At 44.4% G+C, this 144,179-nt stretch overlaps 1 protein-coding gene across 2 annotated transcripts; it reads right to left on the bottom strand.

The window, feature by feature from the left end:
* Positions 1 to 34,452: 34,452 nt before the first annotated feature.
* LOC135556566 (protein Wnt-7b) lies at positions 34,453 to 100,236 on the bottom strand. 2 transcript variants are annotated; one of them, XM_064989869.1, is made up of 5 exons: positions 99,837 to 100,236; positions 99,623 to 99,724; positions 91,462 to 91,688; positions 50,221 to 50,492; positions 34,453 to 41,353 (listed from the first exon to the last, which is right to left on the bottom strand). In XM_064989869.1, the coding sequence occupies exons 2-5, from the start codon at positions 99,697 to 99,699 to the stop codon at positions 40,874 to 40,876; spliced, it is 1,056 nt and encodes a 351-aa protein (XP_064845941.1). In that variant the 5' UTR covers positions 99,700 to 99,724; positions 99,837 to 100,236; the 3' UTR covers positions 34,453 to 40,873. The 2 variants fall into 2 exon arrangements, with proteins under 2 accessions (XP_064845941.1, XP_064845940.1); XM_064989868.1 differs by lacking the exons at positions 99,623 to 99,724; positions 99,837 to 100,236 and adding an exon at positions 97,627 to 98,009.
* Positions 100,237 to 144,179: the final 43,943 nt, after the last annotated feature.

The following is a 144,179-nucleotide window of genomic DNA, read 5'->3' as shown; positions in this document are numbered from 1 at the left end:
CTGTGTTCACCAGCTCACCACCACCACACATGGGAATCCTATAGCATTTACCTTCTGGCACAGGCCAACTAAGAGTATGCTATATTTGTTTTCATAGCAATTTAATTACCACTATCCTTCTGCATAATAGACAAGGTCTTTATGTGGATCCTGAGTGATATGGAGTTAGAGACATACGACTGTTTCCAATCCACCAGGGTGGTGGTGGTGCACCTGTTTAGACCTAAACACTGTGGCCGATGATAGCATGTCTTCTTCGTAGAGATTGAGGGTGTCAGTGGGTTCATGTAGCCTATCACATTGCTGTCCTAGATTGAACATAATTAGTCACTGAGCTCATACTTGCACTTAGAAACCAGCCAAAGTGATGGTGTCGAATTGTGTCTGACCACAGATTGACTCTATCATGGTGTTTTTTTTGCCAATAATTTTGTTACAGATGTGAAATGACATCCTCATGGCTTAGTTCATTGTCCTGAAAACATTGCTGGAATGTTCATGTAATGTTTCTGAAAAGATTGACTGTAGTGGCATTCCTTACATTTGAACAACGATATAATGACTATGTCCCTTCATGAATCTCAAAACTGTAAAAGTAACCAAATAAAGATACGACCCCACAGCCATGTAACAGCTGGTGGACTGGGGAGAGAAGGATGGGAAAGAAACATAGGCTGACTTGTCACTGGGATGCTGCCCTTCCCGGTGTGGCATTCGCTCCCTTTCAGGGGCCAGTCAGGGGCGAGGGGGGACCAGTGAAAGGGCCTGCAACTGGGAGAAAGGAGCCTCTCAGGGCCCATTGTGTGTGAATGCTGCAGCTCTTAGACCTGCCTGTCTCTCTATCTCCTCTCCAAGACACAGGTTTTCAGCCTCTTCCTAACCCTCTCACTCTCTCATTTACCAAAGCAGCACGCCTGCTCTCTCTCTCTCTCTCTCTCTCTCTCTCGCTCTCTCTCGCTCTCTCATTACCCCAACCTCACGCTTGCTCTCTCTCTCTCTCTCTCTCTCTCTCTCTCTCTCTCTCTCTCTCTCTCTCTCTCTCTCTCTCTCTCTTTCTCTCTCTCTCTCGCTCTCTCATTACCCCAACCTCACGCTTGCTCTCTCTCTCTCTCTCTCTCCCTCTCTCTCTCTCTCTCTCGCTCTCTCTCTCATTACCCCAACCCCATGCTTGCTCTCTCTCTCTCTCTCTTTCTCTCTCACTCTCTCTCTCTCTCTTTCTCTCTCTCTCTTTCTCTCTCTCTCTTTCTCTCTCTCTCTTTCTCTCTCTCTCTCTTTCTCTCTCTCTCTCTCTCTCGCTCTCTCATTACCCCAACCCCACACTTGCACTCTCTCTCTCTCATTGTGTTTTTGTCGACAAGTGCAATGGATGGTACGCAGTTGTGCTGACTCGTTTGTCATTGGATTTAACCCCTTTCCCTGTCCATTGATCTTATTTGTCCATACACATCTCTAAACTTTAAGTTTACTTTCTAAGCTTCAATTCAATACTGTTTTTTTTCACAGCTGTGAACATGAATACCCTGTAGATGGGGTTTGCAGTCTAGCTAACTCTGTGTTCAGTGGTGAATTGACGGGTTAAGTTCTCCATCCCAAACATGATATTGAGGCTTGATCCCTCCGCCATCGCTTGGTCTGAGTCTGGGTCTGGGATCACGGTTTGTTTTGCTTCAGCATCCAGCCTATAATCGGAGAGATTTATATCCTGTTCTACCTCTGTAATTAAAAGGCTTCCTAATACTTCACCCTAATACATATATATAGAACTTTTAACTGCCCCACATATAAAGACAACAGCAGATATTGGGATGTCAGCATCAAACTGGAAACCCAAGGAGGTTGCCATAGTGACAGTCATCACTCACACACTACTCTAACCGTCTCTAACCATCTCCATTTCGGGCCAGTGTTTTTGTCCTCTGGTCAGATCAGGGCACGTTTCTTGGAGGAAGTCAAAAGGGAAGTCTTACATTTATCATTCACAGTAAAGTTAGGAGTAGAAAGATTATTTAAAAATTAGAGGTTCAAACCGAGGGATGCCAAAATATATTGACATTTCAATCTGTCACAGAACAAAGACATGTCAGTTTGTTGACAGGAAGACTGTATATCTACAGTACACACTCAATACTGTAGTTGTATTTATTTCAGAAAACCAATTTTCTGAAATAACACCAGACTATGGTTCAAACTATGGTCACTCCCTTAGCCACCTCTGGTGAAGGCAGCACCCTAGGAAACATGGCCACAGACAGACCTCCGTCCATCCAGGCTGAGGAGTTCCATCCATGCTGTCATCCATCTGGAGATGAGAACCTCACCGCTGGCTCACCCACCGCACAGTAGACAGATGCTTCCCAGGTCACGTCTCAGCTAGCAAGCATTGTATGGTCGACTGGTCGGCCCACTGGTCAGGCACCACTCCCTGCCTACAACCACTGTCTGACAGCTCCACTCTCAAACCAACCTGGACTCATCGGAAAAGCCTGGCTAGAGCCAGCCAGACAGAGGCTGGCCAGGGGACAGAGGGCCTGGGTTGCCTGGCTGGTGGTGTCTGACTAGGCCTGCCCTTGAGCCCCATCACCGTGTTCAAATGGTCATCTACATGGCCAAGGAAGCAGGCTATTATGGTCGGTGTGATGAGAGGTGTAGCTGTGGGTCGCAGAGCAGACCAGCCAGGCAGAGAGCAGTGAATTAACTGTCTGGGAGTTAAACATGGATTTTACTGCTGCTCCAGAGACCTAATGGCACTTCCCAATGAGGTCTAATGTATTTATGTATTTGTGGATTTATTGCAATTCAGATCAATAAAACAGAGAAACATAAGGGCAGAAGTTTTCTTTGGAAATATGATACATACATGTAGAAACCAGAAGACATTAAAATTAGAAACTAATTAAGTTTTCCTTGCTTTCAGCCTCAAGACGCTAATTGATCAAACATAATTCCGGCAACTGACTCACACATTGAAAGACGATGCAACTGCAGTGAAAAGTATCAGTATGAACTTGAAAGTTGACAGTAAATTGGTCTGTCAACTTTTTATTTTATTTTCACAAATAGCTTGAACCATTAATTTGACTTGCTGTGTTGTGTCGTGAGGACTCATAACAAAGGAGTCCATTTTAACACCCCATTGTCACGACTCCTACCGAAGGTGGCTCCTCTTCCTGTTCGGGCGGTGCTCGGCGGTCATCTGTCTACTAGCTGCCACCGATCCCTTTTCCCTTTTCTGTTGGTTTCGTCTTATTAGTTACACCTGTTTCTTGTTTACGTTTAATTGGGCTATTCAAGCTGGTCGGCCGGCCTGCTCTTTGTGCGGGCTTATTTTTTCCCACTGTGTTTGTGTGTGGTAGTGTGTTTCGTTTTGGGGTTTTCCCTCTGGACTTGTTAGGTCCTGGTTTTGGGTATCGTGTTTGTTGCGCCTGTGAGTTTTGACGTGCACGATTTTCCTTGTGCCTAAATAAAGCACTACTCAGTACTTTCTGCCTCCTGCGCCTGACTCCGCACCCACTATGCTTAAGTGCGTCACAGAAGCCCTCACCACCAAGAATGGAGTCAGCAGGAGCCGCGGCCACCCCCCTTCCATCGATGGAGGACCGCGTCCTCCACCATACCACCATCCTCCTTCGGATTGGGTCTAAATGGACCGGATGATGGAGCGAATGGACCGATGGGAGAGGAGTGGTCTCCCCACCTCATCTCCGGCTCCTCCGATGAGTCAACCTACTCCTCCGGCGGCCGCCGGCTCCAGCGCACTTAGTCTTGCGCCCCCGAGGGAGTACGATGGAGCGGCGGCTGGGTGCCAGGTGTTTTTACTCCAGCTCGAGTTGTACCTGGCTACCATGAGGCCGACTCCCTCGGGAGAGGAGAGTGTGAGCGTCCTCGTCTCCTGCCTGACGGGCCGAGCTCTGGAGTGGGCCAACGCTGTCTGGAATGGCTCAGACTCGGCGAGGGATCACTATACTGAGCGACTATTCCACCTTAGGCAGGAGACGAGGAGCGCGCAGGACTTTGCGTTGGAGTTCCGGACCTTGGCCGCTGGGCCCTGATGGACCACTACCAGTGCAGCCTTCAGGAGGCCGTCCGCAGGGAGCTAGCTTGTCGGGACGAAGAACTGATAGACATGTCAATCCGGCTGGACAAACTCCCAGCCCCCCTGCCCCTACTCCTATGGAGTTAGGGGGGGCCGCTTTGAGGGGTACCGGAGGAGGTTGCTCCTCCTGCACCAGCTGTGGTCGGAGAGGACACACGGCCGACCGGTGCTGGAGGAGCCCGCCTGGGAGTCGAGAGGGCAGGCGGAACACTTCTCAGTCACCCCAGGTGAGTCAGCATCAAACTCACCCAGAGCCCCCTGTTGGTCACATGTTTGTCTTAATTTCTTTTCTTGAATTTTCTCCCTCTTTCCAGCATAAGGTGCTAGTCGATTCAGGCGCAACTGGGAACTTTATGGATTGCGGACTCGCAATAAACCTGCAGGTAAACGCTGCGCTTCTCAGGAGTCACGTGTACCCATTGTCACAGGGGGAGACGTTGGCTATGGAGACATATGTCACGGAATCTCTGCGACAGGGGTACATTTGGCCCTCCACGTCACCCGTCTCCTCGAGTTTCTTTTTCGTGAAGAAAAAGGAGGGAGGTCTGCATCCGTGCATTGATTATAGAGGTCTCAATTCCATCACAGTGGGGTTTAGTTACCCGCTACCTCTCATCGCCACGCGGTGGAATCATTTCACGGAGCGCGTTTTTTCACGAAACTGGACCTCAGGAGCGAGTATAATCTGGTGTGCATTCGGGGGGGAGACGAGTAGAAAACCACATTTAGTACTACATCGGGCCATTATGAGTACCTCGTCATGCCGTATGGGTTAAAGAATGCTCCAGCCATCTTTCAATTGTTTGTAGACGAGATTCTCAGGGACCTGCACGGGCAGGGCGTGGTTGTTTATATCGATGATATTCTGATCTATTCCACGCGTTGCGCATGTGTCTCTGGTGCGCAAGGTGCTTGGGAGACTGCTGGAGCATGACCTATACGTTAAGGCTGAGAAGTGTGTGTGTTCTCCAAACGAGCCGTCTCATTCCTGGGTTATCGCATTTCCACCTCGGGGTTGGTGATGGAATGTGACCGCGTTAAGGCCGTGCGTAATTGGCCGACTCCAACCATGGTGAAGGAGGTGCAGCGGTTTTTAGGGTTTGCCAATTGCTACCGGAGGTTTATCCTGGGTTTTGGTCAGGTGGCGGCCTCCATTACCTCACTGCTGAAGGGGGGGCCGGTGCGTTTACGGTGGTCGGCAGAGGCTGACAGAGCCTTCAATCGGTTGAAGGCACTGTTCACTGATGCGCCCGTGTTGGCGCACCCGGACCCCTCTTTGGCGTTCATAGTGGAGGTGGACGCATCCGAGGCTGGGATTGGGGCCGTGCTATCACAGCACTCGGTTACGCTACCGAAACTCCGCCCCTGCGCTTTCTTTTCGAAGAAGCTCGGTCCGGCGGAGCGTAACTATGATGTGGGGGACCGGGAGTTGTTAGCTGTAGTCAAGGCCCTGAAGGTGTGGAGACACTGGCTTGAGGGGGCTAAGCACCCTTTTCTCATCTGGACTGACCACCGTAATCTGGAGTATATCCGGGCAGCTAGGAGATTGAATCCGCGTCAGGCAAGGTGGGCCATGTTCTTCATCTGGTTTAGGTTTACTATCTCGTATACACCGGGTTCCCTTAACACAAAGGCCGATGCGCTGTCTCTATGACATGGAGGATCGGCCCATCGATCCCACTCCCGTCCTTCCAGCTTCTAAGCTGGTGGCACCGGTGGTATGGGAGGTGGACACGGACATTGAGCGGTTGTTATGGGTGGAACCTGTGCCTCCGAAATGTCCTACAGGTCGTAAGTACGTGCCGCTTGGTGTCCGTGATCAATTGATTCAGTGGGCTCACACACTACCCTCTTTGGGTCATCCTGGGGTGGCGAGGACAGTGCAGGGTCTTAGGGGGAAGTACTGGTGGCTCACCTTGGTTAGGGACGCAAGGTTCTATGTCTCTTCCTGTTCGGTGTGCGCCCAGAGTAAGGCTCCTAGGCACGCTCCTAGAGGGAAGTTACAGCCCCTTCCCTGTTCCACATCGGCCGTGGTCTCACCTGTCAGTGGACTTCCTGACCAATCTTCCCCCGTCTCAGGGGAACACTACGGTCCTGGTTGTTGTGGATTGGTTTTGTAAGTCCTGCCGTCTCCTCCCATTGCCCGGTCTCCCTACGGCCCTACAGACTGCGGAGGCCCTATTAACCCACCTCTTCCGGCACTACGTGGTGCCAGAGGACATCGTCTCTGATCAGGGTCCCCAGTTCACATCCCGAGTGTGGAGGGCGTTGATGGAGCGGCTGGGGGTCTAGGTCAGATTGACCTTTGGGTATCAACCCGAGAGTAATGGGCAGGTGGAGAGAGTGAACCAGGAAGTGGGTAGGTTTCTGAGGTCGTATTGCCAGGACCGGCCAGGGGAGTGGCCAAGGTATGTCCCATGGGTGGAGTTGGCCCAGAACTCACTCCGCCACTCTTCCATGAACATGTCACCATTCCAATGCGTGTTGGGCTATTTATAGAGCTGTAATCTTCTGAATAAACTCTTAAAGACCTAGTAACATTTTACATCAATAGCAGTCAATATTAATCGTCATCTTAATTCAGTCTCATCTGAAAGTTGTAAATTCTTGGTTATCTGCACGAACCCTGGCTAACAACTTGAATCAGCAACACAAAATTGGGTTTAATTATTTATTTACTAAATACCTAACTAATCACACAGAATTACACATACACATAAAGGAAAACGTCCCTAGCGGGCGGAACAGATATGACAGCTTGTTACGCAAAAGAAAAGGGGCTGGGTTTGAGTGAAAGAGCGGGAAGACTGAGGAACAAAGGGAGAAGCGGTGCTGTCGTAAATATAGTATCTTATGCATTCTAAATTACCGCCCATTTGGAAAAGGAAAATGCAATAAATATTTACTCTGAGCTGCGCTTCGGTAGGTTGGTGGTAGATGGAAGGCCGTGTTGTCCAACCGAGTCCTTTGTCCTTTGAAGATTGTCTCTGGTTGTCAATTGGATACATTGTAGTAACGTCGTTGTGTGATAGACGGGATACTCTGTCTGTTCCTTCCTAACCCTTGTTTGCAGCGGCTGTTGCTAACTCAACGGCTAGGAGGTATCACTTCTGTAGTGAATAAGAGTTCAAAGTTCATACCATTCGCAACCAAAGCTCACACAGACAGACAGACAGACAGACAGACAGACAGACAGACAGACAGACAGACAGACAGACAGACAGACAGACAGACAGGGGAGGATGATTTTCAGTACTGGAGTTTACCCATCTATGTACACAAGCCACTGTCTGACACAGCACCAGCACAAGGCAATGGCATATAGCGCTGTCATTTACAATACTTTCTAAATAAATGTATATTTTTTTACTGTTTCTGAGTGCGAGTTGAACCGTTGTGAAAAGTACCTGATTGAAATGATTGTAAAGTCTGATCTCTTCTCACAGTTGGCAGATCCTTTCTTAGCTTGGTAACAACATCTTGAGTGCTCTGAAAGCTAACCAAAACGTTCAAAATGCAAAACATTTTCCAAATGCCCAAGGAATTGGACTGTGGGGGTATCGAGTTCTGTGGTCTCAGCTGTGTAGCACATTGATGTTTTATCAATTGAGAACAGATCACTCAGAGCATGGCATTCTGGGCCATTTTCATGTTTCCGGCTTGGAACTGGTTTGTAAATGCAAGAAAACAATGTTCCTCTCTTTATTCAATTCTCTCTTTATTATTCCCCTTTAATTGTAACATGCAAGAGCAAGAGGAAGGGGCCAGTTTCAAATTTAAACTTTCAATTGATGTGCTAAGAAAAGCTGTGAAGGGTCTCTGAGTTTGATTTTAGAACCCCAACCTCTCTTAATGAAAAAAAATACCGTAGGAAGAAAATATCCTCAAGGAAAAGCCATGGCCTAGTCCACCACCGGACACCGAGACACACTGCACAAAGCGCATGTGGGCTGTCTTCGAACTCTCCCCACCAATGTCTCCATAAAGAAACCCACTTCTCTATGGGATCTGTCTGCCTCCAAAAGACACACACTAATTCATACAAAGCAACACTCATATATTGAACCTTTATTTAAGTAGGCAAGTCAGTTACGAACCAATTCTTACTTACAATGACAGCCCACCAAACCCGGGTGACGCTGGGTCAAATGTGCACCACCCTATGGGACTCCCAATCATTGCTAGATGATACAAACTGAATTGAACCAGGGACTGTAGTGACACCTCTTGCACTGAGATGCAGTGCCTTAGACCGCTGCGCCACTCGGGAGCCTGTACAGACGCTCATACATACAGTACAGACACTAAGAGTTAACCAACAATGCAGTTTTAAGAAATTTACCTAAAAAAGTAAGAAATAAAAGGAACAAATAATGAAAGAGCAGCAGTAAAATAACAATAGCAAGGCTATATACAGAAGGTACCGGTACAGGGTCAATGTGTGAGGGCACTGGTTAGTAGAGGTAATTGAGGTAATGTGTACATGTAGGTAGAGTTGTTAAAGTGTTGTTAAAGTGCATAGACTATGACAGAGAGTAGCAGCAGTGTAAAAGGGGGGGTGAGAATGCAAATAGTCTGTGGTAGCCATTTGATTAAATGTTCAGGAGCCTCATGGACCTAGACTTGGTACCGCTTGCCATGCGGTAGCAGAGAGAACAATCTATGGCTATGGTAGCTGGAGTCTTTGACAATTTATAGGGCCTTCCTCTGACACCTCCTTGTATAGAGGTCCTGAATGGCAGGAAGCTTGGCCCCGGTGATGTACTGGGCAGTACGCACTACCCTCTGTAGTGCCGGAGGCCAAGCAGTTGCCATACCATCAATCAATCAATCAAATGTATTTATGAAGCCCTTTTTACATCAGCAGATGTCACAAAGTGCTATACAAAAACCCAGCCTAAAACCCCAAACAGCAAGCAATTCAGATGTAGTAGCACGGTGGCTAGGAAAAACTCCATAGAAAGTCAGGAACCTAGGAAGAAACCTAGAGAGGAACCAGGCTCTGAGTGGTGGCCAGTCCTCTTCTGGCAGTGCTGAGTGGAGATTATAACAGTACATGGCCAATATGTTCAAACGTTCATAGATGACCAGCAGGGTCAAATCATAATAATCACAGTGGTCGTAGAGGGTGCAACAGGTCAGCACCTCAGGAGTAAATGTCAGTTGGCTTTTCATAGCCGATCATTCAGAGTTAGGCACAGCAGGTGCGGTAGAGAGAGAGAGTCGAAAACAGCAGGTCCGGGAAAAGGTAGCATGTCCGGTGAACAGGTCAGGCTTCCATAGCCATAGGCAGAACAGTTGAAACTGGAGCAGCAGCACAACCAAGTGGACTGGGGACAGCAAGGAGTCATCAGGCCAGGTAGTCCTGAGGCATGGTCCTAGAGATCAGGTCCTCCGAGAGAAGAGAAAGAGAAAGAGAGAGAGTGAATTAAAGGAGGCCTACTTAAATTCACACAGGACACCGGATAAGACAGGAGAAATACTCCAGATATAACAGACTGACCCTAGCCCCCAACACAAACTATTGCAGCATAATTACTGGAGGCTGAGACCGGAGGCATCGGGAGACACTGTGGCCCCGTCCAACGATACCCCGGAAAAGGCCAACCAGGCAGGATATAACCCCACCCACTTTGCCAAAGCCCAGCCTTACTACCCCTGAGACAAGGCCGAGTATAACCCACGAAGATCTCCCCCATGGCACGAACCCGAGGGGGACGCCAACCTGGACAGGAAGATCACGTCAGAGACTGAACCCACTCAAGTGACGCACCCCTCCTAGGGCCGGTATGGAAGAGCATCAATAAGCCAGTGACTCAGCCCCCGTAATAGGGTTGAAGGCAGAGAATCCCAGTGGAGAGAGTGGAAACAGCAGGGGTGGTTCATCACTCCATTGCCTTTCCGTTCACCTTCACACCCCTGGGCCAGACTACACTCAATGTCATAAGGGATGTCATAAGGTGAATTCACCAATTTGTAAGTCGCTCTGGATAAGAGCGTCTGCCAAATGACTTAAATGTAAATGTAAATGCAATTATAGGACCTACTGAAGAAGTGAGTCTTCAATAAAGACTTAGATGTCGAGACCGAGTCCGCGTCTCTCACATGGATAGGCAGACCATTCCATAAAAATGGATCTCTATAGGTGAAAGCCCTGCCTAAAGCTGTTTGCTTAGAAATTCTAGGAACAATAAGGAGGCCTGCGTCTTGTGACCATAGCGTAAGTGTAGGTATGTGCGGCAGGACCAAATCGGAAAGATAGATAGGAGCAAGCCCATGTAATGCTTTTTCGGTTAGCAATAAAACCTTGAAATCAGCCCTAGCCTTAACAGAAAGCCAGTGTAGAGAGGCTAGCACTGGAGAAATAAGATCACATTTTTTGGTTCGAGTCAAGATTCTAGCAGCCGTGTTTAGCACTAACTGAAGTTTATTTAGTGCTTTATCCAGGGAGAGCGTTGCAGTAGTCTAATCTAGAAGTGACAATAGCATGGATACATTTCCCTGCGTAATATTTGGACAGAAGGTTTCTGATTTTTTTCAATGTTATGTAGATGGAAAAAAGCTGTCCTTGAAACAGTCTTGATACGTTTGTCAAAAGAGAGATCAGGGTCCAGAGTAACACTGAGGTCCTTTACAGTTTTATTTGAGATGACTGTACAACAATCAAGATTAATTGTCAGATCCAACAGAAGATCTCTTTGTTTCTTGGGACCTAGAACTAGCATCTCTGTTCTGTCCGAGTTTAAAAGTAAAACATTTGCCGCCATCCACTTCGTTATGTCTGAAACACTGGCTTCCAGGGAGGGCAATTCTGGGGCTTCACCACGTTTAATCGAAATCTACAGCTGTGTATCATCCGCATAGCAATGAAAGTAAACATTATGTTGCTGAATGACATCACCAAGAGGTAAAATGTATAGTGAAAACAATAGCGATCCTAAAACAGAACCTTGACGAACCCCGAAATGTACAGTTGATTTGTCAGAGGACAACCCATCCACAGAGAAAAACTGTCTTTCCGACTGTCTTTCCGATAGATAATATCTAAACCAGGCCAGAACTTGTCCGTGTAGACCAATTTGGGTTTCCTAACTCTCCAAAAGAATGTGGTGATCGATGGTAACAAAATTAGCACTAAGGTCTATGAGCACAAGGACAGATGCAGAGCCTTGGTCTGACGCCATTAAAATATAATTTACCACCTTCACGTGTGCTGTCTCAGTGCAATGATGGGGTCTAAAACCAGACTGAAACATTTCGTATACATAGTTAGTTTTCAGGAAGGCAGTGATTACTGCGCAACAGCTTTTTCATTTTTTTTGAGAGGAATAGGAGATTTGATATAGGTCGATAGATTTTCATATTTTCTGGGTCAAGGTTTGGCTTTTTCAAGAGAGGCAGAAAACAGTTTTCAACCAGCGATTGAGTTGTGAGACTCTGCTGTAGAGCTCATCACTCCCCTTAACTGTGAGGGGGCCAGAGACAATTACTCAATGCCGACACATCTTTCTAGCTGATGTTGGCTATGTTGCGCTTGGTGACCTCTGACTGTTTCATTCTAATATAGCTGGTGCCGACATGGATAACAATATCCCTATACTCTCTACACTCGTCAGTTTTAGCCTTAGCCAGCACCATCTTCAGATTAGGCTTAATGTTTGTAGCCCTGCCCCCTGGTAAACAGTGTATGATCCCCGGATGATACTTTTTAAGTCTAATACTGTGGGTAATGGAGTCGCCAATGACTAGGGTTTTCAATTTTTCAGAACTAATGGTGGGAGGGTTCGGTGTCTCAGACCCCGTAACGGGTGGAGGAGAGACCAGAGAAGGCTCGGCCTCTGACACCGACTCGTTGCTTAACCTCTTACACTTATGGTGGCGCTATTTCATTTTTGGAAGAAAAACGTTCCCGTTTTAAACAAGATATTTTGTCACAAAAAGATGCTCGACTATGCATATAATTGCTACTGTTCGAAAGAAAACACTCTGACGTGTCCAGAAATACAAATATCTTCTCTGTGCGTGCCCTTTAACGTGAGCTTCAGGCAAAACCAAGATGACTTGGCATCCAGGAAATGACAAGGATTTTTGAGGCTCTGTCTTTCATGATCTCCTTATATGGCTGTGAACGCAAGAGGAATGAGTCTGCCCTTTCTGTCGTTTCCCCAAGGTGTCTGCAGCATTGTGACGTATTTGTAGGCAGATCGTTGGAAGATTGACCATAAGAGACCACATTTACCACGTGTCCGCCCGGTACATTGCCCGGTGTCCTGCGCCGAAATTGGATGTCCACGAACTGCATGTCAATGAAGAGATATGTGAAAAAACACCTTGAGGATTGATTCCAAACAACGTTTGCCATGTTTCGGTCGATATTATGTAGTTAATCCGGAAAAAGTTTCACGTTGTAGGTGACTGCATTTTCGGTTCGTTTCGGTAGCCAGGCGCAATGTAGAAAACGGAACGATTTCTCCTACACACAGACGCTTTCAGGAAACACTGCGCATTTGGTATGTGGCTGGGAGTCTCCTCATTGAAAACATCAGAAGCTCTTCAAAGGTAAATGATTTTATTTATTTGGTTATCTGGCTTTTGTGAAAATGTTGCGTGCTACATGCTACACAAAATGCTATGCTAGCTTTGCATACTCTTACACAAATTAGTCAATTTCTATGGTTCAAAAGCATATTTTGAAAATCTGAGATGACAGTGTTGTTAAGAAAAGGCTAAGCTTGAGAGCAAACGCATTATTTTAATTTTATTTGCGATTTTCAGAAATCGTTAACGTTGCGTTATGCTAATGAGCCTGAGGCTTAGTCACAATCCCGGATCCGGGATGGGGAGTTTCAAGAGGTTAATGGACAGACCAGTTGAAAGTTTCTGTCAGCTGAATGAGCGACACCGGTTGAGGATTCCTACAGCATTTCCTTACAGAAGCCATGAGAAAATTGTCCAGGTGCAGGGACTGTGCGACGGGATTTATACTACCATCTGTACTAATTTGTGGCACAGACGCTGTTTCATCCTTTCCTACACTTAACTTCTTGCATCGAGCAATCCCGGATTCGGGATCCTATTTATAGCCTCAAGCTCATTAGCATAACGCAACGTTAACTATTCATGAAAATCGCAAATGAAATGAAATAAATATATTTGCTCTCAAGCTTAGACTTTTGTTAACAACACTGTCATCTCAGATTTTCAAAATATGCTTTTCAACCATAGCTAAACAAGCATTTGTGTAAGAGTATTGATAGCTAGCATAGCTATAAGCCTAGAATTCAGCCAGCAACATTTTCACAAAAACAAGAAAACCATTCAAATAAAATAATTTACCTTTGAAGAACTTCAGATGTTTTCAATGAGGAGACTCTCAGTTAGATAGCACATGTTCAGTTTTTCAAAAAATATTATTTGTGTAGGACAAATCACTCCATTTTGTTCACGTTTGGCTATGAAAAAAACCTGTATCCAGTTATAGCCTCAAGCTCATTAGCATAACGTAACGTTAACTATTTATGAAAATCGCAAATGAAATGAAATGAATGTGCTAGCTCTCAAGCTTAGCCTTTTCTTAACAACACTGTCATCTCAGATTTTCAAAATATGCTTTTGAACGATAGCAAAACAAGCATTTGTGTAAGAGTATTGATAGCTAGCGTAGCATTTAGCGTAGCATTTAGCGGGCAACATTTGCACAAAAACCAGAAAAGGAACTGTTTTCCAAATTAACTCCATAATATCGACTGAAACACGGCAAACGCTGTTTAGAATCAATCCTCAAGGTGTTTTTCACATATCTCTTCATTGATATATCGTTCGTGGATGTCTACTTTCTCCTCTGAATCGCTTGGAAAAAGACATGCAGCTGAAGATGACGCACCAATTTTGACGGAGTACACCGGGCGGACACCTGGCAAATGTAGTCTCTTATGGTCAATCTTCCAATGATATGCCTACAAATACGTCACAATGCTGCAGACACCTTGGGAAAACGATAGATCGGGCAGGCTCATTCCTTGCGCATTCACAGCCATATAAGGAGACAATGAAAAACAGAGCCTCAAAAATCCTGCTCATTTCCTGTTTGAAGTTTCATCTTGGTTTCGCCTGGAGCATCAGTTCTGGGGCACTCACAGACAATATCTTTGCAGTTTTGGAAACGTCAGAGAGTTCTCTTTCCAAAGCTGTCAATTATATGCATAGTCGAGCATCTTTTTGTGACAAAATATTGCGCTTAAAATTGGCACGATTTTTTATCCAATAATGAAATAGCGCCCCCATAGATGTAAGAGGTTAAATTACCCTTGCCTAACGATTGTGTCTGAAGCTGGGCTTGCAGCAAGGCTATCCTCACCATAAAGCGATCGTTCTCCTGTATATTTTGAGTACAGCGACTGCAATTAGAAGGCATAATGTTAATATTACTACTTAGCTTCGGCTGGTAGAGGTCTTGTAGAACCATGTACAGATAAAGCGTATGGGGTGAAAAGGTTGAATGAAAAAAGTTGAGCGAGGGAAAAATGTAAATATAAAACGATAATTAAAAAGTACAAATCATGAACTTGGCAGGTAGCAAAGTAACTCTGGCAGCAAAACGCACAGCAGTATGTAAACAAGTCCAAATTGTGACAGGAAATTATGTAATCTCTAGGGATTACTTGTCCACCAGGTAGTGATGCAACCCACCAAGATGCTCTCAATGGTGCAGCTATAGAACCTTTTGGGGATCTGAGGACCCATGCCAAATCTTTTCAGTCTCCTGAGGGGAAAAATGTTTTGTCGTGCCCTCTTCACGACTGTCTTGGTGTGCTTGGACCATGTTAGTTTGTTGGTGATGTGGACGCCAAGGAACTTGAAGCTCTCAAACTGCTCCACTACAGCCCTGGCGACAAGAATGGGGGCATGCACAGTCCTCCTTTTCCTGTAGTCCACAATCATCTCCTTTGTCTTGATCACGACGAGGGAGAGGTTATTGTCCTTGCACAACACGGTCCGGTCTCTGACCTCCTCCCTATAGAATGTCTCGTCATTGTCGGTGATCAGGCCCACCATTGTTGTGTCATAGGCAAACTTAATGATGGTGTTGCAGCCGTGCTTGCCATGCAGTTATGAGGGAACATGGAGTCCAGGAGGGGACTGAGCACACACCCCTGAGGGGCCCCTGTGTTGAGGGTCAGCGTGGAAGATTTGTTGTTACCTACCCTTACCACCTGGAGGCGGCCCGTCAAGAAGTCCAGGTTACAGTTGCAGAGGGAGGTGTTTAGCCCCAGGGTCCTAGCTTAATGATGAGCTTTGATGGCACTCTGGTGTTGACCACTGGGCTGTAGTCAATGAATAGCATTCACACATAGGTGTTCCTTTTGTCCAGGTATGACAGGGCAGTGTTGAGTGCAATAGAGATTGCATCATCTGTGGATCTGTTGGGGCGGACTGCAAATTGGAGTGGGTCTAGGGTTTCTGGGATAATGGTGTTTATGTGAGCCATGACCAGACTTTCAAAGCACTTCATGGCTACAGACATGAGCGCTATGGGTCGGTAGTCATTTAGGCAGGTTACCTTAGTGTTCTTGGGCACAGGGACTATGGTAGTCTGTTTGAAATATTTTGGTATTACAGACTCAGACAGGGAGAGGTTGAAAATTTCAGCAAAGACAATTGCCAGTTGGTCAGCGCATGCTCAGAGTACAGGCCCTGGTAATCTGTCTGCAGGGCAGATCTGCAGGGTAATCTGTCTGCAGGGCATTACCTTCTGAATGTTGACCTGTTTAAGGGTCTTACTCACATCGGCTGCGGAGTGTGTGATCACACAGATGTCCGGAACAGCTGAAGCGCTCAAGAATGTTTCAGTGTCATTTGCCTCGAAGCGAGCATTGAAGTAATTTAGCTCGTCTGGTAGGCTTGTGTCACTGGGAAGCTCTCAGCTGTGCTTCCCTTTGTAGTCTGTAATAGTTAGCAAGCCCTGCCACATCCGACAAGCATTGGAGCCGGTGTAGTACGATTTGATCTTAGTCCTGTATTGACCCTTTGCCTGCTTGATGCTTTGTCGGAGGGCAGAGCAGGATTCTTATAAGCTTCCGGGTTAGAGTCCCTCTCCTTGAGAGCAGCAGCTCTACCCTTTAGCTCAGTGCGGATGTTGCCTGTAATCCATGGCTTCTGGTTGGGGTATGTACGTACTGTCACTGTGGGGGATGACGTCATCAATGCACTTATTGATGAAGCCAGAGACTGATGTGGTGCACTCTTTATGGTCACATTTGCCAAATGGAGGGCAAAGGAGAGATTTGTGTGTGGAGTAAAGGTGGTCTAGAGTTTATCCCTTGGGTTGCACAGTTAACATGCTGATAGAAATTAGGTAAAACTAATTTAAGTTTCCCTGCATTAAAGTCCCCGGCCACTAGGAGAGCCTGTTTGCTTATGGCGGTATACAGCTCATTGAGTGCGGTCTTAGTGCCAGCATCAGTCTGTGGTGGTATGTAGACAGTTTAAAAATACAGATGAAAACTCTCTAGGTAGATAGAGTATCTCATGACAAGCTGTAGACCACACGATCTCAGGCGAGCAAAACCTCAAGACTTCCTTAGATATCGTTCACCAGCTGGTGTTTACATGTAGTCTGCCACCCCTTGTCTTACCAGAGGCCGCTCTTCTATTCTGCCGATACAGAACATAACCAGCCAGCTGCATGTTGATTATGTCATCGTTCAGCCACGACTCCATGAAGTATAAGATATTACAGTTTTAATGTCCTGTTGGTAGTTTAATCTTCTTCGTAGCTTGTCAATTTTATTTTCCAATGTTTGCATGTTAGCTAGTAGAACGTAAGGCAGGGGGTTTTATTCGATCGCCTATGAATTCTCAGAAGGCAGCCCGACCTCCGTCCTCTTTTTCTCTGTTGTGTCTTCATGCAAATGACAGGGATTTGGGCCTGTTCCTAGGAAAGCAGTATGTCACTCACATCGGGCTCGTCAGACTCGTGAAAGGAAAAAAAAGCTTATGCCAGTTCATGGTGAGTAATCACTGTCTCAAAGTTATTTTCGGTCATCAGAGACGGTAGCAGCAACATTATGTACAAAATAAGTTAAAAAATAAGTTACAAACAACAACATAAAATGAACATAAAAACACAATAGTTTAGGAGCACGTAAAATGTCAGCCATCTTCTCTGGCGCCATCTTACAATTGATCCATGGATTGTGTATGTGTGCCATTCAGAGGGTGAATGGGCAAGACAAAATGTTTAAGTGCCTTTGAACGGGTTAAGGTAGTAGGAACCAGGCACACCGGTTTGTGTCACGAACTGCAACTCTGCTGGGTTTTTCACACTCAACAGTTTTCCATGTATATCATGAATGCTCCAACACCCAAAGGACATCCAGCCAACTTAACACAACTGTGGGAAGTATTGGAGTCAACATGGGCCAGCATCCCTGTGGACTGCTTTCGAAACCTTGCAGAGTCAAATTGAGAAGGTTGTGAGGGCAATAATGTATGTTATTTTAATAGAAGGAAACTTTAAAGTCCATTATCCCTCTGAAGAGTATGAATTAGGCTGGTTGAGAAGGTTTGAATCCCAAGCAACCTCGCTACACAATGTTGGAAGTACAATAGACCAACATAGCTACTGTAGTTGTACAAAGCTGTGTGCTAGAAAACCTTGGTAGAGCATGGGTGAAGTACTTCTTGTGGTGCTCATGATTTTCCTTTCTTTTTTGGCTTCAGACCAGACCAACTTCTCACTTAAAACGTTGTTTTATGTTTTTAATTTCCATGGTTTTTACACCGGACGGTGATTATGCAACATTGTAATACAGCATAACACAGCAATAAAAGCACACAATAATGACAAATGGCAACAGAAATAATTAGTAGTTATTCGTTTTAATGTAATTTCCCACACAACATACATAGGTGCTACTGATAGTGTGTGATGTACTGTGTACATATGGATGAGCGTGTCGTTTGTCAGTTCCAAGTGGACCAACTTGTCAAATTTAGTAGCTTCTCACATGACAGAAAGTGGCGCCTGAAAAGGAGAAATGTTTACAACCTGTGCAACTTATGGCATGCATTTGTACCGTAGGGGCGGCTTGCAACTGATGGATGAGGGCAAAGACATGAGGGCAAAGACTTGAGAGTTTGAGAGCTATCTGTGACTGATCTCTCCACTGCTCTCTCTTCCTTAGTAGAAAGACGCACACACTAGTACTAGTACATGTCACACTCCCTGTCCCTAGCTAGCTAGCAAGCTTCTTTTTCCTTCTCATTCAACTGGTGTAAGCTAGACAGACAAAGACAGGGAAAGATGATGCTCAGTACTGGATTTTACCCACCTCTGTACACAGGCAGACAGACAGACAGGGGAGGATGATTTTCAGTACTGGAGTTTACCCATCTATGTACACAAGCCACTGTCTGACACAGCACCATCACAAGGCAATGGCATGTAGCGCTGTCATTTACAATACTTTCTAAATAAATGTATATTTTTTTACTGTTTCTGAGTGCGAGTTGAACCGTTGTGAAAAGTACCTGATTGAAATGATTGTAAAGTCTGATCTCTTCTCACAGTTGGCAGATCCTTTCTTAGCTTGGTGACAACATCTTGAGTGCTCTGAAAGCTAACCAAAACGTTCAAAATGCAAAACATTTTCCAAATGCCCAAGGAATTGGGCTGTGGGGTATTGAGTTCTGTGGTCTCAGCTGTGTAGCACATTGATGTTTTATCAATTGAGAACAGATCACTCAGACCATGGCATTCTGGGCCATTTTCATGTTTCCGGCTTGGACCTGGTTTGTAAATGCAAGAAAACAATGCTCCTCTCTTTCTTCAATTCTCTCTTTATTATTCCCGCAAGAGGATTATTACCATTGACAAAATGGCGTTTGCTTTCTTGTGTTTTACATGCCTGCTACTGTTCAAACAGTCACCGGTAAGTTCCAAAGCATTTTGTCCTCTGTTCCTTTTGAGGAGGTTGGGATTTAGAGGAAGGGGCCAGTTTCACATTGAAACTTTCAATGAATGTGCTAAGATAAGCTGTGACAGTTCTCTCTGAGTTTTCCCTAGGTGGAGTCTGCTTTTAGAACCCCAACCTCACATAATGAAAAAAAATATGCTTGGAAGAAAATATCCTCAAGGAAAAGCCGTGGCCTAGTCAACCACCGGACACCGAGACACACTGCACAAAGAGCATGTGGGCTGTCTTCGAACTCTCCCCACCAATGTCTCCATGTAGAAACCCACTTCCCTATGTGATCTGTCTGTCTGTCTCCGAAAGACACACACTAATTCATTCATAGCAACACACATACATTGAACCTTTATTTAACTAGGCTAGCCAGTTAAGAACAAACATACATTTACAATGACGGCCTACCCTGGCCAAACCTGGATGACACTGGGTCAATTGTGCACCACCCTATGGGACTCCCAATCATGGCTAGATGTCATGACACCTCTTGCACTGAGATGCAGTGTCTTAGACTGCTGCGCCACTCAGGAGCCCTTACAGACACTCATACATACAGACACTCATACATAAAGTACAGACACTAAGAGTTAACCAACAATTCAGTTTTAAGACAATTACCTAAAAAAGTAAGAAATTAAAGTAACAAATACTTAAGAGCAGCAGTAAAAAGTAACAATAGCAAGGCTATATACAGGGGGTACCAGTAGAGAGTCAATGTGTGAGGGCACCGGTTAGTCGAGGTAATTGAGGAAATATGTGGATGTACTGTAGGTAGAGTTATTAAAGTGACTATGCATAGATAATAACAGAGAGTAGCAGCAGCGTAAAAGAGGAGATGGGGGTAGGGGGAGAATACAAATAGTCTGTGCAGCCATTTAATTAGATGTTCAGGAGTCTTATGGCTTGGGGGTAGAAGCTGTTCAGACGCCTCTTGGACCTAGACTTGGAGCTCCGGTACCACTTGCCGTGCGGAAGCAGAGAGAACAGTCTATGAATAGGGTGGCTGCAGTCTTTGACAATGTTTAGGGCCTTCCTCTGACACCGCCTGGTATAGAGTTCCTGGTTGGCAGGAAGCTTGGCCCCGGTGATGTACTGGGCCATACGCACTACCCTCTGTAGTGCTTTGCAGTCGGAGGCCAAGGAATTGGCATACCATCAATCAATCAAATTTATTTATGAAGCCCTTTTTACATCAGCCAATGTCACAGGGTGCTATACAGAAAACCAGCCTAAAACCCCAAACACCAAGCAATACAGATGTAGTAGTGCGGTGGCTAGGAAAAACTCCCTCGAAATGCAGGAACCTAGGAAGAAACCTAGAGAGGAACCAGGCTCTGAGGTGTGATCAGTCCTTTTCTGGCTGTGCTGGGTGGAGATTATAACAGTACATGGCCAAGATGTTCAAACGTTCATAGATTACCAGCAGGGTCAAATAATAATAATCACAGTGGTTATAGAGGGTGCAACAGGTCAGCAACTAAGGAGTAAATGTCAGTTGGCTTTTCATAGCCGATCATTCAGAGTTAGAGACAGCAGGTGCAGCAGAGAGAGAGAGTCAAAAACCTCAGGTCCGTGAAAGGTATCACGTCCGGTGAACAAGTCAGATTTCCAAAGCCGTAGGCAGAACAGTTGAAACTGGAGCAGCAGCACGACCAGGTGGACTGGGGACAGCAAGGAGTCATCAGGGAAGGTAGTCCTGAGGCATGGTCCTAGGGTTCAGGTTCTCTAAGAGAAGAGAGAGAGAGAGAGAGAGAGAGAGAGAGAGAGAGAGAGAGAGAATAAGGCAGGAGAAATACTCAAGATATAACAGACGGACCCTAGCCCCCCGACACCGTGGCCCCGTCCGACAATACCCCGGGATAGGATATAACCCCACCCAAAGCACAGCCCCCACACCACTAGAGGGATATCTTCAACCACCAACTTACTACCGTGAGACAAGGCCGAGTATAGCCCACGAAGTTCTCCCCCACGGCACGAATCCGAGGGGGGCGCCAACCCGGACAGGAAGATCACGTCAGAGACTGAACCTACTCAAGTGACGCACCCCTCCTAGGGACGGCATGGAAGAGCACCAGTATGCCAGTGACTTAGCCCCCGTAATAGGGTTAGAGGCAGAGCAATCCAGTGGAGAAAGGGGAACCAGCCAGGCAGAGACAGCAAGAGTGGTTCGTCGCTCCAGCGCCTTTCCGTTCACCTTCACAGTAAAACCTTGAAATCAGCCCTAGCCTAACAGGAGGCCAGTGTAGAGAGGCTAGCACTGGAATAATATGATCATATTTTTTGGATCTAGTCAAGATTCTAGCAGCCATGTTTAGCCCTAACAGAAGTTTATTTAGTGCTTTATCCCCGTAGCCAAAAGTAGAACATTGCAGTAGTCTAATCTAGAAGTGACAATAGCATGGATACATTTTTCTGCATCATTATTAAACAGACAGTTTTGGATTGTTGCAATGTTATGTAGAGGGGAAAAAGATATCTTTGTAACAGTCTTGATATGTATGAGGTCTGGTTCCAGAGTAACGCTGAGGTCCTTTACAGTTGTATTTGAGATGACTGTACAACCATCAAGATTAATTGTCAGATCTAACAGAAGATCTCTTTGTTTCTTGGGACCTAGAACTAGCATCTCTGTTTTGTCTGGGGTTAAATGTAAACAATTTTTCGCCAGCCACTTTTTTCTGTCTGAAACACAGTCTTCCAGAGATGGTAATTTTGGGGCTCCACCATATTTCATTGAAATCTACAGCTGTCTATCGTCTGCAAAGCAGTGAAAGTTAACATTATGTTTCTGAATTACATATATAGATATAGAGTGAAAACAGTAGAGGTCCTAAAACAGAACCTTGAGGAACACTGAAATTTACAGTTGATTTGTCACACGAAAAATCATCCACAGAGACAAACTGGTATCCTTCCAACAGATAAGATCTAAACCAGGCCAGAACTTGTTCGTGTAGACCAATTTGGGTTTCCTAACTCCCTAAAAGTATGTGGTGATCGATGGTATCAAAATTAGCACTAAGGTCTAGGAGCACGAGGACAGATGCAGAGCCTTGGTCTGACGCCGTTAAAATATAATTTACCACCTTCACAAGTGCTGTCTCAGGGCTATTAAGGGGTCTAAAACCAGACTGAAGCATTTCGTATACATTATTGGTCTTCAGGGAGGCAGAGAGAGGTTGCGCAACAGCTTTTTCAATTTTGTTTGAAAGGAATGGTAGATTTCATCAATTGAGTTATGAGACTCTGCTGTAGAGCTCACCCTTAACTGTGAGGGGGCCAGATACAATTACTCGATGCCGACACATCTGTTTTGCTGATTTACACACTGAGGCATGTTGCGCTTGGTGACCTCTGACTGCTTCATCCCAATATCGTTGGTGTCGACATGGATAACAATATCCCTATACTCTCTACACCTGCCAGTTTTAGCCTTAGCCAGCACCATCTTTAGATTAGCCTTAACGTTGGTTGACCTGCCCCCTTGTAAACAGCATATGATTGCTGGATGATACTTTTTAAGTCTAGTACTGCGGATAATGGAGTCGCCAATGACTAGGGTTTTGAATTTGTCAGAGTGAATGGTGGGAGGGTTCGGTGTCTCAGACCCCGTAACAGGTGGAGGAGAGACCAGAGAGGGCTCGGCCTCTGACTCATTGCTTAATTGTGAGAACTGGTTGAAAGTTTCTCTCAGTTGAATGAGCGACACCGGTTGAGCATTCCTACAGCATTTCCTTCCAGAAGCCATGAGAAAATTGTCCAGCTGCGGGGACTGTGCGAAGGAGTTAATTAATCCATCTGTACTAATTTGTGGCACAGACGCTGTTTCATCCTTTCCTACACTTAAATTACCCTTGCCTAACGATTGCGTCTGAAGCTGGGCTTGCAGCGCGGCTATCCTCACCATAAAGCGATCGTTCTCCTGTATATTTTGAGTACAGCGACTGCAATTTTATTTATTTATTTTTATTTTACCTTTATTTAACCAGGCAAGTCAGTTAAGAACAAATTCTTATTTTCAATGACGGCCTAGGAACAGTGGGTTAACTGCCTGTTCAGGGGCAGAACGACAGATTTGTACCTTGTCAGCTCGGGGATTCGAACTTGCAACCTTTCGGTTACTAGTCCAACGCTCTAACCACTAGGCATAATGTTAATATTACTACTTAGCTTCGGCTGGTAGAGGTCCTGTAGAACCATGTACAGATAAAGCGTAATGGGTGAAAAGGTTGAATGAAAAAAGTTGAGCGAGGGATAAAATGTAAATATAAAACGGTAATTAAAAAATAATAACCGTAAACTTCTGCAGGTAGCAAAGTAACGCTAGCAACAAAACGGACAGCATCACGTAAACAAGTCCACAAGTTATGACAGGAAATTACATAATCTCCAGAGAAAACCCATCAGGATGCCCTCGATGGTGCGGCTATAGAACCTTTTGAGGATCTGAGGACCCATGCCAAATCTTTTCAGTCTCCCGAGGGGGAATACGTTTTGTCATGCCCTCTTCACGACTGTCTTGGTGTGCTTGGACCATGTTAGTTTGTTGGTGATGTGGATGCCAAGGATCTTGACGCTCTCAACCTGTTCCACCACAGTTCTGTCAATGAGAATGGGGCCGTGCTTGGTCCTCCTTTTCCTGTAGTCCACAATCATCTCCTTTGTCTTGATCACGTTAAGGGATAGGTTGTTGCTCTTGCACCACATGGTCCGGTCTCTGACCTCCTCCCTATAGGCTGTCTCGTTGTCGGTGATCAGGCCTACCACTGTTGTGTCATCGGCAAACTTAATGATGGTGTTGGAGTCGTGCTTGGCCATGCAGTTATGAGGGAACAGGCTGTACAGGAGGGGATTTAGTAGGGGCCTCTGAGGTGAGGACCAGGGTGGAAGATGTGTTGTTACCTACCCTTACCACCTGGAGGTGGCCCATCAAGAAGTCCAGGATACAGTTGCAGAGGGAGGTGTTTAGTCCCAGGGTCCTTAGCTTAGTGATGAGCTTTGATGGCGCTGTGGTGTTGAACTCTGAGCTGTAGTCAATGAATAGCATTCTCACATAGGTGTTCCTTTTGTCCAGGTGTGAAAGGGCAGTGTTGAGTGCAATAGAGATTGCATCATCTGTGGATCTGTTGGGGCGGTATGCAAATTGAAGTGGGTCTAGGGTTTCTGAGATAATGGTGTTCATGTGAGCCATGACCAGACTTTCTAAGCACTTCATGGCTACAGACATGAGCGCTATGGGTCGGTAGTCATTTAGGCAGGTTACCTTAGTGTTCTTGGACACAGGGACTATGGTGGTCTGTTTGAAATATTTTGGTATTACAGACTCAGACAGGGAGAGGTTGAAAATTTCAGCAAAGACAATTGCCAGTTGGTCAGCGCATGCTCGGAGTACAGGTAATCTGTTTTGGCCCTGCTGCCTTCTGAATGTTGACCTGTTTAAAGGTCTTACTCACATTGGCTGCGGAGAGCGTGATCACATAGTCGTCGGGAACAGCTAGTGAGCTCAAGATTGTTTCAGTGTTACTTTGCTCGAAGCAAGCATTGAAGTAATTTAGCTCATCTGGTAGGCTTGTGTCACTGGGCAGCTCTCGGCTGTGCTTCCTTTGTAGTCTGTAATAGTTTGCAAGCCCTGCCACATCTGACAAGCGTTGGAGCCGGTGTAGTACAATTCGATCTTAGTCCTGTATTGACTCTTTGCTTGTTTGATGCTTCGTCGGAGGGCAGAGCAGGATTCTTATAAGCTTCCGGGTTAGAGTCCCGCTCCTTGAAAGCAGCAGCTCTACCCTTTAGCTCAGTGCGGATGTTGCCTGTAATCCATGGCTTCTGGTTTGGGTATGCACGTACAGTTACTGTGGGGATGACGTCATCGATGCACTTATTGATGAAGCCAGAGACTGATGTGGTGTGCCCCTTATTGCCAGCGGAAGAATCCTGGAACATATTACAGTCTGTGCTAACAAAACAGTCCTGTAGCTTAGCATCTGCTTCATCTGACCACTTTTTAATTGACCTAGTCACTGGTGCATCCTGCTTTAATTTTTGCTTGTAAGCAGGAATCAGGAGGATCGAATTATGGTCAGATTTGCCTAATGGAGGGCAAGGGAGAATTTTTTACATGTATCTGTGTGTGGAGTAAAGATGGTCTAGAGTCTTTTTTCCCTCTGGATGCACAGTTAACCTGCTAATAGAAATGAGGTTAAACAGATTTAAGTTTCCCTGCATTAAAGTCCTCAGCCATTTGGTGCACCTGTTTGCTTACGGCGGAATACAGCTCATTGAGGGGGGTCTTAGTGACAGCATCGGTCTGTGGTGGTATTTAGACAGCTTTGAAAAATACAGATGAAAACTCTCTAGGTGGATAGTGTGGTCTACAGTTTGTCATAAGATACTCTATCTCAGGTGAGCAAAACCTTGAGACTTCCTTAGATGTCGTGCATCAGCTGTTGTTTACAAATATACAGTACATAGACCGCAACCTCTTGTCTTAACAGAGGCTGCCGATACAGTGTAGAACCCGGCAGCTGTATGTTATTCATGTCGTCGTTCAGCCACGACCCGGAACATAAGATATTACAGTTTTTAATTTGTCGTTAGTAGGATATACAATCTTTTAGTTCGTCCAATATATTATCCAGCGATTGTACAATAGTATGGAAAAGGAAGATTAGCCAATCCTCACAACGCACCCCGATCTCCTTCCGCAAAATCTCTGTCTATTTCTCCTGCAAATGACAGGGATGAGGGCCTGTTCGGATGTCTGGAGTAAATCCCTCTAGTCCGACAAATTGGACGCAGAAAAATTCTGCGTCCAATTCAAGATGAGTAATTGCTGTTCTGATGCCCAGAAGCTCTTTTCGGTCATAAGAGATGGTAGGCTTGATTACCAACAACGACGAGACGGCCTACAGGGAGGAGGTGAGGGCCCTCGGAGTGTGGTGTCAGGAAAATAACCTCACACTCAACGTCAACAAAACTAAGGAGATGATTGTGGACTTCAGGAAACAGCAGAGGGAACACCCCCCCTATCCACATCGATGGAACAGTAGTGGAGAGGGTAGCAAGTTTTAAGTTCCTCGGCATACACATCACAGACAAACTGAATTGGTCCACTCACACAGACAGCATCGCGAAGAAGGCGCAGCAGCGCCTCTTCAACCTCAGGATGCTGAAGAAATTCGGCTTGTCACCAAAAGCACTCACAAACTTCTACAGATGCACAATCGAGAGCATCCTGGCAGGCTGTATCACCGCCTGGTACGGCAACTGCTCCGCCCTCAACCGTAAGGCTCTCCAGTGGGTAGTGAGGTCTGCACAACGCATCACCGGGGTCAAACTACCTGCCCTCCAGGACACCTACACCACCCAATGTTACAGGAAGGCCAAAAAGATCATCAAGGACATCAACCACCCGAGCCACTGCCTGTTCACCCCGCTATCATCCAGAAGGCGAGGTCAGTACAGGTGCATCAAAGCTGGGACCGAGAGACTGAAAAACAGCTTCTATCTCAAGGCCATCAGACTGTTAAACAGCCACCACTAACATTGAGTGGCTGCTGCCAACACACTGACACTGACTCAACTCCAGCCACTTTAATAATGGGAATTGATGGGAAATGATGTAAATATATCACTAGCCACTTTAGACAATGCTACCTTATATAATGTTTACATATCCTACATTATTCATCTCATATGCATACGTATATACTGTACTCTATATCATCGACTGCATCCTTATGTAAGACATGTATCACTAGTCACTTTAACTATGCCACTTTGTTTACATACTCATCTTATATGTATATACTGTACTCGATACCATCTACTGTATCTTGCCTATGCTGCTCTGTACCATCACTCATTCATATATCCTTTTGTACATATTCTTTATCCCCTTACACTGTGTATAAGACAGTAGTTTAGGAATTGTTAGTTCGATCACTTGTTGGTTATTACTGCATTGTCGGAACTAGAAGCACAAGCATTTCGCTACACTCGCATTAACATCTGCTAACCATGTGTATGTGACAAATAAAATTTGATTTGATTTGATTTGATTTAGCAGCAACATTACGTGCAAATTAAGTTACAAACAATGCAAAAAAATAACAAAATAGCACAGTTGGTTAAGAGCCAATAAAATGGCAGCCATCCTCTCCGGCGCCATCACAGCAAAACTCCTCGCCATTACAAATGTCCTCGCTTCTCTGAATTGTTGTTGATTTACTATTCTTGTGAGGACTTCTGGTACGCACAGGTATCGTAAACGTGTACACACACACACACACACACACACACACACACACACACACACACACACACACACACACACACACACACACACACACACACACACACACATCTGCTCAGCCTGGGGTTGGACCCATCCCATCATGTAAGAGTACTGATGCTCTCCTAACTGTAGCTGTGGGGCCTGACTGAAGGAGTCACCATATCAGTATTAACCTTGCCTGTATTTTACGAGCACCGCTTACCACCCCTGTCCAACATAAACAGGTGTGCTGGCAAAATGACTCCCTAGGCTAATGTCTCATCTCCACATACTTTCACGTTCACATTATCTATTAATCTGAAAGGATTTAAAGTTTCACTTTCGTATAGTTAGTAAATATCAATTGTCTAACACATTTACCCTGAAGAATATGAGTAAATCATCTCTAACTATATAATACTGCTGTAAATTCAATGAATAGCAAAATGTTTATTTTCTAAGGTGTGCTCAAATGTTTTCGCAAACAAAAACATCAACATTTGCTGGTAGACATTTACCCTGAAGAATATGAGTAAATCATCTCTAACTATATAATACTGCTGAAAATTCAATGAATAAGCACATTTTTTATATTCTAAGATGTGTGCTCAAAGTTAAAGTTCAAGTTTGAAGCCAAGAAGACTACATATAGTAAGTTGTACTGTTGAATAAATGAAGGTAATTGGAATCATTCTAAAGGGGGGAATCCAAGGTGAATCCCATAGATGAAGACTACACCAATACAACAATGTAGAAGCTAAGCGTCAAGAGGGCCACCATTGTTCTTGTTCCCAAGAAAGCTAAGGTAACTGAGCTAAATGACTACTGCCCCATTGCACTCACTTCCGTCATCATGAAGTGCTTTGAGAGACTAGTCAAGGACCATATCACCTCCACCCTACCTGACACCCTAGACCCACTCCAATTTGCTTACCGCCCAAATAGGTCCACAGACGATGCAATCTCAACCACACTGCACACTGCCCTAACCCATCTGGACAAGAGGAATACCTATGTGAGAATGCTGTTCATCGACAACAGCTCGGCATTTAACACCATAGTACCCTCCAAACTCGTCATCAAGCTCGAGACCCTGGGTCTCGACCCCGCCCTGTGCTACTGTGTTCTGAGCCCTCTCCTGTACTCCCTGTTCACCCACGACTGCGCGGCCACGCACGCCTCCAACTCAATCATCAAGTTTGCAGACGACACAACAGTGGTAGGCTTGATTACAAACAACGACGAGACGGCCTACAGGGAGGAGGTGAGGGCCCTCGGAGTGTGGTGTCAGGAAAATAACCTCACAGTCAACATCAACAAAACTAAGGAGATGATTGTGGACTTCAGGAAACAGCAGAGGGAACACCCCCCTATCCACATTGATGGAACAGTTGTGGAGAAGGTAGTAAGTTTTAAGTTCCTTGGCATACACATCACAGACAAACTGAATTGGTCCACCCACACAGACAGCATCGTGAAGAAGGCGCAGCAGCGCCTCTTCAACCTCAGGAGGCTGAAGAAATTTGGCTTATACATTTGATTTGATTTGATTTGATTTGAGAAGATGCAGGGTAGTGAGGTAGTCAGGTATACTGACCGCAACATACAACAATTTCAAGGATTTTACTGAGTTACAGTTCATATTAGGAAATCAGTCAATTTAAATACATTGATTAGGCCCTAATCTATGGATTTCACTTGACTGGGCAAGGGTTCAGCCGTGGGTGTGCCTGTGAGGGCATAAGCCCATCCACTTCGGAGCCATGCCCACCCACCCGGGAGCCAGGCCCAGCCAATCAAGATTAGTTTTTCCTCACAAAAGGTCTTTATTACAAAAATAAATACTTCTCAATTTCATCAGCTGTCCAGGTGGCTGGGCTCAGACAATCCCGCAGGTGAAGAAGCCAGATGTGGAGCTCCTGGACTGGTGTGGTTACACATTAAATTTACATTTAACCTTTATTTAACTAGGCAAGTCAGTTAAGAACAAATTCTTATTTACAATGACGGCCTACACCGGCCAAACCCGGGCGACACTGGGCTAATTGTGCGCCACCCTATGGGATTCCCAATCACAGCCAGTTGTGATACAGTCTGGAATCGAACCAGGGTGTCTGTAGTGACACCTCAAGCACTGAGATGCAGGGCCTTAGACCGCTGTTCCACTCGCGTGGTCTGCAGTTGTGAGGCCGGTTGGACGTACTGCAAAATTATCTACGACGTTGAAGGCGGCTTATGGTAGAGAAATTAACATTCAATTATTTGGTAACAGCTCTGGTTGACATTCCTGCAGTCAGCATGCCAACTGCATGCTCTCTCAAAAAAGACATCTGTGGCATTATGTTGTGTTACAAAACTGCATGTTTTAGAGTGGCCTTTTGTACCCAGTACAAGCAGCACCTGTGTAATGATCATGCTGTTTAATCAGCTTCTTGATATGCCACACCTTTCAGGTGGATGGATTATCTTGGCAAAGGAGAAATGCTCACTAACAGGGATGTAAATAAATTTGTGCACACAATTTGAGGGAAATAAGCTTTTTGTGAGTATGGGAAATTTTGTGATATCTTTTATTTCAGCTAATGAAACATGGGACCAACACTTTACATGTTGCGTTTATATTTTTGTTCAGTATATATTTAAGAAGTCTCTGACTGGGGTCTGATGTTACGATCTCGGCTTCGCCATGCGGTCTATGATGTCACTCAGGCCTCTGCCTTTGAATAGCCATGTGTTCCTTGCCACTAATATCAAACAGATGATGCGAAACCTCAAAATGACGGTCTTTCAATAAGACAAGCAGTCAAAACAATGTAAAACAACTGATGAGAAACACCATTCTAACCTAACAGCAGATAAAAGGCCATGTTATTTTGGAACTGGGTACAGTACTGTGTTGCAACCTTTGATGCACTAGAGGAATAGGTCCGGTTGACTTGGCAAAAATAGTTTGCACCTATTTTCTATTGATCCCATTTACTGGAAGAACACTTCATGAGCTTTGGTGTGTTGTTCTTAGATCACAGAAAAGGATAACATGCATTTTAGAAATAGAGCCAATAGAGATCCTTGAACATCAGCTGATTTACCTCTCAGGAACACTGAAGTCAGATTAAGCAACATATTCAACCTGTATGGCGCTACAGCGTGGTTGAAATGTAAAGACAATGTTCCCGCGTTAGCAGTAAATGCCGGCTCAATCGGAAATTACCGTAAAATGTATAATACGCAGTCTGTAACGCTTTAGCGATACAGATTGAATAGAGTCTAAGATTACAATCAAATGACATTGTATACTGTAAAAATTCTTACATCACGTTCCAGAGTGCTACCATACCAGGACAGACGGTTTCAGCAGCACAGTAGTGCCTCAGGACTTTCTGATCAGCTCATCAAAAGCCATCATCCCACTGGGCAGAGACGTCAATTCAATGTCTATTCCTGTCACGTTCTGACCTTTATTTCCTTTTTTTTATATTTATTTAGTATTGTCAGGGCGTGAGTTGGGGTGGGCAGTCTGTTTGTTTTTCTATGATTTGGGGATTTCTATGTTTCGGCCTAGTATGGTTCTCAATCAGAGGCGGGTGTCATTAGTTGTCTCTGATTGAGAATCATACTTAGGTAGCCTGGATTTCACTGTTTGTTGGTGGGTGATTGTCTATGTTGATTGCTTGTGTCATCACAGTTTTCATTTAGCTTCACGGTCGTTATTTGTTTATTGTTTTGTATGGTGTGTTTCAGTGTTCAGTGTTTTCTTTATTAAATATCCTCTTAAACACATACCACGCTGCATTTTGGTCCTCCGATCCTTCTCGCCTCTCCTCTTCAGATGAAGAGGAGGACGCCTGTGACAGAATCACCCACCAACCAAGGACCAAGCGGCGTGGTAAAAGACAGCGACGACAGCAGCAGCAGCAGCAACAACAGCGGCCAGCATCACAAGACTCCTGGACATGGGAGGAGATGTTGAACGGAGAGGCACCCTGGGCACAGGCTGGGGAATATCGCCGCCCCAAAGCAGAGCTGGAGGCAGCGAAAGCTGAGCGGCGGCGATATGAGGAGGCAGCATGGCAGCGCGCAGGTACGAGAGGCAGCCCCAAAAATGTTTTGGTGGAGGCACATGAGGTGTGGGGCTAAGCCAGGTAGCAGACCTGAGCTCACTCGTTACTGGTCAGGCACCGTGTTATGCGGTTAAGCGCACGGTGTCGCCAGTATGTGTCCATAGCCCGGTGCGCTATAGGGCAGCCCCCCGAAAGTGTCATGCGAGTGTGGGCATCGAGCCAGGGCATATGGTGGCTGCTCAGTGTGTCTGGTTGCCGGTACGAAGTTTTGGTATCCTGCACCGGCTCTGCGTACTGTGTCTCCGGGGCGCTGGGAGGGTGCAGTGCGTCCTATGCCTGTGCTCCGCTCGTGCCGGGCAAATGGGCTAAGGGATAGGTGCGCGTAGTAGGCACTAGATCTCCCGTGCTTACCCACAGCCCGGTTCAACCTGTGCCTGCACTCTGGAGGGTCCGGGCTAAAGCAGTGATCCAGCCTGGGGGAGTGGTGCCAAGGCTGCGCACCAGAGCTCCTGTGCTCCCCCACAGCCCGGTCCTTCAGGTGCCTCCTCCTAACACCAAGCCTCCAGGAGGTCTCTCCAGCCTGGTGGGTCCGGTGGCAGCCCCAGGCACCAGGCTGTCTCTCTGTCTCCTCCCTACAGGTGTTCCCGCCTGTCCGGCGCTGCCAGAGCTTCCGCCTTTCAGTCCAGAGGCGCCAGAGCTCCTCCATTCAGCGCTGCCAGAGCTTTCCTCCTCTCCAGCGCTGCCGGAGTCTCCAGTCTGCAAGGAGCCGCCAGTGCCGCCAGTCTGCCAGGAGCCGCCAGTGCCGCCAGTCTGCCAGGAGCCGCCAGTGCCGCCAGTCAGCCAGGAGCCGCCAGTGCCGCTAGTCAGCCAGGGGCCGCCAGTGCCGCCAGTCAGCCAGGATCCGCCAGAGCCGCCATTCAGCCAGGATCCGCCAGAGCCGCCATTCAGCCAGGATCCGCCAGAGTCGTCAGCCAGTACGGGGCTGCCCCTCTGTCCCGAGCTGCCCCTCTGTCCCGAGATGCCCCTCTGTCCGTGGGGTCATTTAGAAGGGTCACCATGGTTAGGAATCCACGGAGGCGGACAAAGACTATGGTGAAGTGGGGTCCACGTCCCGCGCCAGAGCCGCCACCGCGGACAGACGCCCACCCAGACCCTCCCCTATAGGTTAAGGTTTTGCGGCCGGAGTCCGCACCTTTGGGGGGGGGGGGGATACTGTCACGTTCTGACCTTTATTTCCTTTGTTTTGTATTTATTTAGTATTGTCAGGGTGTGAGTTGGGGTGGGCAGTCTGTTTGTTTTTCTATGATTTGAGGATTTGTATGTTTCGGCCTAGTATGGTTCTCAATCAGAGGCGGGTGTCATTAGTTGTCTCTGATTGAGAATCATACTTAGGTAGCCTGGATTTCACTGTTTGTTGGTGGGTGATTGTCTATGTTGAATGCTTGTGTCATCACAGTTTTCATTTAGCTTCACGGTCGTTATTTGTTTATTGTTTTGTATGGTGTGTTTCAGTGTTCAGTGTTTTCTTTATTAAATTTCATCTTAAACACATACCACGCTGCATTTTGGTCCTCCGATCCTTCTCGCCTCTCCTCTTCAGATGAAGAGGAGGACACCGGTGACAATTCCCACGTTGGTTCAACTTAATTTAATTGAAATGACGTGGAAACAATGTTGATTCAACCAGTGTGTGCCCAGTGGGATGTTGCTCCAACAACAAACAAGACATGGTAGAATGGTTTAGAATGATGCATCACTCTGCAGACTTTTACATATGTTCCCTACGTGTCTCCCAGGCACACTGTAATTGATGTTCAGTGTCTGGAAGACAACAGTCCTTCCTTTCTTCTCTCTTGATCCCTGGAAAATCTCAAACGTCAACTCCAACGACTCCTGACTCCTTGAATTGACCCCCCCCCCATGGTTTTGAGGAAGAAAAAAAAACTAAAACATTTTCACCACCCTCGCCTCTCTCCCCCACCGCAGCTGTGTCTTATCTGTGATGGCCAGCCTCTGATCCTAAGGTTCTCGTTTGTTTCACAGAAGTTATAGATTACTGGGTGGAGCCAGATCCCCAGATCCCCCGAGCCAAGCTGGAGGAATCTATAGTGCTTTTGTCAATTCTTAAATGTTAAGGGAAAAGACAGAGGAAACCCTAGCCCCTACACTGGATTTTTTCTGGTAGTTCTGTGCAAGGCAGGACTAGCTAACGTCTTTGTTACCTCTTTAGTGACCACCCCATATCTATTCTACATAGAGCTGGTCTGATACTTGAAGCTAACAGTTTGTTCCTGTTCCTCTGGGCTGACTCAGGCCCATTAGACCATAGTAACTAATGCTGCCCCATTTCTAGAAGCAGTGAATGAGGATGTTTGTCAGCTGAAGCAGGACAACACTGCATGGTCAATCTGTGCAGGCACTTCAATGGGTCTGAGCAGCAAAGACTTCCAGAAAAAATGGAGAGAAACCATTCACTAGAATTGATCAGGAACTCACGAGGGAGGGCATCCAGCTTCCTGTCCTCTCTTCATCCTCTCTTTGCTCTGTGCTGTGGGCAAAAACTGGTCTCAATTGAGACTTGGCAGCCCTTTGGGCCTCTCTTACGTTCTTTAGACTCCGACTGTGTCTAAAATGGCACCCTATTCCCTATATAGTGCATTACTTCTTACCAGAGCCCTAATAGGGTGCCATTTTGGACAAACACTCAGTCATCTTTAAGTTAACGGATCTCGTTCTCTTGCCAAAGTCATGTACATTGGATCAGACCTCCCCCTCTTGTTTGTCTCCACTCTAAACTCTTAATCATGACCAGAGATGTGGGTTGGTTACAGATACAACCACTGTTCATCCAATCCCCACTAGTTTTCAATGCAACTCTCTCTCCCATCCCGGGCCCTGATTTGGAAAAGCAGACACGTCGCTCTCTACTAGTGTGAATTAGACCAGAAGGATTAGCTTGCAGAATATAACCCAATGAACTAATGATTCTGACACCTGAACAATAGCTGGTTTACAAGAAGGCACACACACAGCAAAGTCTGTTTTTCTATCTCATTTTTTAATGACAAAATGTTTGTCAGACACAAATGGATTTATTTTTCTCAATCCAGGGTATAGTACGGAGAGCTTATGTGGTTCCGGTCCCCAGGGTTTCAGACAACTAACAAAACACATCTTACTTCTGCTCTGGTGCCCGGCTGTAATGCTTTTCACATAAAGGAGTGGGAGCGCCCACTAAATTAATAAAGTAGCATGGCCCTTTTCACAGTTATGTAGCGCCACTTTACATTAAGATCTGGATTCGAAATGTCCAGTTTATCACACAGCAACCATTTACACTTTTCACATAATAAAAAAAACATAATTTACGAGATTTGTTTTCAATAGCTGTAAGTGTGAAAGCTCTTTATGTACAACGGTCAAAATATACCCTAGTAATGTAATTATTCATTAATATTGTTTGTCTTTATACCAATTCACCCATAATCTTTACAAATATAGACAGACACTTGTCTGTTTAAAAGCTGTAGATATACATATATCACATGTCAAATATACCATAAAACTCAACAATAATACCCATGTAAATATTGATTTTGACTCATAGTCATGTATAAAAATAGCAATGTTGACACCATTGATTTTTTAAAAAAATGTATTGGATTTAAATAGAAATGAAACAATATTTTGTTGTTTAAATTATCTGGTAATATCTTCATATCTGAATTTTATTAAATACTTGCTGGCCCAAGTGAATTTCATGTTTATTTTATTTTTCTTGGCTAACTAATTTGTTATATCAGTCATATTGTCAATGCTAAAATACCAACTTTTCAATTTTAAAGTCAACATTCACCCAAATTAGTACTTCACTAGGACATGACAAGACAAATTGTTCTCAACTCCATAGATGTGATGTAGATTGTGGAGTTGATGACTGTGGGTGTACCTCCAACGACATTGAGTCTATGTAAATTCTTAAACCCTTACCGTGTACCTATGTTTGTCCTCTGTAGCTGCGCACCTTTCTTTGTTTGCTGGAGTCTCAGACTTTTTAATAAAACGTATCGACTGAGTTGAGAAACCCATCTAGCAAATGACATGAACTTGTTAGCTCCTATAATGCTAATTTGAAGCTGTGGCTACATAAACAAACCCAAGTCTTGCTCACTGACTTTCCTGAGTCCATATGAGAATCCATAGAAAAGTTGACCATCCACAATGATCAAGGGAATTAACCAACACATGCATTGGTTCAAAGATGACTAGGCTATGGGTTTCTTCTTACTTTTTGAACTGATCTTAATCTTAATTGATCTTAAAAAATGTGAATATTTTTAATTTATTTAACCTTTATTTATCTTATTGAATATTGACTATTAGAGAACACATCATCCCGGTTGAGGAAAAGACAGCAACACAAATCAAACATTTGTGATTCACACCATTTGCTCTCCGCCACACAGAACTGATGGGTTAATCCTACGGTTGTACCTCCTGAACAGTATCCCCACACGATCGCTCCCTCTCCCAACCCATTTTCACCAGCCCCTTTCTCTGTTAACCATTCTTTTCATTTGCTGTTTCCGGCTGCACATGCACATCCTTGTTCCATCCAGCCATCCCATCCATCCCATCCATCCCATCCATCCCATCCATCCCATCCATCTAGAAAACACACTCAAAAGAACAAAACTCTTGTTTGTGTCCAGAAACAAGAGGCAAACTGAGGCACTGCCTATTCAGCACAGGTCATTTGCATGGAGCTCCACTTCCCCAGTGACACTGGATGCCAATGCTGCCAACACAGAGAGTATGGAGAGTCCAGACAGTTAAGATAATCACTGTACTGGTACTCTATCAACATATAATGGCGGCAGTAACACTTGAGAGATAACTTATTGATGTCAATAAGTTATCTCATATCAAATGGTGATATATTGACGCACCGCAGGCCTACATTCAGGAACCTGGGCAATGTATGGTGACTGAGTTAGACCAATTAATCAGATGATAGCGTGAGAAGGTTTATCTTCAGAGGCCGCTCTGACAATCCAAGCCAGACCTTCACAAAGCCCCAAGACCACAGGTGGCTGGTGGAAGCATAAGTAGGGAGGACAGGCTCATTGTAATGGCTGGAAAGGGAAGAATGGAATGGTATCAAACACATGGTTTCCATGTGTTTGATACCAATCACTCCATACCAGACATTATTATTATTATTACTATTATCCTCCCCTCATCAGTCTCTCTCAGACTCGCATGTGACTGACTGACTCAGAGATGGGCTTCAAGAGATAATTCACTTTTGTTCCCTGCGTGCCATAAAGAAGACAAACAAAGCACAGATTACTATGAACATGTGCTGTGTACAAAATAATGTATTAACAATATTGAATGATTTATGCTTCCTTCATATCACCAATAGCCATATTAAGGGTGGTTGAAAGTTCTGAATAAGGGGTATGTTTTATATAAATGTTGGCGGCTCAAACCTCTACATACAATGGCCAGACATGTAAAGCATGTGTTGAATTTCAGGGAGTCAGAGGCCAAATAAGGGCTTTGGGTATTTGGTGGAACAGTTGACATGGGCAACTGAGATGAGCACCGACATTATGTGGATTAACATGCACTTGGCCCAAACAATATTCAGTTGAAGTCGGAAGTTTACATACACCTTAGCCAATTATATTTAAACTCAGTTTTTCACAATTCCTGACATTTAATCCAAGTAAAAATGTCCTGTTTTAGGGTCAGTTAGGATAACCACTTTATTTTAAGAATGTGAAATGTCAGAATAATAGTAGAGAGAATGATTTATTTCAGCTTTTGTTTCTTTCATCACAATACACTCAATTAGTATTTGGTAGCATTGCCTTTAAATTGTTTAACGTGCGTCAAACATTTCGGGTAGCCTTCCACAAGCTTCCCACAAATAAGTTGGGTGAATTTTGGTCCATTCCTCCTGACAGAGCTGGTGTAACTGAGTCAGGTTTGTAGGCCTCCTTGCTCGCACACGCTTTTTCAGTTCTGCCCACAAATATGAGATTGAGGTCAGGGCTTTGTGATGGCCACTCCAATACCTTGACTTTGATGTCCTTAAGCCATTTTGCCACAACTTTGGAAGTATGATTGGGGTCATTGTCCATTTGGAAGATCCATTTGTGACCAAGCTTTAACTTCCTGACTGATGACTTGAGATGTTTCTTCAATATATCCACATAATTCTCTTCCCTCATGATGCCATCTATTTTGTGATGTGCACCAGTCTCTCCTGCAGCAAAACACACCCACAATATGATGCTGCCACCCCCGTGCTTCACGGTTGGGAGGGTGTTCTTCAGCTTGCAAGCGTCCCCCTTTTTCCTCCAACCATAACAATGGTCATTATGGCCAAAGAGTTCCATTTTTGTTTCATCAGATCAGAGGACATTTCTCCAAAAAGTACAATCTTCTGTACCCCATGTGCAGTTGCAAACCATTGTCTGGCTTTTTTATGGCGGTTTTGGAGCAGTGGCTTCTTCCTTGCTGTGCGGCAATATAGGACTGTTGATATAGGACTCGTTTTACTGTGGATATAGATACTTTTGTACTTGTTTCCTCCAGCATCTGTACAAGGTCTTTTGCTGTTGTTCCGGGATTAATTTGCACTTTTCGCACCAAAGTAGGTTCATCTCTAGGAGACAGAACGCGTCTCCTTCCTGAGCAGTATAACGGCTGCGTGGTCGCATGGTGTTTATACTTGCGTACTATTGTTTGTACCGATTAATGTGGTACCTTCAGGCATTTGGAAATTGCTCCCAAGGATGAACCAGACTTGTTGAGGTCTACAATTTTTTCTTGAGGTCTTGGCTGATTTCTTTAGATTTTCCCCTGATGTCATGCAAAGAGGCACTGAGTTTGAAGGTAGGCCTTGAAATACATCCACAGGTACACCTCCAATTGACTCAAATTATGTATCAGAACCTTCTAAAGCCATGACATAATTTTCTGGAATTTTCCAAGCTGTTTAAAGACAGAGTCAACTTAGTGTATGTAAACTTCTGACTCACTGGAATTGTAATACAGTGAATTATAAGTGAAATAATCTGTCTGTAAACAATTGTTGGAAAAATTACTTGTGTCATGCACAAAGTAGATGTCCTAACCGACTTGCTAAAACTATAGTTTGTTAACAAGAAATGCGTGAGGTGGTTGAAAAATTAGTTTTAATGACACCAACCTAAGCATATGTTAACTTCCGTCTTCAACTGTATGGTTTTCTGCCAAAGAGGTTTGAAATAACTGATTCAGGATGAGTTTTTCATTATGTTTGTTTTGGTGTGGCTAAATGTGTATTAGTAATATTATGAGAAACTGTTTGAGAGATGGTTTGGATCATTTTCACGCATTTGTCCCCTTGCTGCTGAGTTCATACTGTATCTAGAAATAGTAACATGCCTGCGATGGTTTTAATCAAAATTAGAACGCATATAAATTAGCCAAGAAAGAAACTGGCCCATCTGACAGGTAAACCTTGGGTCATCATAATCTCAAATAAGCAGAAAGCAAATATTCTCTTATCAACATATGAAGGTTACAGCTAAAATCCACTGTTGAAACTATACCAAAGTGGTCACCCGCCTCCTTTTTGGGAAAAAGTTGATGGATGGGCCTGGAGAAATGTAACCACTCTCAAATTCATAGACAGAGCTATGGATGCAATGACTGATCATCCCAGACATCAAAATTATAGTTTCAATCATATTTTAAGGCTACACAGTGTTTGTTTACGTTGTTTACAGACATTGGAGTAAAACAGGCTTATATTTGGGATTCTGATAGGATGACACAGTTGAACTAAGCTCATGAGGCATTTACAAGTTATATTCTTCAAAAATCAATGGGTATATACCATTAGTTTATAAGTCCAAAAATGGATGTTGCAACTAAATATTCTAGCTTTAAGCATGATGAAAAGATGCTGAAAATAATGACTGCTTTTGATCAGTGATGTATACTGATGGTTTACGTCAATGGAATTCTACATAGCCTGACACTTGGTATAGTTTAACCACAACCAATGAATACAGATGAGAATGCCAACATAGCTTTGGAAGCAGTGAATTACCGAAACTGTTGGCTAAAACCTAACATTTCCTCTCACGACCAGCAGACTTCACTCACTGACTATCAGTCTTGTTTTTCTTTGATTCGCAGTCTTGTTTTTCTTTGCAATAAATTTCAAAAAGCAGTCAAATGGGAGATTATTTCTTTTTAATTTTGGTCGTTTCTGAATAGAAAATAATATCAGTGCACCACTCTACAATACATCCAGCAATATCATGTTTAAATAATTGAGGAAGGATCTTTGCGGTTAAGAGATGAGTTCTCTTGCTACTGTCTATGCTAAATAACCCAGACAGGATGTAGGCCTAACGTCTGCTGCATAAATGACTGCAAACAAAAGCTATGCTACAGCAAAATAGAACCAATGTGATTGATTGTGATGTAAAATACCCTGTATTGTTGATGTTTTATGTAGTCAACACACCAGTAGCAATGAAACCATTTTAGAAAAAGGGGGATTGATAGTGGAATAGTGGGATAGGGCCATATTCTAAAAGACACGCATTATCTTCAGTCAGTTTTCTAAAAAGTAATTTTTACACTTAGTACAAAAAAAGACATTTCTACCCGTTAGTGCTTTGTTTTAAGATACTATAACATAAATAAACAATTTATTTTCAGTGTTCAAACAGACAGTTCCAGTGTGACTGGAAAACGAACATACTCCACCGTATTCCAGTTGGCAGCAGAGGGCTTACTATAGAGACTTCTCCACTTTCAATGCGCCCCAAGGCACCACACTTACACAGCGTTCTTCATGTCTACACAGCTCCAAAAAGAAAACACCTCCAGTTTGGGGGCTCAAATATTCACCTCTGCCCTCTCCCTCTGTGGAAAAAGAAAGTAAAACTCAAAGTTCTCACTAAAAGACTTTTAGAGTCTCATGCCAGTCTCATCCCTCAACAGTTACTGTCATTTTCTACCACATCTCCAGAGTCTGTCTCTGTCTTTCCGTTCCATGAAGAAGCCATTTTGTGAAAAAAAATAACTACAAATCCCAGAGTGCAATGCACAGTTCCCATCCAGGCACCATTTGCTTCCTGTAGTCATAACTTTTACATCAGTACATGATCACACATTATTCTGTCTCAGTCAGTCAAAGATTTTAGTATTATTATCTATTGATATTTAGCCCTCACTTTTCTTTTAAAAAGCTCATATAGATTCTGCTGTGCAAAACGATGCCATGAAGAGCTGATATTGAACATTCCATTCCTTTTTATTTTTAAATCTCTCACTATTCCTGTTCCAAGACATGTCCTTTTATCTTTTCTCTGGGGTCTTCCTTGTCATCCAGGTAGTCCTGCCACGCCCCTCCCAATCATAGTACCGTACTGTAGGTCCATTATGTCATGCCCCTTTATTTGCAGGTAAACACCTCCGTCCTCTCGCTGCATGTGTTGCACTTGACGAAGCAGCACCACTGGAACTTACAGTTGCACTGCCACACTTTGGTGTACTGGTGCGTGTTGTAGCCCCGGCCACAGCACATGAGGTCGCAGCCGTCTGTGTGGGGCGAGGTGCGGTTACACAGCCTCCCCTGGGTGCCAACGCTCCCCGTGGCTGCGTCCTCCTCGCAGTAGTTGGGCGACCTCTCGATGTAGACGAGGTCGGTCTCCATGGGCTTGCGGTAGCCCTGGGTCTTCTTCACCTTGAGGAAGGTGGGCTGGCGTAGTCGGCTGGCCCGGACCACCTCCACGTGGACCGCCTGGTTGTACTTGTCTTTCAGGACATAGCCGATCTCTCGGAACTTGGGCAGGGTCGTCCAGCAGGTTTTGGTGGTGCAGGAGCCTGACACGCCATGACACTTACACTCCAACTTCATCCGCTCCTCCAGGACCTGCATGGACACACGGGGATAGAGGAGGTTACATGGCATTAAATTACATTATTAAACATTACATGACATTACATGGACACACGGGGATAGAGGAGGTTACATGGCATTAAATTACATTACTAAACATTACATGACATTACATGGACACACGGGGATAGAGGAGGTTACATGGCATTAAATTACATTACTAAACATTACATGACATTACATGGACAAACAGGGATAGAGGAGTTTACATGGCATGAAATTACATTACTAAACATTACATGACATTACATGGACACACGGGGATAGAGGAGGTTACATGGCATTAAATTACATTACTAAACATTACATGACATTACATGGACACACGGGGATAGAGGAGGTTACATGGCATTAAATTACATTACTAAACATTACATGACATTACATGGACACACGGGGATAGAGGAGGTTACATGGCATTAAATTACATTACTAAACATTACATGACATTACATGGACAAACAGGGATAGAGGAGTTTACATGGCATGAAATTACATTACTAAACATTACATGACATTACATGGACAAACAGGGATAGAGGAGGTTACATGGCATGAAAATAAATTACTATATATTACATGACATTACATGGACACACAGGGATAGAGGAGGTTACATGGCATTAAATTACATTACTAAACATTACATGACATTACATGGGCACACAGGGATAGAGGAGGTTACATGGCATTAAATTACATTACTAAACATTACATGACATTACATGGACACACAGGGATAGAGGAGGTTACATGGCATTAAATTACATTACTAAACATTACATGACATTACATGGACACACAGGGATAGAGGAGGTTACATGGCATTAAATTACATTACTAAACATTACATGACATTACATGGACACACAGGGATAGAGGAGGTTACATGGCATTAAATTACATTACTAAACATTACATGACATTACATGGACACACAGGGATAGAGGAGCTTACATGGCATTAAATTACATTACTAAACATTACATGACATTACATGGACAAACAGGGATAGAGGCGGTTACATGGTGTTAGATTACATTGCTGAACATTACATGGACAAACAGGGAGAGAGAGTCATACATGACAATGTTTTACTGCGATAGGCCCAGTGTTGAAATAGAGAGATGACCTGACTTGGGTGGAAAGAGAAACCCAAAGAAAGCCAAAGGGTGAAGAGGTTGCTAGCGAGCTCTGCTGCTGAATGAATGATGGAAAAAACTATCCACAGAAGGTGAGTGAGAAAAGATGGTCCTTGGATAATATCATTTTTTTCTATAATAAAAGAACATTAGACAAGACCAAGCTGTTCTCAAACGTTGGTGAACCACCACACTTTTCTAAAAACTCCCTACAAATGACCTCTTGAGCCAACAACTGTCCTTTGAGGGATATTATTTTAGTGCGTTTGGCAATAAGTACTGAACTCCTAAACCAAATGCAAGGTGAAAACGTGACATGATGCTGTCCAACAATCCTCTATTGGGCTTGGTAACATTGATGATGTTTCTTTTTAAAAAGTATGAGAACATTTAATGATACTAATGAATCACACTGCTCCAAAGTCTTCCCTGACACTTTAAAAAGGACAAACTCAGATAACAATCAGGAACCAATTTTTACAAAACAAGTCTGAGAATACGTGAAAGCATAAAGTTTCAATGTCTCTAACCGTCTTAATATTCTTTAATTAAATGTGTCAAAACATGGAGCGATACCACACTGTTGCATGGACCAAAAGACAACTGTTGTCTGTGATGTATTTGGAGCACTTTTAGCTAATGTCTAAGTACAGTATACACCATGGCACTGTGGCAAAATGACACTATATAGACTACCGTTCAAAAGTTTGGGGTCACTTAGAAATGTCCCTGTTTTTGAAAGAAAAGCACATTTTTTGTCCATTAAAATAACATCAAATTGATCAGAAATACAGTGTAGACATTATTAATGTTGACTTGTAGCTGGAAAGAGCTGATTTTTAATGGAATTAAAAATAGATAGATAGATAAAAACTGATAGAGACATACCCCAAGCGACTTACAGCTGTAATCGCAGCAAAAGGTGGTGCTACAAAGTATTAACTTAAGGGGGCTGAATAATTTTGCACGCCCAATTTTTCAGTTTTTGATTTGTTAAAAAAGTTTGAAATATCCAATAAATGTCGTTCCACTTCATGATTGTGTCCCACTTGTTGTTGATTCTTCACAAAAAAATACAGTTTTATATATTTATGTTTGAAGCCTGAAATGTGGCAAAAGGTCGCAAAGTTCAAGGGGGCCGAATACTTTCGCAAGGCACTGTATATTTAAGCAACAAGGCCTGAGGGGTATGGTATGTTGCCAATATAGCATGGCTTAGGGCTGTCCTTTATGCATCGTGGAGTGCCTGGATACAGCCATTTGCCGTGGTATATTGGCCATATACCACAACCCCCCGAGGTGCCTTATTGCTATTCTAAACTGGTTACTAAAGCAATTCGAGCTGTAAAAATAAATGTTTTGTCAAACCCATGGTATACGGTCTCAGTAGAGATGACTAGAAACGATTCGGTTGGCCGTTTTATGTGTTGATTAATTGTCGGAGTAGAGGACCTTGTGCATTTTGGGTAAAATAACAACTCAATATTCATATCCCAGGACAAATTAACTAGCAACTGCAAGCTACCTAAATAGGACAAATTAGCTAGCAAGTGCAAGCTAACTACCTAATTTGCCATACATGTTTAATGCTTTTCGACCTGTCCCCAAATTAATGTCATTGGTTCAGAGTTTGTTTTGATATTTTAACCTGCGTGTCGTGACCACATTTGGTGTAGGGGGACAAAATAAATATATGTACGATAGCGCACGACGCACACGCGCAGCCGGTTTGGGTTCTGTGTTACATATACATTTGGAACATTAGGAACACATTCCTAATATTGAGTTCAAATCAAATCAAATCAAATCAAATTTTATTTGTCACATACACATGGTTAGCAGATGTTAATGCGAGTGTAGCGAAATGCTTGTGCTTCTAGTTCCGACAATGCAGTAATAACCAACAAATAATCTAACTAACAATTCCTAAACTACTGTCTTATACACAGTGTAAGGGGATAAAGAATATGTACATAAGGATATATGAATTAGTGATGGTACAGAGCAGCATAGGCAAGATACAGTAGATGGTATCGAGTACAGTATATACATATGAGATGAGTATGTAAACAAAGTGGCATAGTTAAAGTGGCTAGTGATACATGTATTATATAAGGATGCAGTCGATGATATAGAGTACAGTACATACGTATGCATATGAGATGAATAATGTAGGGTAAGTAACATTATATAAGGTAGCATTGTTTAAAGTGGCTAGTGATATATTTACATCATTTCCCATCAATTCCCATTATTAAAGTGGCTGGAGTTGAGTCAGTGTCAGTGTGTTGGCAGCAGCCACTCAATGTTAGTGGTGGCTGTTTAACAGTCTGATGGCCTTGAGATAGAAGCTGTTTTTCAGTCTCTCGGTCCCAGCTTTGATGCACCTGTACTGACCTCGCCTTCTGGATGATAGCGGGGTGAACAGGCAGTGGCTCGGGTGGTTGATGTCCTTGATGATCTTTATGGCCTTCCTGTAACATCGGGTGGTGTAGGTGTCCTGGAGGGCAGGTAGTTTGCCCCCGGTGATGCGTTGTGCAGACCTCACTACCCTCTGGAGAGCCTTACGGTTGAGGGCGGAGCAGTTGCCGTACCAGGCGGTGATACAGCCCGCCAGGATGCTCTCGATTGTGCATCTGTAGAAGTTTGTGAGTGCTTTTGGTGACAAGCCGAATTTCTTCAGCCTCCTGAGGTTGAAGAGGCGCTGCTGCGTGTTTGCTGTCTGTGTGAGTGGACCAATTCAGTTTGTCTGTGATGTGTATGCCGAGGAACTTAAAACTTGCTACTCTCTCCACTACTGTTCCATCGATGTGGATAGGGGGGTGTTCCCTCTGCGGTTTCCTGAAGTCCACAATCATCTCCTTAGTTTTGTTGACGTTGAGTGTGAGGTTATTTTCCTGACACCACACTCCGAGGGCCCTCACCTCCTCCCTGTAGGCCGTCTCGTCGTTGTTGGTAATCAAGCCTACCACTGTTGTGTCGTCCGCAAACTTGATGACTGAGTTGGAGGCGTGTGTTTAGCTCAGTTACCTTAGCTTTCTTGGGAACAGGAACAATGGTGGCCCTCTTGAAGCATGTGGGAACAGCGGACTGGGATGAGGATTGATTGAATATGTCCGTAAACACACCAGCCAGCTGGTCTGCGCATGCTCTGAGGACGCGGCTGGGGATGCCGTCTGGGCCTGCAGCCTTGCGAGGGTTAACACGTTTAAATGTTTTACTCACCTCGGCTGCAGTGAAGGAGAGACATTTTTCCGTTGCAGGCAGTGTCAGTGGCACTGTATTGTCCTCAAAGCGGGCAAAAAAGTTATTTAGTCTGCCTGGGAGCAAGACATCCTGGTCCGTGACTGGGCTGGATTTCTTCCTGTAGTCCGTGATTGACTGTAGACCCTGCCACATGCCTCTTGTGTCTGAGCCGTTGAATTGGGATTCTACTTTGTCTCTGTACTGACGCTTAGCTTGTTTGATAGCCTTACGGAGGGAATAGCTGCATTGTTTGTATTCAGTCATGTTACCAGACACCTTGCCCTGATTGAAAGCAGTGGTTCGCGCTTTCAGTTTCACGCGAATGCTGCCAGTTGCACCCCCTTTTGTCGGGGCATGGACTCTATAAGCAAGGTGTCGAAAGTGTTCCACAGGGATGCTGGCCCATGTTGACTCCAATTCTTCCCACAGTTGTATCAAGATGGCTGAATTTCCTTTGGGTGGAGGACCATTCTTGATACACAATCCATGTCTCAGTTGTCTCAAAGCTTAAAAATCCTTCTTTAACTTGTCTCCTCTCATTCATCTACACTGATCTATCTCAAAGGACATCCGTCTGTTAAATAGCCATCACTAGCCGGCTTCCACCCGGTTACGCAACCCTGCACCTTAGAGGCTGCTGCCCTTTATACGTAGACTTGGAATCATTGGCCACTTTAATAATGAAACACTAGTCACTTTAATAATGGAACACTAGTCACTTCAATAATGTTTAAATAATGTTTACATACTGCTTTTCTCATCTCATATGTATATACTGTATTCTATTCTACTGTATTTTAGTCAATGTTACTAATATTTATATATTTCTTTATTCCATTCTTTTACTTTTAGATTTGTGTGTATTGTTGTGAATTGTTAGACACTACTGCACTGTTGGAACTAGAAACACAAGCATTTCGCTACAACCACAATAACATCTGCTAAATATGTGTGGCCAATAACATTTTGATTTGATTTGATTGAAGTTAATTTAACAGTGACATCCATAAAGGGATCATAACTTTCACCTGGATTCACCTGGTCAGTCTATTTCATGGAAAGAGCAGGTGTTCCTAATGTTTTGTACACTCAGTGTAAATTCTTTATAGAGAGACCAAGAAACATTCTGAGTGAAGAGGACGTATTTATTTGAGTTCAACATTGTGTTTATTAATGAATAACAAAGAGGTTTCAGCAGAAGGTTGGTGAATGCACTCTTTGTATGGAGGAGTCCCTGTAAGTGGAAACGGATGTTCACAATGACAGATGCGTGCCATTCCAAAGACAGTTGTTTTGATTTTAAAGTATTTGAGTACATTGTGTTATAGAATAGAGTTGTGTTTGATCTGAATTCACACTGGTTGTTTGTTTTGTGCGTTGTGCCACATCCATTTACATCTGAGGGTCAAACATTCACAATCTGGCATAGAGTGACTGTTCCCTATGAAGTAGACCAAACCAGGCATATCTGACATTCTAAGAGGGACACTGATGCCAGCTATATGTCAAAAACAAGGGAAAATGCACTTACTGGTAATATTCAACCATATAATTATCCCTACCTTCCTGAAGACTACATCAATAGCAAGGGAAAATAAATATAAATCTCATATAACCATACACCATTACGCTTGAGTTAAATGTGGATCATTCAGCTATTTAATGCGTTGCAGATACGACATACTCGACAGATGTTTATTAACTGTTTGCATCTGGATCAGTGTGAATGCTGGGATCATGGTTTGGTTAATTAACTAAAGAAACATGACGTTTGAATGAAAGAAGTATTAAATACTGGATTTCACAATATAACAGATCATGTAAATCAACACTTCAAGGCCTCTTATCTTAAATCAAAACACTCTTACATGTTCAGATAGCGGTCATATATCTTAGAAACGGAATCGTTTCAAAATGCACTGGTACCCATTCATTACCAAGCTCATCTCTGATATGTGGCACACAGTGTAGTAGAGAACTCCTCTAAATGCCTAATCCTAGGGCACCTGGGAAATATTGTGTGGTGTCCTCAGCAGTTTAGTGTCAGGACCAAGTCAATCCTTGTTCTACAACAGGCCTCTACTTACCTACTGTAAATCTGCATTCTGTCACTACAGTACATGTTGTATTCTGTGACTATAGTACGTGTTGTATTCTGTGACTACAGTACATGTTGTATTCTGTGACTACAATACCTGTTGTATTCTGTGACTACAGTACGTGTTGTATTCTGTGACTACAATACCTGTTGTATTCTGTGACTATAGTACGTGTTGTATTCTGTGACTACAGTACATGTTGTATTCTGTGACTATAGTACGTGTTGTATTCTGTGACTACAATACCTGTTGTATTCTGTGACTACAATACCTGTTGTATTCTGTGACTACAGTACGTGTTGTATTCTGTGACTACAATACCTGTTGTATTCTGTGACTATAGTACGTGTTGTATTCTGTGACTACAGTACATGTTGTATTCTGTGACTATAGTACGTGTTGTATTCTGTGACTACAATACCTGTTGTATTCTGTGACTACAGTACGTGTTGTATTCTGTGACTACAGTACGTGTTGTATTCTGTGACTACAGTACATGTTGTATTCTGTGACTACAATACCTGTTGTATTCTGTGACTACAGTACGTGTTGTATTCTGTGACTACAGTACGTGTTGTATTCTGTGGAGAATAGAGTGGATGAAGTCATTGAGAAAAAAGAGACAGTGGCGCTTGTATAGGACATGGGATACATATAGTAGTCCTAACATGACTCTTCCAACCTAACTGGGTGCTTCTACTTGTAAGAACCAAGTATGTATTCGTTATATAAGATGTTCAGTTTTGTTGGCAGGGCATTTTTCCAGAGCAGTTTTTTTCCTGGCATGACGCCTTGCCAGCAGTAGTCATCGTTTCTGTCTGACACTTCCACAATGTACACAATGTACACAGAGTTATGGATCAATAAATGCTGCCTGATTCTTACTTTGACACTGTATGTGTTTTGAAATCCCTCATTAGCAGATATTCGATTGAAAGCGTGGGGAGAAGGTACATAGAATACTTGAGGGTCAACCGACAATCTCGTTACAGACGATGATTCAGAACGAGGATTTCCCAAAATATATGGTGGTATAAACCACAATGAATGTCTGTGTGAAACAGAATTACTGAATGGTTGAAAACATTTACTTTACACTGTGTCCATCAAAACCTTGTCTGCTACCAATTAGTCAGATATGACCAGATTTGTCAAACTCACTGGATCCCAGTTTACAGAGAGACTAAATCATTCCTTGGGTTTGTCTGTATTTATTTGGGATTCATATAACTGGAGCCTACAGTGTTTGTGTCGGAATGTTCTAGATACAGAGGGATCTTTGTAGTGGTAGAGTAGTAGTCTCGGGCCAGCATCAATCAAACCACAAACACTGTGAAGAAAATCACGTTATTCCTGTGCTGTGAAAATGCATCCTTTCAAACATAAAAATGTGTTTAGCTGAGTTTCCCCATTGTCTCGTTAATCAACAGATTGCACTTAAAAATGTACTGATCACCAACAACGCCCTGTTTCCACAGCGTGTGTTTGATTGAATCCCATCCTCTGCCAGGCTTAACTCAGACTCAGACAGGTCATCTGACTACGATCCCCTCATATCAGTCTGCCTGCGTTAACTCCGGCATTGTCGCTGTGCTTTCAGAAACTGAATGGGCGCAGTGAAATGGCAGTGCTGTGTTTTTGGTACGGCTGAGAGACCTGCAATAATATCCTGTTCCTGACTTTACACTTCATAATTCCATGAAAGGGCTGGATGGAGGGCCATGGCAGAACTCCATCTGGCAGCCCGCTACCATCCTCGCTCCGCTCCGCTTATTCATTAGATCCATTTATCACCAGAACGCCAGAGAAGCCCAGGCAGGCATGCTCTCTCTTACTCTCTCTTGCTCTCTCTCTCTTTCTCTCACTTTCTTGCTCTCTCTGTCTCTCTGTTATGATTCATGTTGTTCTTTGTTCTGGGATGACTAATAACAAACAAACATAGCCCAGGACCACACCACCACCACCACCACCACCACCACCGCCACAGGAGAAGTGTGCCAGAACTCCAAGAGAAAAACACCCCACATTATAGTAGGAAAAAAAACTGTAATTGAGCTAAAGCAAAACAGGCTGCTGAGAGGCTAACTGTCAATCAGCACGACCCCCATTTAGGGGTTGCCGCCACCACTCTGTAGGTTCCATTCTTAATCTGGGCTGGGGTGTTTACACATGGACGCGCGTGCACACACACACACACAAACCACAAATACACGAGTGAACGAGCGTGTGCATACACACACACACACACACACACACACACACACACACACACACACACACACACACACACACACACACACACATACACTGATCTAAAAATATAAAGATGTATTTCTTCTATGTGGTTGTTTACCTTTCTCCCTGCCTCATTGTTATGGAGGTTCATCAGCCGGCGCGTGGTCTTCTTGATCTCGCGGGCGTCCACGAACCTCCTGGAGAACTCAACGCCGTACTTGATGTCTGCCGAGCAGCCTCCCCACTTCCAGCCCTCTTCCTGGTTATAGTAACCCTGCTTCTCCCGGTCACAGCCACACTGGCTCAGGTTTCCCTGGCTACACGCCGCCGTGATGGCATGGGCTACGCCGGCGGCCGTGATGGCGTACGTGAACGCAGCTTCCCGGCTACCTGAGAAGAGGTAGAGAGGTTAGGGACGTTAAATAATTGTAGAATTACAGCGATGACAACAGAACGTCATAGAAGCTTGTGTACTATGACTTTGTTGCTCTATTTTGACTTAGTTAAAGAAATCAGGCACAATCGTCCAGGCAAGACCTCCCTGGCATCCCTCCCTCCTACCTCCGGTCCCTCCTGCACCTTGGTAAGAAGATGGTCACAGCATCAGACCACAAGTACTCAAGGACAGCCTCCAAGTGTGCAGTGCTGTGATTCTAGGCCGAGTGGGGAGAGGAGAGTACTGTAGCTAGGTGCTGTCCACAGTGCTGAATTCCTCTCCTCGAGCACCTTGTACTGCATGCCCACATTACTACAGCTGTGATTTGCAGGTCTGTCTGGCTGTCTGGTGCAGTTACTTCCCTTCTCCCTCTCTCTCTCTCTGGGAGCCTGGCGTTCTCTCTCTCTCTACAGTACACTTGCAGTGGTTAGGACTTCAGCATTACTGGTATAGGCCATGTATGCATGCACAAGTTCGGACAGAGGACAGTCAACCGACAAAAGTGATGCTGGTATGAAATAGTATTTCCTCCAATGAGAGGAATTGTTCAAGACTGATAATACAAATGCTTTTTTCTACCATCCCTTTTCAAGTATGCATCCCGAGACGGTGCTGTCCAATTGTCAGTAGGGAGTGCTCAATCTTTAAAAGGCTACTGTGCTCCAAAAGGGGCCGTGGATGCTGTGTCACATTGAGTTACCCAGGTGTCCCCTGAGTAGTCCTTCATGTGGGAGAGAGGGTGTGGGCCTCAAAGAGAGAGGGTAGAGGGGCTCTGGGCCTCAGAGAGAGGGTAGAGGGGCTCTGGGCCTCAGAGAGAAAGGGTAGAGGGCCTCTGGGCCTCAGAGAGAGAGGGTAGAGGGGCTCTGGGCCTCAGAGAGAAAGGGTAGAGGGTGGAAGGAGAACAAATGCTACTAGTGACAAACCATTGAGTTTATTGGGCCTTTAAGGGGATATATATATATTTTTTACATGGATGTTTCTGTTTCTTTACGTAACATACTTTGTGTGTAACATCACTCTGTAGAATGTATGGTTGTGTTTTCTTCTTACTCAAATGTGTGTTCCATATCATGTAAACAATATTAATCAAGTATTTCAGATATCCAGGAGATTTTATGATCATCAGACCGACATGTACTTTCTGCTGTCTGGTCCATAAGGCAGAGCAGGCCTACTGTACCAGGCTACCGGCATGAGGGAAGGGAAAATGATATTGACCACTGCATATTGCAATACAGCCAAATTACAGAAAAAAACATGACAAATCTCAAATGTGAAAAGTTATACGTTATTTGGCTAAGCAAATGAATATTTAACAATTTAGAAACTGGCTAGATGCAAAATCACTGCTTATTTTACATTATTTTACAGCCCCAAACACTGTGGTCACATCCAGTGGAGGCTGAGGGCTAAGGCTGCTAGTCTGTGCTGCTGGAGATAAGCCCGGCCATGACTGCTGCTAATGCCCTGCCTGCCTGCCCACTGCCTGCTGTATGTACTGTTTGGGGACTGACTCACAAACACCATCCTTACTAGTTACCAACAGAGTTATGCCCTGCCAGCTTATGGTCACTCTCAGCCACCTTCATCTCACACATACAGACACACACACACAGAATCGCATACAGACACATGCACACAGACACACACACACACACACACAACGAACACACACACATGGCAGGGCAGTATAATGGTAAAAACAGAATGGAGTATGAAGTTTCCAGGGTAAGAAGGTTGGTTCCCTATGCCATAGATGCAGGCCTGTTTCTGGGCCCATTCAGCCTGCACTAACACATCTCATGGGGGAAATGGTATTGGTTGACACCCCCTGTTGGGTCTGGAACTGTCAACTAACGCTAAAGGCGTCAACATGCTTCAGTTCAGCTGGTGCCTCGCCGAGCTCGGCTAGGAGAACCAAACGAGTGTGCTCGCATACTCCCTTAAAGGACATTCACTTGAAAACATTTCCTTTAATTTGACCTTTATTTTAGCAGGGAGTCACCATTGAGACCAGTGTCTCTTTTTCAACGAGCCCTGCATATACAATATTCATATTAATCTAATACAATATACAACAAGTCAAATACAGACAAGCATAAATACACAAAAGACAATCAACTAAAACAGACAGCTTTGTGAACTACATGACGGCCTCTCCTGATGACACTGGGCCAATTGTGTGCCGTCCTATGGGACTCCCAATCACGGCCGGATGTGATACAGCCTGAATGACAACAGGCACTTCAATGAAGAATCTCTACTGTAGACCAAGAACTGATAGAGAGTTTGACAGCACAATCTGCTTCCTGCTGACTAGAGAGCGAAAATATCTGTTTTTGTAAAAGGCCACTTTAAATCTTAGTTTCTTAACAAACTCAATTGTATGTTTTTTAAACTATAAATCATTGTCAATCCAAATACCAAGTTATTTGTGTGAAAAACTAGTTGAATTCTAGAACCAGCCGACGAGTGAAGGCCTAATCCATCTGAGACAATCTTACTAGAATGTATGCATTTGCTCCAACTGCTGACCTGGCTGTGACAAGGCTACAGTCCAATTTTGCAGCAGTGCAGAAAGCCCTAATTAAACTAGTGCTTAATACAAGTTCTCATATCATTGACCAAGCATGTATATACATAGTGAAAAGACCAGGTCCTTGAATCGACCCCTGCCGAACACCTACATGTACTTCACAAAATGCGGACTTCACCCCATCAACCACGATGGCCTGAGTTCTGTCACTTAGATCAGTGGTTCCCAAACTTGACGACCAGTCTGAATTCATTGTTTGGGGCAGAGAGGAGGAAGTGCAACCCTTTAGAGATTAGACAGTTTTCCAGATTTGAGCTAAGTTTCCCTTGCAATCATAAAGAGTGGTTACATAATGATCACATTTCGCCTTTTTTTAGCCTTTTTGGTCAGTCTTACACATTGACTCCTCAGTTGCCTAAAATAAAAAAGTGGCTGTAGTACTGTTTGACCATTTTGAGATGCCGTTGCCAGTATACACATCCTCAAAATAGTATAACTCAAGAAATCTGTCATTCATTTTGACGTTTTTGCTGAGGGGATCTTAGTCGCACAATTTTGCTTCTAACTAGGATGTTTGGTGTAGTATTTTTATTTAACCTTTATTTAACTAGGCATGTCAGTTAAGAGCAAATTCTTATTTACAATGACGGCCTCTCATGACACTGGGCCAATTGTGTGCCGTCCTATGGGACTCCCAATCACGGCCGGATGTGATACAGCCTGAATGACAACAGGCACTTCAATGAAGAATCTCTACTGTAGACCAATCACCAATGAGGGGGCGTAGACATCAGCTACTGACTTCAGCTTGCCTCAAGAAAAAATGTTGTGTGCCCGATCGGCCCAAAAAAACCTTGTTGTAAATCCAAATTGAACAAAAACGTCACAAAATGTCATCATAATACTTGCAAGATCTGTTCCAAACTGTTTTGGCTGTGAGGCATTTTTTATTTTATTTTATTTATTTCACCTTTATTTAACCAGGTAGGCAAGTTGAGAACAAGTTCTCATTTACAATTGCAACCTGGCCAGGATAAAGCAAAGCAGTTCGACACATACAACGACACAGAGTTACACATGGCATGTGGATGCCTTAAGAGGGCTGAACCTAGTAATGGTAGGAGAGCAGTAGCCTCATTGTTAAATAAAGGTCAAATAAAGGTTAAATAAAATTATCCATTAGATAATGATATCAACTGGGAGTCTGCATTATACATTAGATAATGATATCAACTGGGGGGCTGCATTATCCATTAGACAATGATATCAACTGGAAACTGCATTATCCATTAGACAATGACATCAACTGGGAATCTGCATTATAGATTAGACAATGATATCAACTGGGAGTCTGCATTATCCATTAGATAATGATATCAACTGAGAGCCTGCATTATACATTAGATAATGATATCAACTGGGGGCCTGCATTATCCATTAGACAATGATATCAACTGGGAGTCTGCATTATCCATTAGACAATGATATCAACTGGGAATCTGCATTATACATTAGATAATGATATCAACTGGGAGTCTGCATTATCCATTAGACAATGATATTAACTGGGATTCTGCATTATCCACTAGACAATGATATAAACTGGGAGTCTACATTATACATTAGACAATGATATCAACTGGGAATCTGCATTATACATTAGACAATGATATCAACTGTGAGTCTGCATTATCCACTAGACAATGATATCAACTGTGAATCGGCATTATCCAATAGACAATGATATAAGCTGGGAGTCTACATTATACATTAGACAATGATATCAACTGGGAATCTGCATTATACATTAGACAATGATATCAACTGGGAATCTGCATTATCCATTAGATAATGATATCAACATTTACTACTGCTGGACAACTTTCGTTGTATCATGTTTTGACTTTGAGTGCTTTAAGTGTCTCAAAATGAAATTTGAGTGTTCCACAATGTGATTTCTAAAATCTGTATTTTTTATTGTCAGCTCTTGTATTTTTATTAGCGCATTTTCTTCATTTTTAACTCTGCTTTGTTGGAAAGGCCTCTTAAGTAAGCATTTCAATGTCAAGTCTACACCAGTTGTATTCGGCGCACGTAATAAATAAATGTGATTTAATTTGTATAATTGTGAAGTGAATCTTTAATACACGTTTCTAACTCTAACTGTACAACTGGTTTACGTCCTCATGAATCTGACTGTTTTACGACAGACGCAAGACCCAACCCTAGGGTTTTAAAGGTTGTGTTTTATGCTGTGTGAGTGAGTGAGGGAGTTGCTTGATGCTTGGACTAGCAAGCAGTGAGAAACTTTAATACTGCTTCCATGGAGGAGATGTTCGATGCTACAACTGTGAGATTTCTGATGCTCCATTTCTGTGTTTGAGCCTCTGCGTCTCAGTGAGTGAAAGGTTTGATGTAGTTTGATGAGTAGTTTCACCATTGACCCGTGAGGTGGTTGATTGTGTATTGAGAAGACAGATGTTTCATGCTGTGTTGGACATGATGCTCCAGCACATCTACTCTATGATTGGGAGTTGTGTACTGTATTCCCATGCCCTTGGGGAGCTCCTACTTGTTGAACAGGCATGTGGTTTATGAAAGAGAAAAAGGCTAAAGAGGCACCAGGCCCCATCGTCCTGACAGGATTCCAGGAGGAACCACCCTGAGGTAGCCTTGTAGGCTGCCAGTGGAAAATTGGACGAACCATAAAAACCTGAATGAACTTGGAATGGTCTGGGGAGAAGAATAGGGAGATATTAAACCATCCGTCCAATGGAGTTTGGTGGCAAGTGTCTGTGACAGTGTCCAATATGGACAGAAGGAGAAGGAAGGAAGGCTCAAGCTCTTCCCTGAGAGCAGTTATCAGTCAACATCCTGTGGCCATACAGGAATGCTCACTACACCCCGTACGGAGGAATAAACCCTGTACGGAGGAATAAACCCTGTACGGAGGAATAAACCCTGTACGGAGGAATAAACCCTGTACGGAGGAATAAACCCTGTACGGAGGAATAAACCCTGTACGGAGGAATAAACCCTGTACGGAGGAATAAACCCTGTACGGAGGAATAAACCCTGTACGGAGGAATAAACCCTGTACGGAGGAATAAACCCTGTACGGAGGAATACACCCTGTACGGAGGAATAAACCCTGTACGGAGGAATAAACCCTGTACGGAGGAATACACCCTGTACGGAGTTCTACACCCCGTACGGAGGAATAAACCCTGTACGGAGGAATAATCCCTGTACGGAGGAATACACCCTGTACGGAGGAATACACCCTGTACGGAGGAATACACCCTGTACGGAGCTATACACCCTGTACGGAGGAATACACCCTGTACGGAGCTATACACCCTGTACGGAGGAATACACCCTGTACGGAGGAATACACCCTGTACGGAGGAATACACCCTGTACGGAGGAATACACCCTGTACGGAGCTATACACCCTGTACGGAGTTATACACCCTGTACGGAGCTATACACCCTGTACGGAGGAATACACCCTGTACGGAGTTATACACCCTGTACGGAGCTATACACCCTGTAGGGAGGAATACACCCTGTACGGAGGAATACACCCTGTACGGAGTTATACACCCTGTACGGAGCTATACACCCTGTACGGAGGAATACACCCTGTACGGAGTTATACACCCTGTACGGAGCTATACACCCTGTACGGAGGAATACACCCTGTACGGAGCTATACACCCTGTACGGAGTTATACACCCTGTACGGAGTTATACACCCTGTACGGAGCTATACACCCTGTACAGAGGAATACACCCTGTACGGAGGAATACACCCTGTACGGAGCTATACACCCTGTACGGAGGAATACACCCTGTACGGAGGAATACACCCTGTACGGAGTTATACACCCTGTACGGAGTTATACACCCTGTAAGGAGGAATACACCCTGTATGGAGGAATACACCCTGTACGGAGGAATACACCCTGTACGGAGTTATACACCCTGTACGGAGGAATACACCCTGTACGGAGCTATACACCCTGTACGGAGGAATACACCCTGTACGGAGGAATACACCCTGTACGGAGGAATACACCCTGTACGGAGCTATACACCCTGTACGGAGCTATACACCCTGTACGGAGGAATACACCCTGTACGGAGTTATACACCCTGTACGGAGGAATACACCCTGTACGGAGGAATACACCCTGTACGGAGGAATACACCCTGTACGGAGCTATACACCCTGTACGGAGGAATACACCCTGTACGGAGGAATACACCCTGTAGGGAGGAATACACCCTGTACGGAGCTATACACACTGTACGGAGGAATACACCCTGTACGGAGGAATACACCCTGTACGGAGGAATACACCCTGTACGGAGCTATACACACTGTACGGAGCTATACACCCTGTACGGAGGAATACACCCTGTACGGAGCTATACACCCTGTACGGAGGAATACACCCTGTACGGAGGAATACACCCTGTACGGAGGAATACACCCTGTACGGAGCTATACACCCTGTACGGAGGAATACACCCTGTACGGAGGAATACACCCTGTACGGAGGAATACACCCTGTACGGAGCTATACACACTGTACGGAGCTATACACCCTGTACGGAGGAATACACACTGTACGGAGTTATACACCCTGTACGGAGGAATACACCCTGTACGGAGCTATACACCCTGTACGGAGGAATACACCCTGTACGGAGTTATACACCCTGTACGGAGGAATACACCCTGTACGGAGGAATACACCCTGTACGGAGCTATACACCCTGTACGGAGGAATACACCCTGCAAGGAGGAATACACCCTGTACGGAGGAATACACCCTGTACGGAGCTATACACCCTGTAAGGAGGAATACACCCTGTACGGAGGAATACACCCTGTACGGAGCTATACACCCTGTACGGAGGAATACACCCTGTACGGAGGAATACACCCTGTACGGAGTTATACACCCTGTACGGAGCTATACACCCTGTACGGAGGAATAAACCCTGTACGGAGGAATACACCCTGTACGGAGGAATACACCCTGTACGGAGTTATACACCCTGTACGGAGCTATACACCCTGTACGGAGGAATACACCCTGTACGGAGGAATACACCCTGTACGGAGCTATACACCCTGTACGGAGGAATACACCCTGTACGGAGGAATACACCCTGTACGGAGTTATACACCCTGTACGGAGCTATACACCCTGTACGGAGCTATACACCCTGTACGGAGGAATACACCCTGTACGGAGCTATACACCCTGTACGGAGTTATACACCCTGTACGGAGCTATACACCCTGTACGGAGGAATACACCCTGTACGGAGGAATACACCTGTACGGAGGAATACACCCTGTACGGAGTTATACACCCTGTACGGAGCTATACACCCTGTACGGAGGAATACACCCTGTACGGAGCTATACACCCTGTACGGAGCTATACACCCTGTACGGAGGAATACACCCTGTACGGAGGAATACACCCTGTACGGAGTTATACACCCTGTACGGAGCTATACACCCTGTACGGAGGAATACACCCTGTACGGAGGAATACACCCTGTACGGAGCTATACACCCTGTACGGAGTTATACACCCTGTACGGAGTTATACACCCTGTACGGAGCTATACACCCTGTACAGAGGAATACACCCTGTACGGAGGAATACACCCTGTACGGAGCTATACACCCAATACGGAGGAATACACCCTGTACGGAGGAATACACCCTGTACGGAGGAATACACCCTGTACGGAGTTATACACCCTGTACGGAGTTATACACCCTGTAAGGAGGAATACACCCTGTATGGAGGAATACACCCTGTACGGAGGAATACACCCTGTACGGAGTTATACACCCTGTACAGAGGAATACACCCTGTACGGAGGAATACACCCTGTAAGGAGGAATACACCCTGTACGGAGGAATACACCCTGTACGGAGCTATACACCCTGTAAGGAGGAATACACCCTGTACGGAGGAATACACCCTGTACGGAGGAATACACCCTGTACGGAGGAATACACCCTGTACGGAGGAATACACCCTGTACGGAGCTATACACCCTGTAAGGAGGAATACACCCTGTACGGAGGAATACATCCTGTACGGAGCTATACACCCTGTACGGAGCTATACACCCTGTACGGAGGAATACACCCTGTACGGAGGAATACACCCTGTACGGAGCTATACACCCTGTAAGGAGGAATACACCCTGTACGGAGGAATACACCCTGTACGGAGGAATACACCCTGTACGGAGTTATACACCCTGTACGGAGGAATACACCCTGTAAGGAGGAATACACCCTGTACGGAGGAATACACCCTGTACGTAGCTATACACCCTGTACGGAGGAATACACCCTGTACGGAGGAATACACCCTGTACGGAGGAATACACCCTGTACGGAGGAATACACCCTGTACGGAGGAATACACCCTGTACGGAGTTATACACCCTGTACGGAGGAATACACCCTGTACGGAGGAATACACCCTGTACGGAGTTATACACCCTGTACGGAGCTATACACCCTGTACGGAGGAATACACCCTGTACGGAGGAATACACCCTGTACGGAGGAATACACCCTGTACGGAGCTATAGGGTCCTGTGTGGCTCAGTCGGTAGAGCATGGCGCTTGCAACGCCAAGCGTCGTGGGTTCGATTCCCGCTGGGGCCACCCATATGTAAAAGTAGTGGCCCCAGCCGACTTGTAAGTCGCTTTGGACAAAAGCGTCTGCTAAATGGGATATATTATTATTATATATTACTATACACCCTGTACGGAGTTATACACCCTGTACGGAGGAATACACCCTGTACGGAGGAATACACCCTGTACGGAGCTATACACACTGTACGGAGGAATACACCCTGTACGGAGGAATACACCCTGTAAGGAGGAATACACCCTGTACGGAGGAATACACCCTGTACGGAGGAATAAACCCTGTACGGAGCTATACACCCTGTACGGAGGAATACACCCTGTACAGAGGAATACACCCTGTACGGAGCTATACACACTGCACGGAGCTATACACCCTGTACGGAGGAATACACCCTGTACGGAGTTATACACCCTGTACGGAGGAATAAACCCTGTACGGAGCTATACACCCTGTACGGAGGAATACACCCTGTACGGAGTTATACACCCTGTACGGAGGAATACACCCTGTACGGAGGAATACACCCTGTACGGAGCTATACACCCTGTACGGAGGAATACACCCTGTAAGGAGGAATACACCCTGTACGGAGGAATACACCCTGTACGGAGCTATACACCCTGTAAGGAGGAATACACCCTGTACGGAGCTATACACCCTGTACGGAGGAATACACCCTGTACGGAGTTATACACCCTGTACGGAGGAATACACCCTGTAAGGAGGAATACACCCTGTACGGAGGAATACACCCTGTACGGAGGAATACACCCTGTACGGAGCTATACACCCTGTACGGAGGAATACACCCTGTACGGAGCTATACACCCTGTACGGAGTTATACACCCTGTACGGAGGAATACACCCTGTACGGAGGAATACACCCTGTACGGAGGAATAAACTCTGTACGGAGGAATACACCCTGTACGGAGGAATAAACTCTGTACGGAGGAATACACCCTGTACGGAGGAATACACCCTGTACGGAGCTATACACCCTGTACGGAGGAATACACCCTGTACGGAGGAATACACCCTGTACGGAGCTATACACCCTGTACGGAGGAATAAACCCTGTACGGAGGAATACACCCTGTACGGAGGAATACACCCTGTACGGAGCTATACACCCTGTACGGAGCTATACACCCTGTACGGAGGAATACACCCTGTACGGAGCTATAAACCCTGTACGTAGGAATACACCCTGTACGGAGGAATACACCCTGTACGGAGGAATACACCCTGTACGGAGCTATACACCCTGTACGGAGCTATACACCCTGTACGGAGGAATACACCCTGTACGGAGGAATACACCCTGTACGGAGCTATACACACTGTACGGAGCTATACACCCTGTACGGAGCTATACACCCTGTACGGAGCTATACACCCTGTACGGAGGAATACACCCTGTACGGAGTTATACACCCTGTACGGAGGAATACACCCTGTACGGAGCTATACACCCTGTACGGAGGAATAAACCCTGTACGGAGCTATACACCCTGTACGGAGCTATACACCCTGTACGGAGGAATACACCCTGTAAGGAGGAATACACCCTGTACGGAGGAATACACCCTGTACGGAGCTATACACCCTGTAAGGAGGAATACACCCTGTACGGAGGAATACACCCTGTACGGAGCTATACACCCTGTACGGAGGAATACACCCTGTACGGAGGAATACACCTTGTATGGAGGAATACACCCTGTACGGAGGAATAAACCCTGTACGGAGCTATACACCCTGTACGGAGGAATACACCCTGTACGGAGCTATACACCCTGTACGGAGCTATACACCCTGTACGGAGGAATACACCCTGTAAGGAGGAATACACCCTGTACGGAGCTATACACCCTGTACGGAGGAATACACCCTGTACGGAGCTATACACACTGTACGGAGGAATACACCCTGTACGGAGGAATACACCCTGTAAGGAGGAATACACCCTGTACGGAGGAATACACCCTGTACGGAGGAATACACCCTGTACGGAGGAATAAACCCTGTACGGAGCTATACACCCTGTACGGAGGAATACACCCTGTACAGAGGAATACACCCTGTACGGAGCTATACACACTGCACGGAGCTATACACCCTGTACGGAGGAATACACCCTGTACGGAGTTATACACCCTGTACGGAGGAATAAACCCTGTACGGAGCTATACACCCTGTACGGAGGAATACACCCTGTACGGAGTTATACACCCTGTACGGAGGAATACACCCTGTACGGAGGAATACACCCTGTACGGAGCTATACACCCTGTACGGAGGAATACACCCTGTAAGGAGGAATACACCCTGTACGGAGGAATACACCCTGTACGGAGCTATACACCCTGTAAGGAGGAATACACCCTGTACGGAGCTATACACCCTGTACGGAGGAATACACCCTGTACGGAGTTATACACCCTGTACGGAGGAATACACCCTGTAAGGAGGAATACACCCTGTACGGAGGAATACACCCTGTACGGAGGAATACACCCTGTACGGAGCTATACACCCTGTACGGAGCAATACACCCTGTACGGAGCTATACACCCTGTACGGAGTTATACACCCTGTACGGAGGAATACACCCTGTACGGAGGAATACACCCTGTACGGAGGAATAAACTCTGTACGGAGGAATACACCCTGTACGGAGGAATAAACTCTGTACGGAGGAATACACCCTGTACGGAGGAATACACCCTGTACGGAGCTATACACCCTGTACGGAGGAATACACCCTGTACGGAGGAATACACCCTGTACGGAGCTATACACCCTGTACGGAGGAATAAACCCTGTACGGAGGAATACACCCTGTACGGAGGAATACACCCTGTACGGAGCTATACACCCTGTACGGAGCTATACACCCTGTACGGAGGAATACACCCTGTACGGAGCTATAAACCCTGTACGTAGGAATACACCCTGTACGGAGGAATACACCCTGTACGGAGGAATACACCCTGTACGGAGCTATACACCCTGTACGGAGCTATACACCCTGTACGGAGGAATACACCCTGTACGGAGGAATACACCCTGTACGGAGCTATACACACTGTACGGAGCTATACACCCTGTACGGAGCTATACACCCTGTACGGAGCTATACACCCTGTACGGAGGAATACACCCTGTACGGAGTTATACACCCTGTACGGAGGAATACACCCTGTACGGAGCTATACACCCTGTACGGAGGAATAAACCCTGTACGGAGCTATACACCCTGTACGGAGCTATACACCCTGTACGGAGGAATACACCCTGTAAGGAGGAATACACCCTGTACGGAGGAATACACCCTGTACGGAGCTATACACCCTGTAAGGAGGAATACACCCTGTACGGAGGAATACACCCTGTACGGAGCTATACACCCTGTACGGAGGAATACACCCTGTACGGAGGAATACACCTTGTATGGAGGAATACACCCTGTACGGAGGAATAAACCCTCTTCGGAGCTATACACCCTGTACGGAGGAATACACCCTGTACGGAGCTATACACCCTGTACGGAGCTATACACCCTGTACGGAGGAATACACCCTGTAAGGAGGAATACACCCTGTACGGAGCTATACACCCTGTACGGAGGAATACACCCTGTACGGAGGAATAAACCCTGTACGGAGGAATAAACCCTGTACGGAGGAATACACCCTGTACGGAGGAATAAACCCTGTAAGGAGGAATAAACACTGTACGGAGGAATACACCCTGTACGGAGGAATACACCCTGTACGGAGGAATACACCCTGTACGGAGGAATAAACCCTGTAAGGAGGAATAAACACTGTACGGAGGAATACACCCTGTACGGAGGAATAACCACTGTACGGAGGAATAAACCCTGTACGGAGGAATAAACCCTGTACGGAGCTATACACCCTGTAAGGAGGAATACACCCTGTACGGAGGAATACACCCTGTAAGGAGGAATACACCCTGTACGGAGCTATACACCCTGTACGGAGGAATACACCCTGTACGGAGGAATACACCCTGTACGGAGCTATACACCCTGTACGGAGGAATACACCCTGTACGGAGCTATACACACTGTACGGAGCTATACACCCTGTACGGAGCTATACACCCTGTACGGAGCTATACACCCTGTACGGAGGAATACACACTGTACGGAGCTATACACCCTGTACGGAGGAATACACCCTGTACGTAGGAATACACCCTGTACGGAGTTATACACCCTGTACGGAGGAATACACCCTGTAAGGAGGAATACACCCTGTACGGAGGAGTACACCCTGTACGGAGCTATACACACTGTACGGAGCTATACACCCTGTACGGAGCTATACACCCTGTACGGAGCTATACACCCTGTACGGAGGAATACACCCTGTACGGAGGAATACACCCTGTACAGAGGAATACACCCTGTACGGAGGAATAAACCCTGTACGGAGGAATACACCCTGTACGGAGGAATACACCCTGTACGGAGTTATACACCCTGTACGGAGGAATACACCCTGTACGGAGTTATACACCCTGTACGGAGGAATAAACCCTGTACGGAGGAATACACCCTGTACGGAGGAATACACCCTGTACGGAGTTATACACCCTGTACGGAGGAATACACCCTGTACGGAGGAATACACCCTGTACGGAGGAATAAACCCTGTACGGAGGAATACACCCTGTACGGAGTTATACACCCTGTACGGAGGAATAAACCCTGTACGGAGGAATACACCCTGTACGGAGGAATACACCCTGTACGGAGGAATAAACCCTGTACGGAGGAATACACCCTGTACGGAGGAATACACCCTGTACGGAGTTATACACCCTGTACGGAGGAATACACCCTGTACGGAGGAATACACCCTGTACGGAGGAATACACCCTGTACGGAGGAATACACCCTGTACGGAGGAATACACCCTGTACGGAGGAATACACCCCGTACGGAGGAATACACCCTGTACGGAGGAATAAACCCTGTACGGAGGAATAAACCCTGTATGGAGGAATACACCCTGTATGGAGGAATACACCCTGTACGGAGCTATACACCCTGTACGGAGCTATACACCCTGTATGGAGAGAGTGGGTGTGAGAGTATGGCCTTCACATCAGCTGACCACTGCCTGGTCTCCGCGCGTCCTTCATACGTCCCAAATGGACCCAAACATTTCTGGATGTGGTGGCTGGCCGCTTTTACGACAATCTGTGTTTAAAGCGGAGGCAAGCGCACCACTAAAAAAATGTACATGACACAGCAAAGGAGATTTACAACCTGGGAGAATACTGGCAGTGCTAGGCTACACTAGCAACACTCTCCTTGTGACCCCTCTGGGCTCAGCGTCCCCGCCACGCCAGGCCTATGTTGATGTTGCTGACCAGGGAGGAAAAGAGGGCACAAAAGGACACAGAAAGGACACATTGGGGAGAGTCACCGTGGAAACAACAGCCGGTTCAGACGTACTGAGGTTACAGCCCCTTGCCTGTCTTTTTGGTGAGCTCCTGGCCTTGACACTGGACTGCCTGGGAGTGGAAACACTACAACTAACCATTCCTCTGGACTGGTAGTGTGATGTATCTGTAGATCCTGTGTTTGGAGCTCAGTAGGTGATGGGGGACAGAGGATCAGAGGACTAGACAGAGAGCTGTCCCAGTAAGTCACAGAGCACAACGATGACTTAATCACTGCTCTGGGGTGGAGCAGGGGAGAGGAGGGTGGGAGCTGGGGAAAGGAGGAGAGGAGAGGAGGGGGAGCTGGGGAGAGGAGGAGAGGAGAGGAGGGGGAGCTGGGGAGAGGAGGAGAAGCTGGGGAAAGGTGGAGAGGAGGGGAGCTGGGGAGAGGAGGAGAGGAGAGGAGGAGAGGAGAGGAGGGGAGCTGGGTAGAGGGGGAGAGGGGGAGAAGCTGGGGAAAGGCGGAGAGGAGGGGAGCTGGGGAGAGGAGGAGAGGAGAGGAGGGGGAGCTGGGGAGAGGAGGAGAAGCTGGGGAAAGGCGGAGAGGAGGGGAGCTGGGGAGAGGAGGAGAGGAGAGGAGGGGGAGCTGGGGAGAGGAGGAGAGGAGAGGAGGGGGAGCTGGGGAGAGGAGGAGAGGAGAGGAGGGGGAGCTGGGGAGAGGAGGAGAAGCTGGGTAGAGGGGGAGAGGGGGAGAAGCTGGGGAGAGGAGGAGAAGCTGGGGAAAGGTGGAGAGGAGGGGAGCTGGGGAGAGGAGGAGAAGCTGGGGAAAGGCGGAGAGGAGGGGAGCTGGGGAGAGGAGGAGAGGAGAGGAGGGGGAGCTGGGGAGAGGAGGAGAAGCTGGGTAGAGGGGTAGAGGAGGAGAAACTGGGTAGAGGGGGAGAGGGGGAGAAGCTGGGGAAAGGCGGAGAGGAGGGGAGCTGGGGAGAGGAGGAGAGGAGAGGAGGGGGAGCTGGGGAGAGGAGGAGAGGAGAGGAGGGGGAGCTGGGGAGAGGAGGAGAAGCTGGGTAGAGGGGGAGAGGGGGAGAAGCTGGGGAGAGGAGAGCTGGGAACATAAAGAGAGCTGGGTAGGGGGGAGCGGGGAAGAGGGGGAGAGGAGAGGGAGCTGGAGAGTTGGGGAGAGGAGAGCGGGGTAAGGAAAGAGAGCTGGGTAGGGGGAGCGGGGAAGAGGGGGAGAGGAGAGGGAGCTGGGGAGTTGGGGAGAGGAGAGCGGGGTAAGGAAAGAGAGCTGGGTAGGGGGGAGCGGGGAAGAGGGGGAGAGGAGAGGGAGCTGGGGAGTTAGGGAGAGGAGAGCAGGGTAAGGAAAGAGAGCTGGGTAGGGGGGAGCGGGGAAGAGGGGGAGAGGGAAGCGGTCCCGGACGGAATCAGGGTGGGAACCCAGGCAAAGCAGAGGCAGAACACACAGACACAGACACACACAGACACACACACACACACTGAGCCCAGCAGAGTAGACCAGTGGCCTCTACACACAAGCCCAGCGTCTGTAAAAGAGAGGGGGACCGCCTTGGCTTCTGGAGAGGAAAGACTTTTTAAAGACCCTGTCTCTGACATGCACTCAGAGAGGAGGAGGAGGTGGAGGAGGATAGAGAGAGGAGAGAAAGAAGAGGAGAGAGTGAGGAGGAGGAGATAAGGAAAAGGAGAGAGGAGGTGGAGGTGGAGGAGGAGAAAGGGAGGAGGAGAGAGGAGGAGGTAATAGGGAAGAGGAGAGGAGGCGGAGGAGGAGAAAGGGAGGATGAGAGGAGGTGGAGGAGGAGAAAGGGAGGAGGAGAGAGGAGGAGGAGATAGGGAAGAGGAGAGGAGGTGGAGGAGGAGAAAGGGAGGATGAGAGGAGGTGGAGGAGGAGAAAGGGAGAATGAGAAAGGAGAAGGAGGAGAGGGAAGAGAAGGAGAAAGGAGGAGGATAGAGGGAGGAGAAGAAGAGAGGAGGAGACAGGGGGAAGAAGGAGAGAGGAGGAGTGTGTTGCTTTTAGCATGGACGCATTACAGTTATAGAACAGTTATATCGTTGTAGTCATCCATTAAAAGGTACATTATGTAGAAATTTCTCCCCCATTTCCTGGTTGCACATTTTTTTATAGTTCACCTAATTTCAGTTTATGTGACAAAACAGGCAAGTATAGTGTAGCATCTAAATCTTGTATTTTCAGCTGTTTGAAGCTGGTGTACAAAACTGAAAGTAAAAAACACAAATCCGAAACTTAAGAACAGGAAGCATAGAAATGGCGCACATAGAACTTCTTAGACTTTAATTTCAATGAGAATGACAGATCTATAACTCACATTTCTATGTGAATTTTGCCCAAAAAGTTACATATTGCAGCTTTAGGCACAGAGAGAGTCCAAAATGTACAGCACAAATGTAATCATTCATTTGGAACAAAGAAAAAAGTGGCACCTGCTGGTAGTCGCGAGGTGCTGCAGTTGAACAGTATGGTTCACGATTCTTTGAAGGAAAACCACTGCTTTGTATACCAACCACACCCAACTAATATACCCTGTACTACAGTTTTCCGTTCCGCTTTATGTACAGTTGCTATGAACCTATGCTCAGAGAAAATGATGGACAATGTTGTGGTCCGTGAGGTTTGCAGCTAGAGGAATTAGCGAAGCCATGTTCCTTTACAATATATATATTTTTTTCAGAACTACATACTGGATGTAATCACATTGTAACACACTTCGGCAGTCGAAAAAATTGAGTCGAAAAAATTGAGTCGAAAAAATGAGTCTTAACTTCTGTTCCATAGAGTGATGGTGAGGAGAGAAAGAGTTAAGTTGTAATTAGAACTGAACAACAATATGGGGTCATTTGGGTTCAATGGTTTTAAATGCTGGGAAGCCAACCAATCTGCCTCCAAGACATGGACATAAGACTTACAGTTTGAACACTGTTCATGTGCCTTGCCTACACTTCTCCCATCTGTTTTCCCCCAGGTGAGGATAAAGATTTCGACACAATGATGACACTGTCAAAAAACGAGCCAGAATCCATCAAACTCCTTTAATGGAAAATCCTATAATGAGTCAGTACAGTTCAAGACCTCATCTAACTGTGCAACTTAGAAAGAAGTTAATTTGAGGTCATTGTTAGAATGATTGTTTGTGACATCTTGTTTATTGACATCTTGTTTGATATGGAACAGTAGTATGCTGCCTAGATATCCAACGTACTGGTTGAACTGTAACTCAACCACTCATTCAAGTCTCAGAGGATATCTGATCGTCCCAACATTAACAATATGCAGAGCCTTCCATTCTCATATCCTCATCTCAATAAGGGGTTAAAGCCTCTTCAACAGTTCCTCATCCGAACCTCTCTGTATCTGTCTCTCAACTCTCTTTAATGGCCAATAGTACTGTGATTGTTGGCACATGTAAATGTGCTCTGCTGCCCTGCGGTAGTGAACACAGTTAGTGCTGGGATTGTGTGGAACAAAGCACACTTTGAGATTACAGTTGATCCTCTCACATCCTGTTCCCCCGCGTCTAGCGGCCAGGCAGACATAGACGGACACAGATCCCAGCGGACGATAACGCCACGTGGGTTATCCACCCACCCCGGCCCACGGCATCAGGCCCCCAGGGGGCAAAGGGGTGGGGCAGGCCGGGAAACCCAGCCCCTGTCAGCAGACAATATAATCTGTAGTGGGAGGGACGGAGGGAGGGAGGGAGGGAGGGAGGGAGGGAGGGAGGGAGGGAGGGAGGGAGGGAGGGAGGGAGGGAGGGAGGGAGGGAGGGAGGGAGGGAGGGAGGGAGGGAGGGAGGGAGGGACCCCATGCTGTCAGAGAGCAAGGGGTAGGTGGAGAGACATAGAGAGATATTAACTTTTGGGAGTGCAATGTGTAAATGTTTTATGGTTTATTTCACTTTTGTTTATTATCTATTTCACTTGCTTTGGCAATTCAAACATATGTTTCCCATGCCAATAAAGCCCTTACATTGAAATTTAGTTGAGAGAGAGAGAGACCAGAGTACCAGTCAAGAGTTCTACAATGTTGTACATTGTAGAATAATAGGGAAGACATCAAAACTATGAAATAACACATATGGAATCATGTAGTAACCAATAAAGTGTTAAACACATTTCTAGATTCTTAAAAGTCCACATATGCTGAGCACTTGTAGGCTGCTTTTCCTTCACTCTGCGGTCCAACTAATCCCAAACCATCTCAATTGGGTTGAGAATAGGTGATTATGAAGGTCAGGTCATCTGACGTAGCACTCCATCATTTTCCTTCTTGGTCAAATAGCCCTTACACAGCCCACGAAATACAAAGTGAAACCCTGGCTACCTAAATACGGTTCCCAATCAGAGACAACGAGAATCACCTGACTCTGATTGAGAACCGCCTCAGGCAGCCAAGCCTATACAACACCCCTACTCAGCCGCAATCCCAAATACTACAAAAACCCCACTATGAAATACAACAACATAAACCCATGTCACACCCTGGCCTGACCAACTAATTAACGAAAACACAAAATACTAAGACCAAGGCGTGACAGAACCCCCCCCCCCCTAAGGTGCGGTCTCCCGGACTCACCTCAAAACCATAGGGAGGGTCCGGGTGGGCGTCTGTCCATGGTGGCGGTTCCGGCTCTGGACGTGGACCCCACTCCCTAAATGTCATAGTTCTTCCCCTTCGCGTCCTGGGATGATCCACCCTCGCCGCCGACCATGGCCGAATAGTCCTCACCCGGAACCCCACTGAACTGAGGAGCAGCTCGTGACTGAGGGGCAGCTCGGGACTGAGGCAGCTCGGGACTGAGGGGAAGCTCGGGACTGAGGGGCAGCTCGGGACTGAGGGGCAGCTCGGGACTGAGGGGCAGCCCAGTACTGAGAGGAAGCCCAGTACTGAGAGAAAGCCCAGTACTGAGAGGAAGCCCAGTACTGAGATGAAGCCCAGCCAGGCAGTTGAATCCGGCAGATCCTGGCTGACTGGCAGATCTGGAAGAGTCTGGCTGACTGGCAGATCTGGAAGAGTCTGGCTGACTGGCAGATCTGGAAGCTCCATGCAGATTGACAGCTCTGGCAGCTTCTTGCAGACTGACAGCTCTGACTGTTCCATGCAGACTAACAGCTTTGGCAGCTCCTTGCCGACTGGCAGCTCCTTGCAGACTGGCAGCTCCTTGCAGACTGGCAGCTCCTTGCAGACTGGCAGCTTCTTGCAGACTGGCAACTCCTTGCAGACTGGCAACTCCATGCAGACTGGCAGCTCCTTGCAGACTGGCAGCTCCTTGCAGACTGGCAGCTCCATGCAGACTGGCAGCTCTGGCTGCTCCATGCAGACTGGCAGCTCTGGCTGCTCCAAGCAGACTGGCAGCTCTGGCTGCTCCATGCAGTCTGGCAGCTCTAGCTGCTCCATGCAGACTGGCAGCTCTATGCAGACTGGCAGCTCTAGCTGCTCCATGCAGACTGGCAGCTCCTTGCAGACTGGCAGCTCCATGCAGACTGGCAGCTCCTTGCAGACTGGCAGCTCCATGCAGACTGGCAGCTCTAGCTGCTCCATGCAGACTGGCAGCTCAGGCTGCTCCGAACAGGCCGGAGGCTCCGGCAGCGCTGGAGAGGAGAAAGACTCCGACAGCGCTGAATAGGCGGGAGACTCCGACAGCGCAGGAGAGGGAGAAAGCGCTGGCTGCGCTGAACAGGCGAGGCGCACTGAAGGCCTGGTGCGTGGTACTGGAACTGGTGGTACTGGATCGAGGACACGCACAGGAAGCCTGGTGCAGGGAGCTGCCATCGGAGGACTGGTGTGTGAAGGTGGCACAGGATGGACTGGACCGTGAAGGTGTACTGGAGAGCCTGAGAGCAGGACTGGCACAGGACGTGCAAGGCTAGGTAGGTACACAGGAGGCCTAGTGCGTGAGGCTGGCACATTTTTCACCAGCCGACTAACACGCACCTCAGGACTAGTATGGAGCGCTGACCCAGGTGCCATTAAATCCCCGACACGCTCCGTCGGACAAATCTTGTACCTAAAGCACCAAACTAGCAACTCCCTCATTACTCTCTCCTCCAATTTCCCCATTAACTCCTTCACAGTCTCTGCTTCGCTCACCTCCAACACCGGTTCTGGTCTCCTCCTTGGCTCCTCATGATAAACAGGGAGAGTTGTCTCAGGTCTGTCTCCTGACTCAGCCACTCTCCCTCTGAGCCCCCCCCCCAAGAAATTTTTGGGGCTGATTTTCGGGTTTCGCTCTGTGCCGCCGTGTCTTTCTTTTCAACTCCATTCTCCTATAGCCCTCTTTGCACTGCTCCAGCGAATCCCAGGCGGGCTCCGGCACTCTCTCTGGGTCGGCCGCCCACCTGTCTATTTCTTGCCACATCGTATACTCCAAGCCTCTGCGGTCCATAACGTCCTCCCTTCGCTGCTCCAGCTGCCTGTTAACACGCTGCTCGGTCCGTGTGTGGTGGGTGATTCTGTAACGGCGTTCTTCGTTTGTCGCAAGAAAGTTGGACCGAAATGCAGCGTGTTGGTTACTCATGTCTTTAATGAAACAAATAACGATACATGAAATAACTTATAAATACAAAAACAACAAACGGAACGTGAAAAACCTATACAGCCTGTCTGGTGAACACTAACACAGAGACAGGAACAATCACCCACGAAATACAAAGTGAAACCCTGGCTACCTAAATACGGTTCCCAATCAGAGACAACGAGAATCACCTGACTCTGATTGAGAACCGCCTCAGGCAGCCAAGCCTATACAACACCCCTACTCAGCCGCAATCCCAAATACTACAAAAACCCCACTATGAAATACAACAACATAAACCCATGTCACACCCTGGCCTGACCAACTAATTAACGAAAACACAAAATACTAGGACCAAGGCGTGACAATGAGTAGGAGTCCAAACTTTTGACTGGTACAATAAACACTCCTGTTCAAAAGACCTTGTTTAAGAAAGAAAAACACATTTTTTGTCCATTACAATAACATCAAATTGATCAGGAAATACAGTGTAGACATTGTTGATGTTGTAAATTACGATTGTAGTTGGCAACAGCTGATTTTTAATGGAATATCTAAATACAGAGGCCCATTATCAGCAACCATCACTCCTGTGTTCTAATGGCACGTTGTGTTAGCTAATCCAAGTTTATTATTTTAAAAGGCTAATTGATCATTAGAAAACCCTTTAGCAATTATGTAAGCACAGCTGAAAACTGTTGTTCTATTAAAGCAATAAAACTTGCCTTCTTTAGACTAGTTAAGTATCTGGAGCATCAGCAGTTGTGGGTTCGATTACAGGCTCGAAATGGCCAGAAGCAAATATCTTTCTTCTGAAACTCGTCAGTCTATTCTTGTTCTGAGAAATGAAAGCTATTCCATGTGAGAAATTGCCAAGAAACAACGGTATTGTATGAGGGGAAAAAAAGTTATATTTTTTTCCCCTCGTCAATTTACACACAATACTCCATAATGACAATATGTTATTAGAAATGTTTGCAAATGTATTAAAAATAAAAAACAGAAATACCTTATTTACATAAATATTCAGACCCCATCCTGTTTCCATTGATCATCCTTGAGATGTTTCTACAACGTGATTGGAGTAAATTCAATTGATTGGGCATGACTTGGAAAGGCACACACCTGACTATTTAAGGTCCCACAGTTGACAGTGCATGCCAGAGAAAAAAAACAAGCCATAAGGTCAAGAGAATTGTCCGCAGAGCTCTGAGACAGTATTGTGTCGAGGCACAGATCTGGGGAAGGGTACGAAAAAGTGTCTGTGTAACCGATGTGAAATGGCTAGCTAGTTAGCGCTAGTGGCGTTTCAATCGGTGTCGTCACTTGCTCTGAGACCTTGAAGTAGTGGTTCTCCTTGCTCTGCAAGGGCCGCGGCTTTTGTGGAGCGATGGGTAACGATGCTTCGAGGGTGACTGTTGACGTGTGCAGAGTGTCCCTGGTTCGCGCCCAGATCGAGTGGACGGACGTAAAGTTGACGTAAAGTTTATACTGTCACATCTGCAGCATTGAAGGTCCCCAAAAACACAGTGGCCTCCATCATTCTTAAATGGAAGAAGTTTGAAAGCACCAAGACTCTTTCTAGAGCTGGCCGCCCGGCTAAACTGAGAAAATGGGAGAGAAGGGCCTTGGTCAGGGAGGTGACCAAGACCCCGACGGTCACTCTGACAGAGCTCAAGAGTTCCTCCGTGGAGATGGGAGAAACTTCCAGAAGCACAACCTTCTCTGCATCTCTCCACCAATCAGCCCTTTTCTGGTATAGTGGCCAGACGGAATCCACTCTTCTGTAAAAGGCAAATGACAGCACGCTTGGCGCATGCCAAAAAGCAGACTCTCAGACCATGAGAAACAAGATTCTCTGGGCTGAAAGATTGAACTCTTTGGCCTGAATGCCAATCGTCATGTCTGGAGGAAACCTGGCACCATCCCTACGGTGAAGCAAGGTGGTGGCAGCATCATGCTGTGTGGATGTTTTTCAGCGGAAGTGACTGGGATACTAGTCAATATCGAAGGAAAGGTGAACGGAGCAAAGTACAGATAGATCCTTGATGAAAACCTGCTCCCGAGCACTCAGGACTTCAGACTGGGGTGAATGTTCACCTTCCAACAGGACAACGACACTAAGCACACAGCCAAGACAATGCAGGAGTGGCTTCGGGACAAGTCTCTGAATGTCCTTGAGTGGCCCAGGCAGACTTGAACACGATTGAACATCTCTGTGGAGAACTGAAAATAGCTGTGCAGCGACGCTCCCCATGAAACCTGACAGAGCTTGAGAGGATCTGCAGAGAAGAATGGGAGAAATTCCCCAAATACAAGTGTGCCAAGCTTGTAGAGTCAGACCCAAGAAGACTCGAGGCTATAATCTCTGTCAAAGGTGCTTCAACAAAGTACTGATTAAAGGGTCTGAATATTTACGTGAATGTAATATTTCTGTTTGCTAAATAAATAAAAAAGAGACTTTGTCATCATGGGGTATTGTGTGTAGATTGATGGGGGGGAACTATTTAATCCATTTCATAATGAGGCTGTAATGTAGCAAAATGTGTACAAAGTCAAGGGGTCTGAACACTTTCCAAATGCACTGTATATATATAGAGAGAGAGAGAAACAGAGAGAGAGAGTGGGTGGGTATACAGAGAGAGAAAGAGAGAGGCATACAGAACAAGAGAGAACGAGAGAGCGAGAAAGAGGGAGAGAGAGAGAGGAAGAGAGACCAGCCATGGGGATCAGACATCACTGTTTCCCTGACGTAGGTGTTGGGCCCCACCTAGCCAACAAACGCATTAGGGAAAACACTGCACACTGTCTAAGGGGAAAAAGAACTGACCTTTGCCCTGCCTTGGGTACTAACAACCCACTCTCTGTAGGTCGACTCACAGCCAGACTACTGTACCTGATAAAGAGTAAAGATACTGCCCACACTGTAGTGGAACCCACAGCCAGACAACAGTACAGTACCTGATAAACTCTAATGATCCTGATAAAGCCTACAGATGGTGATACACATCCTGCATGTTTCCATTAGGAGTCCCTCATCCCACTCTGTTTCCCCTGGACTCAGCGGCTTGACAGGGAGGAGGCCAGTGGATTAGGCCTAACCACATGATGATGGCTCCAAACATAGGTAAGTTATTTGCTGCCACTCTAGCATAGCACAGTGTATGCATCACTTGCATAGGGTTATCCACATGATATCAATTACTTGGCTAATGGTGACTCCATTTTCTGAGAGCTTCATGGACATTATGTTGTTGCACATTAAATCAATAGATACTATATCTATCCATAATAATGCTGTAGATAGTATGATAGCATAATTATCCGATTTGATTACAATAATTTACTTGAGAAGAACATACACATAGCCAACAGGAAGAGGAGAAACAGTGATGCTGAAAGGAATAGCTCAGTAGCTGTATTATACAAAGGTGAATAATGATATTTTGGGAGAGTGTCAAAGCATCAACTTATAGTGCTCTTCTAAAAAATAATTATTAAAAAAATCTCTCCACAATAAACAAGGATTGGTTGGTTAAAGTACTTGGCTGTGGAATGGAATGGGCAATCAGATGCGGCATCAAATTATTATTCTAGCAAGAATTGAATTACTTTGTTTTCCTCCCCACTCGTCATGTTGGATGTAGAATTATGAGGAGAGAACAGGGAAATAGATGACCACTGTCACATGTGATAATGTACTGGGATAATGGGATTCAAAGACTAATTTATAACATTTCCTTTTCAGCATTGTTTATAACCTTCTTCCAAATTCATCATTTTTTTGGGGGGGGGGGGGGGGGCAATGCCAATAGTTAATATTTTAAAGAAATATGTTTATTTTCAGATTTCTATATGACTTTTCCATTTCAATGTCTGTGTCAAGATATTTCTTGGAAAAAAGTAGCAGTTGTAGAAAACATTCAGCAGACATAATTAATATTGAAAAATGCCTTTCTTTTAATTTTATCAAATTGGAAGAAAGCATAAAATACATTAATTAATTAAATCATACCTGTATGATTTTGATTTTGGCAGTGCATTTTAATACATTGTTATATTTAGGAGGATAATAGCTCATTATTAGGTAACCAATAAAGTGTTAAACAAAACTAAATATATTTTATATTTCAGATTCTTCAAAGTAGCCACCCCTTGCCTTGATGACAGCGTTGCATACTCTTGGCATTCTCTCAACCAGCTTCATGAGGTAGTCACCTTGAATACATTTCAATTAACAGGTTTGCTTTGTTTGTGGAATTTCTTTCCTTCTTCATTTTTTAATGCCTTTGAGCCAATCAGTTGTGACAGTTGAAGTCATAAGTTTACATACACTTAGTTTGAAGTCATTAATACTCGTTTTTCAACCACTCCACAAATTTCTTGTTAACAAACTATAGTTTTGGCAAGTCGGTTAGGACATCTATTTTGTGCATGACACAAGTAATTTTTTTCCAACAATTGTTTACAGACAGATTATTTCACTCATAATTCACTGTATCACAATTCCAGAGGGTATGAAGATAACATACACTAAGTTGACTGTGCCTTTAAACAGCTTGGAAAATTACAGAAAATGATGTCATAGCTTTAGAAACTTCTGACATCATTTGAGTCAATTGGAGGTGTACCTGTGGATGTATTTCAAGGCGTAACTTCCAACTCAGTGCCTCTTTGCTTGACATCATGGGAAAATCAAAAGAAATCAGCCAAGACTTCAAAAGAAATTGTAGACCTCCACAAGTCTGGTTCATGCTTGGGAGCAATTTCCAAATGCCTGAAGGTACCACGTTCATCTGTACAAACAATAGTACGTATGTGTAAGCACCATTGGACCACGCAGCCGTCATACCGCTCAGGAAGGAGATGTGTTCTGTCTCCTAGAGATGAACGTACATTGGTGTGAAAAGTGCAAATCAATCCCAGAACAACAACAAAGGACCTTGTGAAGACGCTGGAGGAAACGGTTACAAAAGTATCTATATCCACAGTAAAACGAGTCCTATTTTGACATAACCCGAAAGGCGGCTCAGCAAGGAGGAAGCCACTGCTCCAAAACCGCCATAAAAAAGCCAGGCTACGGTTTGCAACTGCACATGGGGACAAAGTTCGTACATTTTGGAGAAATATCCTCTGGTCTGATGAAACAAAATATAACTGTTTGGCCATAAAGACCATTGTTATGTTTGGAGGAAAAAGGGGGAGGCTTGCAAGCCGAAGAACACTACCCCAACCGTGAAGTACGGGGGTGGCAGCATCATGTTGTGGGGGTGCTTTGCTGCAGGAGGGACTGGTGCACTTCACAAACTAGATGGCATCATGAGGGAGGAAGATTATGTGGATATATTGAAGCAACATCTCAAGACATCAGTCAGGAAGTTAAAGCTTGGTCGCAAATGGGTCTTCCAAATGGACAATTACTGTCACATCCGTAGTATGAATCAGACCAAGGTGCAGCGTGGTATGCGTACATTCTTCTTTATTTAAGAATGAACACTGAGCAAAATAACAAAACGAACCGTGAAGCTAAAGGAGTAGTGCAGACAGGTAACTAAACATAGACCAAGAACCCACAAACACAAAAGGGAAAATGGCCACCTAAATATAATCCCCAATCAGAGACAACAATAAACAGCTGCCTCTGATTGGGAACCGTATCAGGCCACCATAGACAAAACCCTAGACAACACAAAAACTAGCATACCCACCCTCGTCACACCCTGGTCTAACCAAAATATAAAGAAAACAGAGATATTAAAGGTCAGAGCGTGACAATTACCCCAAGCATACTTCAAAAGTTGTGGCAAAATGGCTTAAGGACAACAAAGTCAAGGTATTGGAGTGGCCATCACAAAGTCCTGACCTCAATCCAATAGAAAATTTGTGGGAAGAACTGAAAAGGAGTGTGTGAGCAAGGAGGCCTACAAACCTGATTCAGTTACACCAGCTCTGTCAGGAGGAATGGGCCAAAATTCACCCAACTGATTGTGGGAAGCTTCTGGAAGGCAATTTAAAGGCAATGCTACCAAATACTAATTGAGTGTAAACTTCTGACCCACTGGGAATGAGATGAAATAATTCTCTCTACTATTATTCTGACATTTCACATTATTAAAATAAAGTGGTGATCCTGACTGAGCTAAGACAGGGAATTTTTACTTGGATTAAATGTCAGGAATTGTGAAAAACTGAGTTTAAATATATTTAGCTAAGGTGTACGTAAACTTCCAACTTCAACTGTATGTAGATACCATCGGCATTTGCGCTCTTTCACAACAAATGACCATCAATTGATTCTGAGAAAGGGAAGTAACTCTGACCAATTAATTTATAATTGGAATGGAGTATTAGTTGTCCTCCAATTGTGAGCTTCAGCTATATTACAGTCCATGAGACAGAGCTATACTTTCTTTGTTTGCGCTCAAACCGCTAATGAATAATTTACACTATCACTTGCAACTCATCATCAACCTTTGATTATTTGAATCAGCTGTGTAGTGCTAGGACAAAAACCAAAACGTGCACCCAGGGGGGTCCCAGGAACGACTTTGGGAAACCCTGATTTATTTGAACCCCTATGAGCCTAGCACAGGGCTCTCATACCCTGTTTCTGGAGCGCTACCTTCCTGTAGGTTTTTGCTCCAACCGCAATCTAGCGCACCTCATACTTTATCTGACCAAAGCCATGAACCTTTCTAGGGCAGGTGTTCCGCTAGCGGAACCCCTCCACAGCATTCTGCTGAAAAGGCAAAGTGCGAAATTCAAAAATATTTTTTTAGAAATATTTAACTTTCACACATGAACAAATCCAATACAGCAAATTAAAGATAAACATCTTGTTAATCTACCCATCGTGTCCGATTTCAAAAATGCTTTACAGCGAATGCACAACATATGATTGTTAGGTCATGTCATAGCCAAGTCAAAAAAACACAGCCATTTTTCCAGCCAAAGAGAGGAGTCACAAAAAGCAGAAACATAGACAAAATGAATCACTAACCTTTGACGATCTTCAGCAGATGACACACATAGGACATCATGTTACACAATACATGGATGCTTTGTTCGATAATGTGCATATTTATCTCCAAAAATCTCAGTTTACATTGGCGCGTTACGTGCAGTCATGTTTTGATTCCAAAACATCCGGTGATTTTGCAGAAATACTTATAATAAACATTGATAGAAGATACAACTGTTATTCACAGAATTAAGGATACACTTCTCCTTAATGCAACCGCTGTGTCAGATTTCAAAAAAACTTTACGGAAAAAGCATAATCTGAGAACATCGCTCAGAACCCAAAACAGCCATTTTGGAGTCAATATTTTTTTAGAAATATTTAACTTTCACACATGAACAAATCCAATACAGCAAATTAAAGATAAACATCTTGTTAATCTACCCATCGTGTCCGATTTCAAAAATGCTTTACAGCGAATGCACAACATATGATTGTTAGGTCATAGCCAAGTCAAAAAAACACAGCCATTTTTCCAGCCAAAGAGAGGAGTCACAAAAAGCAGAAACATAGACAAAATGAATCACTAACCTTTGACGATCTTCAGCAGATGACACACATAGGACATCATGTTACACAATACATGGATGCTTTGTTCGATAATGTGCATATTTATCTCCAAAAATCTCAGTTTACATTGGCGCGTTACGTGCAGTCATGTTTTGATTCCAAAACATCCGGTGATTTTGCAGAAATACTTATAATAAACATTGATAGAAGATACAACTGTTATTCACAGAATTAAGGATACACTTCTCCTTAATGCAACCGCTGTGTCAGATTTCAAAAAAACTTTACGGAAAAAGCATAATCTGAGAACATCGCTCAGAACCCAAAACTGCCATTTTGGAGTCAACAGAAGTTAGAAACAATACCATAAATATTCACTTACCTTTGATGATCTTCATCAGAAGGGACTCCCAGGAATCCCAGTTTGACAATAAATGACTGATTTGTTCCATAAAGTTCCATAAAGTCCATAATTTATGTCCAAATAGACACTTGTTGTTAGCTTGTTCAGCCCAGTAATCCATCTTCATGAGGCGCAGGCACTTCGTCCAGACAAAAACTACAAAAGTTCCCATTACAGTCCCTTAGAAACATGTCAAACGATGTATGGAATCAATCTTTAGGATGTTTTTAACATAAAACATCAATAATGTTCCAACCGGAGAATTCCTTTGTCTGAAGAAAAGTACTGGAACGAGAGGTAACTCTGTCGGGAGCGCGCGTCATGAGACCAAGGCACTCTGCCAGACCACTGATTCAAAGAGGTCTCTTGAGCCCCTCCTTTATAGTAGAATCCTAATTCAAGTTTCTAAAGACGGTTGGCATCTAGTGGAAGCCGTAGGTAGTGCAACTTTATCCATATCTCAATGTGTAGGCCAAGCTTTGAAACACTACAAACCTTAGATGTCCAACTTCCTGGTTGGATTTATCTCAGGTTTTCGCCTGCCATATGAGTTCTGTTATACTCACAGACATCATTGAAACAGTTTTAGAAACTCCAGAGTGTTTTCTATCCAATACTACTAATACTATGCATATATTCTCCCTTACCTCACCCTTACCTCACCTCGCTCATCAACTCATCCCTGACCGCTGGCTACGTCCCTTCCATCTTCAAGAGAGCGAGAGTTGCACCCCTTCTGAAAAAACCTACACTCGATCCCTCCGATGTCAACAACTACAGACCAGTATCCCTTCTTTCTTTTCTCTCCAAAACTCTTGAACGTGCCGTCCTTGGCCAGCTCTCCCGCTATCTCTCTCAGAATGACCTTCTTGATCCAAATCAGTCAGGTTTCAAGACTAGTCATTCAACTGAGACTGCTCTTCTCTGTATCACGGAGGCGCTCCGCACTGCTAAAGCTAACTCTCTCTCCTCTGCTCTCATCCTTCTAGACCTATCGGCTGCCTTCGATACTGTGAACCATCAGATCCTCCTCTCCACCCTCTCCGAGTTGGGCATCTCCGGCGCGGCCCACGCTTGGATTGCATCCTACCTGACAGGTCGCTCCTACCAGGTGGCGTGGCGAGAATCTGTCTCCTCGCCACGCGCTCTCACCACTGGGGTCCCCCAGGGCTCTGTTCTAGGCCCTCTCCTATTCTCGCTATACACCAAGTCACTTGGCTCTGTCATAACCTCACATGGTCTCTCCTATCATTGCTATGCAGACGACACACAATTAATCTTCTCCTTTCCCCCTTCTGATGACCAGGTGGCGAATCGCATCTCTGCATGTCTGGCAGACATATCAGTGTGGATGACGGATCACCACCTCAAGCTGAACCTGGACAAGACGGAGCTGCTCCTCCTCCCGGGGAAGGACTGCCCGTTCCATGATCTCGCCATCACGGTTGACAACTCCATTGTGTCCTCCTCCCAGAGCGCTAAGAACCTTGGCGTGATCCTGGACAACACCCTGTCGTTCTCAACTAACATCAAGGCGGTGGCCCGTTCCTGTAGGTTCATGCTCTACAACATCCGCAGAGTACGACCCTGCCTCACACAGGAAGCGGCACAGGTCCTAATCCAGGCACTTGTCATCTCACGTCTGGATTACTGCAACTCGCTGTTGGCTGGGCTCCCTGCCTGTGCCATTAAACCCCTACAACTCATCCAGAACGCCGCAGCCCGTCTGGTGTTCAACCTTCCCAAGTTCTCTCACTTCACCCCGCTCCTCCGCTCTCTCCACTGGCTTCCAGTTGAAGCTCGCATCCGCTACAAGACCATGGTGCTTGCCTACGGAGCTGTGAAGGGAACGGCACCCCAGTACCTCCAGGCTCTGATCAGGCCCTACACCCAAACAAGGGCACTGCGTTCATCCACCTCTGGCCTGCTCGCCTCCCTACCACTGAGGAAGTACAGTTCCCGCTCAGCCCAGTCAAAACTGTTCGCTGCTCTGGCCCCCCAATGGTGGAACAAACTCCCTCACGACGCCAGGACAGCGGAGTCAATCACCACCTTCCGGAGACACCTGAAACCCCACCTCTTCAAGGAATACCTAGGATAGGATAAAGTAATCCTTCTCACCCCCCCTTAAATGATTTAGATGCACTATTGTAAAGTGGCTGTTCCACTGGATGTCAGAAGGTGAATTCACCAATTTGTAAGTCGCTCTGGATAAGAGCGTCTGCTAAATGACTTAAATGTAAATGTAAATATTAACATCTGGGACAGAGTAGGAGGCAGTTCGCTCTGGGTACGCTATTCATCCAAAAGTGAAAATGCTGCTCCCTATCCCTAAAATAGTTATTAATACAAAGACATAAACACAAAATATATCCAATTCAATCACTACTGCTGAGCAATTAGTGCTTTTGAGGTTGGTTTGTTTTTGGTTCGATTATTAAAAAAGAATCATGGTTTCTACTTTTGTTTAGATATTATTTTTATACATTAAATGCACGATGCATGATGTTGATTGAATGCTGTAAAAACACAGAAAAAAACAATTAAATAAAGTCCCGTGATGGTAGTGACTGTCCATTACTGCTTATTAATTACTTAAAAATCTTACAATGTGATTTTCTGGATTTTTGTTTTAGATTCCGTCTCTCACAGTTGAAGTGTACCTATGATAAAAATTACAGACCTCTACATGCTTTGTAAGTGGGAAAACCTGCAAAATCGGCAGTGAATCAAATACTTGTTCTCCCCACTGTATTTCTAGAGAATCTGAGGAATGTTGCTTATTGAGCTCACAGAAGAAAAAAAGAACGAAAAGGAATTCAAATAATGGAACTAACTTGGGTCAATTCATTGCTAAAAATAAATAAAAAATAACCAGAATTTTGATTAATCCCTCAGCACTATAAATCACAGATATTACTTTGGAGTGACCTGTATAAGTCAAACTCTCCTCCAACACAATGCCAAAACATGATTCACCTTCCTCTGTGCAGCCCACTTCTAAACAGAGATAAAAACACACTCTAATCACCGTGACTTATGGAGCGATGTGATCTATTGACAGTGACCTTGTCTGATCCGGGTCGGGGCGGGGGAGCTGGTCTGTTTAGGGGCGTAGTAGTTTCCATCTTCAGCTACTGATCTAGAATGTTCCACTCAAGTGGCTTTCAATGAACCTGCTGACTTGCTCATCATTTATCTGGCTAGACGTCTGTTTGGCTCGGCCTACCCCGGCAACCCTGCACCCCGATCCTCCCCTTCTGAACCCCTCCCCATCTATACCTCTATCTAGCCCACCCTGTCTACACCTCTCAGCCCACCCCGTCTACACCTCGCAGCCCACCCTGTCTACACCTCTCAGTCCACCCTGTCTACTGTACACCTCTCAGCCCACCCTGTCTACTGTACACCTCTCAGCCCACCCCGTCTACACCTCTCAGCCCACCCTGTCTACACCTCTCAGCCCACCCCGTCTACACCTCTCAGCCCACCCCGTCTGCACCTCTCAGCCCACCCTGTCTACTGTACACCTCTCAGCCCACCCCGTCTACACCTCTCAGCCCACCCCGTCTACTGTACACCTCTCAGCCCACCCCGTCTACACCTCTCAGCCCACCCTGTCTACACCTCTCAGCCCACCCCGTCTACACCTCTCAGCCCACCCCGTCTGCACCTCACAGCCCACCCTGTCTACTGTACACCTCTCAGCCCACCCTGTCTACTGTACACCTCTCAGCCCACCCCGTCTACACCTCTCAGCCCACCCCGTCTGCACCTCTCAGCCCACCCTGTCTACTGTACACCTCTCAGCCCACCCCGTCTACACCTCTCAGCCCACCCCGTCTGCACCTCTCAGCCCACCCTGTCTACTGTACACCTCTCAGCCCACCCCGTCTACACCTCTCAGCCCACCCCGTCTACACCTCTCAGCCCACCCTGTCTACACCTCTCAGCCCACCCTGTCTACTGTACACCTCTCAGCCCACCCCGTCTACACCTCTCAGCCCACCCCGTCTACACCTCTCAGCCCACCCTGTCTACACCTCTCAGCCCACCCCGTCTGCACCTCTCAGCCCACCCTGTCTACTGTACACCTCTCAGCCCACCCTGTCTACTGTACACCTCTCAGCCCACCCCGTCTACACCTCTCAGCCCACCCCGTCTACACCTCTCAGCCCACCCTGTCTACTGTACACCTCTCAGCCCACCCCGTCTACACCTCTCAGCCCACCCTGTCTACACCTCTCAGTCCACCCTGTCTACACCTCTCAGCCCACCCCGTCTACACCTCTCAGCCCACCCTGTCTACTGTACACCTCTCAGCCCACCCCGTCTACACCTCTCAGCCCACCCTGTCTACTGTACACCTCTCAGCCCACCCCGTCTACACCTCTCAGCCCACCCCGTCTGCACCTCTCAGCCCACCCCGTCTACACCTCTCAGCCCACCCCGTCTACACCTCTCAGCCCACCCTGTCTACTGTACACCTCTCAGCCCACCCCGTCTACACCTCTCAGCCCACCCTGTCTACACCTCTCAGTCCACCCTGTCTACACCTCTCAGCCCACCCCGTCTACACCTCTCAGCCCACCCTGTCTACTGTACACCTCTCAGCCCACCCCGTCTACACCTCTCAGCCCACCCTGTCTACTGTACACCTCTCAGCCCACCCTGTCTACTGTACACCTCTCAGCCCACCCTGTCTACTGTACACCTCTCAGCCCACCCTGTCTACTGTACACCTCTCAGCCCACCCCATCTACACCTCTCAGCCCACCCTGTCTACACCTCTCAGCCCACCCTGTCTACTGTACACCTCTCAGCCCACCCCATCTACACCTCTCAGCCCACCCTGTCTACACCTCTCAGCCCACCCTGTCTACTGTACACCTCTCAGCCCACCACGTCTACACCTCTCAGCCCACCCTGTCTACTGTACACCTCTCAGCCCACCCCGTCTACACCTCTCAGCCCACCCTGTCTACACCTCTCAGCCCACCCTGTCTACTGTACACCTCTCAGCCCACCCCGTCTACACCTCTCAGCCCACCCTGTCTACACCTCTCAGCCCACCCTGTCTACTGTACACCTCTCAGCCCACCCTGTCTACACCTCTCAGCCCACCCCGTCTACACCTCTCAGCCCACCCCGTCTGCACCTCTCAGCCCACCCCGTCTACACCTCTCAGCCCACCCCGTCTACACCTCTCAGCCCACCACGTCTACACCTCTCAGCCCACCCTGTCTACACCTCTCAGCCCACCACGTCTACACCTCTCAGCCCACCCTGTCTACACCTCTCAGCCCACCCTGTCTACACCTCTCAGCCCACCCCGTCTACACCTCTCAGCCCACCCCCCGTGCTGTGCGGGAGTGAGACAGAGCTTCCTTGGGGAGATGATACTGTTTGCTATGGGCCAAGGGGAGAGGAAATAGAGATGGAACCACCCCCCACCAGCTTCCACATTCCACCCCTGTTTGTTTTCGCCTCTTCCTAAAGCACTGGACCTCTCGTTTGCTTGGTAACCAGGCAGTTTGGAGCTGGTCGGCATTTCTCTTGCAGTCCGTTCGCCCCCTACCTGTTCGTGCCTTGGAGTGCCTCTCTCCAGAGCTGTACTCATGGAGTCAGGCTCAGCTCTATAACTCAACTCACAGCATGCCTGCCTGCCTGCCTGCCTGCCTGCCTGCCTGCCTGTCTGTCTGTCTGTCTGTCTGTCTGTCTGGTGCAACGCAATGTCAGGCTCAGCGCTATAACTCAACTCACTGATTGAGCCAGGGGACAGACTGATTGAGCCAGGGGACAGAGTGATTGAAACAGGGGCCAGACTGATTGAGCCATGGGACAGAGTGATTGAGCCAGGGGACAGAGGGATTGAGCCAGGGGCCAGACTGATTGAGCCAGGGGACAGAGTGATTGAGCCAGGGGACAGAGTGATTGAGCCAGCGGACAGACTAATTGAGCCAGGGGACAGAGTGATTGAGCCAGGGGACAGAGTGATTGAGCCAGGGGACAGAGTGATTGAGCCAGCGGACAGAGTGATTGAGCTAGGGGACAGACTGATTGAGCCAGGGGACAGAGTGATTGAGCCAGGGGACAGAGTGATTGAGCCAGGGGTCAGAGTGATTGGGCCAGGGGACAGAGTGATTGAGCCAGGGGACAGAGTGATTGGGCCAGGGGTCAGAGTGATTGAGCCAGGGGGAGGACTGACTGAGCCAGGGGCTGGAGTGATTTAACTTTTGCAATATTTCATAATTGAGCACAATATGAACCTCTTTGAGATGAAAAGCATGAATCCCTATGGTGACAAACTGGTTGGAATGTTAAATAGAAAGTAACCAGGGCAAGGCAGTTAAATGACGGAGCCTACATGTGCCTTTGATGCTGAGTGTAGCCGTTGAAAGGTTTCTGCTTTCATACTATAATCGCTAACATCAAGCGCTCTGCTCTTCTGTTCAGGCTGAGGCTGTTCAATCTGAAGGTGCTCAGGCTCAGGGGCTTAGGACTTCCCTGGTGCTCCCTACAATCTACTATTTCACATAAAATAACGACATGGTTCTTTTAACTTACAGGGGGCAGTATTTTCACGTCTGGATGAAATCCATGCCCAAGTTCAACTGCCTGCTACTCATCCCCGGAAGATAAGATATGCATATTATTATTGGATTTGGATAGCAAACACTCTGAAGTTTCTAAAACGGTTTGAATCATGTCTGTGAGTATAGCAGAACTTATTTAGCAGGCGAAACCCCGAGGACAAACCATTCAGATTTAGTTTTGTTTTGAGGTCACTCTCTTTTCAATGACATTTCATTGGGATTCCAGATTTCTAAGGGACCTTCTTGCAGTTCCTATCGCTTCCACTGGATGTCAACAGTCTTTAGAAATTGGTTGAGGTTATTCCTTTGTGTAATGAAGAAGTACGGCCATCTTGAACGAGAGTCACTTGAAGTGTACTGTTAGATACAGGCGCGTGACCAGAAAGCATGCTTCAGTTTGTTTTCTTCCTGTATTGAACACAGATCATCCCGTCTTCAATTTTATCGATTATTTATTAAAAAATACCTAAAGTTGTATTACAAAAGTAGTTTGAATTGTTTTGGCAAAGTTTGCAGGTAACCTTTGAGATATTTTGTAGTCACATTGAGCAAGTTGGAACCGGTGTTTTTCAGGATCAAACGCGCCAAATAAATGGACATTTCGGATATATATCGACGGAATTAATCAAACAAAAGGAACATTTGTGATGTTTATGGGACATATTGGAGTGCCAACAAAATAATCTCGTCAAAGGTAAGGCATGCATTATATTTTTATTTCTGCGTTTTGTGTCGCACCTGCAGGGTTGAAATATGGTTTCTCTCTTTGTTTACGGAGGTGCTATCCTCAGATAATCGCATCGTTTGCTGTCGCCAAAAAGCCTTTTTGAAGCTGGATTTTTTTAGCTGGATTCACAACAAGTGTAGCTTTAATTTGCATGTGTGATTTAATGAATGTTTGATTTTTATAGTAATTTATTTGAATTTGGCGCTCTGCATTTTCCCTAGCTTTTGGCCAGGTGGACTAGCGTCCCACATATCCCAGAGAGGTTAACATCAACTAATACCAATTGAAGATGCCATTAATAATCCTAACTGGGGCCTCCCAGGTGGCGCAGTGGTTAAGGGCGCTGTACTACCAGAGACTCTGGGTTCGCGCCCAGGCTCTGTCATAACCGTTCACGACCGGGAGGTCCGTGGGGCAACGCACAATTGGCCTAGCGTCGTCCAGGTTAGGAAGGGTTTGGCCGGTAGGGATATCCTTGTCTCATCGCGCACCAGCGACTCCTGTGGCGGGCCGGGCTCAGTGCGCGCTAACCAAGGTTGCCAGGTGCACGGTGTTTCCTCCGACACATTGGTGCGGCTGGCTTCCAGGTTGGATGCTCGCTGTGTTAAGAAGCAGTGCGGCTAGGTTGGGTTGTGTATCGGAGGACGCATGGCTTTCAACCTTCGTCTCTCCCGAGCCCGTACGGGAGTTGTAGCGATGAGACAAGATAGTAGCTACTACAACAATTGGATACCACGAAATTGGGGAGAAAAAGGGGTAAAATATAAAATAAAAAATATATATATAATCTTAACTGACCAGCAACAGGCCAAAGTAGACAGCAGTGTTAAAACTGACAATGTGTTGACTTCCCACAGGAAACAACCCACCATTCATCCCTACTATTCTTACTGTATCAGAAAATTGCTGCTGAGTATCACTCTCTTGCCATTTATCCTGGCTTTTTCCATGTCTCTGTCCAACCCTACTGCGTCAATTTGCTTTGACTATCAAGGCCCCTCCCTGCCTTGATGATGGATCTGACTTCAATTGCGTTATTAACTGAGGGAAATATACCGTTCAATAACACCCACTTCTGTTAGCACAGGATAATTCACTCCATATTTTATTGGCTCAACTGTCAGAGGGTGCCAATGTCATTGTGCTGTGGCATACTACAACGTGAGTGAGTGAGATTGCTAAATCTTCTGTGTCCATTGGAGGAAACACAAACATATTTTAATACCCAGGTTTCAGTGTTTATGGCCTTGTTCTCCAACGTGTCATTTAGAACATAACAGGAGAGCCAATGACTCTTCGCACAATAGAGGAACTGTTGAAGGACATGGCCGTAATGAGCATGTTTCCATCCATCCTTTAAAGTCCCATGGAACAGAACTGCCAGTGTTGAGGAGCGCGGCGTTAGCCAACAGCACCCTTTTTCTCGAAAGGATCTATATTTACAGTATAACACAGAAATAAATATCAAATTACTGGCCTTTTCTGAAACAGAATCTTTCCTTGAATCAAGATATTTGGGGTTCTGTAATTCTCAATAACCCAGCTATTAATGTGTGCTTTCTTGGAAGGCGAATGTAATACCACGGAACCCGGCCAAACTGACCGACTCCATCCCAGTGCAAGCAGCGCAGAGAGAAAGCATTAGGTTTGTGGTTCCCTGATCTTTAACTCTTCAGAAAACGACGGCATCTCCCCTGATCCAAAATGAAGACTGGATCATTGAGGAGAGGAAATGTTTCGTGTTCATAATTTGGGGATTTGAATGAAAAACTTCAGCAGGAGCAGAACAGGGATCGTTTCCTAGGAGTTGATTAGTGGGAGGAGAAGGAAAAGGATTGGAATGTTTGTCTACTAAGGAGGTGTATTCCACACTGAACAACAGTACTGTCATAAATACAACAGAATTAGAGAGCACGGCTACTCTCAATGTTCACTAATTGTAAATATCAAATTAGTATCAAAAACAAGCAGCATTGAAAAACCCAATGGCAGATTGACAATAAGGTGTTTACGGAAACCACTAAATAGGGCCACTTTTAGAAGTGGAAGTTGACATGCAGCAGTGCTGGTTGATGTGGTGTCCCATGATGACCTAGTAAGGGACATGAAAACCCTAAGCTGAATACTGACTGAATGGCCATCCAATGACCTTTCTACCTACAGAACTGGAGCAGGTGACCTCACAGGTAATTCGCCCATGGAGACCCTGGTAGCAGCCAATCACTAACCAGTGTGAGTCATACTGTACAGTACCAGTACCCATGGTCTGGCTCCAGTTCTGAGAGAGTGTAGTGTAACATCCCTGGTTTCACTGCCACAGATTATCATAGAGGACAGTATGGCAGTACTGTAGAGAACATGGACTCTATCTCTCTCTATCTCTCTCTCTCTCTCCCTCTCTCTCTGTCTCTCTCTCTCTCCCCCTCTCTCTCTGTCTCTCTCAGCGTATAGGAGAGAGGGAAACATCCCTCTAAAGTTAAAGTACATGCCTGACTGAGTTAAGGCTTTGACCATAGATGTGGCCGGGTTCATGAGTAAAATAAGAAGAAGAAGTCATGCAAATTGTCTAAAAACATAAGCAGCATAGTTGTTCAGGGACTAAAGAAAAGAAGATCCAGTAATCAGAGACATGCAGGAGCCTGATCATGTTCTCAGTGATAAGCAAGGCGTACCCTGCGGTGCTGTTCACTTCACGTCTCTCTGAAGCTTTGCAAAAAAGACAAGATGAAAAAGACGTGCAAAAGAGATGCTGAAAACAGAAAGAAATAAGACGAGATCCATTACCAAAGCGCCAGAATTACAACAAAGAAAAATGCTTTTAGAGGGGCTGGAGCTAAGTCAGCCGCTCTTAAATAGCAGTGATTGTTAACAGAGCTATTGGATTAAATGCATAGTCAAACCGCACTTTAACAGCAACAAAACATTTCTAAATGAAAGGAAATGTATAAAAGTCCTTGTAAAAAAAAGGCCACGCAGAAGAGCTCTGCAGAATGGCATTTCCAACGAAAACACCGTACATGTAAATGTAAATGTTTGTCTGTTTGTAGCTTGTTCTGACTGTATGAAAACACACACACACACACACACGAACCAAGCAATGGACACAACCAGTTTCCTAAGATGAACAACAGATGTGGCCATCTACAGTATTTTGGTTCAACAACGTTCTCTACAATAATACCATTGGTTGTCTCCTCATTTGCTATATCATTTTTCCACCATACTTTTTCCCCATTAGACTTTAGTGCTTCTGGTAACCTTTCCATAACTTTGGTACAGCCAGCAATGTACGGCATACTTTTAACCAGAAGTTCAATGCAAATCTTACTCTTACATCAACAGAAACCAAGCCATGCTGCAGAAAAGTAACAGTGTTAATTGAGATGAGGATACACCGGACTGGAATATGTTGGAATGGTAACATAATGAACGTCTTGAGCAACCATTGACAATATGTATGGTTATACAATAGAGTTGTGCTCAGTTGGTTAAAGTTTGACTCTGACGTGTACAGCTTGGGTATGGCGTGTGAAGAGCCATTTTTCACAAGGCTACAGGGGTCGGGGCTTAGTAGTGTATTGAGTTCCACTCTAAGGCTACCATTTAGGGAAGGCTACCATTTAGAGAAGGCTGCCATTAAAATGTAACATGTTTTCAATCACAGCTTCAATGACCGATGACTACCATTGCAATCAGGGTGGGAAATGTCCTCTTTGGTCCACCAGTCACTGGTGGATGCTCTAATTTTACCAGCCACTCAATTTGTTTACCAGATAAATAACAGAAAAAACTGTACCCCATCCCGCTTTCACCACTGTAGCATTGAGATGACACTCCCAAATGCTCTGTGTGACCCCCCTCCAATGTGGCTGGTAAGAATAGACATTCTACCAGCCAATGCCAAAATCTACAAACATTTGGCTGGTGGCTGGTGTTAATTTCCCACCCTGATTGCAACCCAGTCCTCCCTGCAAATAAGATTTGAAGCAACTCTTAAAATGTCAGCCTCATGCCTCCCCACAAATGTAGCAAACTTATTTTTGTTTTATTATAATTGGTATTGTTTTTATCTCAAATGGTCCCCACACCCCCCCAATGGTCATGCTGCTCCCCCTATTGTCACCCCCCCCCCCTCAACTCCAATGGACATGTATTTATTCATCACTGCTACAGTTATGATTTCTGTTTCTATTGTTGTTGTTTTTTATTACCATTTTCATTCTTTCATTCCACTCAGTCCTGCATGTTGGAGCTCGGCGCCTAAGATTTTCACTGTACCCTGCAATCAGACCTGTCCATGTGACAATGAAACACTCTGAATCTAAATCTGGCATATATGTCTTTCTGAGTTGAGGAAATTACAGCGTCAGACCTTAGTGCAGCAGACAATGATCTCCCCCTTCAAAGCCAAATCCTCCCCAGCCTTGAGACAGGCCCAAGGTGCCCAGACTGACCTACTCGCAGCTCCTGTCCAAAGACAGTCCTTTCCCCCAGGGCGGAGCAATTCCAGCGGCCGTAGCGGAACTGGTACTGACACTCATTGATGCCCAGCTGGGCGCCCTCCCCCACCACGATGATGGCATCCGGGCGGCTCTGGCAGATGGCCCTCTGACGAGGGGCCAGCCCAGGGATCTTGTTGCAGATGATGTTGGCACCCAATGCCACCACAGAAGACAGGGCCCTATGGATCGGGAGGTAACACACACACACGCACGCACACACGCACACACACACACACACACACACACACACACACACACACACACACACACACACACACACACACACACACACACACACACAGTCAGTCAGGAATAAATTAAACCGAAGCCTTGATGAGCATTCCTTAATTACTCAGTGCTGTTTTACAAAAAATATTACATTTTAATGGATTAGAGGTGAGATAGCAAAGAGAGCATCTGAAACCAATATCTGATTCTGCATATGATTGTAAAACAGATTCAAGGCAGAAAATGATATTGTGTTTATTTTCTTACTGACAATACCTCTTCGCATTGGTTTGGCTCGTGATCGTAGAGAAATGAGTTGGGAGTTTTGCGTTAATTGTTAGGTAACATGGCTAGAATTGTTTCCAGGGATGAGGGAGCTGAACAAGCCTTGCACCGGCACAACCGTGCCTTCAATTTGTAACTGGGCTTCTCAACCAAGACGTCACACACAACTATGTTATCCCGACGAATTTGAGATTGATCTGTTTAAAGCATGCATGCAGTGTACTGCACCGCCGATAAATATATTTCCTGTGTGAGATTTCTTTCCTTTATCCACATTTTGATAGCTATGCTACAGTATGCCTGGCTAATAGCAAGGTTTCCGACACCAGCCTCTCTGCAAGCCCAATGAGGTGCAAGTCCTCGAGGGTTAACCCTAGATCAAGCAGCCATTTAACCCATGACATGACACCTTGGAGCTTCTGCTCCTCAGAGGCTGATCTGTAGCACCTCTGATCACCGCCTTGGGACTTAATATCATCCCTGTTCCTGACACATGTTGGATGGGTTTGGAACAGTCATGTACCAGAAAACAGACGGCTAAACAAATGGGGTTATTTCTCTATCAGAGTGTTTATAGCCATCCAAACCCTGCAGATACATGCCTTTCAAACATGTCAGTAGGAGCCGTAAAAGAGCATGAAGACGAATGCCAGCTTTGATGTCTGACGTAGGCCTTCAAGGGCTTTACCACAAGCAGGGCAGGCTGATGCAGGCAAGTTGTGTGTCAGCGAAAAACGACAGTAGGGGTAGAGACAGAGAGAGGGGGGGTGAAAAGAGAGAAAGGGGAGAGAAGGGGGGAGACAAAAGAGAGAAAGGGGAGAGAGAGGAGAGGGAGAGAAGAGAGAAAGGGGGAGAGAAGAGAGAAAGGGGAGAGAGGGAGAGAAGAGAGAAAGGGGAGAGAGGGAGAGAAGAGAGAAAGGGGAGAGAAGAGATATGGAAAGAAGAGAGAAAGGGGGGAGAGAAAAGAGAGAAAGGGGAGAGAGATGAGAAAGAAAGGGGAGAGAGGGAGAGAACAGAGAAAGGGGGGAGAGAGAGGGGGAGAAGAGAGAAAGGGGAGAGAGAGGAGAGAGGGAGAGAAGAGAGAAATGGGAGAGAGGAGATTGGGGGAGAAGAGAGAAAGGGGAGAGAGAGGAGAGAGAGAGAGAAGAGAGAAATGGGAGAGAGGAGAGTGGGGGAGAGTGCATTTTGTGGATTCCCCTTCAAAACAATTATGGAACAAAACCATACTGCCCCTATGACTCAAACAACCCAAAGAGTGGATGAATATTGATTGTAAATTGGTTATGGCCAACCATGTTCATCTTAATTGTTTGGCTCTCTCCAGATAAAAAATAAACCTTGAATGTAAAACTACATGACATGTTGAAATTAAACCATAACGGCAACCAGTCATCTCTGGCAACAAGAAATACTTCTGTCTAATTCAGGATCTTTGGTACTTAATCTGCACTAGAGGACGTACTATGGATGTGTTGTGGGTAAGCTTCAGTTGCAAAAGTTGTTTAAAATTCTTAAAGATTCAAACATTTAAGCCCAGTGAACTCAAATGAACTGCAAAGGATTTCATTAGTTCAAAAGAGATGATTCAGACATCCCTGCTTGCTTCAAAACTGCTGTGCATCCTAAGCAACATATACCTCTCTGTTTTTCATATCCAAAACCATATGACAAATTAACCTCACCCATGCTTTGATCTTTGCAAAGATAACATAATCACCATGCAGGCATAAAGAAATCAGGTGCATAATCAAAGTCTGGCAAATGCCATTAGAAATCTCTCAAATGTCATTCAAAATCTCAGCTTCATATCCATCCAAAACTGAAATTGAGATATAAAGCAAATCATTTGTGAAGCACAGAGCACTAAAATAACTCTGCATACCTCTCAAACCTGCTGTTCCTTGATGTCTACCAAACAAAACCATCCAAATACTCCACCAACCTTCTCTACTGTAAAATAACCCCCATGGAGTTTGTGGTTTAAATGTATGATGGAATCATATACTGCATTATGCTAATGCAGCAGGGTAGCCTAGTGGTTAGAGCGTTGGACTAAAAGGTTGCAAGTTCGAATCCCCGAGCTGACAAGGTACAAATCTGTCGTTCTGCCCCTGAACAGGCAGTTAACTCACTGTTCTTAAGCCGTCATTGAAAATAAGAATTTGTTCTTAACTGACTTGCCTAGGAAAATAAAGGTAAAATACATTAAAAAATAAAATAACAAATGTTTATGAGGTCAGGTGCACTGTAACTGAAGCTCTAGCAAGGTAAACCGATGCTCTGGATTACATCACGTGACACAGTCAGGAGAACAAAAGAGTTTGGCAGACATAGATCCCAAATATCCTATAACAACAATAATAACAGTAATACCTGTGTGTCGCGTCTCGGTCAGCAAGGAGTCACTGTGCACCTCACTGACTATGAAAGTGATTATGAGGAGCTTAATGACATTGCCATTATTCTCCTGGGTAATAGTATCCTTGCCATTTCCAGCTGCCAATTCCCAGTATCACTGTCTAACATGGGCTTGCAAAAGCAGCAGACAATGCAAAACAGAGCGTTCCTCAGTTAAGCTGTTAAATCCCTGCATCATCAAAGTGCACAAATGCGATTCTGTTTGCTTAGTGACAACTCTGTGTGCACAGTAGCAGTTTGCGACAGAGAGCACTGCAATAGACACAGCTAGGAGCCCCATTGCCTGCTCAAATTAGATATTGTGAATATGTGTTAACCAAAGAATGTGCTAACCAAAAATGTGTTATCCGGTCTTCATGTTGAAAGTGTAAGTACTGTTGGTAAATGTTTTTAAGGAAAAAAGATCTACAATATATACTAAACAAAAATGCTGTATAAACGCAACATGTAAAGTGTTGGTCCCGTGTTTAATGAGTGAAAAAAAAATCTCTGAAATTTTCCAAAAGCACAAAAGCTTATTAGTCTCAAATTTTGTGTACAAATTTGTTTACATCCCTGTTAGTGAGTATTTCTCCTTTGCCAAGATAATCTAACCACCTGACAGGTGTGGTATGTCAAGACGATGATTAAACAGCATGATAATTACACAGGTGCACCTTGTGCTGCATGGGGACAATAAAAGGCCACTCAAAAATTGGCATGCTGACTGCAGGAATGTCCACCAGAGCTGTTGCCAGAGAATTGAAAGTTAATTTCTTTACCATAAGCGCCTCCAACGTCATTTTAGATCATTATTTCAGCACGTCCAACTGGCCTCACAACCTCAGACCACGTGTAACCACGCTGTCCCTGGACCTCTGCATCATCTGAGATCAGCCACCCGGACAGCTGATGAAACTGAGGAGTATTTATGTAATAAAGTCCTTTTGTGGCAAAAAAATATTTCTGATTGGCTGGGCCTGGCTCCCTAGTGGGTGGGCCTATGCCCTGTCATGTGAAATCCATAGATTAGGGCCTAATGCATTTATTTAAATTGACTGATTTCTTTATATGAACTGTAACTCAGTAAAATTGTTGAAATTGTTGCATGTTGCGTTCATATTTTTGTTCATTATAGAAACAATTCTGCTACCAGAAATGTACAGTAGGCTATGTAGGGATGTTAACTATAGCAAATCCAGTGATTCCCACAGTGTATTATTGTGCAGGCAAAATAACCTTCCCACAAACCTTCCATTATAAAGTGGTGGGTTGGATGGGGCTACACACACCAACACACACACACACCTATTCCATCAGAGAGAAAGCCTTTGATATGACACAGCATTAAGCTCACAGGTCTCACTGAGAAATAAGATGTCAGACACAAAGTGCTCCAGTGGCAAATTGCTGGAATATCAATTGTGAAACAAAATAAACCTGTTTTGTGAAAATTTACGATATCAATTAATAATATTTACCTTAAGTAAAAACAAATAGTTCTCTAATGAAAAGCTTTTAAAACGTGTGTAATATATGTAGGCTTTTTTGAAGGCAAGATAAATAAGTAGAACAGCAAAGGAGCTCGTTTTCATGTCTTATTCCACGTTGATTTTATTAGGGTTTAATATGGTAAAAACGTATTTCTAAAGTTCCCCGTTGAAAAACGACATACTGTTCCTATTTGGTGACGTGGTGCAATAAACGCAACTTTAAATGTGTGATTGACCTTAATTGAATATTATTGAATTGAATTATAGCGTACTCTGACTAATCCCTCTGTGTGTGGATGAGTTATTTGCCACCCATGCAGTTCACCAAATGTCAATGTGAGTTACACATATAACACATATAAACATTATTTGCACATGTAATGGGAGAGAAAGGAGCACCTTGGAGGATGGGGATCACAATCCTCTCTTTTCTTTTCCCCCTTTAAAAACATCCTCATCCCTAAAACCTATTTCATTTTCTGTACTGTAACTAAGCATGTTTAAATTATAAATTCAAACAATGGTATGTAGTTTATAATGTGCAAATCCATACTAAACATAGGCATAGCCACTTTTAACTGCAACCATGAACCACATATATTTTAACATCAAGTTTGGGGTCTCCAGTAACATCGAGTTTGGGGTCTCCAGTAACATCACGTTTGGGGTCTCCAGGATGGATTCAACGTATGGTTCAGTAATTATTTTTAAACCGAAAATAAAACGTTATCTTGCGAGAGCAACTGATTCAATGACGCAGGTATTATGACTAGTGTCAATCACGTGCATACATGTCAGAGACCGATGTTTTACAGGCACTTTTCCACATGTGGCTTTAAATTATACCTTGGTAGATCTGCATAAAACCATGGTGATGTAATGCATACATCCGAATCCATATCCACATCTGTGACAGGTACTAATCCAATGCATGCGTAAAAGCTATACATACCTTCGGGGTTTGCTAACATAGGGGGAAAAATGAAATAATGTTCTCTCTCCATTTAATTGTCTTGAACATCTCTGCCACTCTGTGGCCAAATGAAACCGTGTCCAACCGTCATTACAATGTTGTAAGGAGGATTTGGGTCTTTAAGAAGAAGAAATAGACCTAACAAAAAAAGTATTTATATTACCTCATCAGAAGCAAGTCCTGTGTTACAACCTGCCCAGAAAATAGGACTTCGGGTAATTGACATCGACGTAAAACTCGATCCGTTATTTACCACGTGGACCGGAGGGATTCCCCAGCTACCTGAAGCATACATGTATGCTTTGATAACGAATAGATTTTGAATATAATTTTGTCATTTTAAACGGTAAAGTCTTTAGAACACAATCGAATGTCTGGAAATACCCAATATTCTATCAAATTCGGTACGTAAAATGCACACCCAAGCAGAAATGAGCTGACATCGAAATAATGTTGAATCTTCATTTTGATATACCCTAGTTGTCTTAAATGACTTGTTCTATATTCAACGATGTTGTATGTTCTATATTCAACCCGTTTTTAGTAGGGACGTACACTGTGGAAGCAAACAGCCATACCTTAACCAACAACCTGCGCCAATCTTTCCGAGAGAGCTTTAACAACAGAATTATCCAACAAGTATCTCGAAAATGAAATTCATATAGGCCTACTCAGTATGTATTTGAACACAAAAGCACACAAGTGAGCTAACTAAGGGGCCCGTTGATTGGGTCAACTTACAGGTAGCTCCCACTCGTAAGGATGAGGAAGATCTGTGGATAGTAGACTGATAGCAGTACACTGCGCGACGAGAATATGATCATGATGACATTGAACAAATGGCCGCTTTCTGATTGAGTGAAACGAAATAATGTGATAAACTCCTTTTTAATTCCTTGATGTCGCTCGTTTTAGTTCCCCTTTGCTCCAAAATCAAACAGCTGACTCCCCGTTTGCTGCGAAGCGTTTGCGGTGCTCGCTTGAGTGGCGGTGCTATGCAGCTCCTAGCTCCCAGTCCCAGGGCCGTGAGTGTGCAGCGGGCGCGGAGATTGGCTCTGTCATCTCTCAGCGGTAGAGGCTGTTACAGAGTGTGGTTTCCGAGCCGGAATGATGATGGTTTTAGGGATTTTGGATGGCAGAAAAGTGCCTTTCTTCACTCTCATGAGAGTCGTGGCTGCCATTGGGCAGAGAGACACTGCTATCCGCCCACTTCTGCGCCACAACAGGACCATAGGGTGATAGTGATCCGCTGCAACCCTGGAAAGCTGTATTTCATTCATCAAATCAAACTCCAAAGTAAACAAACACTGGCGCACTCACTGACGGTTTCATCTTTAGGACTACTGATTCACACACATCATCAGGTTGGGAAAAAAAACGTCCGTGCGTAATGGCGTAAAGCAAATATATTAAATTGTATTGCAAACATTTTTATCCAAAGCTTGTTAAAAAAGTGAATGTGATCATATCGTTATTTAATTAATATACATACATTGTGAAAAGCCTAATAACTAACTGTATATAAATTATCAATTGATATGATGTGTTATTAATGGCTTCAGTCTATCTATAAAATAGTACTGCAGATTAAGGTGTTAATACCAACAAGCTCTCACAGTCTCACTGCAGAATTAGACGTTTTAATACTCAGGATCCGCAAGGTGCATCTTTGCGTTAAACCCGGTGAATGAAAGGCTCTGTCTGCACAATCGCTTCAGCCCAACGTGCTTTCTTTCACTCGTCACCTGCAGACTCCACTTATTGTGTGTGAATAGGTCATCGTGAAAGATTTTCCCAGGCTGATGGAGGGAGTAGTAGGCGCGGGAATGAGCTAACTGGTTTGGCTTGATGAAACCATGAGATATCTGGTGACGCTTCACTTGGAGTGATTTTTTCCTATTTGAACTGTTTAGATATGAATACCTGTGGAGGTTATCCGTTAGGCCAATTTCACTCAAGGATCACAGCAATGGAACGAGGTGGGGAATGACACCTGTTGTTTTAATATTATGACATGCTATGGATTATTGTATGAGGAGCAACACTAGTCTGAAAGTATTACCTCTGTTGAAATAGATGTGTTTTATTACTATTTTTTATGAACTGGTTGCATATAATTATTCTCTATGAGGTATGGCATCTCTTCTTGTTTTTGAAAACACAGAACATGTATAAATCATCTCTCTTTATGCATCAAGGTGAGCTATTGCAAAACAGGTAAAAACTCAGTCTAGGCTGTGGAATGTGGAAATACAACTCAACCAGGCTGCCGCTATTAATGAAGGTATGCAGCAGTGAGCCGGAGCGGTGGAGACAGACAGCGGGTCAAATTATATCGCTATAGAGCGACAGACCAACCAGACTCTGAGCAGATGAACAAAAACAAAAATTGAATATGGATTAATCTTCTTTGGGGGTTTTTGCAAACCGCTAAATAATTGGACAGCTTTTACGCACGCGTCCAGCAGTTGTCCCTGATGGCTATGGGTGTCCGGTTTATTTGACCACTGACATGGACGGAACACACTGAGTTTTTTTAGTTAGTTTGTTATATGTCATTTAGGTCAAAAGGACAGGTTGGTCGAATTACTGTCCGAATTACACTGCATTTGTATGCATTCAGAATATCCATAGCCGTATGTGGTACAGCGTGTTGTAGGCTATATTTAAAATAATAATACACACAACAAAGCAACATAAACATATTGACAGTTGCAATAAGTACATTTACACTTACCCAAGCCTTAAGTAGATGATGCCAAAACACAAGAAGACGTAAAAACTCCACCTTCGGAGGGGTCTGTGCATGATCATAACCGCTTCTGGGACTGGCCATTCACTAGAATGAAATGGTCACGCTTACGTTCACATTGGCAACACTACAATACCTAACCTTTCCAGATGCAGATAGGCCTGTAACTTCTGTTTTCCAAAATGTAAAATCTAAACACCTTTGAAATATTTAGCCGTCTGAAATCCATTGTCAACGCGTCACAGGTGAGAGTCGCAGAGTGATGTTGATCCAAAACGTGCGTGTTAAAAAACGAAACACTTATGAGAGTGAGAGAGAGGGGTCGAGGAGAAAGATGAGTTCTCGAGTGAAGCGTTCTTATATTTCGTCCTTTGTATCAAAGTAGGGCAAGTTATGTATTCTCACTTGTTCTTGCTAGCGCCAGGTACATTTACACCCGGTGCAATGTCCTCTTTTTCAATAGAATCTCGTCTGTATTGAAGCCGTGACACATCGGTTGCAGTTCCTCTCCCTTGACGACATCTTAAATTCTTTCCATGTAGCTGCAGGTACTCTAATACAGGTAACAAAAGTTCTGTCCACGCCTCCTCCTTTGAACTGGTATGGATATGCAGGGGATGGGACGGGCTTCGGGGTTGAGCTGAACACGTGCAGTTGTTGTACAGTAACACACAGATAGCCGAAACGAAACGGCCTTATATACTGTAGGCTAGTTGAGGTTGCAACCTTGGGTATTGCCCACCAGGCTACCCATCAAGTAGCCAATCAATGGTAGCGATTAGTCCACCAGTTTACATTGTGACTAGTGAGTAGAAGAGTATTCTGCATTTAATTCGTATAGCAACAAAAACAACTTTTATGGCACATTTTGTGAATTATAGACAATATGTAAAGCTCATTAGGGAAATGTATTTCTTATTTTTTGATAGATCAAATCATAGGGCTCGTTTTCAATAAATACGCGACAGATTTTCCTACTATGATGAATGCGTTTTAGAACAATTCATAAAAATGCCTCCTTGAATGTCTGTCCCCTGGGGTCCCTTCCTGCTGTATAATACTCCCCCTGGTGGCTAAAGGAGACAACTGCTGTCTTACTGCCAGAAGTCTTCTGTGTTACTGTTATGTCCTATATGATGTGAGTGGGTGTGCCCCTGAATGTGTTTCTGACTGTGGGTCAAGCTAGGTCTTCTAGTTATATCACTACTCTTTTCACATCAAGATGCCATCACACTTGACATTACAGACAGTTTGGTGGCTCATTTCATGTATATTTTAATATGATGTGCGCCTGTGTAATCATTAGAAAGTGTAAATCACCATCAATATGCAATATGCAAATGTCTTTAAATTGAGTTTTGTTAATTTCTTTTTTTTTTGCATCTGAATTGTTTAAATGACAAAGAAATGTAATCCATTATTCAAGATTCCATAAGATTTTATGAATCATTAATGCTCTTTGTTAAAACAGCACATAAACTGTAAGTCATACCCTATTTGAACAAAGCTATCTGCATGAAAACATCTAAACTGGAATAATAATTACAGTTTAAACAAAAATTACAGACATGACCCATCTCTGTGCTGCTGAGAGTTATTGTTGACCACGAGAAACAGACAAAACAGCAGAAACCTTTGTTTCAAGACATCCTTGCTTTGTGGTTTCCAGGCATTTTCCTTCAAAACATGTCCATCAAAATTCCAGATGGATTTTTTGAAATAATGAACGTCAACATAAAGACCCAGGGCGACATAAAAATACATGTATTTGATGTGTCCCTGTAAAAGATAGATTTGTTTCCCTCTCTTCAAACATAACTCTTGGTAGAGGCTGGATGGGGATGGTCCTGTTTAGTTTAATTAAAACGTTCAAAGGAGCTCCCATGTTTTATTAGGCCCGATCCTCAAAGACCAGGGACAAAATACGTCAGCGCCATTTGTCACCCGCCATTGTCATTGCAGACAGACATGTCACACACATAGGCCTACACACACACAGGCACACACACATGCACGCACGCATGCACACACGCACACACACACACACACACACACACACACACACACACACACACACACACACACACACACACACACACACACACACACACACACACACACACACACACACACACACACACACACACACACACACACACACACACACACATGACACTGTGGTGGCTGGCATGTGGAACATCTTATGACATAGTGTTTATAGTGTTTATTCTACTTTAAAGAGCTTAGGGAACAGGAGCAGAGATGAGAGCATTAGGGACAGGGAGGAATCATCAATAAAGCCAAGTCCTATGCCACAGCACACAATGCAGTCAGTTGTTTCAAGCAGAAAACTCTAGTGATACTCATGTGATTGTAATTAATTAGATAAGACAGTCAAGACAGTTGCAGACAGTGAAGAATATTTAGATATTGATGATGTTCAAATTAGTTACATATTTAATGTGCATAGTGTACATAAATAACTTGTACAAATAGTAAATAACATAAATAGACTACTAAAGCAATTAGGCCCGAGGGGGTTTGTGGTATATGGCCGATATATACATGCTAAGGGCTGTTCTTAAGCATCACGCAACGCGGAGTGCCTGTATACAGTCCTTAGCCACAGTATATTGGCCATATACCACAAACCCTGAGGTGCCATGTTGCTATTATAAACTGGTTATTAACCTAATTAGAACAGTAAAAATAAATGTTTTCACATACCCGTGGTATACGGTCTAATATACCTTGGCTTTCAGCCAATCAGCATTCAGGGCTCGAACCACCCTGTTTAGGGAATGCTTTAGAATGTAACCTACTACTTGCTTGTAATTGTAGACTGGGAAGAATTGACATTTGCAATCACCCCCTATCTGCAATCATGACCAATGGCATAACACCTTATTGATATGTAAATTCAACCAGCCAATAGGAATACATAAACATTATACTACATATTTCTGCAAAGGCAAGTGGAAACATCCTGTTACAATAGCATATACAGTGCCTTCAGAAAGATTTCATACCCTTTACTTATTCCACATGTTGTCTCTCTCTAAGAGCTTTGCACACCTGGATTGTACAATATTTGCACATTATTCTTGTTCGGGCGACCCTCGGCGTTCGGCTTCGCCGGTCAACTAGCCATCGCTGATCCACTTTTCATTTTCCATTTGTAATGTCTTTGTTTCTACACACCTGTTTTTCATTCCCCTAATTATTGTTCATGTATTTAACCCTCTGTTTCCCCCCTGGTGTTGTGTGGGATTGTTTTATGTCATGTTCGGTAATGTTGGTGACTGGTTATTTTGACGGGTGCTGTCGTAAAAGTTGATGTTCGTGTGTTTGTGTTTGGGCAAGTGTATTGTTTTACCTTGCACCATTCATTATTCTGAGTAAAGTTACGTTGCTCCCAGTTCTCTGCTCCCCTGCTCCTGACTGCATACTCCAGCTACACCCACCATTCTGACAGGCACTCAGGAACATTCAATGTCGTCTTCGTAAGCAACTCCAGTGATGCGTTGTGTGGGATTTTCCCCAAACATAATGCTTTGTATTCAGCACATTAAGTTATTTTTGGGGGTTTTTACTTTAGTACCTTATTGCAAATAATCTTTTTTTTTTCCATACAGGCTTCCTTCTTTACACTCTGTTATTTAGGTTACTATTGTGGAGTAACTACAAAGTTGTTGATCCACAGTTTTCTCCTATCACAGCCATCTGTAACTGTTTTAAAGTCACCATTGGTCGCATGGTGAAATCCCTGAGCAGTTTCCTTCCTCTCCGGCAACTGAGTTAAGAAGGATGCTTGTATCTTTGTAGTGACTGGGTTTATTGATACACCATCCAAAGTGTAACTAATAACTTCACCATGCTCAAAGGGATATTCAATTTCTGCTTTTTTTACCCATCTACCAATAGTTGCCCTTCTCTGCGAGGCATTGGAAAACCTCTCTTGTCTTTGTGGTTGAATCTGTGTTTGGAATTCACTGCTTGACTGAGAGACCTTACAGATACAGTGGGGCAAAAAAATATTTAGTCAGCCACCAATTGTGCAAGTTATCCCACTTAAAAAGATGAGAGAGGCCTGTAATGTTCATCATATGTACACTTCAACTATGACAGACAAAATGAGAAAAAAAATCCAGAAAATCACATTGTAGGATTTTTAATGAATTTATTTGCAAATTATGGTGGAAAATAATTATTTGGTCACCTACAAACAAGCAAGATTTCTGGCTCTCACAGACCTGTAACTTTAAGAGGATCCTCTATCCTCCACTCATTACCTGTATTAATGGCACCTGTTTGAACTTGTTATCAGTATAAAAGACACCTGTCCACAACCTCAAACAGTCACACTCCAAACTCCACTATGGCCAAGACCAAAGAGTTATCAAAGGACACCAGAAACAAAATTGTAGACCTGCACCAGGCTGGGAAGACTGAATCTGCAATAGGTAAGCAGCTTGGCTTGAAGAAATCAACTGTGGGAGCAATTATTAAGGAAATGGAAGACATACAAGACCACTGATAATCTCCCTCGATCTGGGGCTCCACGCAAGATCTCACCCCGTGGGGTCAAAATGATCACAAGAACGGTGAGCAAAAATCCCAGAACCACACGGGGGGACCTAGTGAATGACCTGCAGAGAGCTGGGACCAAAGTAACAAAGCCTACCATCAGTAACACACTACGCCGCCAGGGACTCAAATCCTGCAGTGCCAGACGTGTCCCCCTGCTTAAGCCAGTACATGTCCAGGCCCGTCTGAAGTTTGCTAGAGAGCATTTGGATGATCCAGAAGAAGATTGGGAGAATGTCATATGGTCAGATGAAACCATAATATAACTTTTTGGTAAAAACTCAACTCGTTGTGTTTGGAGGACAAAGAATGCTGAGTTGCATCCATAGAACACCATACCTACTGTGAAGCATGGCGGTGGAAACATCATGCTTTGGGGCTGTTTTTCTGCAAAGGGACCAGGACGACTGATCCGTGTAAAGGAAAGTATGAATGGAGCCATGTATCGTGAGATTTTGAGTGAAAACCTCCTTCCATCAGCAAGGGATTGAAGAAAAAAACCTCCTGTCCCTATACAGCAGCTTCAGTGGCTGTGTCTTTTAGCATGACAATGATCCCAAACTCACCCCCCGGGCAACGAAGGAGTGGCTTCATAAGAAGCATTTCAAGGTCCTGGAGTGGCGTAGCCAGTCTCCAGATCTCAACCCCATAGAAAATCTTTGGAGGGAGTTGCAAGTCCGTGTTGCCCAGCAACAGCCCCAAAACATCACTGCTCTAGAGGAGATCTGCATGGAGGAATGGGCCAAAATACCAGCAACAGTGTATGAAAACCTTGTGAAGACTTACAGAAAACGTTTGACCTCTGTCATTGCCAAGAAAGGGTATATCACAAATTATTGAGATAAACTTTTGTTATTGACCAAATACTTATTTTCCACCATAATTTGCAAATAAATTCATTAAAAATCCTACAATGGGATTTTCTGGATTTTTTTTCTCATTTTGTTTGTCATAGTTGAAGTGTACCTATGATGAAAATTACAGGCCTCTCTCATCTTTTTAATTGGGAGAACTTGCACAATTGGTGGCTGACTACATACTTTTTTGCCCCACTGTAATTGTATGTGTGGTGTACAGATATGAAGTAGTCATTAAAAAAATCATGTTAAACACTATTGTTGCACACAGAATGAGTCCATGCAACTTATTATGTAACTATTTTACTCCTGAACTTATTTAGGCTTGCCATAACAAAGTGGTTGAATTCTTATTGACTCAAGACAGTTCAGCTTTTAATTTGTAATTAATTTGTAAACATTTCTAAAAACATAATTCCACTTTGATATTATGGGGTATTGTGTGTAGGCCATTGACAAAAAATTGGAATTCATGCCATTTTAAATTCAGACTGTAACGCAACAAAACTTGGAAAAAGTCAAGGGATGTGAATACTCTCTGAAGCTGCTGTATAGGGACAGGAGGTTTTTTTGAGATTCAAAACCTTGGGCCCCAACTACATGATCAGGAAAACTCCTGGACCAAACGTTTTTATTTAGTTTGGTCTATTATCACTTTGTATTTCCTGTAGCTAGATTCGTCACTATTTGACCCAATTATAAACATTATGTTACACATATAATACCTGTATTATAATCTTACACTAAATTGTATTGGCAGTTTTGTCCCATTTACATCGTGTTGCGAACGTTCAAAGTGTCCCCTTAAAAGTTTCTGAGATCTCTATAGTATGCTCCTCTGTAACGGTCAGTGATTTTTTGTTGTTGTTGAAGATTGCACAATTGTATCTGCTTTTCATTTGCGATCTTTTCAAACTGCAGGAGGGAAGAAGGAAAGTTGAAGAAAGATCGGCCTGTGTTTTGGCAGAAGTCAGATGATATGTTGTACTGTCTTCTTGAATATTATTAAGTACTCTTGACCAACAACTAAACAAGAAAACCCAAGAAAACCCAGCGGACATCCATGTGTTTGTGTGGGAGTTCTGTCAGCTGGAAAGCGGCTGCAGCAGTGCAGTGAAAGGGATAAATGCAGCAGCATGCCAAACCAAGGCCCCAGGCAGATGCAGCTCAGAGGGTGAACCAACCGGCTATTATGCTGCTCCCTGGTGTCTCCGGCTCCATCAGCTCCACACTCTCTCTCCAGATTTTAACACTTCCCTCAATTAGCCCAGGGAAGATTTAGGTTGGCACGGAGATGGTGTGGATGAAAGAGGACTTCCTATTCCTGAAAAAGGGCCCCAGCTCACGGTCTGTCTGAGAGAGAAAAGACTGAGACCAGTCAGGATCACAGCAGAGAGGGAAAGAGAGAGTGGGAAAGAGAGAGAGGGGGAGAGAGGGAAAGAGAGAGGGAGAGAGAGGGAGAGAGAGGGAAAGAGAGCGGGAGAGAGAGGGAAAGAGAGAGAGAGGGAAAGAGAGAGAGAGAGAAAGAGAGAGAGAGGGAAAAAGAGAAAGGGTAAGAGAAAGAGGGAGAGAGAGAGAGGGAAAGAGAGCGTTAGAAAGGGACAGAGAGACTGAAAGAGAGAGAGAGGGCATGACCTGTATGACCAGCGCAGAAAACATCACACAATTAGGTATTCTAACCATTTAAAGGTATAAAAAAATGTCTACTTCCTAACCTGATGGATGTGACTGAACTCCTCATTTTCTGGTCGGCACAGCTGTGGATAACCGTACGGGGGTGTAGAGTGGACCAAGGCCTGATTAATTCCCCAACATGTCCACTGATATTGGGGCCTGAGAGGAGAGGCTTGACTGGGTGTGTGCAGATACGCCAGACTGTGTCCACATGTGGCCCGGCTCGCTCCACTGGCTGATTAGAGCAAGCTGAAATGCTCCACCATGCCCTCTAGATGGAAAGCAGGTTTTCTGAGGTTCACTGATGCTTGCCAGAGCCGAATGCCACATCAGGGGTGCTTGGATAAAGATTTAATAAAAAAACTCAAAAGTGAGCGGGGGTTTTGCTAATGTTAAACCTTCAAATGCTAATTTGCGAGGTTGCTATTTCAAATAGGTTTCACTTCTCACTTGGGCCTCTTGCCAACCTGTCAAGTGTGTTTTCTGATCAGTCTGATCACTCAGACATTGCAGATCGAGTCCCCAGATCAATTTACCCAGATCTGACAGTTTTGGACTCAAAGCTATAGCCCTTTTTGTCAAGAGTACATTTCTAAATTATCTAGTGGCTTCGAGAGAGAAAATCATTCAGTTTTTAACAAGAGGGGAGCTTCCTCTGTCTGAGAAGAGATTAGGATGTGCTGCCACTACTCTGTCTGGGTCATGGTGAGCTGTGTGTGTTGAGTAAGGGTCAGGAGTTTTTCCACAACAAATTCCACACACAAATTAAATTATTAGCAGAATACACCAATCAAGTGAAGAGTCCATCTGCAGACGTGAGCGACCAGTGATTTCTCAACTCTGTTAAACAGCTGAAGATCACTTTATTTGTCTATTGTACACCAACTGAAATGTATCCCAAATCAACACACAGCCTGTTAAACAGAATGGTGCCATGATTAACTGAAGGCCACATACGTAGAGTGGCGACTCTATAATGTTGCACTGATCACAACCCACATTACACTGGCCTGTCATGGTGATTACAGGGGACAACAGTCTGTTGATGCCTTATGATCCCATCTGCGACTTCATTGTGTGACGAGTCCTCCCCAAAGCCCTGAGACAATAGACTCAACAAACATTTTGGCCATGTGTAATATTTAGTGAATCCCACTCCCCTGCAGAGTACTGTAGCATACCAGACCTCCACTTAATCATTGTCTCCTGGCCAATGCGGAATATGTGAGCGCCCGCCGCATCCGGACACAGTATGCCTCTCTTAAGCCCCCTAGATCCCATCATTATGTATCAATACACTCTCCAATTCATTCCAGGGATAGAAGCCCGACTCTCGCTGCTCTAAGGCCTGTTGCAATAGTTAGAGAAGCAATTTGTATGCAGATGTTAGAATTGAAATCAGATGGACAAGAGGCCATCACCACATTTGTGGATATGGATTGTCAAATGAAAGGAGGACAGGCTGTCCATAAATGAGCATGTGTGTTGTGTTTTGGAATGTGTGGTAGACGAATGACTGCATTAAGCTTTAGTGTTTTCACATGCTGTCTGCAGACAAGATGCAGTTCATCTACTAGCAGACAAGGACCGGGTCCAGTTCATCTACTAGCAGACATGGACCGGGTCCTGTTCATCTACTAGCAGACAAGGACCAGGTCCAGTTCATCTACTAGCAGACAAGGACCAGGTCCAGTTCATCTACTAGCAGACAAGGACCAGGTCCAGTTCATCTACTAGCAGACAAGGACCAGGTCCTGTTCATCTACTAGCAGACATGGACCGGGTCCAGTTCATCTACTAGCAGACATGGGCCGGGTCCTGTTCATCTACTAGCAGACAAGGACCGGGTCCTGTTCATCTACTAGCAGACATGGACCGGGTCCAGTTCATCTACTAGCAGACATGGGCCGGGTCCTGTTCATCTACTTGCAGACAAGGACCGGGTCCAGTTCATCTACTAGCAGACATGGACCGGGTCCTGTTCATCTACTAGCAGACATGGACCGGGTCCTGTTCATCTACTAGCAGACAAGGACCAGGTCCAGTTCATCTACTAGCAGACAAGGACCAGGTCCAGTTCATCTACTAGCAGACATGGACCGGGTCCTGTTCATCTACTAGCAGACATGGACCGGGTCCTGTTCATCTACTAGCAGACATGGACCGGGTCCTGTTCATCTACTAGCAGACAGTCATATTTGAGTTCACCATTCAAAAACAAAATAAAAAATGATTGTAGTTCCCCCAAAAAACAGAAAAACATTCTGGTCTGCAAATGGAACTGAAGGATTTGCATTGATAATAAAATTAGACAGACATATTGATTGTATATGGCCCGACCAATGACAGTTTGTGCTATGTTAATACACCAGACGATATGAGAAAAACCTTTAGAACATACTAAGAAATCTAATTGTGTTTTTGGACATGATTTTTTCTGTAATATTATAAAAGTTGTCTTTACATCCAGAGGAAACTAGTCCTCTAGTACATTTTAGTTTTGTTTTCAAATAGACGGCATGATAGAGATAGACAATAATAGCCTCCATTTATTAGGTTATGCTTATTGGCGTAGTATAGATGGTGTTTATTGGCGTAGTATAGATGGTGCTTATTGGCGTAGTATAGATTGTGTTTATTGGCATAGTATAGATGGTGTTTATTGGCGTAGTATAGATTGTGGTTATTGGCGTAGTATAGATTGTGCTTATTGGCGTAGTATAGATTGTGCTTATTGGCGTAGTATAGATGGTGTTTATTGGCGTAGTATAGATTGTGCGTATTGGTGTAGTATAGATTGTGCGTATTGGCGTAGTATAGATGGTGTTTATTGGCGTAGTATAGATGGTGTTTATTGGCGTAGTATTGATTGTGCTTATTGGCGTAGTATAGACATTTAACATTACATTTTACATTTAAGTCATTTAGCAGACGCTCTTATCCAGAGCGACTTACAAATTGGTGAATTCACCTTCTGACATAGATTGTGCTTATTGGCGTAGTATAGATTGTGCTTATTGGCGTAGTATAGATTGTGCTTATTGGCGTAGTATAGATTGTGTTTATTGGCGTAGTATAGATTGTGTATTTTTGCATAGTATAGATTGTGCTTATTGGCGTAGTATAGATTGTGCTTATTGGCGTAGTATAGAGGGTGTTTATTGGCGTAGTATAGATTGTGTTTATTGGCGTAGTATAGATTGTGCTTATTGGTGTAGTATAGATTGTGTTTATTGGCGTAGTATAGATTGTGCTTATTGGTGTAGTATAGATTGAGTTTATTGGCGTAGTATAGATTGAGTTTATTGGCGTAGTATAGATGGTGCTTATTGGCGTAGTATAGATGGTGTTTATTTGTGTAGTATAGATTGTGCTTATTGGCGTAGCATAGATTGTGTTTATTGGCGTAGTAGAGATGGTGTTTATTTGTGTAGTATAGATTGAGTTTATTGGCGTAGTATAGATGGTGCTTATTGGCGTAGTATAGATGGTGTTTATTGGCGTAGTATAGATTGTGTTTATTGGCGTAGTATAGATGGTGCTTATTGACGTAGTATAGATGGTGTTTATTGTCATAGTATAGATTGTGCTTTTTGGCGTAGTAGAGATTGTGTTTATTGGTGTAGTATAGATTGTGCTTATTGGCGTGGTATAGATTGTGCTTTTTGGCATAGTATAGATTGTGCTTATTGGCGTAGTATAGATTGTGTTTATTGGCGTAGTATAGATTGTGTTTATTGGCGTAGTATAGATTGTGTTTATTGGCGTAGTATAGATTGTGCTTTTTGGCATAGTATAGATTGTGCATTTTGGCATAGAATAGATTGTGCTTTTTGGCGTAGTATAGATTGTGCTTATTGGCGTAGTATAGATTGTGCTTATTGGCATAGTATAGATTGTGTTTATTGGCGTAGTATAGATTGCGTTTATTGGCGTAGTATAGATTGTGTTTATTGGCGTAGTATAGATTGTGCTTTTTGGCATAGAATAGATTGTGCTTTTTGGCGTAGTATAGATTGTGCTTATTGGCATAGTATAGATTGTGTTTATTGGCGTAGTATAGATTGTGTTTATTGGCGTAGTATAGATTGTGTTTATTGGCGTAGCATAGATGGTGCTTATTGGCGTAGTATAGATGGTGTTTATTGGTGTAGTATAGATTGTGCTTATTGGCGTAGTATAGATTGTGCTTTTTGGCGTAGTATAGATTGTGCTTTTTGGCGTAGTATAGATTGTGCTTTTTGGCGTAGTATAGATTGTGCTTTTTGGCGTAGTATAGATTGTGCTTTTTGGCGTAGTATAGATTGTGCTTTTTGGCAGAGTATAGATTATGCTTTTTGGCGTAGTATAGATTGTGCTTTTTGGCGTAGTATAGATTGTGCTTTTTGGCGTAGTATAGATTGTGCTTTTTGGCATAGTATAGATTGTGCTTTTTGGCGTAGTATAGATTGTGCTTTTTGGCAGAGTATAGATTGTGCTTTTTGGCAGAGTATAGATTGTGCTTTTTGGCGTAGTATAGATTGTGCTTTTTGGCAGAGTATAGATTGTGCTTTTTGGCGTAGTATAGATTGTGCTTATTGGCGTAGTTGTGTCACCATTGCAAGTCATAAAGCTTTCCAGTAAAGTCATGTTAATGCAACAAACCTACTGTCATCCAAGTGGCATATTAGTATTATGTTTTGAATATTACTGCATTGCTTAATTGTTATTGATTTATTTCAGAAGATATTGCCATGTAGGCCACAGTACTAACATTCCTTGGGCAAATGCTACGGAAACAGCAAATTAATGGGAGTTCACGTGAGTTTGCATACCTGTAAAAACTTAACAGACTGCATTGACTCTTTTGTACCAGACCGCAGTTACGGACAGACCCATCTACACACACACACACACACACACACACACACACACACACACACACACACACACACACACACACACACACACACACACACACACACACACACACACACACACACACTACGCTATTCTTCCTCTGAACAGCTGGGTGTGTTTGCTGTGTGAGTGGGTCACCCATTTTCCTCTCCTCTTGCTCACACAATGGCTCTGTGCTTGAAACAGGCAGGCAATGTGTCCATACCCATCCATTCCCAGCTCATTCTACCACACTCAAAGCCTATCTTTTGTTACGAACAAATACTGCAGAGAGAGAGAGAGAGAGAGAGAGAGAGAGAGAGAGAGAGAGAGAGAGAGGTCTCAAAGAACAGTCACTTGAAAAACAAGAGCATCAATTAATTGCGAAATCAATCGTAATCCCAGTAATGTACCTTGTGTGTTCTCCCAATGTTCTGTGTCATCATTCATTGACATTGTGTTAGTATTCCAATCAGTTTCACACACATGATGAGCATGATGAGTTTGTCTTGGGTGACAATAGCAGCATAATGATGCTGTACACACTGGGTGCTCTGTAGAAGAGAGATGTAGTCAAATACAATACAAGTATTTAGTGTGCACTTGTTTCAGCTTAGAGTTGGCACTCTTTCCCCTCCACCCCAATCTCTCACCATTACATCTACCATGTCCTTCAATGATTCCCACTGTTTATCTTTAACATTGTATTCGGGTGTTTTTAAGGCTCTTATTTCAACATGGCATGGGCTGATATGTTCAGCTATAAGATTGGGGTTTTCATTCTTGGCACTACGACAAGGTCCTTTCATATATAATCATAACATCAAGCACAGAGTATTGATATCACGGCAGGCAGGTCCTCTGTTATTTCCTCACATGTCCATCGATGGCTTGGCAACACAGCAAGAGTGTGAGTCTAATATCAGACTAATGTATTACTGTGGCATTGAGAAAATACAACCAGTATTTCCTGACTCCTAAACCCATACCATTCTGAAAGCTCAGGGGCACATTAGGTCATATACATTATACTGCATACCTAGTTGACAATTTGTTTAACCAGTCAATGTCAAAACCATTTGTCATGATGAAGCCAGCTTTTATGCTATACTATTGCCACACGCCACAGGATATAGCCTACATAGAGAGCAACAGTAATGGTATCTTTTTATAGCCACTAACGGAAGCTAACTATTCATGTCTTGGGGTAAACACTGAACATGTGGTATGTGGTAAACACAGAGATCTTATAGGTTTTGTTCTGAGATCATCTTCAGCAGCTAACGTCACTTTTTGTGAAATTTTAAGCATTTATGTAATCAAAACAAGCACATAAAGGCTTCATAATTCATGAAGGTCATGTTAACTGATTGATATTATCTCACAAAACAAAACGTATAAGAGATCCTAAGCTGGTGATAACCTCAGACCTTATATGGCTGAACAAACATGGGCAAAAAAATACAAATTCATATACTGTGCCTATACATGTAGTTTGAACGTATTGTGCCATACTTTTCTACACTGCAGTATATGACTCGTGTTATTGTGCCTCTGACCCACAGTATTGTATGTGAGGTGGGTGTCCTGTCCTCCTTGAGTTAGTGTGTCTTAGTGCAGGGATTTTCAAACTTTTTGAGGCTGGGGAGCCCTTTTGAAATAGCAAATTCATCAGGGACCCACTCATAATCAGAACACGATTCCAGTGAGATAAATAGCAGGCCAAAGAGTTTTACAATGGCTTCGGCAATGCATGGTTAGAAGAACCAAGTCTTGGGCCCTGGGAAGGAATATTTTAAAGGCCTGCCTTTTGGCATCGGAGATAACATTTTTGCAATTTTCAAGCAAATTTCCTGAGGCAGAAAGAAAAAATGGCAGTTTTAAAATCACAGTGCATTTATGTAAAACAAATAATGGGGGGGGAATACTAGAAGTATTGATTTGAATCATGTATGATTGGTGGAGTACTCTGGATACCAATATCCCTGTGAGCCTCCCAGCCCCTTGTTGTCCAGAGTTAAGAACATATGTTAGATTTGTAAAACTATATTGTATTGTAATACACCCGCTAGACATATTCCACATATCCCTTGGCCAAAATTGTATCTGTTTTTATTAATATTAATAATATTACATATTACATATACAGTGCCTTGCGAAAGTATTCGGCTCCCTTGAACTTTGCGACCTTTTGCCACATTTCAGGCTTCAAACATAAAGATATAAAACTGTATTTTTTGTGAAGAATCAACAACAAGTGGGACACAATCATGAAGTGGAATGACATTTATTGGATATTTCAAACTTTTTTAACAAATCAAAACTGAAAAATTGGGCGTGCAAAATTATTCAGCCCCCTTAAGTTAATACTTTGTAGCGCCACCTTTTGCTGCGATTGCAGCTGTAAGTCGCTTGGGGTATGTCTCTATCAGTTTTGCACATCGAGAGACTGAAATTTTTTCCCATTCCTCCTTGCAAAACAGCTCGAGCTCAGTGAGGTTGGATGGAAAGCATTTGTGAACAGCATTTTTCAGTTCTTTCCACAGATAATTTTGCACGCCCAATTTTTCAGTTTTTGATTTGTTAAAAAAGTTTGAAATATCCAATAAATGTCGTTCCACTTCATGATTGTGTCCCACTTGTTGTTGATTCTTAACAAAAAAATACAGTTTTACATCTTTATGTTTGAAGCCTGAAATGTGGCAAAAGGTCGCAAAGTTCAAGGGGGCCGAATACTTTCGCAAGGCACTGTATATATAAATATACAGTACCAGTCAAAAGTTTGGACACAACTCAACGGTTTTAATTTATTTTGTAATATTTTCTACATTGCAGAATAATAGTTAAGATATCAAAACTATGAAATAACACATATAGAATGAATAGTAACCAATAAAGTGTTAAACAAATCAAAATATATTTTATATTTGAGATTCTTCAAAGTAGCCACCCTTTGCCTTGATGACAGCTTTGCATACTCTTGGCATTCTCTCAACATTCTCTCAACCAGCGTCATGAGGTAGTCACCTGGAATGCATTTCAATTAACAGGTTTGCCTTGTTTGTGGAATTTCTTTCCTTCTTAATGCCTTTGAGCCAATCAGTTGCGTTGTGACAAGGTAGAGGTGGTATATAGAAGATAGACCTACAGTTGAAGTCGGAAGTTTACATACACTTTGGTTGGGGTCATTAAAACTAGTTTTTCAACCACTCCACAAATTTCTTGTTAACAAACTGTAGTTTTGGCAAGTCAGGTAGGACATCTACTTTGTGCATGACACAAATAATTTTTTCAACAATTGTTTACAGACAGATTATTTCACTCATAATTCACTGTTCACAATTCCAGTGGGTCAGTGGTTTACATACACTAAATTGAATGGCTTTAGAAGCATCTGATAGGCTAAATGATGAATCAATAAATAATTAATCATAAATAAATAAATTAATCATTTGAGTCAATTGGAGGTATACCTGTGGATTTATTTCAAAGCCTACCTTCAAACTCAGTGCCTCTTTGCTTGACATCATGGGAAAATCTAAATAAATTAGCCAAGACCTGTACACCTCCACGAGTCTGGTTCATCTTTGGGAGCAATTTCCAAACACCTGCAGGTACCACTTTCATCTGTACAAACAATAGTACGCAAGTATAAACACCATGGCCGTCATACCGCTCAGGAAGGAGACGCATTCTGTTTCCTAGAGATTAATGTATTTTGGTGCAAAAAGTGCAAATCAATCCCAGAACAACAGCAAAGGACCTTGTGAAGATGCTTGAGGAAACAGGTACAAAATGATCTATTTCCACAGTAAAACGAGTCCTATATCGACATAAGATGAAAGGCGGCTAGCAAGGAAGAAGCCACTGCTCCAAAACCACCATAAAAAAGCCAGACTACAGTTTTGGAGTAATGTCCTCTGATGAAACAAAAATAGAACTGTACGGCCATAATGACCATCATTATGTTTGGAGGAAAAAGGGGGAGGCTTACAAGCCAAAGAACACCATCCCAACTGTGAAGCACGGGGGTGGCAGCATCATGTTATGGGGGTGCTTTGCTGCAGGAGGGACTGGTGCACTTCACAAAATAGATTGCATTATGAGGGAGGAAAATGATGTGGATATATTGAAGCAACATCTCAAGACATCAAACAGGAAGTTAAAGCAAATCGGTCTTCCAAATGGACAATGACCCTAAGCACACTTCCAAAGTTGTGGCAAAATGGCTTAAGGACAACAAAGTCAAGGTATTGGAGTGGACATCACAAAGCCCTGACCTCAATCGTATAGAATATTTGTGGGCAGAACTGAAAAAGCATGTGTGAGCAAGGAGGTCTACAAACCTGTCTCAGTTACACCAGCTCTGTCGGGAGGAATGGGCCACAATTCACCCAACTTATTGTGGGAAGCTTGTGGAAGGCTACCCAAAACGTTTGACCCAAGTTAACAATTTAAAGGCAATGCTACCAAATACTAATTGAGTGTATGTAAACTTCTGACCCACTGGGAATGTGATGAAAGAAATAAAGCTTTCACAAAAACCATAAAGCACTATTATGAAACTGGTTCTCATGAGGACCACCACAGGAAAGGGGAACCCAGAGTTACCTCTGCTGCAGAGGATAAGTTCATTAGAGTTACCAGCCTCAGATTGCAGCCCAATTAAATGCTTCACAGAGTTCAAGCAACAGACACATCCTAACATCAACTGTTCAGAGGAGACTGTGTGAATCAGGTCTTCATGGTCGAATTGCTGCAAAGAAACCACTACTAAAGAAGACCAATAAGAAGAAGAGACTTGCTTGGGCCAAGAAACACGAGCAATTGACATTTGACCAGTGGAAATCTGTCCTTTGGTCTGATGAGTCCAAATTTGAGATTATTGGTTCCAACTGCTGTGTCTTTGTGAGACGCAGAATAGGTGAACGGATGATCTCCGCATGTGTGGTTCCTACCATGATGCATGGAGGAGAAGGTGTGATGGTGTGGGGGTGCTTTGCTGGTGACACTATCAGTGATTTATTTAGAATTCAAGGCACACTTAATTAGCATGGCTACCACAGCATTCTGCGGCAATACGCCATCCCATCTGGTTTCCGCTTAGTGGGACTATCGTTTGTTTTTCAACAGGGCAATGACCCAAAACAGCTCCAGGCTGTGTAAGGAATATTTGACCAAGAAGGGGAGTGATGGAGTGCTGCATAAGATGACCTGGCCTCCACAATCACCCAACCTCAACCGAATTGAGATGGTTTGGGATGAGTTGGACCACAGAGTGAAGGAAAAGCAGCCAACAAGTGCTCAGCATATGTGGGAACTCCTTCACAACTGTTGGAAAAGCATTCCAGGTGAGGCTGGTTGAGGGAATTCCAAGAGTCTGCAAAGCTGTCATAAATGCAAAATGTGGCTGCTTTGAAGAAATCTAAAATGTGAAATATATTTTGATTTGCGTAACACTATTTTGGTTACTACATGATTCCATATAAGTTATTTCATAGTTTTGATGTCGTCACAATTTTTCTACAAAGTAGAAAGTAGTAAAAAAGAAAGTAAAACCCTTGAATGAGTAGGTGTGTCCAAACTTTTAACTGATACTGTATATATATTTTAGTTCTGGTTGCGGATCCCATGCAGTACCTCCGCGGACAGACTCCACTTTGAGAACCCCTCTGCTAGTGCCTGTCCTAGATCTAGTGTGTGTCCTAGTGTTCTTTCTGACCTCAGGTTTGGCATGGTGCTGCCTGTCAAACACAGGTGCCCTTTGTTGTGTCTGTCTGCAGTCCAGGAGAGTGCTTCTGCCTCCACAGGGCCTCACACACAAAGGAATGTTTAGTAGGATACATTACACAGGGACTGCTTGTTTGTTTGGGACCTAACAACAGTAACCTGATGACATCTTAGTTAGGTCAGGGGAGGATTTTAACCTCTACAGATAAGTGAATGCTGCACTTCTTTCCAACAGGATTATATTTTTAGTTAGAGGACATGACTTATAAAAAGTAAAAAGAAGTTCTCAATGTCTTCTAGCTACTGTTTGTACTCAATACACTCTATTTCAGCCCCCATCTTGTAGCTGGCCCGTGATGAGCCCCATGTTCCTCTCCCGGTGTTTGTGAGTTGATGAAAAGGCTGCTTTGTTGTGTTTCAGTAATGGACCATCACATTGAGCTTGACTTCCTGACAGAAATGACTGTTATATGAAGTCAAGCCAGTTTGTGTGCCTGTGGTTTGTCTGTCCGTCTGTCTGTCCTCCTGTCTGTCTCTCCGTCCGTCTGTCTGTCTGTCCTCCTGTCTCTATCCTCCTTAATGTCTGTGCATCTCTCTGTCTGTCCTCATGTCTGTCTGTCTGTCCTCCTGTCTCTGTCCTCCTTAATGTCTGTGCGTCTCTCTTTCTGTCCTCCTGTCCTCCTGTCTGTCTGTCTGTCTGTCTGTCTGTCTATTTGCCCCCTGGCTTTCTCTCAGCCCATGTGAGACGGGATGGGAAGTGGACAGTTTCCACGGCGACAGAAGAGTGACAGTCAGTCATCATGGGTGACCCAGACGCCCCCGCTGAGTGGCTGAACTCCAGTGGAACTGCAAGCAGAAAGCATTCTGTGGTTTTTGGTGACAGAAGGTCAAAAGGCATATTTGGGTTCTGTTGTTGAAGTTTGTATGTGGTTGACTCTTTACTTCTCTCCTCTCTGCTCCTCATTGGTTATTTCTTGTTTTTTTTCCATCTGCGTCGCTCTGTCTGCAGTCTCCATCTTGTTTCTTTCCAGTGTGTGGCAGACGTGACAACAGCTGGAGAGGGAGTCAGAGAAAGAGCCACCTTCAAGGCTATGCTGAATCCATTACCTCAGCTGACACAGAGATGACAATTACATTTTCAGTCACAACGTAACCCAGCTATAAACTGGAACTGTTTGACATGAAAGGTATCCATTTAGTTTTATTTTGCTGTGGTGCATGAGTTCACTACATGTGTTTTCTTTTGAGAATTAAGAAGACTGTTTGGTCTGTAGATGTCTTTAGACAATTACACAGAGGCCATACTGAAGTGTAAAACTGGTCGCCATCAGCTCCTGGCTGCATAAGGCTCATGTAGAAAAACTCACTGAGTAACCATGTTCTCATACAACGTGATGTGTTGACGTGGAATAAGTTGTTATGTCTCTATTCCAGAGGACCTCTTGTGGCCCTTTGCTCCTCTAGGGGCTCAATGTAATAAGTCAAGTAAGTCAAGTCTTTATTCCGGGTCCAGGAGCTTCTCTTTACACTGTAAAACAAGCTAGGATCAATAATTAGTTTCGTAAGCATAACTAGGCTGTGGCTAGTATAGTTTGAAGACTGTGGCCCTCAGTAACCTGTTAAGGGCATGGGGCGCTATACAGGACACAGCTGACCTTGTGACACACTGTCTAAGAATCTGTTAGTTTAGATAATACCTCATTTAGCCTCTGTTTCTGTGAATAAATAAATACAGAAGGATATATAAATGCTGAAGTGACCGTTAGGAGGAGAGGCCACACACGTCATGCAGTGGCTCCAAACATACTGTTCCTCTGGGAATGTATTTCTTCTGCACTGAATTTATTTGCTTTATGGTGAAATCGGCCACCTCCATATTGCCGAGGCCAATGTTACACCAGGGAGTGGTTGGCTATGAGTGGATTAAGACTTTTCCATTGACCAGCGGTTTACAGAGGTTATAATCTTGGGTACCATTGAGTGATTTCCCGTTAAGCCCAGGAAAGCTGTCAAATGCTACTTACTGGAATCCAGTGGAATTTGTAGCTAGTGCTGAGTCGTTGGCAGCGACGTGCACAGACACAAACTCACAGGAAGTGGCAGATAGGACTGTCTCTGGACAATGAGGTTCTCTTTTATACAGTACAGAACAGAACAGGGCAATAAACTAGTATTTATTTGATCTAGTATTTATTTGATCAGTTTTGACTGAAATTACTGTAATGGCTCCTGAATTTACACAGGGCCGGCTCCGATTGTTGTCGGAGAGATAGATCATGTCATAACCAAGTAATTAAATAATTTGAGGGATATATTGAAGCTAGTGGGCGGTCGGTTGGTCTGTACCTCACAACTTGTATGATATTCAGACCTGCCTTACATGCACTCATTGTCATTCATTGCATGATGAAACAAGATAACTCGTGTCTTTGTGTGATTCAATACATTGCAATATGTTGTAGTAAATATCCTCTGTAGTTTGTTGCCGTTTCTGTTAAAATGATTGAGTAACTGGCCATTATTGTATGTTAGTGAAAACATTCTTGTCTGTCATTTCCTTGTAACACACACAGACACTGAGTCATAATATTCTGCCATGGAGCTGTCATCCTCACCCATGGAATGTCCTCCACTGTTGCGTCGAGAGTTCTGTCTGTGTTAGTTGTGTAATGGCTTGAAAAATAAATAAAATAAGACGTTCCAAACCCTCCCAGTAGATGGAGACAGCGCAGGGTGAGCAGACAAAATAAATGGTCTAAAATGGATTATCATGGAAAGAGAGAGAATGTATTCTTTGAATGTAAATGCCTTATTTTTCGAATACGATTTGTATTAACACCTCAAGTTCATATGAGATTTTATCAATAACACCCACCAGAGGGGGCTATTCCATAAGTATTCACAATGAATAAAGCAGGAGCTCCTGCCTCAAGCTCCTCCAACAGTGGATCTGGGCTGGAGTTCCGAATGTCCTCCAGTCATTCCGGCATCTTAATTGCTGCTGTCTTGTTAGCAATGTCTCGCGCCATTATCGAGAAATGTTTACTTGACCTCGATGGCTACTCACTGTAATCATGGGGACTGTGTGTGTGTGTGTGTGTGTGTGTGTGTGTGTGTGTGTGTGTGTGTGTGTGTGTGTGTGTGTGTGTGTGTGTGTGTGTGTGTGTGTGTGTGTGTGTGTGTGTGTGTGTGTGTGTGTGTGTGTGTGTGTGTGCGTGCGTGCGTGTGTGTGTGTGTGCATACAGTCAGTTATACCAATGTATATTAATCTCTTCTCCCCGGGCTCACATGCAGACTGTCTTGATAAGAAGAACTCAATCACAATATCACTATTAATCACCGCTAACCCCCCTCCCTCCCCCTCTCTCTGTCACACTATTAATCACCACTAACCCCCTCTCTCTCTTTCTGTCTCTCTCTCTCTCTGTCTCATTATTAATTCCCACTAACCCCCCCCCTCTCTCTGTCTCACTATTAATCACCACTAACCCCCCCACTCTCTTTCTGTCTCTCTCTCTCTCTCCCTCTCTCTCTCTCTCTGTCTCATTATTAATTCCCACTAACCCCCTCTCTCTGTCTCACTATTAATCACCACTAACCCCCCCACTCTCTTTCTGTCTCTCTCTCTCTCTCTCTCTGTCTCATTATTAATTCCCACTAACCCCCCCTATCTCTGTCTCACTATTAATCACCACTAACCCCTCTCTCTCTTTCTGTCTCTCTCTCTCCCTCTCTCTCTCTCTCTCTCTCTCTCTCTCTCATTATTAATTCCCACCAACCCCCACCCCCCTCTCTCTCTCTCTGTCTCACTATTAATCCCCACTAACCCCTCTCTCTTTCTGTCTCTCTCTCTCTCTCTCTCTCTCTCTCTGTCTCATTATTAATTCCCACTAACACCCCCCTCTCTCTCTGTCTCACTATTAATCACCACTAACCCCTCTCTCTCTCTTTCTGTCTCTTTCTGTCTCTCTCTCCCCCCCCCCTCTCTCTCTCTCTCACTCATTATTAATTCCCACCAACCCCCACCCCCCCTCTCTCTCTGTCTCACTATTAATCCCCACTAACCCATCTCTCTCTCTCTTTCTGTCTCTCTCTCTCTCTCTGTCTCATTATTAATTCCCACTAACCCCCCTCCCTCTCTCTCTGTCTCATTATTCATCCCCACTAACCCCCCTCTCTCTCTCTCTCTCTCTGTCTCATTATTAATCCCCACTAACCCCTCTCTCTCTCTTTCTGTCTCATTATTAATTCCCACTACCCTCTCTCTCTCTCTCTCTCTCTCTCTCTCTCTCTCTCTCTCTGTCTCATTATTAATTCCCACTAACCCCTCTCTCTCTCTCTCTCTCTCTTTCTGGCTCACTATTAATCACCACTAACCCACCACCCTCTCTCTCTTTCTCTCTCTCTCTCTTTCTGGCTCACTATTAATCACCACTAACCCACCACCCTCTCTCTCTCACTCTCTCTCTGGCTCACTATTAATCACCACTAACCCACCACCCTCTCTCTCTCTCTCACTCTCTCTCTGGCTCACTATTAATCACCACTAACCCACCACCCTCTCTCTCTCTCTCTCTCTATCTTTCTGGCTCACTATTAATCACCACTAACCCACCACCCTCTCTCTCTCTCTCACTCTCTCTCTGGCTCACTATTAATCACCACTAACCCACCACCCTCTCTCTCTGGCTCACTATTAATCACCACTAACCCACCACCCTCTCGCTCTCTGGCTCACTATTAATCACCACTAACCCACCACCCTCTCTCTCTCTCTCTCTCTCTCTCTCTCTCTCTCTCTGGCTCTCTATTAATCACCACTAACCCACCACCCTCTCTCTCTCTCTCTCACACTCTCTCTCTGGCTCACTATTAATCACCACTAACCCACCACCCTCTCTCTCTGGCTCACTATTAATCACCACTAACCCACCACCCTCTCACTCTCTGGCTCACTATTAATCACCACTAACCCACCACCCTCTCTCTCTGGCTCACTATTAATCACCACTAACCCACCACCCTCTCTCTCTCTCTCTCTCTCTCTCTCTCTCTTTCTGGCTCACTATTAATCACCACTAACCCACCACCCTCTCTCTCTCTGGCTCACTATTAATCACCACTAACCCACCACCCTCTCTCTCTCTCTCTGGCTCTCTATTAATCACCACTAACCCACCACCCTCTCTCTCTTTCTCTCTCTCTCTCTCTCTTGCTCTCTATTAATCACCACTAACCCACCACCCTTTCTCTTTCTCTCTCTTTCTGGCTCAGTATTAATCACCACTAACCCACCACCCTCTCTCTCTCTCTCTCTCTCTCTCTCTCTCTCTCTCTCTCTCTCTCTCTCTCTCTCTCTCTCTCTGGCTCTCTATTAATCACCACTAACCCACCACCCTCTCTTTCTCTCTCTGGCTCTCTATTACTCACCACTAACCCACCACCCTCTCTTTCTCTCTTTCTCTCTCTCTGGCTCTCTATTAATCACCACTAACCCACCACCCTCTCTCTCTCTCTCTGGCTCTCTATTAATCACCACTAACCCACCACCCTCTCTCTCTCTCTTTCTCTCTCTCTCTCTCTCTCTCTGGCTCACTATTAATCACCACTAACCCACCACCCTCTCTCTCTCTCTCTGGCTCTCTATTAATCACCACTAACCCACCACCCTCTCTCTCTCTCTTTCTCTCTCTCTCTCTCTCTCTGGCTCTCTATTAATCACCACTAACCCACCACCCTCTCTCTCTCTCTCTCTCTCTTTCTGGCTCACTATTAATCACCACATACCCAACACCCTCTCTCTCTCTCTCTCTCTCTCTCTCTCTCTCTCTGGCTCTCTATTAATCACCACTAACCCATCACCCTCTCTCTATCTCTCTCACTCTCTCTCTGGCTCACTATTAATCACCACTAACCCACCACCCTCTCTCTCTCTGGCTCACTATTAATCACCACTAACCCAACACCCCCTCTCTCTCTCTCTCTCTCTCTGGCTCTCTATTAATCACCACTAACCCACCACCCTCTCTCTCTCACTCTCTCTGGCTCACTATTAATCACCACTAACCCAATACCCTCTCTCTCTCTCTCTCTCTCTCTCTGGCTCTCGATTAATCACCACTAACCCACCACCCTCTCTCTCTCACTCTCTCTGGCTCACTATTAATCACCACTAACCCACCACACTCTCTCTCTGGCTCACTATTAATCACCACTAACCCACCACCCTCTCTCTCTGGCTCACTATTAATCATCACTAACCCACCACCCTCTCACTCTCTGGCTCACTATTAATCACCACTAACCCACCACCCTCTCTCTCTCTCTCTCTTTCTGGCTCACTATTAATCACCACTAACCCCCCTCCCTCTCTCTCACCACTTATAAAGCTGAGTAGGAGCTACCAGCTGCCCTACTGAGCCAGGGCTTGCACGGCACCGCAGCACACATGCATATCATGAATAACTTAATTAGCGCTTCCTGAGTGCAGCCAAGGACATGGATTAGTTGGATAACTAAGGTGTGTGTGTGTGTGTGTGTGTGTGTGTGTGTGTGTGTGTGTGTGTGTGTGTGTGTGTGTGTGTGTGTGTTTGAAGATGAACACTGCATGAAGATGAACACATTTATTTTCAATGTGTTGGCTGTCACTGTTGTTATTGATAGACTGGACCAAAGGGTCTGTTTCATTCTGGAGGTAATCAACTCTTTTAGATGAACTGCACCGGAATTAAAAGGCTGTCTCCTCCTACAGTTGAAGTCAGAAGTTCACATACACTTAGGTTGGAGTCATTAAAACCCGTTTTTCAACCACTACAAAAATGTATTGTTAACAAACTATAGTTTTGGCAAGTCGGTTAGGACATCTACTTTGTACATGACACAAGTCATTTTTCCAACAATTGTTTACAGACAGATTATTTCACTCATAATTCACTGTATCACAATTCCAGAGGGTCAGAAGTTTACATACACTAAGGTGAACGGCTTTAGAAGTTTCTGATAGGCTAATTGATATCATTTGAGTCAATTGGAGGTATACCTGTGGATGTATTTCAAGGCCTACCTTCAAACTCAGTGCCTCTTTGTTTGACATCATGGGAAAATCAAAAGAAATCGGTCAAGACCTCAGAAATAATACTTGAACATCTCCACAAGTCTGGTTCATCCCTGGGAGCAATTTCCAAACACCTGAATGTACCACGTTTTTCCAAACACCTGAATGTACCACGTTTTTCCAAACACCTGAATGTACCACGTTTTTCCAAACACCTGAATGTACCACGTTTTTCCAAACACCTGAATGTACCACGTTTTTCCAAACACCTGAATGTACCGATTTCATTGTCCTTTCATTCTGTGCCATATGAGCGATTCTATAGCATGTTCAATTGAAAGGAAAAGAGAGACTACTCTTCAGAAGAAATTCTTCTCTTTTATCTGAACACCTGAATAGAACTGTTAGCCAGACATAACCTGAATCAATACTGGTATCACAGAGAGTGTTTTGAGATAAGGTTTTGAAGGATTTGATGCTAAAATAGATATGAGGTCTGATTGTGCTTTCTCTTGATATGCAAGCAGAATTGTGATGAAATTATACTACATGTTCACTATACTACCCCGGCAAAATCAACTTCCCCTCCCTTTCAATTTAGTTTAGTTTTGGCATCTTTCAGCAGAGCCACAACCTAGTTAACTCCATCACTCACAGTAAATGTGTTACAAGTTTTCTTGATTGATTGAGGGGCAATCAGCAGTTCCTATTTTTGGACTTATAAATTAATGATATGTACCCATTGATTCTTGAAGAATATAACTTAGAACTGCTTCATTGCTTAGTCGTACCCCACCATACCCCATCATAACCCATCATACCCCATCATATCCTGTCATACCCCATTACACCCCTCATTATCCATCATACCCCATCATACCCCATCATACCTCATCAATCCCACAAGACATGTCACAAGAGGTCACAGTCACCAAGTCCAGAACAGACTATGGGAGGCACACAGTTCTACGTAGAGCCATAACTACATGGAACTCTATTCCACATCAAGTAATTGACACAAGCAGTAAAATTAGATTTAAAAAGCAGATAAAGAAACACCATATGGAACAGAGGGGACTGTGAAGCAACACAAACATTGGCACAGACACATGCATACACACACACACACACATATGATAACATAGGCACTATACATACACATGGATTTAGTACTGTAGATATGTGGTAGTGGTGGAGTTGGGGCCTGAGGGCACACTGTGTGTTGTGAAATCTGTGAATGTATTGTAATATTTAAAAATTGTATAAGCTGCCTTAATTTTGCTGGACCCCAGGAAGAGTAGCTGCTAATGGGGATCCATAATAAATACAAATGCAAATCCCCATTCATACCCCATCATAACCCAAAATATAGGCTTGTTTTACTCAAACACTATACAGCCTCAAAACATGGCTAAAACTAGATATAATGGATGGTCAGTCCTTGCATCTATAGCTCTGTCTATGAATTTGAGAGTAGTTGCATTTCTCCAGCTCCAACCCTCAGCTTTTTACTGAAACAGAGGCAGGGAAATGCTTGTTATTGTTTCAACTGCTGATTGAAGCTTTAATCATACGGGTCAGCTGGAAGTCCAGCTCAGAACAACTGTACATTTGCAGAGTTTGAGTGATGATTTTCTTCCTTTGTTTAGATGTAGCAGAGTTAGATCAAGTACTGTATGAATGTGTTCAGCCATAACCCATTTAGTTGTCTTGAATGGAGTACTTGTGAGGTAAAGGCTTGGGTCATCTGATATAACTTTGGATTGCTCAGAGAGGCATAGGGAAAACAGCATCACAACGGCACAGCAGGTATATCGTTTCTGCATCTCAATGTGCCTGTCCGTGCCTGGTATTCATTCTTTTTAAATATTGTATTGTCTACTTTTCCTCAACTTTTTACTTCTCTTAGAGCCTGTTCTGCTGGTGTAACCCACTCTGACTCCACCCCTTTTGTCCTTCGTGGCTCTGTCATTGGGGGAGACCGAGTTCCGTCTGTGATGCAAGGGCCCAGCTCAGCAGGGCAGATGTGTGATGATGATGATATTAATAATTATGATTATATTATGATGTCATCGCAGAGGGATACCAGAGCCTGGTGTGCTGAATCAGGCTCTGTGGAGAATGAGGGAGGGAGGGAATATATTTCTAGCAGGCAATGCTCTCTTAAAGAGCAACTGCCCCTAAAAATACTTCTCAATTTGAAAACAGCCTATGTGGCATCGATATGAGTCAGAAACATGTATTCTACTGTCAAAATTTACTACAAAGTGTAAATAGGACAATTTTGGTCATAAAGTCAGTCTCATCTAAAACTGAGTTTTGTGAGACTTGTGGTCGTGACAACATAAGAACGTAAATGAAGGTTGGGTTTGTTTCAATCCTGCCCACATGCCCACAGCTGGTAGCACACAAGTTGCGAAAGCTGCAATTGTGCAGCTGCACGCAACCTTATCGTAATGCCCATGATAAATTTGGGTTTACTTTGGATATGCATATAGGGCTAGTATGTAAGTATTCCAATAGCTCCATATTTCAATGACTTAAACACCTCAAACCAACCATAAATTGTAGAAATTCATATACAAATATTTTTAACATTTAATAAGAAAACTAAAAAGTGTGTAACGTGAAAATATTGTCTTAGTTACATTCTGTAATGTATTGAAGGTCCCTAACTAGCCTCGGAGATAGGCTATCCAAAGTCAAACCAACTTTGTCACGGTTGTACACCAGCCGGCTGAAGCTAATTGGCTAAATAACTCTTACCACCTGCGAACACACACAAGAGACACCCACATCAAGCCAAACCCCGAAACCAACTCACTTTTGAATTCAGTCATGGCCTCTAGCATTTCGTAATTCACCAAATCTAAAACGAGGCCAAATCAGGAAGTGCACTTGCCCTTTAAATAGATAGCGCACAGGAAAAAGTACGAATGCAAGAATTAAACAATTAAAGAGTGAGATGGGTGCTTTGGGAATTGGTTTGGGTATTGAGAATGTTTAAGAAAGTTTAATAGCTGTATCCAGATTATCTAATATAAGTAGTTTTATTAGCCAAATTCATTAGCCAAAACAAATATTTGAAGTAATATGGAAATATGAGTTAATTTTGTATTTTTAATTAGCATACCTACAGTATCAGAAACCAGTAATAGTCACAGCAATCTTTTTAGTAAAACTCCTTTTCATAATAAACAGACAATAGATGGATATGATTCTGTTGACATGATTGAGTGTCTTGAAACTCTTAAAGTTGCTTGACCTTGCTGGACCCTTGAGTGTCTGCAGCACAAAGGAAGTGATTGTTCTGGTTCTACTCTTGGACAATGCATGTTTGTCATTACTGGGTGCAGAGAGGGGTGTATGGGACATACAGTAATGTTATTGTGTGCCCATGGTGTGTCTGGCTCCGTAATGTAAGTTCAGAGAGGTCATTCTTACTGTAGGGAGGGGGAATGTTGTTCTGCTACAAATCCACAGCAGGTCGAGCGTAACCATTCATTACACTAGTGTCATGCTGGTGTGTTTCTCTGGCAGGATATTACTGTAAGTACAGGCAAGGATAAAACAACATTGGTCTGTTATACCACTTTAACTTAGACATTGAAAGTCCTCCAGCCTTTGAGTAATAACCCGGAAAGTCCTCAAAAGGGAGTTTACAACTTTACATAAATGATCAGTTAAACATAATAACAACGCTGACAAACCACAAAGCCAACACATCGGTTTGGTAAACAGAATGCTAGTCATTTATCACAGGCGTCTTTGACAATGACAGTGTATGAGAAATGACACAAAGTGTTGTGCAACATAACCACAGCTAGGCTGGTACCTGGCCAGACAGTGAGCCTAAATCTAGGGAGGTCTCAGGGTAGATGCTTGGAGGAACCCTGGAGTGGAGCAGATCTGAGCTGGCATAGAAATTACTGTATATATATATTTTATTTAACTAGGCAAGTCAGTTAAGAACAAATGCTTATTTTCAATGACAGCCTAGGAACAGTGGGTTAAATGCCTTGTTAAAGGGCAGAATGACATTTTTACCACTAGGTCAGCTCGGGGATTCAATCTTGCAACCTTTTGGTTACTAGTCCAACGCTCTAACCACTAGGCTACCTGCCACCCCAACTGGTTGAGACATAAATTCCACTGGAATCAATGGATTAAGGTTGTTTAAGGTAAACAACACCATATGCCACACACGCACCTAAGCACGCACACACACACACACAGGACAATTTGACACCCTCAATAATATACCATGACACATTTGATGGATTGGAAATTATTTTCCCACCATAGCTATTGGCTTTATGTGGCTTTACATTACACTGTACTACTCAATTCCTAATTGTATGATTGGATCCCCCTCACCCACCAATTATGCTCTTGGTTTGGCCCGTGGTTTGTAAAGGGAAAAAAAGTTGCATATGGCTTGTAAGGAGAACTGAGCAATAGCTCCTCTCTTTATCTCTCTCTCCTCTTTCTCTCTCTCCCTCCTCTTTATCTCTCTCTCCTCTTCTTTCTCTCTCCTCTTTATCTCTCTCTCCTCTTTCTCTCTCTCTCTCCTCTTTATCTCCTTCTCCTATTCTTTCTCTCTCCTCTTTATCTCTCTCTCTTTCTCTCTCTCTCCTCTTTATCTCTCTCTCCTCTTCTTTCTCTCTCCTCTTTATTTCTCTCTCATCTTTCTCTATCCTCTTTATCTCTCTCTCCTCTTTCTCTGTCTCCTCTCTCTCTCTCTCCTCTTTATCTCTCTCTCCTCTTCTTTCTCTCTCTCTCTCCTCTATCTCTCTCTCCTCTTCTTTCTCTCCTCTTTATCCCTCTCTTCTTTCTCTCTCTCTCCTCTTTATCTCTCTCTCCTCTTCTTTCTCTCTCTCTCCTCTTTATTTCTCTCTCCTCTTCTTTCTCTCTCTCTCCTCTTTATCTCTCTCTCCTCTTCTTACTCTCTCACTCCTCTTCTTAAAACATTTTACTGCAGTAGCCTAAATCAGGGTCAAAGAGTGTTTCTTGGTAGTCTTCAACAAATCTGGTTTTAAACAAAAGTATATACACCTCACACACATGGTTATGGGCTTAAAAAAGAAGACACAAGTACCATGTCAGATATAGAGTTGAAATGTATTCAATTCGGAGTTTGAATCTCAGTATTACACTTTATATACTTCACAGAAGACTGAAATATGACAAAACTGCTTGACATAGAAACATTAATTTTTTTATTAATTATGAAATTATGAAAAATATAATAATACTCCGCCCATGAGGCCATTAGTTATTTGACTGCAGGAAAGGGCTACCAAACCCATAATTAAAAAGTACAGTCCCATTTAACGCAGTAAATTCATAAGAACAAATAGGAATTATATAGAAAGGGATATTTTTCAAATGGAGAAAGATTTATTGCGAATTGATGAGATGCACATCTCGTGTCTGACCGGTATTTCTCAAAACTAGTGATAATTCGTAATGGTTATATTGGGCTCAATTTTGTGAGTTCAAAGACAGCTTTGGAAGTATTATAAACTTGGAAACAATTGGTTTCTAGGAGGCTACAGAATTGGAGAAGAGCTGTTTCACTGAAGCTCAGGCAGTAGGTTCAAGCAAGCAGGTTTCTCTCCCCAGTCAGACTCTGACCACCAGCAGCAACCTGTCCTCAATGTTTATGATTAGCACTCATGTTTGTTTAACATAACAATCAACAAAATAATACTTCCAGAACCACCTATATATGTCATTTCAATTGAGAAAATCTACAAAATAAATTGTCCCACCCTAGTATTCATTGATAGGGATGCATCAAGGCTGTATCACAACATTGTAAATAAGAATTTGTTCTTAACTGACTTGCCTAGTTAAATAAAGGTTAAATGTAAAGAAATATACACCTACTAATTCAAGGGTTTATTGTTACTGTTTTCTACGTTGTAGAATAATAGTGAAGACATCAAAACTATGCAATACCACAATATGGAATCATGTAGTAACCAGAAAAGTATTAAACAAATCAAAATATATTTTATATTGGATATTCTTCAAATACCCACTCTTTGCCTTGATGACAGCTTTGTACTTTCTTGGCATTCTCTCAACCAGCTTCACTTAGAATGCTTTTCCAACAGTCTTGAAGGAGTTCCCATATATGCTGATCACTTGGTGGCTGCTTTTCCTTCACTCTGTGGTCTGAATCATCGCAAACCATCTCAATTTGGTTGTGGTCAGGGATTGTGGAGGTCAGGTCATCTGATGCAGGATTCCATCACTCTCCTTCTTGGTCAAATAGCCCTTACACAGCCTGTAGGTGTGTTGGGTCATTGTCCTGTTGAAAAAAAAATGATAGTCCCACTAAGCCAGCAGCATACCACCCTGCATACCACTGCTGGGAAGCTAAGCAGGGTTGGTCCTGGTCAGTTCCTGGATGGGAGACCAGATGCTGCTGGAAGTGGTGTTGGAGGGCCAGTAGGAGGCACTCTTTCCTCTGGTCTAAAAAAAAAGAGTAGGGGTGTTAACCCTGGTGTCCTGGCTAAATTCCCAATCTGGCCCTCAAACCATCACGGTCACCTAATAATCCCCAGTTTACAATTGGCTCATTCACCCTCCTCTCCCCTGTAACTATTCCCCAGGTCGTTGCTGCAAATGAGAACTTGTTCTCAGTCAACTTACCTGATAAAATAATGGAAAAATAAATAAGTCTAAACCAGATGGGATGGTGTATTGTTGCAGAATGCTGTGGTAGGCAAGCTGGTTAAGTGTGCCTTGCATTCTAAGTAAATAACAGACAGTGTCACCAGCAAAGCACCATAACACCTCCTCCATGCTTTACGGTGGGAAATACACATGCAGAGATCCTCTGTTCATCCACACTGTGTCTCACAAAGACTCAGCATTTGAAGGTAAAAATCTCAAATTTGGACTCCAGACCAAAGGACAAATTTCCACCAGTCTAATGTCCTTTGCTTGTGTTTCTTTACCCATCCAAGTCTCTTCTTCTTATTGGTCTTCTTTAGTAGTGTTCTTTTTGCTGCAATTCATCCATAAAGGCCTGATTCACATAGTCTTCTCTGAACAGTTGATGTTGAGATGTGTCTGTTACTTGAACTCTGTAAAGCATTTACTTGGGCTGCAATTTCTGAGGCTGGTAACTCTAATGAACTTATCCTCTGCAGCAGAGTTAACTCTGGGTCTTCCTTTCCTATGGCGGTCCTCTCATGAGAGCCAGTTTCATCATGGCGCTTGATGGTTTTTGCGACTGCACTTGAAGAAACTTTCAAAGTTCTTTACATTTTCCGTATTGACTGACCTTCATGTCTTAAAGTAATGATGGACTGTCACTTCTCTTTGCTTATTTGAGCTGTTCTTGTCATAATATTGACTTGGTGTTTTACCAAAATTGGGCTATCTTCTGCATACCCACCACCACTACCTTGTCACAACACAACTGATTGGCTCAAACGCATTAAGCGTTAATTCCACAAATTAACTTTTAAGGCACACCTGTTAATTGAAACGCATTCTAGGTGACTACTTCATGAAGCTGGTTGAGAGAATGCCAAGTTTGCCAAGCTGTCATCAAGGCAAAGGGTGGCTATTTTAAGAATCTCAAATATAAAATATATTTTGATTTGTTTAACACTTTTTTGGTAACGACATGATGTGTTAGTTTATAGTGCAGTGAGTGTTAATAATTAAATGAACACAAACGCACCAACATGAAATCAGAGTCAAGAACACCTGAGGAACACCTGAGGAAAGAACCAAGGGGAGTGACAGATATAGGGAAGATAATCAAGGAGGTGATGGAGTCCAGGTGAGTGTCATGAGGCGCAGGTGTGCGAGACGATGGTGACAGGTGTGCAGGATAATCAGCAGCGTGATGACCTCGAAGCCGGAGAGGGAGAATACGTGACATATAGTTTTGATGTCTTCATTATTATTCTACAATGTAGAAAATAGTCAAACTAAAGAAAAACCCTTGAATGAGTAGGTGTTCTAAAACTTTTGACCAGTAGTGTATATACCTTACCATTCAAAAGTTTGGGGTCACTTAGAAATGTTTTTGTTTTTGAAAGAAAAGCACATTTTTTGTCCATTAAAATAACTTCAAATTGATCAGAAATACAGTGTAGACATTGATAATGTTGTAAAGGACTATTGTATCTGCAGACGGCTGATTTTTAATGGAATATCTACATAGGTGTACAGAGACCCATTATCACAACCATCACTCCTGTGTTCCAATGGCATGTTGTGTTATTAGACGTCCTTGTCCTGTCGTGTCCCTTGTATATATCGTCTTACATATTTTTCGGCGCATATCCTTTCAAATATTTTGCTAAACCTCATCTAAATACTCTCCTGCAACCCGCCTCACCCAATGTGGCGTGGATCTGCTTTTTTCCTAAAGTATTTATATTTACTTCGGATCTGGAATCCCTCAACTGAAGCTAGTCAGCTAACTACCAGCTATCAGTCAGCAAACCATTGCCAGCGGTCATCAGCTAACCTTCAGCTCGGAAAGCTCTCGTCAGTTCGAACAACGTGACTCTAACCAGAGCATAACAGACCTGTTCTTTTTAACCCCGGATTCCTACCGCAAACTGATCTTCACAACTAGCTAACCGCAATCCCGGATGGCTACTCCTGGCTAGCGTTTCCATGCCAGAGCAAGCACCAATTTAACTTGAAGCTAGCCCGGCCAGGGCTCCTGTGCTACCACCGAAGCATACTCCTGGGCTACAATATTGGCCTGCTAGCTACCTAGAGCTACTTGGAACCCTACTAATTCCACGACTGGTCTATCCACGACTGCTATCTGCTTGCTTGCTAACCCAGTCTGCTAACTGCTAAACTGCCGGGCCCTGGTCTGCTAACTGCTAGCTTGCCTGCCCAGTCTGCTAACTGCTAGCCCTTGCTAACCAGGTCTGCTAACTGCTAGCCCTTGCTAACTGCCTGCTTGCTAACCCCGGTCTGCTAACTGCTAGCTTGCCCAGGTCTACTAACTGCTAGCCCATGCTAACTGCTTGCTTGCTAACCCGGCCGGCTAACTACTAGCTTGCCCTGGTCTACTAGCTGCTAGCTTGTTTAGCTCCGGCCTAATAACTGTTAGCTTGTTAGCCTGCTAACTGTCTGAATCGCCATGTCCCCAGCCAGCCCAACCCCTCACTGGACCCATATGTTCACTTGGCTACGCATGCCTCTCTCTAATATCAATATGCCTTGTCCATTACTGTCCTGGTTAGTGATTACTGTCTTATTTCACTGTAGAGCCTCTAGCCCTGCTCAATATGCCTTAACCAACCATGTTGTTCCACCTCCTACATATGCGATGCAATCACCTGGTTTAAACATCTCTAGAGACTATATCTCTCTCTCTTCATTACTCAATGCCTAGGTTTACCTCCAAAGTACTCACATCCTACCCTACCTTTGTCTGTACACTATGCCATGAATCTATGCTATCGTGCCCAGAAACCTGCTTTTACTCTGTTCTGAACGTGCTAGATGGCCAGTTCGTATAGTCTTTAGCCGTACCCTTATCCTACTCCTCCTCTGGTGATGTGGAGGTTAATCCAGGTCCTGCAGTGCCTAGCTCCACTCCCACCCCCAGGTGCTCTCATTTGTTGACGACTGTAAACGTAAAAGCCTTGGTTTCATGCATGTTAACATTAGAAGCCTACTCCCTAATTTTGTTTTACTCACTGCTTTAGCACACTCTGCCAACCCAGATGACTTAGCCGTGTCTGAATCCTGGCTGAGGAAAACCACCAAAAACCCTGAAATCTCCATTGCTAACTATAACGTTTTCCGCCAAGATAGAACTGCCAAAGGGGGCGGTGTTGCAATCTACTACAAAGATAGCCTGCAGAGTTCTGTCTTACTATCCAGATCTGTACCCAAACAATTTGAGCTTCTACTTCTAAAAATTCACCTTTCCAGAAACAAGTCTCTCACTGTTGCTGCTTGCTATAGACCTCCCTCTGTCCCCAGCTGTGCCCTCGATACTATATGTGAACTGATTGCCCCCATCTATCTTCTGAGCTCGTGCTACTAGGTGACCTAAACTGGGACATGCTTAACACCCCGGCCATCCTACAAACTAAGCTTGATGCCCTCAATCTCACACAAATTATCAATGAACCTACCAGGTACAACCTCAAGTCAGTAAACACGGGCACCCTCATAGATGTCATCCTAACTAATTCGCCCTCCAAAAAACACCTCTGCTGTTTTCAATGAAAATATCAGCGATCACTGACTCATTGCCTGCATCCATAATGGGTCTGCGACCAAACGACCACCCCTCATCACTGTCAAACACTCCCTGAAACAGTTCTGCGAGCAGGCCTTTCTAATCGACCTGGCCGGGGTATCCTGGAATGACATTGACCTCATCCCGTCAGTAGATGATGCCTGGCTATTCTTTAAAAGTGCCTTCCTCACCATCTTAAATAAGCATGCCCCTCTCAAAACTTAGAACTAGGAATAGATATAGTCCTTGGTTCACGCCAGACCTGTCTGCCCTTGACCAGCACAAAAACATCCTGTGGTGTTCTGAATTAGCATCGAATAGACCCCGTGATATGCAACTTTTCAGAGAAGTTAGGAACAAATATACACAGGCAGTTAGAAAAGCGAAGGCAAGCTTTTTCAAACAGAAATTCAGATCCTGTAGTACTAACTCAAAAAAGTTCTGGGACACTAAAGTCCATGGAGAATAAGAGCACCTCCTCCCAGCTGCCCAGTGCTCTGAGGCTAGGAAACATTGTCACCACCGATAAATCCACTATAATTGAGAATTTCAATAAGCATTTCTCTATGGCTGGCCATGCTTTCCACGTGGCTACCCCTACCCCTGTCAACTGCCCGGCACCCTCCACAGTAACCCGCCAAAGCCCTCACCATATTTCCTTTACCCAAATCCAGATAGCCGATGTTCTGAAAGAGCTGCAAAATCTGGATCCCTACAAATCAGCCGGGCTAGACAATCTGGACCCTCTCTTTCTAAAATTCTGCCGAAATTGTTGCAACCCCTATTACTAGCCTGTTCAACATCTCTTTCGTATCGTCTGAGATTCCCAAAGATTGGAAAGCTGCCGCGGTCATCCCCCTCTTCAAAGTGGGTGACACTCTAGACCCAAACTGCAACAGACCTATATCTATCCTACCCTGTCTTTCTAAGATCTTCGGAAGCCAAGTTAACAAACAGATTACTGACCATTTCGAATCCCACCATACCTTCTCCGCTATGCAATCTGGTTTCAGAGCTGGTCAACCTCAGCCACGCCCAAGGTTCTAAACGACATCATAACTGCCCTCGATAAGAGACATTACTGTGCAGCCATATTCATTGACCTGGCCAAGGCTTTCTACTCTGTCAATCACAACATTCTTATTGGCAGACAGCCTTGGTTTCTCAAATGATTGCCTCGCCTGGTTTGCCAACTACTTCTCTGATAGAGTTCAGTGTGTCAAATCGGCGGGCCTGTTGTCTGGACCTCTGACAGTCTCTATGGGTGTGCCACAGGGTTCAATTCTCGGGCCGACTCTCCTCTTGCCTAAGCACTCCCTAGGTGCCTTCCCCTTCCCCCCTGGGAACAAATGAAACAGAATATTAAACAATTTCACAAACAAACTAAGAAACAAAGGACATCAAATAAGCTCTATCTGAGCAACAAACTCACAAAACATACCAACTCTCAGCAATGAACTCCCAGCAAAATCTCTAGCAAAATCTCTGCAATGACCTCCCAGCAAATCTCTCCAATGACCTCCCAGCAAATCTCTCTAGCAAAATCTCTGCAATGACCTCCCAGCAAATCTCTCTCTCCTGAACAGAACACTGGCATTTATATAACTTCAGAATGAATGGGTAATTGGAGACAGCTGCGTCTTGACGAGGGGGTGGGGTCAGCTCTCCAATTAGCCATGGAGTCAACCAATCAGCTGCTTGAGGGATTTCAGGAAGCCATTTCCTAAAATAAACACATGCAAATACACAAACTACAACACATAAGCTGGGGAACGTAACACTGCCCGCACCTGCTTGCCCGTCCAGCATCACTACTTTGGATGGCTCTGACTTAGAATACGTGGACAACTACAAATACCTGGGTGTCTGGTTAGAATGTAAACTCTCCTTCCAGACTTACATTAAGCATCTCCAATCCAAAATTAAATCTAGAATCGGCTATATATCGCAAAAAAGCATCCTTCACTCATGCTGCCAAACATACCCTCGTAAAACTGACCATCCTACCGATCCTCGACTTCGGTGATGTCATCTATAAAATAGCCTCCAATACTCTACTCATCAAACTGGATGCAGTCTATGACAGTGCCATCCGTTTAGTCACCAAAGCCCCATACACTACCCACCATTGAGATCTGTACGCTCTCTTTGGTTGGCCCTCGCTTCATACTCGTCGCCAAACCCACTGGCTACAGGTTATCTACAAGTCTCTACTAGGTAAAGCCCTGCCTTATCTCAGCTCACTGGTCACCATAGCAGCACCCACTCGTAGCACGCGCTCCAGCAGGTATATCTCACTGGTCACCCCCAAAGCCAATTCCTCCTTTGGTCGTCTTTCCTTCCAGTTCTCTGCTGCCCATGACTGGAACGAATTGCAAAAATCTCTGAAGCTGGAGACTCACATCTCCCTCACTAGCTTTAAGCACCAGCTGTCAGAGCAGTTTACAGATCACTGCACCTGTACTTAGATGGGCAGTTTACAGATAGGCTATCTACCTACCTCATCCCCATACTGGTATTTATTTATTTATTTTGCTTCTTTGCACCCCAGTATCTCTACCTGCACATTCATCTTCTGCCGATCTACCATTCCTGTGTTTAATTGCTATATTGTAATTACTTTACCACCATGGCCTATTTATTTCCTTAACTTACCTCATTTGCACTCACTGTATATAGACTTTTTGTTTTCTTTTGTTCTACTGTATTATTGACTGTATGTTTTGTTTATTCCATGTGTAACTCTGTGTTGTTGCATGTGTCGAATTGATATGCTTTATCTTGGCCAGGTCGCAGTTGCAAATGAGAACGTGTTCTCAACTAGCCTACCTGGTTAAATAAAGGTGAAATAAAAATAAAAATAAAAAATAAATAAAAACTGGCCTTCTTTTACACTAGTTGAGTATCTGGAGCATCAGCATTTGTGGGATTGATTACAGGCTCAAAATGGCCAGAAACAAAGGACTTTCCTATGAAACTCGTCAGTCTATACTTGTTCTGAGAAACATAGGCTATTCCATGCAAGAAAATGCCAAGAAACTGAATATCTTCCTAGAAGGCCAGCATCCCGGAGTCGCGTCTTCACTGTTGACGTTGAGACTGGTATTTTGCGGGTACTATTTAATGAAGCTGCCAGTTGAGGACTTGTGAGGCGTCTGTTTCTCAAACTAGATACTTTAATGTACTTGTCCTCTTGCTCAGTTGTGCACCAGGTCCTCCCACTCCTCTTTCTTTTCTGGTTAGAACCAGTTTGCTCTGTTCTGTAAAGGTAGTAGTACACAGTGTTGTACGAAATCTTCAGTTTCTTGGAATTTTCTTGGCATGGAATAGCCTTCATTTTTTAGAACAAGAATAGACTGATGAGTTTCATAAGAAAGTTCTTTGTTTCTGGCCATTTTGGGCCTTTAATCGAACCCACAAATGCTGATGCTGTGTGTATATATTTTTTTTTAATGTGACATTGCACAGCAGTTTTAATATAGAAGGGAATGGGGAAATTATATTTAATGTTGTCGCCATCATTTTATTTTCATTCATTTTGGAGTAATAAAGTCACCATGAGGGTTTGGGTTGTGGGGAGGGTTTGGGTTGTGGGTTCAAAATGCACCTCTGCCCTTCAAATATGTCACTCATTGGTTCAAGCCACACCCCGCCACACCCACCAAACAGAGCAAACGTAGGCTACCTCAAAAGTCTGTTCAAGCACATTGAAGAATGTTTTGGGGAAATGTGTGGTTTAGTACAAGCCATTACACAACGTAGCAAACGTTCAATCAAACTCAACCTACCTCAGAACTGACTCTCATAGTCATAGAAAAAAAGCTAACCATGGTTACTTTCTGAAATGTTCGGGTTTGACCAACAGTTTGTTATTGCTACTGTATTTCAGTTGCGGTTGCGATACTTTAACCAAATTATCAGGGAAGTTTGACATTTATTTTCCCTTAAAAAATCTTCAGAAACAAACATTTCACAGCTATTTCTTCAAAAACAATCTCCTGGGGTGGCATACATCCATACCCCCCTAGAAGGGTGTTGACCCTGGAACCCATTGACCCTGACCCCACCAATATGCAACACAAAAGTTACAGTCTTGCACACACACACAATTACAAACGTGTACATACACACATTACATATGCAGACAGATAGAGTGCACTCAAGTACACACAAGCCAAGCCTAGAATTAAGTGATAAATATTTGTTTTCAGTCTAACTTTTATTGGGTCTTGTTTATGTCTTCTTCAGTCTGTACTCTCTTTTACCACTGTGAGTGCTGAGTGTTGAACCAACAGAGATTTAGCTTTGGTGAATCCCTAGTAAAACAGTTTATTTGAATGATTCGTTGACTTGAAAATAGTTTGATTTGCCTGAGCTTCTACTTCCAGGGGTGAGGGAGTCCACAGAGTCCCGTGATGACCTAGAGTGACTGTTAGCTCATTTAAATGCCTGATGCCTGATAGCTTGTTAAGACACATCTGCCAACCAACCTAAGCTTATCGATGTGTTGTGCTGCTAGTGAAAACAAACAAGAGACAGCAGAGACAGCTAGGGGAGGGAGTTGGCAGCAGCCTATGGGAGCTCATCCTTTAGAGTTAACCTTAAAATAGGTCAAGGAAGCAGAGAATAAGGATATAGAAGACAGCCCTCTGACTTGTTAGTGTGTCCAGGGTTTTGGCTGTGTGTCAACCTGAGCTGTCATCCACTACATATGGGGTCAGGTTCAGCCACTTACACATTGTGATAGTTTTTGCATGTTATTGCGCAAATTGAGTGTGAGACTGCATTGCACAATGTGTGGGTAAGGATCCTCCATGCGTGCCCGCATTATCTCTTCTTCAACTTCAGCTTTCATTATGTATTCTATCCGTATGACAATGATGATAATGTAATCTGATCCACAGCACACCTTAGGGCTCAATCCCTAGCTGAATGGTGTTGTTTAGCCGATAGCAGCTATACAGGCAGGTTCTATAGATCACTGTGGTCCATCCCTCCCTCTTTGAGGTGTAACATTTTGTGACCTTGATGAACCTGTGTGAGGACAAAGTGCCTACCCAGCAAACCAGAATGTATTCTGTGAAGGTTCCTAGAACATTTGTTTGGTCACGGTAAATGTTCTCATGACACAAAAACAGTCCAGTCATGGTAATGATTATACAATGTTTGTATAAAACATTCGCCTGACGTTGCAAGAATGTTCCTATTACACATATAATCTGTTCTTTAAAGGTTCCCAGAATGTTTCATTCGGTTGTGGGAACAGTCTGGTGAGAATATTGTGGGGACATCACAAACTATGTCTTCCCAAACACAAAAGTTGTCCAGTTGTGCGGATGATTATACAATGTTTATTTTAAAGTGCAAAAACATTCACATGAATTTACAAGAACGTTCCCAGAACACATTTTGTCTGTTCTTTAAAGGTTGTGGAAACTTTGTGTGGACATGACAAGATAAACAGTCGGAAGAACAAGTATTTGATACACTGCCGATTTTGCAAGTTTTCCTACTTACAAAGCATGTAGAGGTCTGTAATTTTTATCATATGTACACTTCAACTGTGAGAGACGGAATCGAAAATAAAAATCCAGAAAATCATATTGTATGATTTTTAAGTAATTAATTTGCATTTTATTGCATGACATAAGTATTTGATCACCTACCAACCAGTAAGAATTCCGGCTCTCACAGACCTGTTAGTTTTCTTTAAGAAGCCCTCCTGTTCTCCACTCATTACCTGTATTAACTGCACCTGTTTGAACTCGTTACCTGTATAAAAGACACCTGTCCACACACTCAATCAAACAGACTCCAAACCTCTCGACAATGGCCAAGACCAGAGAGGGTGTAAGGACATCAGGGATAACATTGTAGACCTGCACAAGGCTGGGATGGGCTACAGGCAATAGGCAAGCAGCTTGGTGAGAAGGCAACAACTGTTGGCGCAATTATTAGAAAATGGAAGAAGTTCAAGATGACGGTCAATCATCCTCGGTCTGGGGCTCCATGCAAGATCTCACCTCGTGGGGTATCAATGATCATGAGGAAGGTGAGGGATCAGCCCAGAACTACACGGCAGGACCTGGTAAATGATCTGAAGAGAGCTGGGACCACAGTCTCAAAGAAAACCATTAGTTACACACTACGCCATCATGGATTAAATTCCTGCAGCGCACGCAAGGTCCCCCTGCTCAAGCCAGCGCATGTCCAGGCCCGTCTGAAGTTTGCCAATGACCATCTGGATGATCCAGAGGAGGAATGGGAGAAGGTCATGTGGTCTGATGAGACAAACAGAGAGCTTTTTGGTCTAAACTCCACTCGCCGTTTTTGGAGGAAGAAGGTGGAGGAGTACAACCCCACGAACACCATCCTAACCGTGAAGCATGGAGGTGGAAACATCATTCTTTGGGGATACTCTTCTGCAAAGGGGACAGGACAACTGCACTGTATTGAGGGGAGGATGGATGGGGCCATGTATCGCGAGATCTTGGCCAACAACCTCCTTCCCTCAGTAAGAGCATTGAAGATGGGTCGTGGCTGGGTCTTCCAGCATGACAACGACCCGAAACACACAGTCAGGGCAACTAAGGAGTAGCTCCGTAAGAAGCATCTCAAGTTCCTGGAGTGGCCTAGCCAGTCTCCAGACCTGAACCCAATAGAAAATCCTTGGAGGGAACTGAATGTCCGTATTGCCCAGCGACAGCCCCGAAACCTGAAGGATCTGGAGAAGATCTGTATGGAGGAGTGGGCCAAAATCCCTGCTGCAGTGTGTGCAAACCTGGTCAAGAACTACAGGAAACATATGATCTCTGTAATTGCAAATAAAGGTTTCTATACCAAATATTAAGTTCTGTTTTTCTGATGTATCAAATACTTATGTCATGCAATAAAGTGTAAATTAGTTACAATTAGTTATCGGCAGTGTATCAAATACTTGATCTCCCCACTGTATATTCCCAAAACACAAAAACGGTCCATTTGTGCTTAATTTTTCCGGACCCCAGAAGAGTAGCTGCTGCCTTGGCCAAAACGAAGGTATTGATGGGTGGGGTATGGATTACTTACATGCCCACTTTTGCAGAGACGACGATATGTGGTCTGCCCCCAGCTGCCATATGTTGTGGACATGTTGTCAAGTCTGCAACGCATAAACACTTGCTCTGCAAAGGAGTGAAAATGGGCTTCTATAAAGTTGGTGTCAGGATTTGGCCAGGGTTGTTCCGGGTTTTGGTCAGTAGATGCCCCCATTGTGCTTTTTGTCCCTATGTTTTTCCCTTGATCCCCATTATTATTTGCACCTGTGTCTCGTTTCCCCTGATTGTATTTAAACCCTTTGTTTCCCTCAGTTCTGTGCTCTGTGTTTGTATGTTAGCACCCTGCCCTAGTGTTCTGTGTGCTCTTGTCGATTCCGGGTGACGTTCTTGTGGTATTCTGTTTTTTGTTTTTGTTTATTTTTGGTGAGTTTCTTTTGAGGTCTTTTTGTGTTTTACCTACCACCTTTTGGATTTGCCATTTTTTGTATTTTAGGATTTTTTCTTTATTAAATACACCGTCTTAAGTACTGCTGTGTCTGCCTCATCTTCTGGGTTCTGCTGTCTATTCGTGGCTCAGTTGGTTAAGTGACTGTTTCTCACTCCGGAGACCCAGGTTCGAAACCGGGTCCTGACAGAAACACAGAGCCAAAAATGAACCCAGAGGCAGCCAGTTCCCAGGACCTTTTGCCACGCTGTCCCACCACCAGGAGACTGTCCAACGCCACGAAGCCGCCCTGGTTCAGCAAGAGGCCTTAATGGCTAGACATTCTCATCTTCTGTCGGAGATGCTGACTTCCATTAAGCAAATATCTGATCGACTTACCCCGGCAACAGTTCCCGTTCCAGTACCTCAAGTTCACGTACCCATGGCAGTTAACCCCCTGGCTGAACCTCGTCTTCCACCTCCCCAACCGTTCTCAGGTGATCCAAGTGCTTGTAAAGGGTTTCTCACTCAATGTTCTCTCTCCTTTGAGCTGCAACCCTCGTCGTTTCCCACCGACCGGTCTAAGATCGCATATATCATCACCCTGCTGTCGGAAAAAGCCCTGGCCTGGGCTACTGCTGTGTGGGATGCCCATAGTTCCTGCTGTGCCAGCTACTCTGCCTTTGCTGAGGAATTCAAACGAGTGTTTCAAGGCCCAAGCAGTGGTTCTGACTCAGCCAAACAGCTCCTGACTCTCCATCAAGGTTGGCGCAGCGTGACGGACTATGCCATCCAGTTCCGCACGGTGGCAGCAGCGAGTGGCTGGAACAACGAGGCGCTCACGGTGTGCTTTCTGAAAGGCCTTTCCGACACTATCCAAGATGAACTGGCCACTCGGGAACCACCGGACAATCTCGAGTCCCTGATCAAGTTGGCCTCACGCATTGACCAGCGTCTGAGAGAGAGAACTCAACCGTAGACCTCTAGCCCCTATCAGTCCCAGCTCCGAGTCCCCACCTTTATCATCGCTGGCTCCACCGGAACCCATGCAGATTGGACGCATCTCCCAGGCTGAGAGAGACCGCCGGATGAGGGAGCGACGCTGTCTATATTGCGGCAAACCGGGCCATTTCCGTTCCACGTGTCCCGGGCTCCAGGGAAACGCTCTGTCCCGTACAGACCGGGGGAACTGTAACGGGAAACATAACCTCCTCCCATCCGTCCAACTCCCGTCTGCTCATTCCAGTCACCCTCTCCTGGGACAACCACAAGCTTCACCTTCAAGCCTTGGTAGACTCTGGAGCCGCAGGTAACTTCATGGATGGTGTCTGGGCGAAGGAGAATGGCGTTCCCTCTGAACCTCTAAGTGACCCCATGAGGGTTACTACATTGGATGGAAGCCCTTTGGGATCTGGACTTGTCACTCATGTCACTACCTCCTTGAGACTTTCAGCTTCACAACACCAGGAATTGATGAACTTTCATTTGATCTCCTGTTCTGAGTTCCCTCTCGTCCTTGGATACCCCTGGCTTCACAGCCATAACCCTCACATCGACTGGTCTGTGGGCACTATCAAGCAGTGGGGTCCTACGTGCCAAACTACTTGTATTTTCCAGAATTCCCCGAGTTCTACTCCCGAGTCTTTAGAATCCATCGACCTGACCCGAGTTCCCGAGTGTTACCATGACCTCAAACTGGTGTTTAGCAAACAGAGGGCCACCATGCTACCACCCCATAGATCTTACGATTGCCCCATCGACCTGTTTCCGGGCACTTGCCCCCCCAGGGGTCGGATCTTTTCCCTATCTCCACTGGAACGAGCTGCTATGGATACCTACATCAAGGACTCTCTGGAAGCAGGCCTCATGCGTCCATCTACCTCCCCGGCGGGAGCAGGGTTTTTCTTTGTGGCCAAGAAAGATGGTGGATTACGTCCTTGCATCGACTACCGGGGACTCAATGACATAACCGTCCGTAACCGTTACCCACTACCCCTTATGGCCACAGCCTTCGAGCTGCTCCAGGAAGCAGTTGTTTTCACTAAGCTTGAC

This window comes from Oncorhynchus masou, chromosome 15 (assembly GCF_036934945.1).
Source record: "Oncorhynchus masou masou isolate Uvic2021 chromosome 15, UVic_Omas_1.1, whole genome shotgun sequence".
Classification (NCBI taxonomy): Eukaryota; Metazoa; Chordata; class Actinopteri; order Salmoniformes; family Salmonidae; genus Oncorhynchus; species Oncorhynchus masou.
This window is presented reverse-complemented; position numbering and strand designations above follow the sequence as displayed.

Bases quoted from the DNA above. Each gene is read 5' to 3' on its own strand.
- LOC135556566 (XM_064989868.1), bottom strand. From the start codon at position 97,709: ATGATCATATTCTCGTCGCGCAGTGTACTGCTATCAGTCTACTATCCA. The intron at 91,689-97,626 runs GTAAGTTGACCC...CCCGATCCATAG, and splicing joins CTTACGAGTGGGAGCTACCT to GGCCCTGTCTTCTGTGGTGG. The intron at 41,354-50,220 runs GTAAACAACCAC...GTGTCCATGCAG, and splicing joins ACAATGAGGCAGGGAGAAAG to GTCCTGGAGGAGCGGATGAA.